The following is a 127,788-nucleotide window of genomic DNA, read 5'->3' as shown; positions in this document are numbered from 1 at the left end:
GTGGGATAAGCCCATGAACTGATGTAGTGATGGATACTGAATCGGAAAATGGCGTATCTAGTTCATGGAATATCTTGGAGGAAGTACAAAAAGTGATTCAAGACAACAAAGCAGACGTCTTCGTAAAAATATTGAATGGCTTTAATTGTTTGCTTTCTAGGTATGGTTTATTTTTCTATTTTAGCAGGATGGCACCAATTCCTTGATTTAAGTTGCTTTTTTTTTTGTGGGTTTTTCAACTGTTGTGGTATTGATATTCCTACATTTCAAATGCTTTGGTAATTAGTAATCTAGTCATTTTTAAGTATTTTGGCTACTTTAACAGTGTCTGGGTATGCTAATAAATTATAAGAATTGTCGAAACTATAATAAACAAATAAACAAGGCTTTATTTTGGATGCATTTTACTCATGAATGAATCTAATATGCTTATAAATTTTTGCCAGTTATTTTTAGGTGCTTAGTTTCTATTGCTTTTTATGAGTTTTTCATACGGATGCTATTTCATAATTTATATTATTCATGCAATCACGAATCAGTAGTGCTGAAATTTTATTCTTGTTTAGTTGGATGTATTCTCCTCTATCTTTATCGCCATGATCAATTTGTTGTTAAATGAAAGTAAACATAAAAGTTACAAAGAATGAGTATGCCATTTCATAATATTTTTTATATTCTGAATATTGCTGTTAAAAAATTCATAAAAAAATATGTTGTTAAAATTAGAATGTAGTTATGTGTTTATTTTATTTTTAAGTTTTAATTTTTCTATTAATATAATATATGACTGATCCTGCCTTAGAATTTAGACCATGCATTTGAAATTTGAATATTGTTTATTTTTTTGCAGCCCTTTTTTCTAATATCATTTGTTTTTTTTTTTAATGCAGAGACCCATGAAATCTAAATCTCAAATTAGCAGCAACATATGAAGTTTAATTTTGTATGATCAAACTTATTGATGTTAAAAGTTATAAATTGATTTAATTTTGTATTAGTTTATTGATATTAAAAGTTTTTAAAGAGTTATTTTCTTGTGAGTTTGTAAAATAATTTCTCAATAAAAGTGGTTTTAGGCTCTTCTTCCTTGGCAATTCTAGCTTTTTGTTTTTTTGAAAAGAAGAAGAAAACAATTCTAACTTTTTAGTAGTCCACATATCGGTTCACTATAGTCATTAACTGCTTAAGTGAAAGTCTTGTATTGGAATTTTTTTATTTCATTAATCTTTAAGTACATTGGACAAAATAATAGGACACTATAATTTTATTTGTAAATAAATGCCAACAAATTTAAGAATAAAGGACCATTTGAAAAACATAAGTTAATTAAACATGTAAAATCATGTTAAAAAATGTTGGTTGTTACTGTAGTGTTAGATTTTCATAATGTCAGTGGCTATAATAAACTTCTAAAAATTATTTTAGCTAAATCTTGAAAATTAAAGAACTTATTTTATAAATTTAAAATTTTTTTTATATATATATCATTATATATACTTTTTATGCAAATGATATACATGCTTAAAAACGAAAAAGAAGGATACTCATTTTAAAAATAACATGTTGTTAAAAAATCTCATGAGGTAAGATCGCAATAATGATCATTGTAAGAGTAAAAAAATAATAATAATAGTGATAATAATTTAAGTATAATATAATATTCATAATTAATGACGTAAATTTTTTGTTACAGTAATGAGAAACTAAGAAAACTAATTTGAAAAGAAAATAGAGAGGTAAAATTTTAATTTGAATTGAAAAAATCTTAATTCTTGATTTATTTTAGTTCAGAGATAAATAAATATAATTAAGTGAATGATAAAATGGACAAAAAGTTCTTAATGATCAAAAGTTAACTCTAAATAAATTCAAGTTCAAAAAATCTCGTGAAGTCAACGGAGCCCAGAAAAGAAAAGGAAAAAGAAAATTCAATATAAATAGATTAAGAAATTTTAATTTTTTGTTAAACAATTATGATTATTTAAATGATAAATGAGTATATATGTGAATAAAGGCCAAAATCTCTAATATAGATTATCAAATTCATGATCAAATCTCCTAAAGGAATAAATAATGGTTTTAACTAAAAAACAAAAATCAATGCCTTAAGTTTTGTTACTTGTAGAAATCAATTGTATAATCAAATTTTTTTTAAGAATATCTTAGTAATCTAAAAGGGTACAAAAATAGCGCTAAACACAAACATATACATTTTTATTATATTCAACTATAAATCTCATGAGGCATGATAGTAATAATAATAATTGTAGTAACATTATAAATAAATAATAGTAGTAGAAGAAATACAAATAAAATAATAATACTACTTATAATAACGTAAATTTTTTGTTGAAGTCATGAGAAACTAAAGAAACTATTTTGAAAAGAAAATAGAGCGGTAAAAATTTTATATGAATTAATTTTTTATGAATTTTTTAAAATATGAATGATTAGAATTAATTGAAATGATAAAATGAGCTATCCTAAATAAATAAATAAGTTTCAGCACAAATAGATTAAATAAACTTCAATTTTGTAAGTTAAAATAAATATATATAATTAATTGAACGTTAAAATGGGCAAAACGTTTACAAAAATCAGAAGTTAAGTATAAATAAATTTAAGTTTAAGAAATCTCATGAAGTCAATTGATTGCAAAATGAAAAAAAAAAAAGAAGAAGAAGATAATTCAATACAAATAGATTAAGAAATTTTTAATTTTTGTAAGTTTAAATATTTTTATAACTTATGTTGTCGCAACTTCTAAAATAACTTTTTTGAGAAGCATAGCAAGCGCATGCACTCTTACATGTTATTTTTTATTTACTGTCAAAGTTTCCAAAAATTAAAGAAATTATTTTAAAAAGTAAAGAGAAAGAAGAAAATAAATCCATTAATTCATTTTAATGATTACTAAAAATAATCAATTAAAATAATTAAATGAGACTAAATATGTATAAAAACTAAAAGCTCAATTATATATACAATCAAGTTCAATGGATCTCACGAAATAATGAAAAAAAAAGGGGACTTAGATTATGGACCCAAAATATTAGAAAAGATTAAGGGGTTGTAATAAAGATTTTTACAATATTATATGGTAAGTTGATATTTACTAAAATACTAAGGGGTCCAAAATAACTCACCTTGTTAATGTTATTGTTTTTCGTAACAAGTAAATTTGGTATTTAACTCAAATAATTGGAATCTTATCAAGTTGATTGAAATACTAAACGCAAAACTAGTGGAATAATAGCTGAAATATATAAATACATATATGAGAAAGTATAACCTAAATTAGGAACTTACCTAACTAAAAATAAAAATACAAAAAAAAAATTTGGTAACTAACCCAAATAAGTGGAATCTCACTAAGTTAATGGGAATATTCAACACAAAACAAGAAGAATAATTAGCTGAAATGTATGAACCAATAAGAGAGAAAGTGTAACGAAAATTAAGAATTTATTCAATAGGAAATGAAAATTACTTGGAATCTAACTTAAAATATTAGTGCTTAACGAATTTAGGATGAACATCAAATACAAAACTAGTGACTAATAAGTTGAAACATGTAAACCTATAAATAAAAAAACTTAAACAAAATTAGAAATTAATTTAACAAAAAAAAGTACTTTTTGGTGTTTAACCCAAATAACTGAAATATTACGAAGTTAATTAGAATATTGAACGCAAAACTAATGGAATAATAGTTGAAACATATAAACACATATGTGAGAAAGAATAACATGAATTAGAGACTTACCTAACCAAAAACAAAATTATTAATAATAAATTTGGTAACTAACCCAAATAATTGAAATCTCACTAAATTAATGGAAATAATCAACACAAAACTAGAGGAATTGTTGGTTGAAACACATGAACCAATAAGAGAGAGAAAATATAATGAAAATTAGGAACTCATCCAACGGTTAATAAGAGTACTTGAAATATAACCTAAAATATTAGTTTTAACGAATTCAGTAAGAATGGTAAACACAAAACTAGTGACTAATAAGTTGAAATATGGGAACCTATAAATGAAAAGACTTAACCAAAATTAGAAACTAATTTAACCAAAAAAGTAATTTTAGTATTTAACCCAAATAACTGAAATCTTACGAAGTTAATTAGAATATTGAATGCAAAACTTATGGAATAATAGCTGAAGCATGCAAACACAAATGAGAGAAAGTATAACCCAAACTAGGGACTTGCCTAACCAACAATAAAATTACAAAAAAATGAATTTGTACCTAACTTAAATAAGTGAAATCTTACCAAGTTAATGGGAATACTCAACAGAAGACTAGAGGAATAATTAACTGAAACACATGAACCAATTAGAGAGAAATCATAATGAAAATTAGAAATTCATTCAATAGAAAAATGAAAGTTACATGGAATTTAACCCAAAATATTGATATTTGACGAATTTTGTAGAAATATCAAATAAAAAATTAGCAGACTAATAAGTTGAAACATGTGAATATATAAATGAAAAATCTTAACCAAAATCATGAACTAATTTAATAAAAAAAGTTATTTTGGTATTTAACCCAAATAAATGAAATCTTACTAAGTTAATTAGAATATTGAATGCAAAACTAGTGGAATAATAATTGAAATATATAAACCCACAAGAGAGAAAATATAACTAAAATTAGGGACTTATTTAACCACAAATAAAATCGTGAAAAGTAAAGTTGGTACTTAACCCAAATAATTGGAATCTGTCCAAGTTAATGGGAATATTTAACATAAAACTAGAGGAATAATTAAATGAAATATTTGAACCAATAAGAGAGAAAATGTAACGAAAATTAGGAACTTATCCAATGAGAAATAAAAGTTACTTGGAATCTAAACCAAAATATTGGTATTGAACGAACTTAGTAGGAATATCAAACACAAACCTAGTGGACTAATAATTCGAGATATGTGAACCTAAATATGAAAAAATTTAACCAAAATCAGGAACTAATCTAATAAAAAAAAGTAGTTTTGGTATTTAACCAAAATAATTGAATACTTACCAAGTGAATTGAAATATTAAATGCAAAATTTGTGGAATAATAGTTGAAACATATAAATCAAAAAGGGAGAAAATGTAATCAAATTTAGGAACTCATTCAATGAGAGATGAATTTACTTGGAATCTAACCTAAAATATTCATATTTAACAAATTTAATAGGAATATTATACATAAAACTAGTGGATTGAGAAGTGAAAACAAATAAACCAATTATTGAGAAAGTTTAACAAAAATTAGGAGACATGTGAAATTAATTTGAAATGTCTATCAATATATTGATGGTTAACCAAAATAATTGAAATATAATATTTTACTCTTTTTTAACTTTCTTTTAAATTAAAAATATTTTTCTCACTCAAATATTGTTAATGTTAATTTTTTATAAATTTCCTTTTTTTAGTTTATTTTATTTTTTTACATTAAAAATAATTTTTTAAAAATTATTAGATGAATACCGGTTGTTCAAGTTTTTTTTTTTACTGTTGAAGCAGCTGCATTGCATACAGCGCCGTACTATACGATGACTCTGCAATGTGATACCATACAAAGAAGAGACTTGGGTGAGTAAAATTGAGGCTATTGACGGGCCGGGTGAGATCGGGGGTGTATAAACGAATCGGGCTTAATGAGTGTTCAAATAATAGCACTAAGCCCAAACCACAAAGAAGCCCAACTTAATCACTTAAGTGTTGAAATTGGTAATTAACACGTCTCACCCTCAAGGTTTTGAAAAAAAGCAAGCAAAGGGAGAGATTGCTTTTATTAACACGCATATCCCTTCAGTTCTAACTTCTACACTTTCGCTCCACTAGCGGCCCGCTATGTGCGTACAAGGTAAAGCCAATCACGAGCATCCACGTGACCCTCCCAATGCCAAAATGAACGGCAGAGATTCAATCACTCGGCGACGGACGCTTGCATGCTATTGCCACTAGACCTCGTTAAATGTACAACTCTCCAAACAAAGACGAGCCAGTTCGCTAGTAATCCTCGTTGAAGCAGCGAAGAAATAGAAAACAAATGGCGACGATCAACGCCGTCAAAGCTCGTCAGATCTTCGACAGTCGCGGAAATCCCACCGTTGAAGTAAGTGTTATTCCTTTTTTCGCCAATGTGATCGTTTATCTATCATAAAATAAGAGAAAAAAATAAGTACTCTTTTATTCTTTGATAACGATGATAATAATATATATGTACGAGGCAATTTTTTAAGCAGGTTGATGTGAGTCTCTCTGATGGAACCTTGGCTAGGGCTGCCGTCCCAAGTGGTGCTTCAACTGGTATTTAAATAAATAATGACGACGGTTTTGATTGTTCTGTTGTGTTAGTATTGGACAATGAACATGGATGAATCAGTGACTGATTCAGTCACTCATACGATGGTCTTTCTTTTTCAGTTTTAGATTTAATAAATTATTGAGTAGAATGCCATAATTATAGCGGAAAGGAGTAATAGGTAATTTTGTAAGTTACAATATTGATCATCCAACAGATGAGTGCCACGACTTGAGATGAAAATATTGAAATATTACTTGGGAAGTCTACTGTTGTTTTACAGATAAATTTATAACTTGCTGTTTTCTTGTTTACGCTTGTCTGATTTAATCATAAAAGGTATCTACGAAGCATTAGAGTTGAGAGATGGGGGGTGGGATTACCATGGAAGGGGTGTTCTCAAGGTATTTGATTTATGCTTAAAAAAAAAAAAAAAAAAAAACTCTCGGTCTTAAGCTCTGTGCAGCCTAAGTAGATTATTTATGTTTGTTTTTTGCAGGCTGTGCAGAATGTGAACTCAATCATTGGTCCTGCCTTGGTCGGCAAGGTATTTTATGAAACTTCTACATTTGATATATTCTTTAAAGAATTCATAGTTAGATTGTAGCTAGTGATGCTTATGTTAGTATGTTGCTGTTGTTGTTGCATATACAGGACCCAACACAGCAGACTCAGATTGACAATTTCATGGTGCAACAGCTTGACGGTACAGTTAATGAATGGGGCTGGTGCAAACAGAAAGTATGTCATTCTTTCAATATTATGCTCCTGATTATGGCTTTCCGTGATGTTTCAATTTTTTAAGGATTAATGACATGTTGTTCTTCTTTTGATTTATTCAGCTTGGAGCTAATGCTATATTGGCAGTGTCACTTGCTGTTTGCAAAGCAGGTGCTATGGTGAAGAAGATCCCTCTTTACCAGGTATGCAAGCGGTTGGCTGATTTGTCAGATTTTATAGACATCCATTAAGCTTCTATCTCTTTACTTGCAGCACATTGCCAATCTTGCTGGAAACAAGACTCTGGTCTTGCCTGTTCCTGCTTTTAATGTCATCAATGGAGGTTCACATGCAGGCAATAAGCTGGCAATGCAGGTAATGTTGCTCTAAGAACTTCTGTCACTATGTCAAAATCCCTTTTATAATTGAAGTTTTTACAATTTCCTTTTTTCCCTCGTCTTTAGGAGTTTATGATTCTCCCTATTGGGGCATCTACTTTCAAGGAAGCAATGAAGATGGGTGTTGAAGTGTACCATCATCTGAAGGTGTTTGTTCCGCTCTTTTCGCTTCTTCACTTTTGTGCTACTGTTTGAGGTGCATTATCTTCACGCATATCATGTGAAAGTTGCTACTTGTATGTTCTTGCAGGCTGTGATCAAGAAGAAGTACGGACAAGATGCCACAAATGTTGGTGATGAAGGGGGCTTTGCTCCGAACATACAGGTTTATAATTGGTCGTTTTATTTATTTATTTATTCTTTTTTTTGGTTTAACCAGTAGTTACAATTACTTTCTAAGTAATTGTTTGTGATAAGTATGGAATTTCCTTTTAATATTATATGTGCGTTGACACTGGACTGAAGACTTACTATGTATAATTTTCAGGAAAGCTATGAGGGCTTTGAACTGCTGAAGACTGCCATAGCAAAAGGTGGATACATTGGGAAGGTTAGTGTGATTTCCTCGTTATACCTCTCATATACAGAATCAAATCTTGCATTGCTTGACCTGTTCTATACATGGTGCTAGCTTGCTATCTGATTCTTGTCGTTGTTTGCAGATTGTGATTGGGATGGATGTTGCTGCTTCAGAATTTTATGACAGCAAGGATAAGACCTATGACTTGAACTTCAAGGAAGAGGTATTGATCTTACTTTTGTCAATGGTTTATATCCATTTTTTATTGCATGATGATATGCAAATTTTGACATTACTTCTGATTTTTTTTAGTGCATGCTGAAATATATGATTTTCTTATAATAGCTGAGAAAATGACTATTTCTTCATGCAGAACAATGATGGATCACAAAAAGTATCAGGAGACGGTTTGAAGAATGTGTACAGGTCATTCATATCTGACCATCCAATTGTGTCCATTGAAGATCCATTTGATCAGGATGACTGGGAGCACCATGCAGAGCTGACAGGTAAAATTGGAAGGCATGTGCAGATAGTTGGTGATGACCTCCTTGTCACAAATCCGAAGGTGATGACCTCTTTACTGTGGAACAAATATCTAATTAGCTGTCTTGCGAGATCTAACATAAAATATTATGGTTGCTGCAGCGTGTGGAGAAGGCTATTAAGGAGAAGACTTGTAATGCTCTTTTATTGAAGGTAGTACCAGCAGCCTTTGCCATCCTCAAGTGGATCTAGAATTTCTTTCTACATGATGTTTTGAGGTTTATTTATCTGTAGCTTTTGGCTCACTGCAATTGACTTCCTATTTCTCACTGGGAAGGTAAACCAAATTGGTTCTGTAACTGAAAGTATTGAAGCTGTGAAAATGTCCAAACGTGCTGGTTGGGGTGTTATGGCAAGCCATAGAAGGTATGGCATGGTTTTGTTTTCTGGCACAAAAATTAATGGCATATACCATTTCATTATTTATGTGATTCTCTTGTTCAATGCAGTGGTGAAACTGAGGATACCTTCATAGCAGACCTTTCTGTTGGGTTGGCAACCGTAAGTGTTCTTTCCAAGTCAAGGGTGTGTTTCTTTGTTTTATCATTGAATTTATTTGGTTGGTTCAGAAACTCCACTTTCAAGATTGGTTTTTCAAGGGTGGACATGTGGGTTACTCTAATATGTTGTGTTCATGCTCAAAATTATATTTATATTTTGCGAAAAGTTTTTTTTTTTATTATTATAAATACATTGGATTAATTAAAAATGAGTCTTAGGACATAACGTACCCTGAAGTAAGCTAATAGATATAGAGTGTGAAAAGCCTTTACTCTTCACATAAACTACCTTTTGAAGTGGCTTCAAGGTTTTTAGTTTTTCTGTAGGCATTATAAAGTTTTCTGTTGCCCGAGCTAATTTGTCCCAATATTTGCTAATGTTTGAAACAGGGCCAAATTAAGACGGGAGCTCCTTGCAGATCAGAACGCCTTGCTAAGTACAATCAGGTATAAGCAATGTCTTGCTCTTTGCTCGAGAAGATATTTTTAGAGCTCCATCTCTTCATCTCCATCTTTGCACTTAAAAACATAGTAATCTGGTCTTGCATTCTATCTATGGGAGCTCAATATCCAGGAGTCATATACTCAACTATCATTTTCTGAATTGCAGCTCCTCAGGATAGAGGAAGAGCTTGGACCTGCAGCCATTTATGCTGGGACAAAGTTCAGGGCACCAGTGGAGCCATACTAAGCCATGACATTTATGTATTTTGAGTGCGAAGCATAAGGTGTTGTTCAAACCAATTGCAATTGGAAGCACTTATTTAGGGGTAAATGTTGACATCGCATTAAAGTAGGATCCATTATCTGCCTGTGACCGATGGCACTTCCACGTGTTTTTGGAGGTTGGAATGCTTTACTGGGAACAGTTTTCATAGATGAAATTCTAATATAGACATACACGTTTATAGCAATGCCTCAACCGTAACATTTCGTTGTATGTATCATCATGTTCGTGAGCCAACTTCAAATGTCGGTCGCATTTTTCTGGTAGATGGAAAATCAGTACCACATGCTTTCATGGATGATTATCTTTGAAGATGATGAACAGATTATGCTGATAAGAAATGTTAATAGTGGAGCCGGATTTGATCTGAATTTTATGTAAGATCATCAACGGCAACTCAAATTCACAAAAGCCCCTGTTCCTCACAATTCTGTTCATGGCATCACTTTTGCACATTCACGTATCAGAATTCTCATGACATATTTATCAATGATCCTGCAATTATTCAGTGAAATGAGTACGACCTTTCTTCAACATCATCTAATACCCACAAGGAGAGTTGAAAAAATGCACTTAAATTTGGCTTTACCAAAATTAGAGTACCACCATTAGAATCCCAGTTATTCATTATGAGTGTTTTTAGATATGAACACGAATACGAGCAATCTACTTTTAGATGAGACATATCAAAGTGCAGACCAAAAAGCATGCAACAATGTTTAAGTTGCCAAAATTTTTGTCATTTCTTTCTTTCAACTGAGGGAACATAGCACTATTTCAACACGTTTTTAATTTTTCAATGATAAAACACAAATTTTTCTCACATGGCAAACATCAAACTACTCAATATTGGGACATATGATGACGGTGAACTTGTACAATTGCAAAAAGAAACCGATAATCTCTTTTTAACACATCAAAACTCCTGGATCCATCTTGTCCACTGGCCATTTAGCAGTAAATAATAACTCCAAAACTGATGAGGAACACATAAACAGTCCAATCAACGAACGTCTATCAACTCCACGTCAAACACAAGCCAGGAGTTTGGCGGTATCTTTCCACCAGCACCTTCAGCCCCATAACTGGAAGTAACCAGAGAAGAGGGAAAAAAAAAACACTTAGCCAAATAAGTTGAATAAGTAAAAATTAAAACAAAACCCAGTTTGGCCACACTGAAAATATCAAGGACAAAGGACAAACAAAAGATTCCTTAAGAAATGCAGTAACTTTTATGATTCACCAAAATAAGGAACAAGGTTGGATGATAAAAAGGATATGATAAATTAAATATGCTGAAATATTGACTTTGCATACCCCATTGATGGAGGAATTGTAAGTCTCCGTTTGTCTCCAACACGCATGCCTGAGGATTTTGGAACAGAAAAGCACATAAATGCATGAAATGTAATTTAAATACAAACAACGAGAAAAGTCTAGATGAAGGGAATACCATTGACCCCAACATCCCATCCCTTTATAACTTCCCCAACACCTGCAAGATTGAAAGAAAATACCTAAATAAACAAATAAACAAGTAAACTATCCACCTTCTAGAGTATTGATAAGACATTACCAAGGCGGAACTTAAAGGGTGCTCGTCCCACATTAGAGTCAAATATTTTTCCATTCTTCTTTAGTTTGCCAATGTATCGGACACTGACCTGAAAGCAAACAACACATTCAGAAATTAGAAGTGCAATGTACGTCCGCTAATTTCCAATTATTGCAGCGAACCTCGTTAGATTTTATGTATATTGATTCTTCTATTATCCAACAACATATCTGTTTTTAGTGTTCTCATATTGGTTAGCTTGTAAGTACATGATGAAAATAAGGGAACATTTAGAGCCCAGACAAACAAAAGCAAGAACTGAAAAAATATCATCATCGATGGGACAAAATACTTGAGTCAGAACATAGGTGGTCAGGTAATCAGAAAATTGATGAACTTATAATAACCTGCTTTCCAGGAGAAGCTCTTTTGCCATCAGGTTTGCCCATCGCAACCTCCTCAATAACCAATCCATTTGGAAAGGTTCTCACTTGAGAAGATTTAGCTTCAGATTGCACCTGCTCAGTTGCTGAAGCAGGCTCCTTCTTTTCTTTCACAGCTGAAATAGTTTGATCTGTTCTTGTGTTGCCTTCATTTTCCTGGGCCTTCTTCTTCTTCCTTTTCCTCTTTTTCTTCTCAGAGAGATTGTCACCAGGTGCATCATCTGCTTTATTGTCAAGGTCCCTGCTATGCATAAAGCACTCATGCTCAATTTAATTCCCAGTAAATTATGAGCAACAGTAGTATATAAATATATGTAACATATAAATCTCCAACCAACAATGTGAATGGGCATATCTGAGAGAAAATAATATTGTATGTACCTTAAAGTCCACAATATTTTATTCATGCTATACATTGAAACGTGTTAGTAGGTGAAGTCTAAAAAATCTCATGCAGGAGAAAACATCTCATCCAATCAATTTGGATATCAAATAGTAAAACAATGAGAGCAGAAATAGAACTGGAGTCAGAACACATTCCTATTACTCATACATCGCCATGTAAGCGTGAATATACTATACTACAGAATGGAAGATGGCAAATCTCACATCTGGTTCACATTCTGGCTCTTCAAGTCATGCTTATTTTCACCATCTAAAACAGCATTGGTCTCATCATCAGTAATGCCTTTGTAAACTTGTTCGTCTTCACCCTTTTCCTTTTGTTTCTTCTTCTTCTTCTTTTTCCTGAAATCAATTTTAGAAGCCACTTCAGTATGATTAATCCAGTATTCAGCAAGCATCCCTGCTTACTGAATCCAGAATTACCACGCCTCTGAGTTACCCAAACAGGAAACCCGATGACAAAATTGAAAGTCCAATATAATTAGGAATTGATTGCACATATACTCCCCCTCAATGGCCTCTTATCTCACCTTTCTTGCTGCCCATCTTGGCCCGCACTTTTAACTTTTCTCTTTTTGCCTGTATCTTGATCACTGCTTGCTTTCTTCTTCTCAGAGTCTTCACTAGTTTTCTCACCATTCTCTTCATCTGCCATCACTTGGGCCTCTCGAGAAGTTACCTTGCTTTTATGTGAGGTAGATATAGGAAAGCCATCTTCATCTTCACTTTCAAGTTCTGGCACGCCAGTAGCATTCTTGACAACAATTTGTCGCTCAGACTCACTTGATACATCCTTCTTCTTTAGGCGTTTTGGTTGATCATTTCCATTCATTGGTTTATCATCCTCTATCTCCTCAATTACAACTGCCAGAAAAGAAAGAAAAAAAAACAAAATGCAAACATCTTAGGGACTCGAGCAATTGCAAATCAAAACATTAGAATATTCCACAATATGATAAAAATCCAGTAAACAAACATTAAAAAATGAATACATGAGGCAAAAACATTGCGCACGTAATAAACTAAAAATACCGCTACAATGGAACAATAGAGAACTGCTAGTACACAAAAGAAGGAAAAAAAAAAAGCAATGAATTCTATACTGCCAGTTTAACTTATAATATTTTAGTTAAAGAAGCTCCATAAGTTCCATACATTCAGTAGAGTAACTTACCTCCAGCAATCATCTTGAAGAAATTTGTAAGTAGAACAAAAGCACATTTAGGATCTTATTAACATTTGAAACATCATTAGATTATGTTGAAAGGCTGAACACCATATCAATAACAACAAAAGGAATATTCCAGCTCCAATTAGTTAAAAATTTACAACAAAAGAAAAGGGAGGGGGAAAAAAGAAAGAGAGAGAGAATGGTAAATTACCTCCACTATTGGGAACAGATGAGTAGAATTCTTCATTGTCGTCGTCGTCAATGAAGTCATCCCCATATTCATCCTCAGTATCAAATCCCGATGACTCATCTGTTTCAGTCTCTGCAATGTCCTCCCCATAAGAATCACTTTGCATTAAGGTAATGGATTACAAGAATACCACGGAACGGATGCAAATTTGAAAACTACGATTAAGTAAACAAATACTTTAATTTTGAGAATTTATTATTCCAATTTAATTAATTAAAAAGGATACGAATCATATTCATCTCGAAGGTGATCTCCACTCTCAGCCTCAAAGTAGCCAGCAAGATGGATGCTTTGTGGACCCTTTACTGAGAAGACCACCACATCATCCTCATCAAATTCAAGTTTCAAGGGGCAAGACTCATTCTTATTTGGTAACAAAGAACACAAGAAAATTGGGCTTCTATCTCCGACAGAACATTGAAGTATGCTCTTCTCAGTCGATGAACCAAGGCCTAAGGTTGCCTGAATTCAATACAACATAAAACAAAAAGTTTCCAAATGTAGGTTTTAACACGTTCAAGAAACATAAGCATTCAAGTGACAATGTAGAAACAATCAGGGTGTTAATCCAACTTAACAGAATATCAAACGTCTAAATCATTTAATAAAATCTACATAGCCACAAAAACCTGACACACATAATGTATCACCTAAGACAAACTAACAACCCTAAACCTTAACCACGGCCACATAAACCCTCCTACGTCATCCAACTTTATCTAGTGTATTGTTGCCCGTTTATCAAAAATATCAGAGACCCTGTTATACATATCTTAAGCCCCGTCTTATGAAAACTGCAGCATGCATATAAACACCAAAATAAAAATTAAAAACAAAAGCTGAAAGTGTAACATTCTAACACAAGTGACAAAGTAAACATACCTGAGTTACATGAAGCTTTCCAGGCACATTGTCCGAATGATAAGGATGAGCTTTTCCTGGTTTCACTTCAATCCCTAATTGGGGAAAAAAAGGTAAGACCAAAGTTGAATTATTTAAATTAAACTTGGGTTTTACAAAATACCCATTATGAATTCTCACAAATCAAACAAGTTGAACAGAGAAATCATTATTATAAAAGAATGTATGTTGAAATAAATTAAATTAATTAGAGGGACTTAAAGAGAGAAACTGACCCCAAAAACCCATTTTTTCTCAGTGAAAATTGGTTCAGGAATGGTGTAAAACTGACAGCTTTTCTCTAAAACCCCAAACCACTCCTCGCATTGGCTGATAAACCCTAACATAAAGTAGGGTTTTATTTGGGTGCTCGTAGTAGCATGGAAAACGCCTGTTACCACAATGCTACTTTCGAGTGCGGATGCCAATGGATCGGGCCGGGTCGGGTTCGGGCTCGGGCTTCGCTCGACCCGATCACTTAAACAAAAGCCCGACTATTAAAAAAAAAAAAAAACCAGTCAAACCCAACCTTAAATTTTTTGTCCTCAAATTGGGTCAGGCTTTGTCGAGCCCGACCATAATTTTTTTTTAAAATTTTTTTATATTTAAATAATTTAAAATTTAAAAAATGAACATAACCGCTCATATATATTAAAATTTAACATAAATATAAAAATTACTCAAGGTCTCAACCATATAATTAAATAAATCATAAAATAAATATAAATAAATCTCGTGTCTTTTTTTTTTCCAAAATTTAAGGGTTGGGTTGGATCAACTCAAATAAGACCCGAATCTTGATTGGAATTTAATTGATCCCTAATATTTAGGACCGAACCTGACTCATAATCCTTAAATTCGGGTTGGGTTGATTGAGCCAAAGTTCGAGTAGGAATTTTTACTATCCACGCTTTAGGAGAAGAACATAGTGTCACAAGTCTCACACCCTGACGTGCAAACTAACAGGGTCATGAACTTTCTAGACAATTCATCTCTTGTTGTAATTTTCCTTTAAGTTGCATTTTAAATGTGTCTAAATAAAATTTAGAAAAAAAAATATCGATTGCATTGAGCGATATAATAGGAAAAAATAAAAAATAATTTTGTTTTTTATTATCATTAATAATTTTTTTTAATTTATGGTTAATAAAAAAATTAAGAAGGATTTATTATCCTATTGCTGGAATCTATTTGTTTCTCGATTGTCATGCTACTTTGGCAATGAAGGGATGATGCTTTGTCTTTTCTTGTTGACAATAGTTTCTTTAAAATATTATCTTTACAAGCGTGTTTGAAATATTTATTTGTTAGAAAAACAAAACCAGTGAGATAACAAATTATATATTAGCTAAGCAACGAAAACAAGGTACTGAAAGTTTCAAATGAGAAACAGAAAGCGTAACAGAAGAGAGAAGAAACCAAAAATAGAAAATGCAATGGAACTGAGGCCTGCACAAAACAGTCTCCTTAAAACAGATTTACCGCCTATTTGGAGTGCTTAAGGTCTGCTGGTATCTGCTTCCCAGGATACAATGGATACGAATTTTCAGTCAAGCACTAGCTGAAAATTCCGGCGAACCACCACAGTAAACTCGATCAGAGAAAAACGAAGAAGGATGAAGGACAAACAGCAAGTATGCTTTGTGCTTGTTTTTTTTTTTTTGAGTGTGTAAAAACAGAAGTGAAGATGCCTTTTTATACTCAAGGGAGGATGTAACAGTTGCTTTGGTATTGAATTTCCAAATTCAATATGTTTTAATCAATTGTTATAACAGCCATGAATTGATTTCAAACTTGAATAAAAAAACGTGAATAACAGCTACAAATTAATTGCAAAAGCTGTTTCAAATTTCTTTGAATTCAAAACATTAAACTGTTACAAAAATTCAAAAGGAAATTAAAACGTGCCAAGCTTGCATAGATGATTTTGGGCCGACATTCGTGTACGCAGGATGCGCGGGCGCACACGAGTTCAACAAAATCGGTCTTGGATTTGCACCCCCTTTGCGCACACTCGTGTGGAGAGAGCCTCTATCCTTATAATTCTTACTCATGCATGGTTAAGTGTTTATATTTAAACACTAATTCCCAGGCTTCTTTTTCCCATGTGGGATAAGCCTCATTTCCTTTCAAATTCTCAACTTCAAGGGTGAACTTTAAGAGACAATTTCTCATTCACCCAAGCACCATTTTGAGAAAATAAGATTATACTTTTGAAGTATGAATGGAGTAGAATCCGAATCTCACAATATTTTTCACTTTCGTTAAGTGGGACCCACTCAAAATGTGCCCTCAAAATAGCATGTTATGCTATTTTTTCAACAATCCCCCACATGAATGAAAATTGGCAGTAAAAACAGGAAAACCGCTAAATTTTGACATCAAAACTATTTTTGACTTTTAATGATCGAGTTTATTTGATTGATACCTAGCACAAGATATATAGGTGTTATCCTTTGAACCTTCCCTTGTAATAATATAATTACTTTACTAACTGATCAGTAGACGCGATGTCTTTGAATTGTTCTGTCATTAGTGTAAACGATCATATACTACACATAGGTATTTCTCCTAACACTGTTGAGTTCTCATGATTATGTTCGTTTTGGCTTTGAACATCTGTCTGGTTCTGCAAGAGTTTCTAAGAGTTGAACCCTTTATAGCTCCCTTTGAAGCGGCCTCACTTCTCTCTCACATAGCCGATTTATAATTATCATTGAGATGACAACTGAAATCGTTGATGATATTCCATATGTCCCCATTGCTGCACCCACTGTTGTGAAAGAACCAGCCTCTGTGGCAATTCCTGTCAATCATGCAGAAAGGCCTGAAAAATTCAATGGCCATAATTTCAAACGGTGGCAGCAAAAAATATTCTTTTACTTGACCACATTGAACCTTGCGAGGTTCTTGACCGAGGATGCTCCTAAGCCCAAAGAGGGTGAAACGAATATTCAAATTGCAAATGCAATTGATGCATGGCACTATTCGGATTTTTTGTGTAAAAATTATGTAATGAATGACCTTAGTGACTCCTTGTATAACGTATACATAGGAAAGAAAACAACTAAAGTCCGACCCTAAAAAAGCCCTATCTATTTAGGGTCAGGTCGGGCCCGACCCGAATCGGGCCAACATCGGGTCGGGCTAAGCCTGACCCTAACTAAACCATTTTCCAAATGCTGAAATGCAGCTGCAACTTGCATTTCCAGATTGCAACTTTGCATTTCAAGATTGCTTAAGCTTGCATTTCCAGATTGCAACTTGCATTTCCAGATTGTTTAAGCTTGCATTTCCAGATTGCAACTTACATTTCCAGATTGCTTAAGCTTGCATTTCCAGATTGCTGTCCAAGGCTCCAAGCTGCTCATGTGCTGTCCACATGCCTCAATTAATTAACCACCAAAGCACTAAAATGCTATGCCGTTTTGATGCTTATGGAAATTCCACAATGGAATCAATTTGAAGGTCACACGATAAGCACATGACTAACTTAAACATGAATAACAATAAGGCTGATATGCAATCACAATTCAATTCTCAATTCCACAATCATTTCCAAAACCATTTCACACACAAATCAATTCCAAAACCCAACATGAAAAATACATAATACAATTAAATTAAAAACACACAATGTAATTTTTCAACAATTCTAACCAAATCAATTCCATAACCCAACATAAAAAAAAAGTCTTATACAATAATAAAAATAAAAACTCATAATTCAATTCCATAACCAAACTTTTTTTAAAAAAAAAAAGAATTACTCCAACACTTGCGGGCCACTTTCATCTTCATCCACAAATTCCTCTCCATTAAAAATTTCATTTTCAAGAATTTTACCTATAAAAAAAAAGAAAATGAGAAAATAATTCAAGTTTATAAAATTATTACTAAACCAATTATTTTGTACAGTATTTATATTCATACCTTTGGAGTTTGCCCATAGCCAATGTTGAGTGCATATAAGCGCTTCCAATGTCATAGGATGAAGTCTACTCCGATGTGGGTTCAAGACTCTACCTCCAGTGCTAAATGCCGATTCAGAGGCAACAGTTGTCACGGGAATGGCTAAGATATCCTTAGCCATTTGAGCCAAAATAGGGTATTTGCCTTGGTTCACTTTCCACCAATTCAGAATATCAAAGTCCGAAGTGGATTTGATTAAAGGCTCTTCTAAATACCCCTCAAGGTCGGACTTCGATACAATGGTCTCACTATTTTGGCTTGCAAATGCCTCAAATTTCTTTATATCAAAAAATTTACGGCCAGTTCCTAAGTTAAAATTAAAACGAACATCGGCCGAAGAAGATTCACCAACAACCGCATCACTCACATTCCCACTCTTAATTTCATAAAACTTAACCAAATCGTTACTTAAATTGCGCACCCTTTGAATCTCATTTGCAGCACCCTCACCATAAAGTTGTGGAAAATAATAATTAACCAATTGCATCTTAAACCTCGGATCAAGAATAACTGCCATCACCAAAATCCCATGAATTTGGGCCCAATATTTATCAAATTTCATAATCATTTGACCAGTCATTTCTCTAACCATAGGCACACTAGAAAGATCCCATTCATCCAAATTAATCCTCATTTCACATATCATTGGAAAAAAAAGATTAGATGTGGGATATTGTGTACCTGAAAATAACTCTGTCATAGAGTAAAATGGCAGCAAATATTCCAACATCTTTTCAGCCATCTCCCATTCCTCATCTGTTGGCAAAAAGGTGTAGTGTTTGTCGCGCTGCTGTAGTCTCGAAAAGACTATTTTATATTTCACAACAACATCAAGCATAACATATGTAGAATTCCATCTAGTTACACAATCAAGTACCAACTTTTTCTCACACTTAACTTGTAATTGCCGCGCAACCATTTCAAAAGTTTCTACCCTCTTTGGTGTGCCCGTCCAATAAGCCACATTATCCCTAATCTTTTTTAATCCAGTCCTCAATCACTTTCATCCCATCCTTCACAATTAGGTTTAAAATATGAGCCACAAACCTCATATGAAAAAAATTCCCACCCATTAACATAGAATCAGCTGGAATCAATCCCATCAACCTATCAACCATAGCATCATTGGTGGAACAATTATCTAAAGTTACAACCGATATCTTTCTATCCACATTCCAATCCAACATACATTTAAAAAATGCTTCAGAAAGAAATTCAGCGGTATGTGGAGCCGGCAAATATATAAACCTATTCATTACCCAAAAATTAAATTTTAGAATTAATTAAATTGAATTAGAAATAAGTAAATATAATATCGATTTTGCAAATATATGAATCTATTCATCACCAAAAATTTAAATTTTAGAATTAATTAAATTGAATTAGAAATAAGTAAACATAATATCGATTTTGCAAATATATGAATCTACTCATCACCAAAAATTTAAATTTTAGAATTAATTAAATTGAATTAGAAATAAGTAAACATAATATCGATTTTGCAAATATATAAACCTATTCATTACCAAAAAATTAAATTTTAGAATTAATTAAATTGAATTAGAAATAAGTAAACATAATATCGATTTTGCAAATATATGAATCTATTCATCACCAAAAATTAAATTTTAGAATTAATTAAATTGAATTAGAAATAAGTAAACATAATATCGATTCATTACCAAAAAATTAAATTTTAGAATTAATTAAATTGAATTAGAAATAAGTAAACATAATATCGATTTTGCAAATATATGAATCTATTCATCACCAAAAATTTAAATTTTAGAATTAATTAAATTGAATTAGAAATAAGTAAACATAATATCGATTTTGCAAATATATAAACCTATTCATTACCAAAAAATTAAATTTTAGAATTAATTAAATTGAATTTAAATAAATATCAAGTAACAAGAAAAGTACCTTAAAATTCGACTTTGTAACCCCCAAGACTTGTCCACAAAATGTCCCGTAACAACCATGTACCCCTTCTTTTGATTACTCGCAGTCCACATGTCTGTAGTAATTGCCACCCTACTATCATTATTCTCCAACAAAGCCATTGCTTTTGCCTTTTCAGTTTGATACAATTTAAAAATCTCACTCTTTAAAGTGTTTCTACTCAAATTTTTCACCAAAGGGTTGGCATAAGACATCAAATCCCTAAATGCCTCATATTCCACAAAATTAAGTGGTAGCTCATGCTTTACAACTAAGGTTGCTATCTTTTGCCGAGCAACAATTGGATCAAATTCTCTCATCTCAATACAACTTGTTCCATCATCTTTCCTCGTCACGCTAAGAGTTTTTTGTAAGCTATCAAGAACTGAGGGAACACCCTTTGCCTTACATGATTTTTTCAAATGTCTATCCAAATGTGAGGTTCCATTATGACCGGATGCTACCAACTTAGCTTGAGAATGATTACATTTCGCCTTCAATTCACCATTAATGGTTACCTTAGTAAAGTGTCCCCAAACCTAAGAAGGTTCTCGCATACCTCGCTTTTTTTTATTACTACTTTGTTCTACCCCATCATCATCACGGGATGCCTCTTCAACTTCTTGGACCCCTTCAAGAGGAATGTCATAATTTGTATCCTCTTCGCCAACATGAGAATTCTCAAGTGAATTTGACATAGTGACCTAAATTAAATGTGTAACAAGTTGCAATTAAAATATAATATTTATGGTAACTAAATAATCATTATGAATATAACAAGTTTTATTGGCCATTGTGTGTGTGTGTGTGTTTGAATGTCTAGATAAATAAATTAAATTGAGCTGTATGTGAAATTTATTATATTTATAACAATTGACTAGTTCACATGATGCAGTAAGAAAATTTTTGCAAACTAGTTAAAATTTTAGCTGAAGACGTCTTTGAATCTTCAAGAAACAAAGGGGTAAGGGAATGTAAAAGTACCATGACTTTGAAGTAAAAATGCAGCAACAAGCCCCAAGTAAAAGAAAAGAAAATTCGTGAGTACAAAGAAATCAATTTACAACATACAGCGGGACAAATTATTAAATTCGTGAGTACAAAGAAATCAATCCCTACGCTGGTATAGCATCCACTGGACTACTCTTTTTAATCGTTAATTAATATATAATTACTGATCTATAACAAATTCTTTCCATCACCACAAAAATAAAATAAAAATTCAATCTAGCGGAATGCATCTAATGACAAAAATTCATGTAATTACAACTTAAAAAGCAGTGAATTGGATTATAATTACAATTTATAATTACAACTTAAAAGTTCAACAGGACCGATCGAGGCTGCAGGCTGCTGGTTTTATGGGTAATTACAGAATAAATTGGTCGGAAATAATTACAGAACAAATTGCCAATTCATGAATTCAACTTACTCACCTAGCGGCGTCGCGGATGATCACGATGGCGGTTCACGATGGAGAGAAACGCGACAGTGAGACGCGACAGCGAGATACGACGACGAGACAACACGACGGCGAGACGCGGCTGATTGGCTGGCATGCGTCGACAGTCACGATGCTGCTGGCTGATTCGGCGGCGGGCTGGGTGGCTGGCTTAGTGGCTTAGGGTTTTTGAGAATTTGAGAGTTGTGCCGTGCGTGTGTTGTGTGATTGTGTCTTGTGTGATGCAGCTGTTTGTGATGTCTGATGTGAGCGTGCAGCGTGTGTGATGTGAGCATTTTTTTTTTATAAATAGGGTCGGTCGGGTCGGGTTGGCTTTAAGCCTGACCCTAACCCTAAATTTGTTCGGGCTTTAAAATTGTGGCCCGAACCCGACCCGAAATCCAAAAATTCGGGCCAAAGCCCTAATAATTAGGGTCGGGTCAATCGGGCTAAAATTAGGGCCGGGCTAAATTGCCAAGCCTAATCGGAAATATAAAACCGAGGATGTGGGTACCAAAAAGTTTGTTGTTGGTCGCTTCCTAGATTATAAAATAGTGGGTTCTAAAATTGTAATAAGTCAAGTACAAGAACTTCAAATTATATTATCTGAAATCCTTGAGAAAGGGATGCATCTAAGTGAAACTTTTCAAGTTGCCGCAATTATTGAAAATTTGCCTCCTGCGTGGAAAGATTTCAAGAGCTATTTAAAGTATAAACGAAAATAAATGAATATTGAAGGGCTAGTTGTTAAGCTCATAATTGAGGAAGACAACAGAAATGCAGAAAGAAGAGGGGTTATTTCTATGGCAAAGGCAAATTTCATTGAACATGGACCTAAAAAAAAAAAAAAAAATTGGGCCCGAAAGGAGGAATTTCCAAGAAACAAACAAAGTTTCAAGGAAAATGTTATAATTGTGATAAGATGGGTCACAAGGCTTCGGATTGTAGATTGCCTAAAAAGAAGCGAGAAGCGAATGTGGTGGAAAACATCACTCAACATGTTTCAGACATAAACCTCTCTGCAGTGGTATCAGAAGTGAATATGGTTGGCTATAATCCAAGAGAATGGTGGATTGATATAAGAGCAACCAGACATGTTTGCTCGGACAAAGGGTTGTTCACTTTATTTGAAGCGGTTAACAATGGAGAGAAGCTATTCATGAGGAATTCGGCTATGTCTGAGATTGAGGGTCAAGGGAAGGTGATTTTGAAGATGACGTCTGGGAAAGAACTGACTCTGAACAATGTGCTTTATGTGCCAGAAATTCGGAAGAAATTGGTGTCTAGATCACTGCTAAACAAACATGGTTTCCAAATGGTGTTTGAGTCAGATAGGGTAGTTTTGTCTAAAAATGGGATGTATGTGGGAAAGGGTTATGTTAATGATGGGCTATTTAAGCTCAATGTAATGACTCTGAAACCAACAATTAATAATAAAGCTACTTCTTCTGCTTATTTGCTTGAGTCTTCTAATCTTTGGCATGGTAGATTAGGACATGTTAATTTTAATTTTTTGCGTAAATTAATTAACATGAAGCATATTCCCAATTTTCAAATTGATTTGAAACATAAGTGTGAAACTTGTGTTGAGGCAAAACTAACTAGGTCATCTTTCCAAATAATTCAAAGAAACATCGAACCACTTGATTTAATACATAGTGATATTTGTGACTTTAAATCCATTCAAACAAGAGGTGGTAATAAATATTTTCTTACCTTTATAGATGATTGCACAAAATATTGCTATGTATATTTATTGAAAAGTAAAGATGAAGCTTTAGATAAGTTTATTCTTTACAAAAATGAAGTTGAGAATCAACTTAATAGAAAAATTAAAGAATTAAGGAGTGACCGTGGTGGTGAGTATGTTGTTCCGTTTATGTCACTGTGTGAACAAAGTGGAATCATACATCAAGTCACGGCTCCATATTCACCTCAATCTAATGGGATTGCAGAACGAAAGAATCGAACTTTAAAGGAAATGATGAATGCAATGTTGATAAGTTCTGGGTTACCCCAGAATATGTGGGGAGAAGCTGTTTTGTCAGCTAATTATTTATTAAATAAGATACCCCGAAAGCAAGAAGATACAACCCCGTATGAGCTATGGAAAGGTAGATCACCTTCATATAAATTCTTACGAGTGTGAGGGTGTCTTGCTAAAGTAGTGGTTCATTTAAATAAAAAAGTGAAAATAGGACCAAAAACTGTTGACTGCATTTTCATTGGTTATGCACAAAACAGTAGTGCATATCGATTTTTGGTGCATGAGTATAAAATTCTAGATGTCCACAAAAACACAATAATAGAATCAAGAAATGCATCGTTTTTCGAACATGTGTTTCCTTGCAATTCTAGAGTGGAATAGAGAGAATTGGAACAATTTCATGAAACAACACTTGAAAATGAAGAAAATGATCAAGCACCAGAAGAAGAAGAAGAAGAACAAGAAATTGAGGTTAGACGTAGGAAAAGAGCTAGAATAGAAAAGTCTTTTGGTCCAGACTTTTTGACATATTTGCTAGAAAATGAACCTCAAAGCTTCAAAGAGGCTGTAACTTCAGCTGAAGGCACTTTATGGGAAGAAGCCATTAACAGTGAAGTTGAATTCATTTTACAAAATCATATTTGGGAGCTAGTAGATCTTCCTCCATGATGTAAACCTTTGGGGTATAAGTGGATTTTCAAAAGGAAAATGAAAGCTGATGGATCAATCGATAAGTACAAGGCAATGCTTGTAATTAAAGGTTATAGGCAACGAGAAGACCTTGATTATTTTGATACTTATTCTCCTGTTACGAGAATAAATTCCATACGGATGATAATAGCCATTACAGCTTTGCGCAATCTCGAGATACATCAAATGGATGTAAAGACGGCTTTTCTAAATGGAGATTTAGATGAAGAAATCTACATGGAGCAACCTGAAGGTTTTATAACTCCAGGACAAGAAAAGAAAGTTTGTAAATTGGTTAAGTCATTATATGGCTTGAAACAAGCACTAAAATAGTGGCATGAGAAATTTGATCATACGATGATCACAAGTGGCTTTAAGATCAACGAGTGTGACAAATGTGTTTATGTCAAAGAAACAAAAAATGACTAAGTCATTTTATGTTTATATGTTGATGACATGCTCATTGTTAGGAGTAATGATGACATGATTAAATCTAGCAAGAAAATGTTGAAGTCTAAATTTGACATGAAAGACATGAGTCTTGCAAATGTCATTTTGGGAATTAAAACCTCAAGGGCTTCTAATGGACTTATTTTAAGTCAACCTCATTATGTAGATAAAATTCTTGGGAAATTTAATAAAGATGATAATACTATGTCTAAAACTCCATTAGATACTAGTATTCATCTATCGAAAAACAGAGGAGATGGTATTTCTCAAGTTGAATATGCTAGAATAATAGGTAGTCTGATGTACTTAACAAATTGTACCAGACCAGATCTATCTTATACAATAAGCAAACTTAGTAGATATACGAGTAATCTAGGAACTGATCACTGGAAAGCTATCGTAAGAGTACTTAGGTATCTTTGATACACTCGTAATTATGGACTGCACTATACTAGGTATCCAGAAGTATTAGAAGGATTTAGTGATGCTAACTGGATATCAGATGTAAAAGATTCAAAATCTACTAACGGCTATGTGTTTACACTAGCAAGTGCAACTGTATCATGGAGATCTTCTAAACAGATAGTAATTGCTAGATCTACAATGGAATCTGAATTTATTGCATTAGATAAATGTGGTGAAGAAGCAGAATGGCTACGCAATTTTTTAGAAGGTATTCCAAAATGGCCAAAGCCTGTGCCTACGACTTGTATACATTGCGATAGTCAATCAGCTATCGGTAGGGCACAAAGCAATATGTATAATGGTAAGTCTAGACACATACGTCGTAGACATAATACCATTAGATAACTTATTTCTACTAGAGTTATTTCTATTGACTATGTAAGGTCAAAAGATAACATAGCGGATCCGCTAACCAAAGGGTTAAATAGAGAGCTAGTAGAAAAATCATCGAGGGGGATGGGATTAAAACCTATAGATTGATTAGTCAATAACGAAGGAAAACCTAACCTAGTAGACTGGAGATCCCAAGATCTAGGTTCAATTGGACAACCTATTTGTTAAAGACTAAAGATGGATCACTGTGGGGGTCATTCTCTTGAGATGATTACCTCATTGACCATTCCTATGATGAAACAGTGATGCCCGTGGGGAATAAGGTTGAGCTAGGCTCTTAATGATTCTTATGTGTCGAAAATTCGAGCGGAGTAATACGGGTTACTCTTAATTAAGATATCACATATGTGAGAGAGAAGTGGGGCCGCTTCAAAGGGAGCTATAAAGGGTTCAGCTCTTAGAAACTCTTGCAGAACCAGGCAGATGTTCAAGGCTAAAACGAACATAATCATGAGAACTCAACAATGTTAGGAGAAATACATATGTGTAGTATATGATCGTTTACACTAATGGCAGAACAGTTCAAAGACATCGCGTCTACTGATCAGCTAGTAAAGTAATTATACTATTACAAGGGAAGGTTCAAAGGATAACACCTACCTATCATGTGCTAGGTATCAATCCAATAAACTCGATCATTAAAAACGAAAAAGGATGAAGGACAAACAGCAAGTATGCTCTGTGCTTGTTTTTTTTTTTCGAGTGTGTAAAAACAGAAGTGAAGATGCCTTTTTATACTCAAGGGAGGATGTAACAGCTGCTTTGGTATTGAATTTCCGAATTCAATATGTTTTAATCAATTGTTATAACAGCCATGAATTGATTTCAAACTTGAATAAAAGAAAAACGTGAATAACAACTACAAATTAATTGTAAAAGCTGTTTCAAATTTCTTTGAATTCAAAACATTAAACTGTTACAAAAATTCAAAAGGAAATTAAAATGTGCCAAGCTTGCATGGATGATTTTGGGCCGACATTCGTGTACGCAGGCCGCGCGGGCACACACGAGTTCAACCAAATCGGTCTTGGATTTGCACCCCCCCTGCGCACGCGCATGTGGAGAGAGCCTCTATCCTTACAATTCTTACTCATGTATGGTTAAGTGTTTATATTTAAACATTAATTCCCAGGCTTCTTTTTCCCATGTGGGATAAGCCTAATTTCCTTTCAAATTCTCAATTTCAAGGCTGAACTTTGAGAGACAATTTCTCATTCATCCGAGCACCATTTTGAGAAAATAAGATTATACTTTTGAAGTATGAACGGAGTAGAATTCGAATCTCACAATATTTTTCACTTTCGTTAAGTGGGACCCACTCAAAATAGCATGTTATGCTATTTTTTCAACATTATTAATTTCAAATGATTTTTTCTTCTTTTTCCTCTTTGGCTAGATAGTATTAAATAAAAAGTTAAAACTAGAATTTGAATATGATTAATATGGTTTGTTCTCATTTAGCCATTATCTTACTTAAAATATTTAAGGATTTATTGTTGGGATGATTTCTTTAGTTTTTAGAGAAAGACTTGAGGGAAATTAAAGTAAAAAACATCGTCAATTATGATGATCAGGTTACTATAGAGAGGAAGGTAAGATTCTATGAAACCCTTAAAAAAATATATGGAGAAGAGATGAAAGAGTGAAAAAGAATTTTCTTTTGTGATGAGATGTACTTAACATTTTGTACAGAAATACTTTAAGAGCATCTTTTATCCTTCTTAGATACGTGGCAAACTACAATAAACTATACCCCTTCTAAGGTACGAGTCTTTAAATGATATAATTTTTTAACTTAAGTCATTAAACTTTTTGGGATTGGTATGTGTAAGGGTATCCATTTTTAGGTCAAGAGATTGTCTTTAGTAACAATAGGTGTTATCCTTTAATTGGCTCATTTTGAATGAGCGAATTGGGCTTCAAAGTCGTTTCTATCTCTATTGGTTGCTTTACTTTTGTTTGGTGTGATCCTTTCTCTTTTATATCAAGGTGTGTAATTGTTAAGAAGGATTTGGGCTGGTCCTTGTGGGATTCATGCTAACATATATTAATTCTAATGGCAGTCCTATCATTGTTACTATAGTCCCCGTGGGAGATATCGCCACATACTTCGACACTAAGTAGGAGACATCCTCGAACTCTCTCACTTTTTTTGTTCCATAATACCCTTCACCTTTGAACTCCTGCTTTAGACTTGTAAAGGGCTTTATAGAGAGAACATGCTCCTATAAGCGTGACGTCCCTCAAAAAAGGTTTGTTAAATTGGTGTCTAGTGTAATAATTTTCTACTTGTCCACAAATTACATTGCCCTTGAACGTCACGTGCAATCTAGCAATATAACAAATACAACCCCCACAAATTTAATTAATTTCTTTTTTGACGGACCACAAATATAATTTCAGTTAGGCTAATGGGCTCTCTCACGTTGTTGTTTTGGTGAAAATTTTGGGTAGGCCTGGCCCATTTGTTATTTGAGAGTGAACGCGCATTCATATCATAATTTTGTCTTGGAAACAATTATGAAAATTAAGCTGTAATTTCTTTTCAAAGTTCGTGGTGGGTCCAAAAATACTGAATCGATGAGGTTAAATTTTTTTTTTTTTGTAAATATAAGATGGAAAAAAAATTAAACGACAAAATTGTATGCTTTCAATTGGAAGTCATCCCCATTTGGGTAGACTAAATATTTAATCGAGATTAAAAAATATAAATAAAATGTTAATTTATTTGAAATAAAAATTCTTGCTCGTCTTAATAGCTCAAACATTAATCATAACTAACAAAAGTAACAATGAACGCGCAATTATTCAAATAAATAAACTATGATCTGATCATTACCTCAAGAAATCACAAGTTAATTTTAGTCACTTAATTAAAAGTAAATTTAGGTGGAGTAAAAGATAATCCAACTATCTAATTTAATTTAATTAATTTTTCGTATGTGACTTGCGTTGGATTCCACCATAACTACCGCGCCGCTCAAGGAATACACACATACATCGCACAATTAAAACACGTGCACAAAATACGTGTATTATTATTATTATTGTTGTTGTTACATTGCCTTTTTGTATTCTTTCAATCTCATCTCATGATGATGATTATTAATGATGATAGAATTTTATTATATTTTTTTACATATTTTATATTAATTAATATCCCATTACCAACAACCCATCGTTTACAACAAAATCTATATACTAGCCGAAATTGTTGAATATTTTTACCCCCCACAAAAAAAAAAAAAATCAAATCAAATCGATTTTTTTCTCGAAACTTATACAATCAATTAAAGTTATCAAAATCAGGTTGATGATGGGATCTGGTATAATGTTAATTGACAAATTTGAGAGGTTAAGATAGAGATCAATGAAAGATTTTCCGAGAAAATTATGTTGGGGAATCTTTGTCACTATAATGAGAATATAAATCCCGATGGGTCCAATTTTCTCTACCTTTCAAACTTTAGAATCATTACTGAAAATCTCACCTCCAATTAATTAAAGTGAGAATGACCTTGCAGAAATTAATTATAAAGTTTTAGGTGAAAATGCCAATCACCTCTCAATTCTCATCCTTACAAAACCGCCAACTTTTTGACTTTTCATTTTCTTTTTTTTTTTTCTCTCTTTTTCCCACCCCACATATTACCGGCCTGTACTTCATATTTTTGTATTTTTTTTTCATATTTTATGAAAATAGATCATGGATGATTATTGCCTCCATCATCCTAGTAAATCATCATTAAAATATTTTATTATACATGTTTAAAAGGGTGAAAGTATTTGCATTAAAAAAAAAATATTATGAACATTTATATTTTAATCAAAATTCACAACACTAATACACGCATAATCAAGTTTATAAATCATAACTTTCATTATTTTTTGTTAATTTCATCAAATTATATTCTCAAAAAGAAAAAAAGTCATCAAATTATAAAATTCAAGTCCGCGTAATGATTCATTTTGCAATTGTTCATATAGTCCAAAAACTTGATTTGCTTGAAATATGCAGTGACATAAAATTCTAACATATAAGCTGAAAATTTTACTCAAGCATTGAGATTTTTAGTTAAATTGAACCCTCAAAAGCTTAAACTAATAAGTTAAAGAGCGAATCTTACCATAATATTGACTATAAATCCCAATATGCCCCCCCTTACATGAAATGTATTTTACGAGATAAGAATCCGAGAATGGATTGAAAATGTAAAAATTAATATTAAAGTTTGCATTCTGAGGGAGGGGGTGAAACCTTTATTTGTTAGTTAAGACCCTTGCAAGTTGCAAGAGATAAAGAGTTCCAAAGTGGATTGAAATTATATTAAAGTTTGCATTGGAGGGCAGAGGGGCGTCTAAAGACGAAACCTTATTTGTTAAATCAATTGTTATGCTCTAAACTTAAGTTGATATTTTGAATAGAAAATAAGTAAGTTTCAGTAATCTTTAAATTATCCTCTTAATTATTGTAAACTTTAATTACCTTTTATTTTTATTTAAGAATAAGGAAAAAAAAATGATGGTGTGTTGATAAAAGTAAGTTAAGGTTTATTCTAATTTAAAGGTATTTTGAAGATTGTCGGTAATGAAAAATTAACTCAATGGAAAACAATGCGATCTGAAATGTGAGAGACTTCCTACTCCCTATTTTTTTATCTTTTCATTTTAGAATTCTAAACAAAAGGGTACTCTTAATGTTGATTGAGTTCGAGATTAAGTCTCTTAAGTAAGGTAATGTTAGATTAGATAAATATTTTACATCTCAGAGGGGTTGTAATTGAAGATACAATTATTTTCAATTCCTATAAGAATGAGAAATGTCCTACCTTTGATTGCGGTTTAAATTATTGATTTACCTAATTGAAAATAATCAATTAGATTTATGAGGAAACCTGAACCTGTGTGGATTAGTAGCTAGTAATGCTCGCACATAATAAAAATTTAAGATACAATAGTCTGTGTTTGCAACTACTTCCACCAAACGTGTAGTATGATTTAGCCATCACCATCACAAAAGAAACAGTAAAGCACTTGTTAAATATGCTTTTAAAATTGCTTATAGTTACACCCAATCATGCTCATTTGTGCTCATCATATCCCTCTGTACAATAGGAGCAATCATTATTGAACATTTTATCATGTAGCTAGTGACAATCCACCTAAATGCGTTTCTACTTTCTACATAACCAATGATTTTTATTTTTTTCGAAATTTAATATTTTTCAAAATTGATTATATTATTATGGTATCCTCATCTTTGTCTTGTCTCCTCGGAATTGCTGGAATCCAATTCTTCCTTTTTTTTTTTTGTTTAAACCACTCGATTTTCAGCTACCGTATTGGGTCCCGACTAATTCGGATTCGAGGTGTAGTCACAGTTAATTCTTCCTTTTTTTAACAAACCCTTTGCAAACTTGTTAAGATTTGAGTTCAAGTAGCACTTAACAACATTGAATTACAATTTTTTTTTGGGGGGAGGAGGGGGGGGGGGGGGTTAACTTATGTTGCACCCATCCCTTTTTTTCTACTCGAAATTGAAGCATCTCTTTAAATTTGAGCATTCAAATGAATCATTTGTAATTGAAATTTTTAATTTTTACAGAGATATTTACTTATACCCACATTTGCGAGGAAAGATATTTGATTCCTCGTAAAAGATCAATAACCCAAGTGCCTTTAAGCTACGTTTGGTTGCTGGAATAAAGATAAAGATAGGAGTAGATTAATTTTCAGGACAAAAATTTTTAAATTTTAGTCCAAGACTACATCTGGCTGTCTGCATTAAGAAATTAGTCCAACTCTTAGGCCAAGAATTTTGGGACTCATGGGTTTAGATAGGATTAATTCTGATATCTTAGTTTAAACCAAACTTGAAAAGAATAATTAAAATTTTTATTTAATAATTTATTTTAACTTGCATTTGGTTTAAGATTAAATATAAAAAAAACTCTGCTTCAATAATTTATATAAACTATTACTTAATACAAAACATAAAATTATTCATTTTATAATAATTTTGTATATTAATTATTAAATTCAACAACTAGAAATGCAATTTAATAAAAATAAATAAACTATTTAGATAGGTTGTTTTTGATTCATTAAATTAAATTAAAAATGAAAAAGGTTGAGAGTTAAGCTAGCGTTTTCAGTGTAAAATAAGCAATAATCACGGCACGAGACCTTTAAGGCATTTAACACATTAGAGACACTGGCGTGAGTTTACTGGGAGTCTAAGCAAGAATCTTTCAATTATAATCAGACATAAGATAGATAGATAGATAGAGAGGATAGATCTAGTCTCGTCTCATCAGGCCCATGTTTTTTTTATTTTATTTTATTTTATAATATTTACTTATCACAATAAATAGTAGGACTACCTCAACATGATGCAATCCCCAAACGGTTGAAAAAAAAAACATTATTATTATATATAATAATAATAATAATAATTATAAATAATATTATTATATATAATAATAATAATAATAATTAGCCACGAGTTGCACGTATTAGCAAATTACATTCATTCCTTCCAAAGAAGAAAATAAAAAAAAAACACACAAACATTAACAGACAAACACCTCCTTGTCACTCTCTCTCTCTCTCTTTCTCTCTCTGTGTCTTCTCCCCTTCAATGCCAGTCAACTGAAGCTAAACATTTCCACAAACACCCTACGAACACACTCAACTTACGTCGCGTTTGGCTGATCACATCACATGTAAGAGTATCACATCCAAACGCTGCCCTTGTTTCTTTTTTTTCTTCTTGGTTAATTAAGAGCATCACCAAAAGACTCTTCAAATAAGATTTTATTAATTATTTGAAGAGCCACCTCAATATTTAAGGCTCCAAAAGACATTCCAATTAAGATTCTTCAAATAAGAAATGATTCTCTCTCTTTAAATTTGGAGAGTTGATTTCTCCCTCTTCAATTTATATTTTATTACTTTTCATTGAAGAAAGAGAGAGAAGTGCTTTAATTACTATTGACTTTTCCTTTAAAAAAATAATTATTTGATTAAAATAATATTAACTTATTTCTATTTGAAGAGTCTTTTGGAGAATATCATATTTTTTCACCCTTCTATTTGCCACATAGGTAAGCAAATAAGTATTTGAAGAGTAAAATTTATAAAGGCTTTTGGAGATGCTCTAAGATTTTAAACATAAGTACTCAAAAATGGCTTCTGCAAATACGACGCCGTCGCCACTCCTGCCACCACAAACTGACGTGTCATCATCTCTAGCGACAACTGCCACTGCGACGACAGACGACGTGGCATCGAAGGCCGTGAACAAGCGATACGAAGGCCTGATGATGGTCCGGACCAAAGCCATTAAAGGCAAAGGCGCGTGGTACTGGGTGCACTTAGAACCGATCCTCGTTAGGCACCCCGAAACCAACCTCCCGAAAGCCGTCAAGCTCAAATGCTCCTTGTGCGACGCCGTTTTCTCCGCCTCCAACCCTTCGAGGACCGCCTCCGAGCACCTCAAACGCGGCACCTGCCCCAATTTCGCCGCCGTTTTGAAACCGCATTCCCTCTCTCCGTTGCCGCTGTCCTCCTTCGCAGCATCCCCGCCGCCAGTCCACGTCACCAATAACGGCAACGGTAACGGTAACAGAAAGCGGAGTAAGAACCAAACACAAGCACGAACGGGCAACATCAACAACAACTCGTTAGCGATAGTTGAGTCAACGCAGTCGCCACATTTGGTTTTGTCTGGCGGGAGAGAAGATTTGGGGGCGCTAGCGATGCTAGAAGATAGTGTTAAGAAGCTTAAGAGTCCTAAAACCAGGCCTGGTCCTGTGTTAAGCAAGGACCAAATCGATTCAGCTGTTGAGTTATTGACTGATTGGTTCTATGACTCATGTGGGTCGGTCTCGTTTTCGAGTTTCGATCATCCTAAGTTTAGAGCCTTTCTTAGCCAAGTGGGGTTGCCAGTTGTGTCGCGTAAGGAGGTTTTAGATGCTAGGCTTGATAGAAAGTTTGTTGAGGCAAAGACTGAGTCGGAGATTAGAATTAGAGAGGCAATGTTTTTTCAAGTTGCTTCTGATGGGTGGAAGATTAGAACTTGTTGTGGTGATGGTGATGATGATAATCTAGTTAAGTTTACGGTTAATTTGCCTAATGGGACTAGTGTGTACCAGAAGGCTTTGATTACTGGAGGGTCAGTTTCGTCTAAGTTGGCGGAGGATGTTTTCTGGGAAACAGTGATGGGAATATGTGGTAATGGTGTTCAAAGGTGCGTAGGGATAGTTGCTGATAAGTATAAAGCAAAGGCGTTGAGAAATTTGGAGACTCAGAATCAGTGGATGGTGAATGTGTCTTGTCAACTTCAAGGGTTTTTGCGTTTACTTAAAGATTTTGGTAAAGAGCTTCCGGTGTTTACGAGTGTTAGGGAGACTTGTTTGAAGATTGGAAATTTTGTAAATAATAAACCGCAGATTAGGAGTAGTTTAAGAAAGCACAAGATGGTGGGGCTTGAGTATGTTGAGTTGATTCGAGTTCCTTCAAACAAATGTGACTGCAGAAATAACTTTGTGCATTTGTTTGGGATGCTGGAGGATGTATGGAGCTCTGCCCGTGTGCTCCAAATGGCTGTGTTGGATGATTCGATAAAGGTAAGTTGTATGGATGATCCGGTTTCTCGGGAAGTTGTGGCGATCATTCAAAGTGAGGTGTTTTGGAATGAATTGGAAGCAGTTTATTCCCTTGTGAAGCTCATAAAAGGGATGACTCAGGAGATTGAAGCCGAGAGACCGCTAATTGGACAATGCCTCCCTCTTTGGGAGGAGCTGAGATCAAAGGTGAAGAATTGGTGTGCCAAATTCAGTATTCCGGGAGAAAATGTTGAGAAAATAGTTGAAAAGAGATTCAGAAAAAATTATCACCCGGCATGGTCAGCTGCCTTTATACTCGATCCTCTTTACTTGATAAAGGACAACAGTGGAAAATACCTTCCCCCGTTCAAATGCTTGACAGAAGAGCAGGAAAAGGATGTGGATAAGCTCATAACCAGGCTTGTTTCTAGGGAAGAAGCTCATTTTGCATTGATGGAGCTCATGAAATGGAGATCCGAAGGGCTTGACCCCCTCTATGCTCAGGCCGTTCAGGTCAAACAGAGAGATCCTATAACTGGAAAGTTGAGAATTGCAAATCCCCAGAGCAGTAGGCTTGTCTGGGAAACTTGCCTTAGTGAATACAAGTCATTAGGGAAAGTTGCAGTGAGGTTAATTTTCCTTCATGCAACCTCATTTGGATTTAAGTGTAACTGGTCCTTTATGAAGTGGTATTGTGTGCAGAGACACTCTCGGGCAAGCCTTGAAAGGGCTCAGAAGATGATATTTGTTGCAGCTCATGCCAAGCTTGAAAAACGAGATTTTTCTAATGAGGAAGAAAAGGATGCAGAGCTGTTTGCTACATCAGGCTGCGAAGATGACATGCTCAATGAAGTCTTTGCCGATGCATCATCAATGTAATGTTTTTCTTTTGAACTCCTGTAAACTTTTGAAACTGTAGGATTTACTGAATTCTTTTGGCCACTACTCTTTTCTCTTTGTCCATTTTTGCATAGTCCAAGATTTAGAAAGGTATGCTGGGACATAGATATATAGGGAAGCGATTCAACCGCTCTATACTAGAATCGAAGAACTGCATTATTGGAATGAATGATTGATCTCCTGCAGTATGGTTCGCGGAGAAGAGACCCTTTCTTGTTTATAAACATAAACATCTGCAGGCCCTTGAAACGTAAAGAGGAATGTTTTAACTACTTCTAGCATTACTAGATATGTATTGTATCATGATGTTTTGCTTTTGTGTTTACAAGCTCAAAATGAATATTTATTTGTGAATAGCGACCAGAATGAATCATTTGCTGATGTTTTCTGGCATATCTGCTGCTTTTACGGACTGCTTGTGGATGCCTTCTTCAGAAATTTTTATTGTTTATGATTTATAAATCGATGACTAATTTTTCCTTTGTTCAGACAATTGATGGAATAATGATATAAGCATTTATCATGGATGTTTAAATTTTGTACTAGCTGCTAACATAGTTTATTCTGAAAAGAATTGAACTTTATTATAACTTCTAATGTCCAAAATGGTGACTGGCAGAAATACATATCCAATTGTTTGGATAAATAGAAAGAGAAAAAGGAAAGGAATGATATAAACCAAAAGGTAACAGTAGCTAAATTGGAGCTATAGATGATTGGATGTTGTAGTCATCACGTGGATTGGAATTATTATCCTAGACAAGGATCCATATATCATTAGCACCGCAAATCCTGATTTAAAGTAGGATTCTAAACTGGTGCCATGACATATACGGATTAATTTCATAAGTAATTTCTGTGTTGTATGTAACTTGAAGGAAACAACAGTTTTGCTATCGTGACCTGTGAAAGAATTATGTGGATAGGATGCCATTTGTTTTCTTTATTTCTAGAGGATCAAAACATGGTCCAAACATTGATATTCTTCATTGACGGAAGTTTTTAACAAATATAGTCACAACTTCAAGATAATTGCCCATTATTTGAAGTTTATGACCTCCATTTACTCCCACCTAAGTTATTATCAGATCTTAACTTACACCGATAAATATTAAGGGCATGGCTGATTATGCCATGACTAAAATCATATTTTTCTTCTTCTCTTGCCATATTTTCTGAAATCTTAGCCAATAGGAAAAATTATTGTTGTTTTTACCAGCTGTATTAATTCATTTTTGGTCCTCATTAGTACCCCAGATTTTGGCTTTTAGTTGGTACAAATCCTATTGAGATGACCAGAAGACAAGATGTTTAACCGATTCGCTTGTACTGTCCATTGTAAAACTCCTTTATTTTTTGTTGGGAGGATGTTCTATATGCATTTGATGCTGTGTTATTCTCACATTTAAATGCATGAATACTTCTTGGGCACAGAATCACTGCCCATTGGCTTGCCTGACTGTAGAAAGGATTTTCTGGTTCTTCTCATAGACTCTCTCTGTCGCCTATGGGCTCCCAGACTTTAAGTGTGATACACTCATGTCTTAGCACCTGATCAGCCATCTTCTGATATCCATTGAGAATTTGAAGATTTCAGTACCTGTAGACACACCCCATATCTGTTGCAAAAATTAGAACCCATTTAAAAATTCTGGGTCCAACATCCCTCTAAAGAATTAATGCTTGAATGGCTACTGGTTCTGCTTCATGATCCGTGATGTAACAGCGTTAACTAAGAAATGAAACAGAATCTTTCCATGTTTGGGGAATCCTTGATTTTGTTGTTGAATACTATAGGAAATTCGGAGTATGCCATGTTGCATTTTGATGATTAGATGATAGACCAATTAACTTTTGGACTGGAGTAGCCACTACTATAAGATTCTGGATAGAAGTTGTCGCAGAAAGACAACAAAATGGCAAATATCTGAAAGTATTTATTTATTTATTTATTTTTTGGCTGCAGATTAGGGTTTCTGTGAACTGGTTGGGTAAATGGAAATCAGAGTTGATCGTGAGTCAACCTTGGAAGAACTCGAGAGAAGATCTTTGTTGCAGAAGCAGCACTTCTTGCTATCTAACTCATGAATCACCTAAGGTGTCTGTTTCTTGAATACGTGGAGCCCCACTATAAGGAGTGGATGTCCATCTCAGTGCTTTAACTGTCCCTGTCAAAGGAAAGTAAAAGCAAATGGGCCTTCTTTCCCCTCAGTTTATCTATTTGTTTTTTGTTTTTGCAAAGCTTATAACCCATCATTTCCAGTGACTTTTTTAACATTGCAAATTATCAGGATATTTCTACTCTCTTGGTGGGACCTTTTTTCAAACTTTTGATTCAAAGTTGAAAATTAAGTATTTGAGAGCTATCAGTTAGGGTACCATGATTACTAAAGAGCATCAAGCAAAGCAAAAGCAACTAGCCTTATTGCCATGAGGAGGCACATACACATAGCTGATATTCATACTGCAACAACCTTGAATTGTTTTGCAGTTTCAACGTTTCAGCAAGTGTTTTTGACCTAACTCAGCAGGTTGGTGGGTATAATTTTAAGTTACATTTTCAAATGCCTTGCAGTCATGTGTATGTGTTTACAAAGTAAAGCCATTTATCTATGTCCAAGCTCTTTGCCTTTATTTACTGTAAAATGGATTTAACCCATAATGATAATGTTTTGGTAAATGATGTAGGCCGGTTGTTGAACTATGTTGTGAGCATTGTTGTTTATTCATGCTTCGAATATGTTGTGTAAATATCACCAAAGATAAAAAATACAAGTTAGAAAAACATAGAAAAAATGAGGTGACACATACATGTAATGACTCTTTTCTTTTTTCTTTTCCTAACACTTGCAGCACTTTGGGGATGGAATGCATGAGATGCCGTTTCTGACAGGTAAAAACAGTCAAATCTACAGTACATGCTACAAAATTAGAGATGCACTAACAATAGTTTGGAGGTAATGGGAGAAAAGGAAAAATGAAATAAAATAAAAAATGCATGACAATATAGCAGCTAATCACTGTGTCCTTTTCCCATAGTAGCAAGGCTGTGCTCTAGTTTGCTCATCATGATTCATGTCACATCTCTAAATTCTAGTTTAGTATTTTTTTTTTTTCCTCCTTCCTTCGGAAAACCATATCCTATCGTTTCCACTTATCATAGGAAACCCATTGTGATCAGTAAAAGTGAATTTTCTTGTGCAGTTGAGTTAAATGTGAAAATCAGTGGGCTCCTTACTTTTTACGGTTCTCTTTGGTAGAGTGAATGTATTTATCTTTGGTTTACCTTTGCTAATCAATTTGGTGAAGAAATGCAGGACTCTGTCAGTTAGGGGCAGTAATGCCGACTGCTCACCAACCAGAAAGGGAAGCTCTTTTACCGGTATGGTATGGCTTCATTTCTCACTCCACTCATGTTATTGTTAAAGGGAAGGATGTACAATCATTAGTAAGGACAGGACTCTCTTTCTACAAGAATCTTACCACTTTCAATGATCCCTTATGATTAATGTTCTTTTTCATCATCTCTATTTTAACTTTCACTTATACAGCTCTTGGTAGTACTTGAAATTGGAGTCCTACATGCTGGATCTGTAGGAGTAAGTTGAAAAATTTGAAATGAATTGCTTTGCTTTACTGCTTCTGGCCCTGTTTAGCGTCTGCAATTTTTTTTCTGACTTTCTAATTTGAAATAACAAGCTATCTATCTTTTTCTTTATGTTAAAGATATGTCAGATCATGCACATCATGTACCTAAATCTTTTACATCAGGAATTTCAAAGTAGAATAAAGTATACATAACAAGATAATGCATATCTGATCATAATTACTATACGGTTTTTTTTTTTTTTAAATGACAATGATTACACCAGGGTGAAAAAAAAAAAGGAAGTTCTTGTGTGTTAAACTTTTTTTCAGTATATTGGTTAGGGATTATTTTGTGTAGAAATAAAATACTAACCGTTTGACTTTTAAATGTATATGATAAAGTACTGGGGACTTTCTTTTCCCTTTTTAATTTCTTTTCTGGGTTGCTGGAGGGGATGACGAGTTTGATGATTGAGTAAAAACTATCAACAGAAAAAAAAAAAAAAAAGTTACTTTTTGAGAAAGATTATGATTGTGCTGAATCATTAGTAAAAAATGATATGTGAATATTGCTGCCTGCTATTAATTTTTTTTTTTTTTATACCAACCACATACTTCCTTATCTGTTGTTTATCATTTTCCCTTTTCTCTTAGGCCCACTTATATTGACTAGTTCTCTGTTCTCATTTCATTGTTCAGTTTTTGCTTTATTTCTTTTACAGTTTTAATAGTTCTTCGAATGATGTATTGGCAAGAAAGTGCTAAAAATTATGAGAGAAGCTTTAATTTTGATGAAGCTGCAGAAGTGCAAGAGTTTAGAATAGAGAAGTGATATTTTGAAGAGACGGCTGAATATAGTAATTTCTTGTTTGCTTTGTGAAATTTCCATTTTATGGCAAATTCTTTTAAGAAATGTCTCCGGGAAGCACCTTAAGGAAAAGTAAACGAAGCAATCAATTATTTTCATTGATGAAAACTACTTATTAGGTATAAAAAAATTACACCATGATTATGATTTTACCCATTTCAAAAGAAATACTTATAGCAACGTTAGCTAAAGGTTGAATTATCCCGTCTCACCGAAATCACTTTTGTTCACCACGTAATTTTGAAATTTAAAGTACTCTAGGACCCATAACTTATTAAAACAATCATGGTTTATGATGATTATCGAAGCATCTAATTATGATCCCCTAGTTTTATCTTTTTCTCCTAGTTAATGATGATTGATTTTCTCTACAAACGCAAGAGAATTGGCAAATTGGAACCGAAAAATATATCTATTGAAACAGGCGGATTTTGCCATTGGCCCACTTTTGCTTTTGACGGCCCCTTGTTCGTTTACAATGACCCCCCATTGCATTGTCTTTTGGGAACAATCGCGAAATTATTTCGACTATAACCTTTCTGCAATCAAACCAATTTTTCTCTTTCAACACCACATTACAAATCTATGAGCTCTAACGAAAAATCTGTTTGTTCCCTCTCTTTCTCAAGATGAAGAAACTGAATAATTAAAGTGTAAGCATAACCGAAATCTATCGAGTGAGGTTCTTGTGATGTTACGTGCAGAAGATGAAGAAGACGAAGGCAAAATAAAGCCAAGTAAACTATAAACCATCCTTGCAGATAACACTAGGCAAAAGGAAACAATGGAACATGAAAAAGATATTTCCAAATAAAAACATTATCATCCTGTTTATTCGTAGTGCTTGGCGGCAGGGAAAAACAACTATACAACGAAGTATGAATACCATCCTATGTTATCAGCATCTCTGTAAATTCAATGTAACTTAAGCAATCATATGCTGTAGAAAGAACTGCAAGAGTATTGACAATAGCGGGTAAAAATCACTCAACCCTCTACTTGAGCAGCAGATGCCTCCATCAGCCCGTTGCGTATCTGATCACTGATATCCCGAACATGACCAGGACCGTGGGGTAGAAAGACAGTTGTGTTATTTGATGAGTTCCCAAGGTCCTTGATCGTGTCAAAGTACTGAGTGATCATGATGAGATCCATAACCTCCTTAGCTGAGGCGCCTTCTACCTTATGAGAGAAGTTCAAAATGTTCTCTCGCAAACCATCTGTTATTGCCTGCCGTTGCCTGGCCACACCTACGCCACCAAGGTACTTGGCTTCAGCTTCAGCTTCTGCTCTTTTAACTTGGAGAATCTTCTCAGCTTCCCCTTTATATACACTAGCAAGCTGAAGCCTTTGAGCTGTAATAAAAACAATAATAATAATAGTTCAGTCATTGTACAATACAAGTATGATTGTGACCACTATATCTTCCGTAATTGCTAGTCATTAGCAACAATAGTTACAGAAATCTTGTGCTCTGACAGAATGAGAGAATCAAGAATTATTGGTAAAAGTTGTTCAACGACAATCTACGCTAAGTGTCAAGGTTTTAATGATAAATGTACCTGCCTCATTCTGCAAGTGCATGAGGCATACAATTACTGCAAATGGTTGCATGAATTGAGATTTCAAACTGCTCAAATTTTCTTTATAATTCAATTTCAACACTGGACATAACATTAGCCTTTTAAACAACATCCAGTCTCCTACTCAAATTCAGGGACTGCATGAAATGAGCCCTCTGACACATCCAGTTTACAAATGCAGCTAACCCCCCCATTCCCACTGATATCAAAACAAGAAAATACATCTGAATGCAGTTACAACAGCAAGATAGTTTGTATTAGTTCATTACCCGCATTGATCTCATTCATTGCCTTGCGCACAGCAGGATCAGGTATAATGTCTACCATCAATATGTGCTCAATGCTATATCCATATGCACCCATCACCTGACCCATGATTTCATCATAGACTATCAAAAACATTATCCAATAACTGAAGCTCAAAACAGATATTAGTGAGAAGGAATAACTACTATCATATGGAAACAGATGTCTGGAAACCCACAAAAAGTTCAACTGATTCAAGCCATCAAAACAGTATTTTTAAAATCCTGAAAACCTGAGCATCAAAGCCCAACAAAACAGTAAACAAACAGTTCAATGTAAAGGAAAACAAGAAAACAACAAATTTTCATGGAATGAAAGGTAAAATAGAAGGCAAAAATGGCTACAAATATGCACTTTTTATTAACATGGAGGTAACATTAACAGAAAATACTACACAATAGTAATCCACTTACCTTCTCAAGTTCCTCCAAAACAGCCTTAGCAACTTCGCCTTTTTGTTCAAAGAGCTCATCCAATGTCATTCTTGGAACAAGAGCACGAACCACTAAAAAGAAAAACAAGTTACACCAAGAAGTAAGCAGAATGATTATAGCCTAGAAAAATAATATAAAAATATACCATCAAACACATAAGCCTGGATCTGCTCTTTGGGGTTCTGCAACTCATAAAATGCATCATCAGCATTTGCTCTGACAATCCGGTACTGAATTGAACACAGCAGTTGCACAAAGACATTGTCCTGCAAGCGGAAGACAAGTATTAATACTCACAAAGCCACAACATCTCAACTCACTGACATGCTGACAGAAAAACATGGTTGGGGCTGTCTTCCTAGGGGTACGGTAGAAATATTCCTTAATATCGGAATTGCTTCTTTAGCTTTGATGCCTCGTATCTGACAAAATAGATAGGAGCATTGGACGTGTTCTTCCAGACCGATTTGTGATATAAGGCAATTCAAGTAAAAAGTGCAAAACATCAAATAAGCTAGCCTTCCACAGTCTACAACTACATCAAATTTATGCATATAATTTAAATCTTAAGCACACTCCAACTAAGTGATATCCAAATCTCCATTTTCAAACAGCTCTACCCTCTCACAGCCAACAAAGTCATAATCATCACTTTCCAAATGGATTTTACCCAACTAGAAAGAATTGATAAACGAATCAAGAAATGGAACGCAAGTGTACATGCTTACACAACCAAACATACCATTACTCATCATGCACATCATGGTATCAACACCACCACAAACCTTTCTTTCATCTTTAAAGTTTCTATCAACTTTGGGCTAACCTTAATGAACGCTTATCATCAAACACATCTTTCAATTAAACTAACAAATAAGAATTTACTCACAAAATCCATAGCAAAAATAAAAGAACGACATATCATTAACTAAAATAAAAGTCAGGATCGAAACTTTGGGCTTAAGCAATCGTAAACATGCACAAAATTAAAAAAAAAAATGATAAACAAAAGTAAATAGAAAAGATACCTTGGTTTTGGTCTCGATGCGGACATCGAGGGAATTGATCCTGGTGGAGAGGATACCAGCGAGCCACTGCCCCGCGCAAGGGTTGAAAAAGTGTAGACCCGGTTCAGCCAACTTCTCGAACCGGCCCCACCTCTCGACGATGCCGACACTCGCCTGGTCGATGCACCCACACAACATGCAAAACGAATTCCCCATGTCTCTCTCACTCTCGTTTTTTCTTCTTCTCTTTGTTTTCGTTTTTGAAGTTTTTTTTTTTTTTTCACTTGTTTTTAAATGTACGAATGGATGATGACGGGGTGCGAGCGTAAAGTGGTTACCATGGGGTTGAACTGGAAGCAGGAGATGTTTACGCATGCGTGTGCGTTGACGAATACTTGTCAGCTGGTGAGGAGTACGCGTGTTGTGTGTATATGCGAATCACACAATTTGATCTCACTTCTCTGACCGTGTGATCAGTCTAATCTTTTTCCATTGAATCATATCACTATATTTTATTTGGATTTTGACTAGACGAAATCAAACACTTGGATATTTTCATCTTTTGTTTGCTTTATTTATGATTGGTTTAGAATTAAAATTGGATAGTTATATCTCAAAAATTAATATATTAAAGTGTTTAGTAAATATTAATCATTGTATTTTTTTTTTAAGAAGCACTAATTGTTATAACTTAAAAGTTAAGTTTATATGATTTTATATTTGTACAATAAAAAATTCATCATATTTTTATTAATTTTGTCAAAGTTATTATTTAAAAATTATAGTTACTATAAATTAGTAACTTTTATTTTATAATTATAACTTTTTTTCTCAACATCTATAGTTTAAAAGTTATGGCATCTCAATACCAAATAAGATCTTAATTCGATCAATGGGTTTTCAACGGAAAAACATAATTTATTTTTCTTTCTTTAAGTTTTGGTAAATAACCTTATTTAAAAAAAAAAACACTTTGCAGTGCTTTCAAATTAGATATATATACTTATTGGGCAATATAAAATATAGAGTGATTTCTTAAAAATGTAGAAATGCATATATGAAGTGGCGTTATTAGAAAATGATATGAAAATTGTGAGATTTTGTTTGAATCAATAATGCTAGAAATTTAACAGACTCAAATGATATATATCATTTATTTATGGGAGTGATAAATATAAAATTAGTTATTACTCTGATTCGGAAGATAATGTAGAAAATGACATAATTTTTTAAGGATTTGGAATAATCTCAAGGATATCGGAGAAACTTTGAGCACAAGGGCTATGGGCCTAAGTACTGAACCAAAAAGGCCCAATTTCAAACTCAAAACCATTGAATGCCAACTTGTTGATTTCGAACAGATTGAGCCCAGATGCCTCTGCGGCTCCACTCAGAAAGCCTGAATTGAAGCCCGAGCAGACTAGTTAGAAGTTGCGAAGGAGAGAAAATTAAATGGGAGACAAAACATTAGCATCATTGCATTGACAGTGGCTACGGTGCCGTGAGGGTACCAAATCATATCCCCACAGTTTGGGTACCTTTAATAATCATATTTTATAAGTTTTTACTATTTAATAATATTCAGATTATGAGATACGGTATTCCAAAAATGGAATATGATCATTTTTCTGAGTTTTATTGAATTTTTAAAGATTTTTTGTTATGTGTCATTTAGTGATAGTGTATAGATAACATTCAACTTCTTTTACTTTTTTATTTATTAATTACCAATCAAAAATAAAATTATTTACTCAGGATATGATCAGATCATGAGAGAATCTTGATCCTCTAAAAATACCTTAGACGCATTGCATGTCACAATTGACCGAAGGCATCGCCACGTGCCACATGATGACAAGCAATCATCATCAAACAATACGATTCTTTAAAACCAATAGTAATATAGACATAGTCTTGGTCCACTGCTTCTTCTTTTTTTAATTGAATTCTTTATATCGTCGTGTAGAATTATGTACTCGAGTTTGTATTCCTATGGTTAATTATTGTATTAACTTTGCAAGAGTATCAAACTATGCTAATTAGTTAAATATATAAACCATTATTATTCGTGCAGCGACAAGTACTGAGGTCCATAATACGTACCCAACAAGTATAGAATTAATGTGTACATTATACATGCGCTGAATCCGCTTGCACAATTATAGTGACTTAATCTAAACTAACAGAGAATACCTAAACAAATAAAAAGATAAATTTGGACCGATTTGCCTTAATAATTTTGAATGTACGCATATGTAAAATTAGAGTAGTGATAGGTGTAGAGAAACACAAGAGAAAGACGAGAGAATTTTGTCTTGTCTCTCTTTACCCACCCACTCTTTCTTTATCATTTTCTTCTTTATTTCTCTCGTCTTTCTCTCGTGCTTCTCTTCACCAAACATTTTCCGTAAAATTATTCGAGCCTCGTTTTGGGACTGCTATGATGTGGCAGCATAACAACCCTTAAATATTTTAAGTGAGAGGACCCATAATTTATGTGGTTGTTGTGCAGTGTGTATTGTTGATGCTGAAATCTGCTCGTCCTTGGACCGACCAGATTTTGTCACCAACGCTTATGTTATCGACTGTTGCTCGAACCACTGGGGTTGGAATCGCTCTCCTCTTCCTTACTAGACCTGCGTTCACCAAAAACAGATCAGAGACGCCGGTGGTTTTGCCGGCGTAAATCCTCCGATGCCTAAGTTAGCACAAGGTGTTTACGGGAAAACAATTAAATTTTGATTCAAGAGTGGTTCTAATTTGTTCGAAGTTTGTAATAAAATTGTCTGGTTTCAATTTGGCAGCGTTTTCCCTCTCTCCGATTTTTCTATCCCTTTCTTCATCGATTTCTTCTTCTTTTATAGCCGTTGTCCCCACGTTTCCGTTTGCCATTCATCCCACCTTTTTCGGGTAGTGGCAGCCCCTCACGGGACTCTAACTGTTACATTGTGGGCAAACGTGGATCTCGCGTGTCCTTCAACGGTTCTGGGAAAAGCGCAACTACCGCGATTCTGTGGGATCGTGTTTTCGCTTTTCGGGGGACGGGTACCGGCTCGGTATTTGATTCTGGTTGGTATTCGTCTCTGATCAGCTCATGTTACCCTTGTTCTGCTCGTACCATTTGGCTGAGGTGATTCATGCTGGGGTGGAAATAGTAGCATGGCCGACCTGGTGCTTTTATTTGCTTAACACCAGTCCCCCAGTTTCTGGTCTTGTGAGTGAAATGAGTCAAGAGTAAAAACTGATAGTCAAATCTTACCAATCCGGGGGCTTTTCCTCTGGTCTTCCGTCTACCGGGTTGGACCTGAGGTATCATTTTTCTTCAGGGGAGATTTTGACCTGATCATGGGCCTAAATGAGTATGTCCATTGCGTATCTAGGCTTGCATCTAGCCTGGCCTCTTATAACGATTGGTGACGTGGCATCTCCTGACTCTTCGTATTTGAAATTTGAAACGACGGGCTATCTGTCTTTGATGTACGGTGAGTGAGCTGGCGTCTCTATCACTTAAATGATTTCATTTCCCCCTTTTCGTTTCAAATCCCTAGACTTATATCTTCATCGCTTTGTTATTCATCTCTTCGTCGTTAACTCCCTCCCTCTCTGAACTTTGCTTACACTTCTCGTGTCTGGAGTATCCACTCGCTGGATTTTTTCTCTATCACGGTCGCGCCATCAGTGCCAGTTCAATCCAGGTATTGCCTTTAACTTCTCCTCTGGTTGTTGTTGATTGGGTTCTGTGTTGCCCTTTTTGTGTCCATATACTCGAGTTTTCTTTGTTTTCTTTTGAGGTTCCGATATGTCAAACCGAAAAAGAAAATTAATTGTTGATGAGGATGATGAAGAATCAGGGGATTCAGGCCTCAACGTGTCAATACCAACCAATTTCTTAGGTCCCTCCAGTAATGTAGGTCCTTCCCATGGCAGGGATACCCTTGAGTACCCACGCCCCTTGGTTGTTTTTTTCTCTCCCGAACTAGAGCTTGTAGGGAATATAGGTGGACCTGCGTCAGGATCTGGTGAAAACCACAGCTCTGGTGGGGTTGGGATCCCTGAAGGAGTTGGCGATGGTGAGGGGAGCAGTTCCGGACTGAGCGGTCCTGCTAAGAAAATGAATCTTGGCCATAGGGTGGAGGCTGATTCCTACCCTATTGATTACATAGCCTGTGCCACCACCCAAACTAACTTATTCAAGCTTAGGAACCTCTACGACATTCCTGAGAAGGTTCTCCTTGTAGTTCCTGGGAATGGTGATGTTCCTAGTCGGCCTCCACGGGGGTATGTGACAATGCACCTAGAGAGTTTCAAACTAGGAGCTTGGCTGCCCCTTCAGCGTTATTTTGCCAAAATATTGGGGGGTATGCAACTGGCCCCAGGTCAGCTACACCCGAACGGGTGGAGGGTTCTCTCGGCAATGTTTGTGTTGTGGGAGAGGTGCGGGTCGGAGGAACCTTCCCTTGTTGAAGTGAAACATCTGTATCAACTGCGGAGCAGCCCAAGGGAGGCGGGCTGGTATTACTTCATGTCCAGTTCCGCAAAGAGAAAGCCAATCACTGGTTTCCTCTCCTCGTGCAAAAATTGGAAGAACAAATTCTTCTTTGCTGAGGGAGCTTGGTGTCCAGCAGCTCGTTCGTTGGGTGGTGATATTTACCTTTTAACACATTTTGTCACCCCAGGTCGTTCATTTTTTTCCTATACTCTTTTTCGACGTGTTACTTATTGGGTTCTTTAACCTTGTCTGTTCTTTCAGAGTCGTGGGGTTTGATAAAGGGGCTTGAAGACCGACCTTTGCTTTAGGTGGAAACTGTTCTGTTGAATGCGTCTACCTGCCAAGACCTCCTGTCGCCAACAAACCTGGTCGGTTCGGGCCTAATAGACATAGCCGCTGGAATGGATAACAAGATCCTCAGCGCGATGAGCAAGAAGCGTGGTCGGGCTCCGAGTAGCTCCAGCAACCTTCCCCCTCCTCCAAAGAAAAGCAGCGTCGATCCCTCCAAGGCTCCTGTCCCTACTCTGCCCCCTCCCCCACCCCGTAAGAGTAGTGGGGAGAAAACCTCCGACAAGAGTCCTGAGGTCAGCGTGCAGTCTGAAGACCGATCTTCTCCTCTTTCATCTCGGGATCAAGGTGACTACCTGAGCTCATACCAGAAAGATTACAAAAGGTCAGTTGGGCCCAAGATGGTGAAGGACATCGAGAGCATGGACCTCTCCGAATTAGCTGCTTCTGTTCAAAGAGTCTCCTTCAGACTGGCCACAATGGTTTCGTGTTACAAGACCGGGTCCGCGCGTCATGAGAGGAAGCTTCAAGCTGATAACCAGGAGTTGAAAAAGAAAGCCGAATCTGCTGATCGGTCCAAGGAGAAGCTGGCCGAGCTGAACAAGCAGCTTACGGAGCTTGAGGAGAAAGTTGCGATTGCTGAGTCTACTTCCTCCAAGCTTGAGGGTGAGCTGGGTGATCTGAAATCCGATCTTCAGGCTACTCAAAGTGAAAGAGATACTCTGAGGACCGCCCTTGAGGGAGAGATCAAATCCCTGAGTGACCAGCTGGCTGAAGAGAAAGGTAAATCCGCTTATGTGGATGATCGGTTGGATGCTGAGTATAACTCCGGGGTTGCTTTCAGCTATAAGTTCATCATGTCTGTACTCAAGGAAGAATACCCCGAGCTCGACATGAGCAAGCTGGAATCTGGGGTGGAGAGGTATATGACTGGGGCCGGCCAGGGAGATAAGGAGCAGGATGAGCAGGAGCAGGCGGAGGTTCCTTTGAATGGGGAGCAGGAGGGTGAAGCTGGGCAGCGTGCTTTTGAAGTGGGGCAGGGGTCCATGCCTCCTCCTCCCGATGTTGCTGATCTTCCACCTCCCGAGGTAGCTGACCCTTCACCTGCTGAGGCCGTTGATCCTCCTAATCCTTAGGTCTATTTTTGTGAAGACTGTAGTTTTTCATTTGCTCTGTAAACATTTGAACGTTTATATAAAAAATTTCTTAAATGTTCTCTATTGGCTTTCTTATCTGGTTTTGCCTGTTGGTTCTTTAGTGCATCGAACAGGAATAGGCATCTGTTTGCCTTGGTAAAACTTTTCGCAAAATCGCCTGCTGGTCTTTGGTGACTGAGCAGGAGCAGACACATATTTGCCTTAGTAAAAGTCTCATAAATTTAGCTGCTGGCCCTTCGTTGTCCGAGCAGAAGTAGGCACTTTCTTGCCTTAGTAAAATTTTCATAAATTAGCTGCTGGTCTTTCGTTTGACCGAGCAGAGGCATGCACTTTCTTGCCTTCGTAGAATTTTCGTAGATTACCTGCTGGTCTTTTGGTGACCGAGCAGAAGCAGGCACTTTCTTGCCTTACTAGATTAGCTGCTGGTCTTTCGTTTGACCGAGCAGAAGCAGGCACTTACTCGCTTTAGTAGATTAGCTGCTGGTCTTTCGTTTGACCGAGCAGAAGCGGGCACTTTCTTGCCTTACTAGATTAGCTGCTGGTCTTTCGTTTGACCGAGCAGAAGCAGACACTTACTCGCTTTAGTAGATTAGCTGCTGGTCTTTCGTTTGACCGAGCAGAAGCGGACACTTTCTTGCCTTACTAGATTAACTGCTGGTCTTTCGTTTGACCGAGCAGAAGCAGGCACTTACTCGCTTTAGTAGATTAGCTGCTGGTCATTCGTTTTACCGAGCAGAAGCGGGCACTTTCTTGCCTTACTAGATTAGCTGCTAGTCTTTCGTTGACCGAGCAGAAGTAGGCACTTACTCGTTTTAGTAGATTAGCTGCTGGTCATTCGTTTTACCGAGCAGAAGCGGGCACTTTCTTGCCTTACTAGATTAGCTGCCGGTCTTTCGTTGACCGAGCAGAAGTAGGCGCTTACTTGCCTTAGTAGAATCTTCGTAAATTTAGCTGCTGGTCTTTCGTTGACCGAGCAGAAGTAGGCACTTACTTGCCTTAGTGAGATTTTTGTGGGCTTATTAGCCGGGGGATTCCATACTGAATTCATCTTTATTGAAATTTGAATGCGTTACAAAAATACAAAATATATGCATGTGCACCAAGCCACCATGCATTTGACAAATATAACTTATCAAATTAAAGATTTAGTAGAGTATTTTGCTTACCGCAACTTCCTCCAGTTTCTCAACAGGCTCTTGGCGGCCCTTTTTAGAGTCTCCTCGATTATCTAGAGAGGTAACCTGCAGCGTCTCCTTGGCCGCTGTAGCATAACAACTCCTTGTCATCCTCTGGTCGCCTTTTACTACGCCAACCACCTCATTTACTCTGTATTTCAGTGCCAAGTAATGCGTGGATACAACGCATTGGTTTATCCTCATGAATGGTCTCCCCAGTATCATCTGGTAAGGGCTTCTTTCCTCTACCACGACAAAATCCAGCATCATTGTTCTTTCAAATGGCTTTGTCCCCATAATAATTGAGAGTTCGATGATCCCCATGGGAGTTAACCGTCCCCCTCCAAATCCCTTTAAGGATATATTTGTCCGCTCCAATTTCAAGTCTGCGATCCCCATATCATCTAGAGCCGACTTAAACAGGATGTCAACCGAGCTGCCTGTGTCTACTAGTATTCGTCGCAATTCTGTACCGGCCACCATTGCCTTGATCACCAATGCATCCTCATGCGGATATAAGATACCCTCTTCATCGTCATCTGTCCACATAATGGGAACTTGCCGCACTTTTGCCTTCTTGGTTGCCGGCAAATTGAAAAGCACTTCTTTGCTAGTCAGGGCATATCTCCCATAGTTCTTCCGTACCCTGTTCGAATCCCCGGCCAATGTTGGCCCTCCTGCTATTACATGGATGGTCGGCTGTTCACGTTCCAAATTCCTCTCAACCCCTTCATCCCGTGTATATTGTGATTCCATGACAGGGGACACTCCATCTACATACTCGTCCAAGTATCGGTTCCTCACCAAATCCTCCACCTGAATCTTCAGGTCCCGACATTGGCTGATAGTGTGACCGTGAGTATCGTGGAACTTGCAGAATCTGCTCTTATCCCGTCGGTGAGTCGGTTTTGTTATTGGGGCTGGAGGGTACAGCAAGCCTCGTCCCTCGATCCTCTCATACAATTCCTCCATGGAGATCTTTAACGGAGTGTACTGTCTATACGCCAAGCTCTGGTCTATCAACTGAACTGCTCGGTTATCATGAATGTCACCTCGGGCTGGCACAGTCGCTAACTGATCTGGTCGACTGTCCTGCAATTGGTTGCATGTGATGCTCTGGGAGTGTTATGATAGGGGTGGGCGGCCATCTGCCGGAATTCTCGTTGCCGATCCGGAAATGGGGGACGCGGAGGTTGAGCCCGGTTGTGCTGGAACTGCTGTGATCTTGGAGCTATAGGGTAAGGGCGAGACCGAGCCGATATTCCGCCCATCACTGAAGATTCTCCAGCTCGTTTTCCCGACCCGCTCCCTGTCGGGGCTCTCCGTTCCTTTCGCCTCAGCTCGTCCAGCTGTTCACTTTTTATTCTTGCCGATTTCTCCTCTTCGATTTCTATATCTCGCATCGCCTGCTCATACCCCGACGAGTAATTCTGTACAAGGGGGCTTCTTAAGTTATACCACAACCGGCTGATTCTTACACCTTCTTTTAATCCCCTCAACGCCTGCGGGTGATTAAAAGCTCCCAGATCCAGCACGGCTCGGTGATATCTTTTTACAAAATCTCGAAGGGATTCATGCTCCTCATGTTTCATCCCCATCAGTTCTATCATATCGTCCTCTGGGGCCACTGCCTCTCGGAACTGCTCGGCCAACTCCTGGCACATCTGCTCATACCCTTTTATACTTCTTCGGGGCAGCTTGCGGTACCATTCTCGGGCTCGTCCCTCTAATGTCAACGGGAACACCGTGCACCTCTGAGCTGGTGTCAGCCCCTGCACACCCGTCATGTCGTTGAAACGCTCAATGTGCACCAACAGGTCACTTCGCCCGGAGTATTTGAGGTCGAGGAAGCGGAAATCTCTTGGGATTATGGTACTCATGATCTCAGTTGATAACGGAGATTCTTCATCTAGCATTATCCTCCAGCTCGGGGGCTTTCTCTTGCCCTGCATCTCCTCTATCACCTGCGCCAATCTGCGCACCTCCCCCTCCAATTCTATAGCACGATCAGGATCACGTGCAGATATCTGGTCTCGCTCCTGCTCGACGTTCTGCAACCGCTGTCTGAGCTCTCCTTCATCAACACTGGCTCCTCGGCCATTAATTCCCAGTATCCGTCCGGGGCGAGGTTGGTCTCTCCCTTCATCCACGTGTTCCCCTGGGACCCGACCAGTACTTCTATGGGGATGCACCCCATTAGGTTGATCTGGGGGCGGAGGAATTTCCTCGACTCTACGTCCCCGGATGCTGGGTTCTGCTCCAACTTCGTCTCTTCCCACGGGGGTTTCACAATCCCTTCTCCGCTCGTCCCTCAGCTCAAACAATATGGCTGTGAGAGTCTCTATTTGTTTCTCCATCCGCTCTAATCGATCTTGCATTACCCTCTCTCGGGCTTCATTTGCAATTTTCCGAAGGGTGACTGTCTCCCCCGATTCGTTATCCTCCCTCAAAGCGTCCTTCGTTGACAAATCCATGTCTAATCGTTCGATGTTTCTCCGGTAACTACTAATTCGGTGGTAGCTTTTTATCCAGCTCCCCACAGACGGCGCCAAAATGTTGATGCTGAAATATGCTCGCCCTTGGACCGACCAGATTCTGTCACCAACGTTTATGTTATCGACTGTTGCTCGAACCACTGGGGTTGGAATCGCTCTCCTCTTGCTTACTAGACCTGCGTTCACCAAAAACAGATCAGAGACGCTGGTGGTTTTGCCGGCGTAAACCCTCCGATGCCTAAGTTAGCACAAGGTGTTTACAGGAAAACAGTTAAATTTTGATTCAAGAGTGGTTCTAATTTGCTCGAAATTTGTAATAAAATTGTCTGGTTTCAATTTGGCAGCGTTTTCCCTCTCTCCGATTTTTCTATCCCTTTCTTCATCGATTTCTTCTTCTTTTATAGCCGTTGTCCCCACGTTTCCGTTTGCCATTCATCCCACCTTTTTCGGGTAGTGGCAGCCCCTCATGAGACTCTAACTGTTACATTGTGGGCAAACGTGGATCTCGCGTGTCCTTCAACGGTTCTGGGAAAAGCGCAACTACCGCGATTCTGTGGGATCGTGTTTCCACTTTTCGGGGGACGGGTACCGGCTCGGTATTTGATTCTGGTCGGTATTCGTCTCTGATCAGCTCATGTTACCCATGTTCTGCTCGTACCATTTGGCTGAGGTGATTCATGCTGGGGTGGAAATAGTAGCATGGCCGACCTGGTGCTTTTATTTGCTTAACATGTATGTTACATGAAATGTAAAATATCATTTGCCTTTTAAGTGATTGCCACAGTAAAAATATGTATGGGGCTGATGCAATCAGCCTAAATGCACACACACACGTGTATGCATGCAATCGTAAATACCATTAAAATTTAAAAAAATGAAAAAAAAAAAAGCCTGATAGTGTCGACCCATGCAGACATGTTTCTTCAAAGGATGCATTAAAAATTCTTCAGAATCTTGAGGCCACAACTCGTTTAATTAATTGATATCACACACTCCCCATTTCTCATCACTTTTTTTTTAATAATTTTCTGACTCCCATGCACGTTTCCTTTGTTATCTTTCGGCTTTCCTGGAATCCAACTGCAGCCAAAGAAAATGAAAAATAAGTTCATAGAATAGTGAAGAAAATGCTAGATACTGATCATGCTGCAGGCAAGGCCCATGACTGTATTAAAGCTTATGCAAATTTTGCTGCAAAGGGTTTGTATCATCTCTTCTGAAGAATCAGACAAATGGGGCATGTCAGTTTTGCCAGAGAGACAAGCAGACATAAAAGCATTTTCAATGGGGCTTCATTTGTTATCTCTGCGATTGGGAAGGAAACAGCTTGATCTTGATTTGGATCTGTGTTCGGCCTTTGGGGTGCACAAAGAAGTTTAATTTTATTCAAAGGTATAGCCAGCTCATTTTAGTGGAATTTCTTGCATTTAATTATTACATGACTTAATTATCACTTAATAATTCTTCAAATGCTTCCTTTACATGTTATTCTTGTCTCATTTGAATGCTTAAGTGTAATAGATAATAGAATTGAAGAGATTTGATTGATTTTGTGGAAAATTGGTGAATAATGAAAAAAAATTCTCAGATTTTTCTGGGTATATATGGTTGTACTTATCGCTGTATATGGCCGATTTTGGACAAATACAACGCATCATTCAGTTAGCATAAAAGGTTGGGAACTTGTGAAAATAACCAAAATTTTATAAACAATTTGAACAATGATAGGTATCCCAACATTTAACTTTAAATTTGAGTCTCAACTGATTTGGCTTTCACCGTTGGATAATATTTAAGTAATTTTATAAACTGTGATACATCATCTAATAGATAAGTGATATTTGACAATAGCATTCAAGTTGGAAATTCAAATATTGGGATTTATAACATTATTATTATAATTTTTAACTTTGCTAAAAAGTTTCTCATGGAAGAATTAATTATGCGTCATAGAATCAATCTATAAGACAAAGATTCCTATAACCTATATTGTGATTTATGAATTCTATCTCCAATCGGCTATTGATGTAAAACTAAATCCAAAAAATTGTGGTCTCTAATATAGGGTTGTTTGGAATTATTTTTGAGAGGTTTAAAAGTAATATTAAAAAGTTAAAAGTTAATTTCTAAAAAAACTGCCCATCTTACAATGGATTTTAAAAAGCAGTAAATGAGTAGCTTTTAAAACCATATTTTGAAAAGTTAGTCCTTACCTACTTTGTAAGATGTGATTATAACAAAAATAATTTTTTAAAAAAATTTACCAAATATCAAAATTAGCTTTTAACTTTTCAAATCACTTTTGAATCTATCAAAAGTAATTCCAAACGGGCACTTAATACAAGTTCACATATAACCTCACATATATTATAAAAATAAAAAATTATCTTCAGGAAATAAAATTGTTAAATTGAAGAAGACTACTACTACTACTACTACTACTACTACTACTATTATTATTATTATCAATTGTATTGAAATAATAAAATAAAAACATTTAGTTAGTTATAAATTATATATATATATATAAAACATTTAACTAATTTACTTCGCAGCTAATTATTTATACATCACATATAATAATAATTATTTTAAAAACTATAATATTATTAGACTGCCCTTAATCTTGAGTGATTAAAGAACTAATTAAATCTTAACTATCACACTTGTTACTCTTGGAAATAAAAGGGATAAAAATTAATTGACGATGAGCTGCCAGTACACTTCATGAGAGGTTAAGATTCTAATTCGATTATCTATTTAACTTAAATCAAAGTTAAATATTTTTTTTTTTTGGAGTTCTTGGACAGCCCGTACATAAAAGGACAGTGAACAAATTGTTCAATTTTTAAGCTTAATTTTAATATTAAATCTCAAAACCATGTATAATAACCACAAATTTGTTGCTTTGCTGCCAGAGTTAACATGGACCATTCACCATTGCTTTGCTTGTCCCTAATATATCAACATAATTTAATGCTTTGCCTTAAGAATCTCATAATTTCTTTTCAATATTTCCTTAACATAATGTCTCTCCAGCAAAGGACATCACAGCTAATTCATTGATGAATATTTGGGAAACTGTGTGATGCCTTAATGAATCATGCAAGCCCCTTTAATTATATGAATCATCTGTTGAATTTGATTTAATAATTATTAAGCTGCTATCCAGGAAACTTACTCAAGCTTGTTAATTTGTGATCAATTGAAAGATTTGCAGTCCATTTATATGAAACTAATCTTATTTTTAATCACCTGAGAAATTGGTTAAGATTTGGGAAAGTGGGGGTGGGGTTTTTGAAATAAAATCTTTTATCACTAAAATTTAAAACATCTAAGGTTAAAAGATGGAAATTGGAGGAGTATTACAGACGATGTTTATGAATTATTTTACGTTTTTACTTTTTTTTTTTTTTCTCCCCAATTTGTAAAAGCTGAAAATTGTGTGAAAACCTGATACATTGGAAAATAAAACTATGGAAACATGGAATTATTTTCTTAGATTTGTGCAATAATTTAGAATTGATTAAAAATGGTCCACCCAAACGAAACAATTGAAGTCTTTTTATTGTACTTGCATTATTATTATTATTAGCCACTTGTTATGACATGGCCTCTCTTCAATAATTATTCTCCTTAGGTTGTTAGTATATATAAGCTCCATCAGCCTAGACCAAAGGCATCAATTCATTTGACATAAGCTTGAAATTTGAAAGAAAAAGACTTTGCTTCTTCTCTCAAAATCAAATTCAATACAAAAAAATAAATAAATAAAATGGCTTGCTGGTCTGCTGAAAATGCCACAAAAGCCTACCTCAAAACCCTCAAAATGGTAAGCATCATGTAATATTTCACATCTTCATGATAATTAATATTAATATTTCACATATATGTTTCAATTTTTTTCCTGACTTGTTTTATTATGTGATCTTTGTGCAGGGCCAAAAGGCGAAGGAACCAAATGAAGCAGAGTTCATATCAGCACTAGCTGCTGGCAACAATGCACAGCTAATGGTTGTGGCATGCGCCAATGTTGCCAATGCCACAACTCTAGGCCTGGCAGCTGCTGCTCATCAAACCGGTGGCCGCGTAGTTTGCATTCTTCGCAGCGTCGAAGAGTACAAATTATCCAAAAAAATCCTGGGCCTTGATGCATCCCACGTCGAGTTTGTCATTGGTGATGCTCAAAGTCTAATGTTAAGCCACTTCAGGGAAGCAGATTTTGTGCTTATCGATTGTAACCTCGAGAACCATGAAGGTGTCCTGAGAGCAGTGCAAGCAGGGAACAAGCCAAACGGTGCTGTGGTTGTTGGCTACAATGCATTTTGCAAAGGGTCATGGCGGTCCAGCGGATCGAAATCTCAGCTGTTGCCTATAGGTGAAGGACTGCTAGTGACAAGAATAGCAGCAGCAAGTGCTAATAAGAAGAGTCACTGGATAGTTAAAGTTGATAAATGCACTGGTGAAGAGCATGTGTTCAGAGTCAGGTTTCCACAAGGGAAACAAATTCAAGCTTAGATTGATTAATTTCTACAAAAGCAAATTAATGCTCCTTTTTCTTGCTGGCTGAAAGGAGCAAATGGGGTTAGTACTACTAATTTAGATCACTGGAGGGTATTAAGATTTAAAGCCTTAATTTTGGAGTCCTAAATGTAAATAGCAAGCTATATATACACTATAATATTGTAATGAATTAAATTTTTTCAGTGATAATATGTATTGTGTTTAAGTATATGAGCAAATTGCAAAATCAAGTCAAAACAAAATATTAATGGATTGAGTTCACCCACTTCTGTTTTCCTGATGGATTGAGTTTTCTGGAGATTTTCAATATTTTATAATGCCTAGACGAGTGAGAAGACACAATCTAACTGCATAATGTTTTAATGATATTAAAACAGCTCAAAATTAAAGGACCAAGTAGATTTTACACATTACCAATTATGCAATATGTAAAATCAAATGTCAATTATTTAGCGATAAAGTTTCTGTGCAGTAAGAACTTGGAGTTAGCAGAGGTAATGTAACTGTATCAGATTTTATTCATAATTTCACATGGTTAGCACCCCTCTAAATATCTCTTAACACCCCTTTTCTTAATCAACCCCATTAAAATATTTTAAAAAATTTTAAAAATTTTTTAACCTCCATCAATGACAAAAATGCCCTTCATTAAAACTTATTGTGTAAACCTCATTCTCTAATTTTTATTATTAAACTCCATTTCAACAACGAAATTTATTTCATTTAAAAGAAAAAAAAAACAATGGGTTTTCACTCTCTCTATTATAGTTATCGGTGATAAAATTTTCACCTGAAAACTAGAGGAAAATGCAACATATTTAGTTTCTAAAATGTTAGATTTTTTTAAGAAAAAGTTATTCGACTTTTGAGTGGGGGTTTAATTAGAAATTATCCTATTATGTAATTTTAATAAAGGTTAAAATCATAAAATAATTAAAGATGTTTTAAGAGGCATTTGGAGGTGTGCCAATAGTCCCACTCTACAAGTTAATGTCCTTCAAATTGAGGACAAAACAACTAATTGATTCCTACTTAGGAAATGGCACAAACCATGGACTTATGAATCAAGTTTCTTCAAAATAGAGACTTGAGTTACAAATCTCTCAATAATTCTTAAATCTAGCATCCATGAAGCTGTATTAATTTCCTTGGCAATAATGCACAACTACTGGTTTTTGCATGTGCAAAGTACTGGCTTGCAGACGATTCTGCACCTTGACCATTGCCAAGTCCAACAAATTGTTTTATAACTTTCAACAAATTCTTTTAGGGTTCGGTTATGTTAAAACTGCTCTAAGGTGAAACACTCTTTTATGACCATACGATTAAAGTTATAATGATTTTTTTATTATTTATCACTTTACATGTATAATTATGATTCGTCCTCTACCTTAAAGTAATTTCAAGGTAACCATGGCCATTCTTTTATTCCCAACATCTCTCTTTATGGTGTGTCCGTTAAGGAAGGATTTGTGAGTATTGTGACAAACCATATACCAAAATGGAAATTTCATTCATTTGGTGGCAACAAGTCAACGTAGACGGGGGACAATAACCAAATATACAGTCCCGGCACCCTTCAGGCCCAGAACAACGTTGGGTTGGGTCTTCAAAAGCAAATTTGAGGCCGCACCTGCAGCTAGTCTGTGTAGCGCGCACCCGGCACCACTTCCGAACAATACACACAGAAGCACAATTAGCGTACTTTGGAATGATTCAACCTGACGGTGCTTTTTTCCAACCTAGTCATTTTCATAGTAATTAGGTTACAACTTGCGATTCAACTTGGTGCCCTAGCAGAGAACAGAAACACATGCCAGCTAAGAATTTAATCATTGTAATCACATCTCACAGTGAACAGTGCTTAGAATCCAAGGTATAGAAATGAATCCAGCTTAGAGACCATTGATTAGAAGCCTAATCATAAATACTTGGTGTGACAGAATGGATCACATTAGTAGAAAGATCCATTTGGATTTGTATTAAAATAATTGTGTCTCCCAATTGGCTTAGGCTCATATGCAACAAACTAAACGTGTCCATTTTACTTGTATAACAAGTGATGTGATAAAAAGGAGCCTAAATCATCTAACAGCAAACGAGGATAATAATTAATCTTTCCATCATATTGTTGCTAAATACTCCTGAGGCATTCACGTAGTCAACGCACGGAAAATGTAAAATAGTGCCAGTAGGTGCAGGTTCGTAAGATTTGCAGAGATAAACATAATGGAAGTCTACAACTACTTGAACAGTGATTAGTTTATCAAGTTAACGCACATTGATAAAAGCACAGAGAAAACCCACTTCCCTGCATAAAATATTCATCGAATATCAGTGATTACAGAGGATAATCCCCCATGAAAACCTCATCCTGAGGGTACAGAAAACTTGTGTTTCGATGGCATTAACTACAGAGCTTAGTCCTTGGCCAAAGGACAAAAGCACATAACATGTTAATACAATAAATTATAAAAGGTCCATCATTAGTGAGTAGTTAGTGCCACACTCATCCCTGGCTTGTCATTTGCCCACATGAAAACTCTTCAGGTAATGGTGCTGAGGAAGTGAAGTACGGGAAATTAGAGACAACTACTACAGTTACCAAGCTCTTGGACAATTGCTTCCATGGGTGGTCGCTCTGTAGGAGACTCATGAGTGCAAAGTGAAGCAATGCTAGCAAGTTTAGCTGCTTCGTATTCAAAGAACCTGCCATGGAGGTTTGGGTCAATAAATTCTTGGAACCTGTTTGACTCTGCTCCAAGTCGGACCAAGTTAGTGACTCTCCGCTTCCCCGAGAGGACTTGTAAAACCAGCACCCCAAAAGCATAAACATCACTTTTCTCCGTGAATCGACCAGTGGTGGTGTATTCAGGAGCTAGGTAACCCATGGCAGCACTAGCCTTCAGTGCTGAGAAGACAATGTCGTTGGTAAGGAGGTTTTGCAAGCCAGAATCTGAGAGCAATGGATTGTAGCGCTGGTCAGTGAGAACATTCTCAGCCGAAATGTTCTGGTGAACTAGAGCTGGCTTATTTGCTGTGTGCTTGTGAAGATAAGCTATACCTGCTCAGGAATAGTTGAAAAGAAGAAAATAATTAGGCCACCTGAACACAACTGAATGTAAAGGTATCATTATTATTACGAACAAAATTTAAATATATAAAATTTCCTTGCAATCAGAAGCCTTAATCGAAAAAGGAAGTCTTAAATGACAATAATTAGAAGGCTAAACTGACCTTTGGCAATTCCCTTGACAATAGAAACTCTAGTTGACCATTCAAGGACATGGCCATCACCATCCTTCAAATCAAGATAGTGAAGCAGATTTCCGTTGGGAACAAAGTCATAAACAAGGAAGCACTCGCCCCTGCCCTTGGAACAGCAAAATCCTCTTAATCTAACTATGTTCTCATGCATCAAGGAGGTCAAGATATTCAGTCCCTTCAAAAACTCTGATTCATCTGACTTGCAGCTAGTTTTACTGATGCTCTTTATTGCAACAACAGACCCATCTCTTAAAATCCCTTTGTAGGTAGCTGAAAAGTTACTCTTGCCCAACAAGTTAACCTCTGAGAAGTACTGAGTGGCAGTCTCGACCTCTTCGAGATTGAACCTAAAGCTCTGAAAGACTTCTTGGGCAAACACATTGAGGTTCCTACCATCTGCCAATGGATCCCATCCATTGCCATACTCAAGGCTGATAAGAGGAGATCCATTTTTCCGATAGACCCCCTTGGCCTGATCAGTACTAAGACGACTATCAGCAGCATTAAATGAGCTCCCAAGTTTCTGCTTTCGGCGATGATATTGAGTGAAGGCCAGGATTCCTATAGCTGACAATGCTACGACAACCACAATTATGCCGGCAACAACAGATGCTTGATGGGATTTCGATGAACTTGAACATTGAGTTTGGTTGCAAGGCAAATTCACATTTGCTGTCTCAGGGATGTTTCTTGTGGAATGAGTTGTGGCTGCTCCATACGGTTCAGGTCTACTGGGGTTGATGTTACTTGAAGCACTGCAAGTTTTCAATGCGGAAAACCCAACTCCACATAACTCCAAATTGTTTTCATACAGGAATCCCTCATTCAGTCTCTTCAAAGCTTTAACCAAAAAATTAAAGATAACAAATCAAAATGACTACTAACCAAGATAGAACTAAAAAAATAAAGAAATTTAAGTTGTAGAAACATGATTACCTGGGGGCACACTGCCGGATAGAGTGTTGTTTCGAATGTCTAGAACTTCCAGTAGAGGAGCATCGGCTAACTTTCTGGGGATTGAACCAAAGAGGTGATTGAAGCTCAAATCTAACCTCATTAACATCCCCAAATCCCCTAAATTCGCAGGGATTGCACCGGTTAGTTGATTAGATTGCAGCGCAAGAACACTGAGCTTTCTCAAAGAACCCAGCTGTGTGGGGATGCTTCCTGTTAACTGGTTATAACAAAGCTGCAACACTACAAAACATATGAAATACCCCAAGTAAGCACAGCCTGGTTTCATAGTACTAAAGACAAGAAAACAAATTAAAACTAGAAAGCAAAAAATCCAAAGCAAATTTCAATCCGTCTGCAGAAAACAAAAATGAGCAAATTAGTGCAGGAGTTAAAAAATGAGTGGTAAAATGCAGAGCATATAAATTTCTACAACTTTCACACCCAACCTGGAGATCTAACACTATCAAGTCATATTTTCTCAGTATCTAAACAGCAATATTTAAGACCGTGCAAAGACAAGAAACAAGTAACCGAGTTCAGAACTTTTTGCACGCATTCCACTTTCAACACGAGAAGTATTTAAAAAATCTGAAATAATTATTCAACAAAATCAGGACAAACCTTGCAAGCTACCCATGTAACCGATCTCAGGAGGAATATCGCCAGAAAGATTGTTCACATTCAAGTAGAGATCACTAAGCTCAGTCAAGTTAGCTATTTCTCTCGGTATCTGCCCATACAAAGAGTTGTAATGCAAGTACAACCCAGTCAAATGCTTGAGCCCAGCAATGGCTGGAGATACCTTCCCATTCAAACCCTTCCCTTGCAAAGAAATATTAGCCACCTGTCCTTTCTCATTGCATGCTATTCCTTCAAATGAACCATCACATGGGTCACCATTGATGGTCCATGAAGACAGGTACCTCTCTTCTGGGTCTAAAGCTGCTTTCATGTCCATGAGTGCCCTTAGCTCTGTATCTGCATTAGCCCAAGTGAATAATACAAGCAAAGAAAAGGGGAAAAACTTGAAACCCATGTTTCGTTTTTGTATCGAGAATGATTCCAGTTGCTGGTTCTTGCTATTGCTTTTATTTGTCTTAGTGCTGAGAAGGAGACAAAGATGCAGAGATGTCCATGCTTCTTCTCTTTTACAGTGGGAGTGTGCAAGTACTCAGCTAGCTACACGGAAAAGCTCAAAAAGAGAAGAAATTTGTTATGATTTTTGTTTTTCTTTGTTGGTACGTGTTACGAGGATTCCTGACCGTCGGATTTGATGACTTTTGTGAATCAGCGTGGGGTTTGATGGAGGCTAGATGCATGTTAGTGGGTGGTTTAGTTCAGGAGGTGGCGAAGTGGATACTGTTGTTTAAGTTTGACCATTAATAGTTTCACTCCACGTCGGCTCGTACTTCTATGAAAGTGTTTTTAATATTAAATTAAATAGGAATATAATTCTAAACTAACTTCAAAATAAGGTTTTTAATTTTTTTTAAAAAATCTTTAGATTTATAAGTAGAACTTTACTTATAATTTTAGTAAAAAATTAAAAAAATTCAATTATAAATAGTTGGAGCTATACTGTGATTTTGAGCATATAAAACTAGATTAGACCATTCATTTAAAGGATTTAGTAAATTTTTTATTAAAAATATAAAAAAATACTCTAATTATTTATTAAGCAAAACCAACCAAAACATTAGCTATAATGATTAGGAATTTAGAATGAATTCTAACTTAAGTTTTCTAACTATAATGTGGCATGTATCTATTAAATAGTAAATTTTATAATAGATAAAATTAATATTCTATCGTCTGTAAGATAAATGTTACATTAATTAAGATTTAATTATTTTGATCCCTTACGGTACTTTATTTTCGCATTCCTCGTGTTATTTTTTTATTTTTTTAATTTCTTTGACCTCTTACATTTTCGCTTCTTTACTATCCTACTAGTTGATTGATAAAATCCTACGAGTTGATTTATAAACTATTAATCAGATAAATTTAGTTTCATTCAAGTTTTAAAGGATAAAATTAAATATAAATCTTATTAATTTGTTACTTACAGCTCAGGTTGCGAGGTACTGTATTCCAACCCTAAAATGAATGGAGAAAATTGTTGTAATAATTCCCCCAAAATTTGAGGAGAAATAATCAGCCAATGAACCGTTTCAAACTTCAAATAAATCTGTTAAAGGACGCAACGGTTGCCACGTGGTCTATTTTGAATACTCCGCTGCATAAACATCGAGGCGAGATGCATAGGAAAATACTCAAAATAGGTCGAATTCAAAGGGGGGCATGATCATATGCATACAGTCTCATTCTACGCCACGGCCGATCACAGACACGTCCGTTGTAAGTTTGATGAGTTGTTTATCGGAAGCCGTTGATTTTTTGAGCAAAGGATGACTTTGGGTGGACTCGAGTGTATGTAACGGAGACAAATTTGGAACACAAAAAATATAAAAAAAAAATCAACGAGGCCTTTGAAATTGATTTTGATTAGCAAACAGTTGGACTATTTACGGCCTTTATTTTAATAAAAGCTGGGTCCAATCCAGCCCCAAGCTGCCGAGCTTGTGCTGTGTCAGGCCTGACACTGCCGACTGCCTGCCTCCACTCTACTGTCCTCGCCCTGATGTCCTTTTAGAATTCCTTTATTCTATTTTTGAATTTGTAGTTCATGTCTTCTTCCATTTTTTTTTAAAAATAATTTCAGATTAGAAACTAGTATTTCTTTTCTTTTTCGTGATCTGAGTTATTTTATTTTTTTGTTTTAAATTCTATATGGTGGAGATTGAATATTTTATATTTTAATATATTAATTACTAATTACTATGTGTATTTATTTTTTAAAAAATCAGATCGTGAAGAAAATTTTCTCCATCTTTCTAATGTTTAAATTTAATGAAGAAAGTGTTTATATATTTTCATCCAATATATATATATATATATTTTTAATTACGTGAGACTATAACTTAAGAGTAGAACTTATATTATATGAGATTATAACTCACATTTCAAAAGGAAGAATACTGTCTTCACTCAAATTGAGAAAAGAAATTAAATTCCCACAATACATTATGGGGACTCAAATCCATTACCTTTTTAGTCTAGTGGTTCCATCCAATATACTTATGATTTAAGAGATGAAATTATTGAGTCTCTAAAAAAAATCGAATCGTATCTGTGGTAAACATTTGAAAGAACGTTAAATAGCTTCACTAATACAGAAATATGCACACATTGACTATTTACAAGAATGTGAAGGAAAATAGTATACCGTTAAATTAAGAATCCTTACTAACAACAAGTGAGAATTGAAATAATTTAATTAGCATTTCAATATTGGGTGCTTCCCAAGAACTGACTATTATTATTTTCTTGAAACAAGAATGAAAACTGCTGTATACATAACTTGTTTTCTTTTTCTAAATTTTGTTACTTCTCCAATCTCAATATCTCATCAGAAGTTGAAATTAAATTAAGAAGGAAAGGAAAAGAAAGTGGTCCTTGTATTTCGCAAAGGCGGGGTACCCTTTGATCGGGACACTCAAATAGTCAAATCATATGAAAAATGGATTCACTGTTGATTTGATTCAGTTATATACAAGCAATCTAATCCATCTATATCCTTTTAGTTGATGTAATGACCTAAGTTGAATAATCAACGTATATACATTACATAGGACAAAAGAAAGATTAGTGTTACCAATGCATTGATGACTTGATGCTATTTGTCCTTTAGGGTTTGTGGATAACAAATATAAACAGAAGACAATGATGGTATCTAACATTGTAACTTGTCTTTTTTTGTTTGTATAAAATTTTGATAGCAACTTAACACAACAATGGGTAGAAAAATATACCTTATAGTGGAGGACCACTCCTTAACATTACCACATAGAGATTAATAATGAACCCATGCCATCAACTATAAGTTAAATCAACTGCTGATAATGCAATCCAAAAATTATAAAAACAAAAAAAAAAATCTCCACTAATAAACGCTGCTCAATTAAGTAAGAATGCATATAAAAATATTTGGATGGAGATGAATCTACCTCCAAATATTTATAAGAAAACTTGTCTACAAGTATTCGAAACTCGAACTATAGAGCGCAACCAGAAGACTTAAATTAATTATTCTATTGCAAAGTAGAGTTGCATAGAAGGATTAGATTCCTCTACAAAGACAAGTCTCAGCTTTGACATATGAAAAGTGCTTTCAAGATCACTTGAGAATATCTAGGGTTTCACAACTACGTGGCTGTAACTCACAACATATTTTGGCAGAAAAGAGAAGCTATCACTCCTTGTTGGTTTAAACTAAACAACGCAGATAAATTAACCAGAATCACACAAAAAGAAGTTTTAATGGAACATTTTATATGAATCCAAGAAAAAAAAATGAAACATTTTATAATTCTACTGGTGATGCTTTTTAGGTGCTTATAGATCTTGGTCCGCCAATAAGTCGGTCAGTCCTATCCATTATAGACCACGCCCCTAGCTCCCGTTGCTGCATTTTGAATATGATAGTGATCAGATTTTGTGGGGTTGTGCCAAAAATTTTAATTTGTTAGCCAACATGGTGTTACAATAAGGCTTACTATATATTAATTATCAGAATTTTTTTTTTCTATATGCAAAGTGCTTTGGAGGATCAATTCAATGCATGCTTCAACCCTTTATGAAAGCAGCTTTTTCCCAGTTACTTTGCTGAGGGACAAGGCATCTCTTCTTTGGAAAATGCCATGCATGGTGCATGACTCACTTTTCAATCACCGAGCAAAATTATATAAAAACAACTCATTATTCTAATTAGTATATATAATCCATTGCGATAATTCCTAATTGGGTCTTCGTTTGTAGTACTTACAGAAATTCGATTCACCAATCTGAACGTTTCTCTCTTTCACCAAACTATTGCAAGAAATGCAAATTTATGCATGCAATATTGTTGACTTCATTTTCTAAATAAACAATGTATAATGCTTCAGATTCCAAAGCTATTCCAAAATGTGTATTCAAATGAGATGTTGTGTGTTATGTTATTATTTTTATTATTTTTAAAGGGAGTTATGTGATTAGCATTCATTGATTGAATGATGATTTTTGAATTAATAAATTCTGTATAAGTTGAGATTACTAGATTATTCGTATGGACTCTTAGATGCTTTTTTGGTCTTTTAGGAGAGAAAAAATAATAATTTTGAATTTAAAATTTGGGTAAAAACCTATTTAGTCCCTATATTTTAAGATTAGTGTCTATTTAGTCCCCGTATTTTTAAAAATACCTCGAAATATTTCTGCCGTTAAAGTATTGATACCCCTACCATTTCTTTTTATTTTTTTGGCTTACTTTTACAATATTACCCTTTTATAATAATTTTTTTGTTTGGACATTAATAAAAATAAAATAATTAAATTACTAATTTAATCCTAAAAAAATTATATTAATTTTTAATTGTCAAAAATTGTATGCAAACTACCCAAATGGTGCTTGCAAAAAAATTAATATAAATTTTTTATTTTTTAGGATTAAATTAGTAATTTAATTATTTTTTTTATCAATGTCCAAAAAATATTATAAAAGGGTAATATTATAAAAGTAAGCCAAAATAAATAAAAAGTAACAGTATGGGTATCAATACTTTAACAGCAGGGATGTTTCGAGATATTTTAAAAAATACAAAGACTAAATTGAGTAAATAGACACTAATTTTAAAATAAACTGACTAAATGAGCTTTTATCCTTAAAATTTTATTATAAAGATCCACTGTGTTTAGTGATTATTTGATTAAATCTATCTATTGAGAAATTAGTTTCACCAATAAATCTCTTACATATACAAGAAATCTTAAGTTAAAACCTCACAATCCCCATATATATATATATAGATATATATATATATAAGGGAGAAAATTTAATAACTGTTATGCTACGCGTAAAACAGATGTTGACATGCATTATTTCTATGTACTGGGGAATGCAAGTGTTGACAGTTAGCTGGATTTACTTAAATAGTTGGAAACTGTACTGCTGGGGACGACTAACAGGGGTCAACATCGAATTGAAGAGCATCTCTTTTGTAAGGAGACAATTAAAGAAAGGCGTACAGAGGCCTATGGGTGGCTGGAATACGATCTAGCAAAAAGAAGAAGGGGGGAAAAGAAAAAAGAATTTTCATGCATGGGTGTCTGATTGGCATCATTAATAACTTTATGCTCCATGATGGGGATAGTGCCTTTATCAAATTCGAACCCAAGCAAATACATTGTGGGGTACTTTTTTTTTTAATTAAAATTAAAATTAAGTGAATGTAGTTTTTTTTTTTACTTAAGAGTAAAGAATAGACATCTCTCGAATATTTGTGAGGGTTAAAAATTTGGGTAGAACTTCATTAATATTAATGTAAGTTGGTCCCAATAATAGTTTGATTTATAAATACCAGTTATAGTCTCATGTAATATGAATTGTAGTTTGAAGAATAATCTCATGTAATAAAAAAAAAAAAAAGACTCCTTATAACTACATATCTATTTAGGTTTTTACAACTTGCATGCATGTTATAGATAATCAAGTATGTCAATTTGAGGCGAATTAGTACAAATTATACCAGTGATATAATGCGGATTATGTAGCTAAATGCATTTGACTCTGGCTTTAAACTTCCTTAAGAAGCAAAAGTACACCCAAATTTAGGATTCGTTTTGTTTCTGCTGTTTGACAGTTGTGCTGCTACGTGCAGAAATATAGTTATCAACATGTTTAAATAAACGAATTCTTGGAAGTACTAATTGATTTTTTTTTTTTTTTACGAATTGTTTATTTAAAGATACATAAGCTCGAAAATGATGCAAAACAGCTTTCATTTGACGTCTAATGGTGCTTAAACACCCATCAATTTTCATTTGATAGTTAGTTATTAGAGCTTCATTTGAAAAGCAGCTGTGAATTAGAATAATCAAGTTAATTAATCAATCTATGTAGCTAGGAAACGACTAATTGCTTCTAATAAAAAGGAGTGGAAAAAAGAAAAAAAGAAAAAGAAAAAGAGGGATATGGGTGGCTGTGGAATTTTAATTAAGGCTCCGAGTTCCTTTATAGCTTACCTTTTAAGACTCCTTTATCACAGCATTATGAATAGCTTTGCATCTTTTTGTTGGATCTTCCAATTGAAGGAAGTAATTAAAGTGGTCAAAGGCATCACTCTCAGCATGCATGCTTAATTATTAGATGCTGAACAATAACAGTAATTAACAAGCTGAGCCTAATTAGTAATAATAACTAACGAATTATGCTAAATTTAACAGTTCCATAATCTCTCAGCCGGCGCATTGTCAGCTCTTCGGATAGAAAGCTAGCTACCAAAATAGCTGTGGCTATAATATTTGAGTGAGCATCTGACTTGTAAAGAATAATTCTCTCTTTTGGTTCATCCCCAGGATGCTCAATACAGCTAGGAGGAAGCAGCTGGTAACCATAAGAGTGAGTGAGCCCTACGTAAAAGGAAACTCATGAATCATGATTCCGGATTGGTGGGGTAATATATTAATTCATGCATAATGTTGGAAAATTGCTAAGAAAAGGTGCACTTCTTTCATACTGCTAAAAATATTGCGTTTTCCACACACATTGTTAGCCAGCGATCAATCAAATTATTCATGTTTATCAATCCAAAGAGTTGTGATAGAGTGAAAACAATCAATCAAATCTTCATATTAATTAGTGATTAAGAAAGATTAATTGTTAATCAACATAAAGGCCGATTAACTCAATCTTTACTCATCAATCATTATTCTCAAATTCCGTTAATTGCAAAATTTCTTTTTTTTTTCATATTTTAAATATTTGTATGAATTTAGTCTTTATGGTCATGAATTTATTAGCTAATAAAATTTTATCTTCTTTATATATTATTTTCAAAAAATTATTAAGTTGGACGATTGACGCCCCCTAAAGTCACGGTAAAACACCTCTTTTAAAAAATTTCTCATTAATTGAGTAAAATAATTTATACATTTATGTTCTTCCAAAATTACCCCTAATTCAATGTCTTTTCACTTATTCTAGAACTCATTATCTTTATTCTCTCATCTTTTTCTCTCTCCAATTATAATCTCTTTTCTTTCTCTATTTCTGTAGCAAACTAAGTTATTTGTTTCTGTAGCAATTAAATTGACATTAAAGAATCAATGACAAACAAGTTTTTTTTTTTCCTTTAATTTTTTTTTAAATTTTGTTTCGAATCAAAGCAAGTTTAATTAGAGAGCTAGACAATAATGATAGTAACTAAGAAGGCCAAGATCCATTGACAAAAAAGAAGCCTCGATGTTTTGCACCGTCGATGAAGAGCCCTTTACGAGATGTGTGGCCACCGTGTTCGTCATCCCAAGAAGCTCGTTCCTAAACATCAACGCTTCTGTCTTCTTCATTCTTCTTTTAAACAATTTCTCGTCTGTGATGCTGTTCGGTCTTATTAGTTTATTTTTGATAAAAACATAATTCACTTTTTTTTTAACGTTCCTAAATTCATTAAAATGAGGTATTAATTTAAAAACAAAAGAAAGAAAGAAAGAGAATTTGTTCAAGCGATTTATTGGAACGAGATTGAATTAAAGCATCACCAAAAGACTCTTCAAATAAGATTTTATTACTTATTTAAAGAGCTATATCAACATTTAAGGCTCCAAAAGACACTTCAATTAAGATTCTTCAAATAAAAAATGATCATCTCTCTTCAAATTTGAAGAGTTCCTTTCTCCCTCTTTAATTTATATTTTATTATTTTTTATTAAAGAAAAAGAGAAATGTACTTTAATTACTATTGACTTTTCCTTTAAAAAAATAGTTATTTAATTAAAATAATATTAACTCATTTATATTTGAAGAGTCTTTTGGAGAACAATATCTTTTTTCACTCATTTATTTATCACATAAATAAGTAAATGAATATTTAAAAAGTAATAATTATAGAGTCTTTTAGAGATACTCTTAGGACTGATTTTAGTAGAAGTACAGGTGTTCTCATACATACAAATTGAAGATGAATAGATGGGCCAGATATACAAAATAGTGCACCTGTAAAAGAACGTCATATGCTGGACACAAAATGAGCCCAATCGAAGATGAATAGATGGGCCGGAGCTCTATCATAGTTGAGAGCCGATATGCTATTTTTGGGCTTGTACTACAGCCTTATCATTCACCACGCATCCAACGGTCAACACAAGCCGAATATAATTTGATCAAATTACATCCAGACAAAAGCCACATGGAGAAAGAGAGATGATGAGGATGTCAAATCGGCACCGCAAAAGTCCATAAAGTCAAATATCAAAGAACAAAAATGAATAAGAAGAGATCATGCAATTAACATACCAACCATTAATCGCTTCAAATAAATAACACTAATTCTACGTTTACTTTCTGAATTTGAGAATGAAAATTCATAATTGATATGAAATTTTCGCTTACTTAATGAAATAAGAGAATGAATGAGATTCATTTTGATGAATCGCACATCAAATTCGGAATTAGAAAGGGGAGTATGATTCCCCAAGGAGTGATGGTTCAATTTTTTTCATTCGCCCATATCTATAAACAACTATAAACTTCCTTCATTGAAACAATTTATTGTAATTTACATTCCATATTTCGATTTCAGTCCATTTTGATTGTAGTTCATTTCGATTCCAACTCATTTAGATTACTTATTAGTAAACACACAACAATTGATATTTTTCACTAAAGTTAGAGGTTGGACAAAAATTCTGCTGATGAGAAAATGTACATTAAGAGAACTTAAGAATTTTCATTATATATAACCAAAGTTAACACAATTTATAAGTTAAAAAAAAGTTTTTCACTTCCACATTGTTTGAAGCTTGTCTTATTTTCAATGTCTATTTTTTAAAAAGCCGTAAAATTTCTTCATTAAAATGTTTTTATATTTCATTCAAGACGCTTAGAAAGAAAAGATTAAAGGTATGACATATTCACAATGAATTAGTTTTCAATTTTCAATTCCCATCCTCCTTTGTTTTTCTAATACAGCTTAAACATCATATTTAAAAAGGTTGTAGCTTGGAGGTTTTTTTTTTAAAAATCTTGTACCATAGTATTTAATTGATGAAATTTTGATAAAGTTAGGTATTTGATATATATTTCTAATTATATTTATCAAGTATGATGTGTCGTATTTTATTTGGATGTAAATGACTTGTCATACATAGTACGTGTTCATGCATACTCTGAATATATTATTGTTCGTTTCTACTTCAAGATGACATATCTTGTATATATCGTCTATAAGTCTGTTATGTAATCATCATGTCATTCGTTTTTGCAATTTACAATTATATATGAAGAGTAAAAGAGCCCTTACATACTCTTATCAAATAAGTAAAACCGACTTGAGTTAATTAGTTATTTCAATTTTATTAAAATTTGAACGCATTTGCTTATCTGGGTTGGAATTTAGATCATAATAAGATTATTACTTTATTATCTTTTTAATATTTTGATATTTAATTTTCAATAAAAATCCTCTTTTTAATTTTGTGCCAGATTATTTATCTTTGTATGGTCAAGAATTCAAATAAATATCCTTCTTACGGATTTAACAATCCAAAATTAAACTCTAAGGATAAGTTATCAAAATTTATTATTAAGTAATGCTATACTTACTGTCCCAACTGATATGCTATTAATAAAATTTACCATTTAAATATTATATATAAATCTCGAGGAGAGAATAATTGCTTGCCTTGGTGGCTTTAAGTTATGCTTATTCTTATTGAACAAGTGATTAGTTACTTTACTTTATAAGTTTACAATTGCATACACAAATATATATAAAGTCTTTAAGTTTCTTTTATTTTGAGTTAGATATTTCAATTTCACTACAATTTGAACTCATTTACTTATATCTAGATCTGAATAGAACTATAGTCTCAAAGAGATTTTGATAATTTTAATAAAAATTCTTTTGTTAACTTTATTTCTTTGCAAGAGTTCACACAATCAAGTCATAATCTTAATCAAGTGATCGACTTATCCAATGGGACAAGTTGCATGATCATATTTTATTGTTATATAGCCCATTTGAGAGTGCGGTGAGGTAGCTGGGCTGCCAAAACCCAGCTACTAAGGTGTTTGGTAACACTAGTAGCTGGGGTTTGGCAGCTTAACAATTTTTTTTTTCCAACTTCTACTCCACAACTGTAGCTTTTACTCTACAACAGCTGCAGCTTAAAAGTTATAACACTTTATTCCCAAACACACCTATAATCCAATACCAATACTTTTTACTACACACGAGAGGCATTTTAAAAAGTCAGGTGCATCAAAACAAAGAGATCAGGGCTTGCCCTTGGGTAAAGGCCAACTTTATATGAAAAATTAAGCTCAGTTGAAATTCGATGCAATAGAGTTAAAAGAAAAAGTGAGACCTATATCATATCAATTAAACCTGCCGTTACTTGTTTGTTTAATCAAACAACTGATACAAGCTGCTAATGATGAATTCATGAGTGTTCATCACTTAGGGCGCGTTTTGGTGGCCCACATAAGGCTGCATAAAAATAATGTCTTGTATTAAATTAATGCACACTCATATTTAGCACCAAAACCAACACACACATCATTGCATTAAAAGGATGAACTAATGCGGCGGTTTAGCTAATGCGGCAACTGCCGATTTTTTTTTTTTTTCCTCCCTTTGGCTTTTGCCCGCTTGACTTTGCTTTTACTTTTTGACTTTTGCTTTGCCATCATCATCATCATCATCATCATCATCATCATCATCATCATCATCATCATCATCATCATCATCATCATAATAATAATAATAAACTTTTAATTTAATATAATATTTTTATTTTTTATTTTTTATTTTTACATTATAATTTATTAATAAATTTATAATTTATTATAACTAATAATAAATATTTAAATTTGAAAAATATTAATTTAAAATTAATAATATAAAATATTAATACAATTTAAATATATTAATATAATATAAATATGTTACATTATACAGTATAAAATATTAATATAAATAATATTAATATTTTTCAAATTTAAATATTTATTATTAGTTATAATAAATTATAATGTAAAAATAAAAAATAAAAATATTATACAATATTATATTAAATTAAAAGTTTTATTATTATTATTATTATTAAAATTAATAATAATATAAAATATTAATATAAATTAATTACAAAAAATTATTACAGTACAGTATAGTACCAAACATTATACAGTATTATTATAATATAATGCTAATGCAATACAATATAATACAATACACCAACATTAAAATAATGCAATACAACATAATACAATACAGTGTGCCAAACGCACCCTTAAGGAATTATGAGTATATGGATTTTTTTATGTTCTATTCAAATATAGATGCAACATTTATTTATTCTCTTGAGCTTAAATCTTAATTAACATACATTTTCATGAAAATTATTGAGCTATTCAGTATACAACTATATGAACATTCATTTGATCTTTGAAGGTCATTAATTTGAATGTTTTTCTTAGATGATTCATTGGATTTTATTCAAGAATTTCAACTTCTACCGAACCTATTTTCCTTTTTAGTTTCAATTAATTAATGAAATCAATGCATCCTCATAAAATTAAATAATGGAATATGAGGAAGGAAATAATTTTTAAGTATTTATGGAAGGGCCTTATTACAGCAGATGTTGAGAAAACGTATAAGTAGTTTTAAATTGTATTTACCTTGCAGGATTGTTTTTTGATAAAGAGAAGCATTATCTCCAGTTATCGTTTTTCGGAACCCAACAAAGAAGAAAATGATTTTCAATAAGTTCTCTAAAACATTATCATCTTCTCAGAATTGTTTTTTTTTTTCCACTCATGTAAATTTCACTTTCCACTGTCCCTAAACAAAGAATGAATGAAAGAATTAAATAGTTCAACCGTTAAGCACCTTCATTGTGTTCATACAATTTCCTCCTATCCTCTCCATCTTGCAATTTAATTTAATTTTATTTTTACTTTTACTTTTTAACTATAAATGGTATGATTATTTATTTTGTAATAAAAATAATTCATTTAGGATATTGGAGAAAATTGATACAGTACATACATTTTAAAACTTTTACATATATAATCATATCTAATGGATAAGGGAATAGAGAGTGTGAGACTTGTGATAAGGTATGTATGGACAAAATTACCCTAAAGAAAATGAATGAATATTGTTTCTAATTCAAAAAATTACATATGAAATTTGATAAAAGAAAGTTGTAATGATAGGTAGTTTTTTCTACACCAATTTTTTTTTCCATTATTTCAATTTAATTTATCGTGAATATTTGAGTATCAATCTTTAAAATTTAATCTATTTTGATTCTACTCTCAGTATATAAAATATTTTCTATTTTTGAAGGAATGTTCTCAAGAGTTCCAACAAAGTCTTAATTTGAAGTTAGCAAATCTTGTTGAATTGGATTTGATTGTTTTATCACATTATTCAATGAACCCATTTGAAAATAATTAGGTGATGGTAAAATTATGAAAAAAAAATAGCATTCCTTATTGAGGTGAAATCTTGTTTAGTCCTTATATTTTGAGTAAAAGGTCTGTTCAGTTCTTATATTTTTTAAAAATATTTCAAAACATCTAAATTATTGACATTTTTGTCATTACTTTTTGTTCATGTTAGTTTGCTTTTATAATATTACTCTCTTACAATAATATTTCTTTTTTTAGAATAGTAATAAAAATAAAAAATTAAATTACCAATTTAACCCAAAAAAAAAGAAACAAAAAGAATATATATATGAATTTTTATGGAACACTCGGTTGAGAAGTTAATATATTAGTTTTCTTTTATTAGTGTCAAAAAAAGTGGTAATTTGATTTTTTACAATATTAATTTTTTTACATACGTGAGATTCCACTAAAATTAATATAAATTATTTTTATTTTATTTTTTGGAGGTTAAATTGGTAATTTAATTTTTTATTTTGTCTAAAAAAAAGAAACATTATTGTAAGAGGATAATATTGTAAAAGCAAGTTAAAAGGAACAAAAAGTAACAACAAGCATATCAATAATTTAACGTTAAGAATGTTTAGAAATATTTTTAAAAATACAAGGACTAAAAGAGCATAGATGTCGTAATATAGGAACTAAGCGAGCTTTTAGTTTCTTATTGTTTTACATTCTCACCTTTATTTGAAGACAATTTGTTGAGAAGACTATTATTTGCAGTGAAAAACATTTTTTAATTTAGGATTTATAGTATAATGCATTAGTAAAAAAATTCAAATCAAATATATTTATTGGTCTTGAAAAGCTTGGTGGTGCATTGGACTTATAATTTTAATGTTTTATGCACTGATTATTCATTTTCTATGGAGAATTGCATGTGATTTTAGTGGGAGTAATCAATAATGACATAACACAAAAAAGCACGATTTCTTATAACACCGTCAGATTTTTCAGGCCTATATATAATTTAATAAAATTTATATGCTCATTGAAAAATAAAGAAAAAAAGGCTAAAAAAAATGCTGATTATACAACTACCTTTGTCAATGACATAAGTATTTCGACATTCCAAATAATCAAACTTGCCAACCACATTTAAAAGCCCTGTAAACATTTGGGAACACGCAGTAAGAAAGATGTCGGTGGCACTGATAATCAACCGCAATTTCGTCGCCTAACGGCCCCAGAGATTGCACATTGGTACAGAGCCTCAATATATGGTGCTGTTGATAATTTGGGCAATTTGCCTGCATGTATATGGAGTGATTATAAAGATTACATCCAGTTAATATACGTATAACATGTGTACATTAATTAAATACTACTATAAACTACACGGCGATTTTTTAAAATAAATACATATATATCATGCATGCATTAAGCGAGTTTAGACCAACAAAGGTACATTAAAATCTCTCATGTGTATGGAGAATTTTTTTTAATTAAAAAAGTTAATTTACTTGCACTAGCTCAAAAATTGCCTTGCATTTGGCCCCAAGAGGACTTACAAAACGGGCATTAATGCCACAGAGAACAGACCCAGGAACCTCATAGTGTACGAAAGTGTTAACTCTAACTATGTATGAACATTGTGATCTCAAGCTCTTTTCTAGCTACCGGAAAACTTCGTGCATGCATACATATATTTGTTGAATTTTCGTTGGCCGGGGACTGCCGTCTTCTCACCTGCTATCCAAGCTCTCAAATTTTAGTTGATCACATCTCTCATCTCTTTTGTCATCGTTCTTTTGTAATTAATTTGATTTTTTTTTGTGACACAGTACACGGTACAGTTTCTGTAAAAGAAAAATTATTGGAGAATTTTGGTATTAAGAGGAAATATTAAAAATCAAGAATAAGTTAGATATTTAAATGGTTTGAAAAAAAAACCAAAAAAAAGAGAAAAAGAAAAAAAAACTGTTTCTTTTAGGTAAACGATCAGAGTTCCAATATCATGATCACCCAATTATGAATTTCCTAACAAAAATTAGCAAATAAGATAAATAAAACACCTCTTATGCTCAATGGATCTAACCATCTATCGGGCCTTACATGACAAGATCGTCATTGCCATTTGCCTCCTGTCTTGCCTTCTCCACTGCTACAGTCGTTTTAGGATATGTTCTGTCTAAATTACGATGAAGATGACTTAAGCTTAGAACATCATCAATAAGTTTTTGTTACAGCCAAGATGACTTATAAGGACAATTAGAGTATTACACTAGGATAACTCTTATTTAGCTGAATTATGTATAGGTGTAGCGGCACAAAAATTGTGATGTTAGCTTTGAGCTATTACAATCTGGTCTTGGCTAGCTAGTTGATTGGCAATATGTCTTCAATTTGATTATGTGACTGGAGTTGCAAGGTGTCTATAGAAACCTAGCTTCTGTTGAAATTAGGTTTGAATATTGCATGCATGTCTCGATGAAATTGATGATACAGCCTTCATGTTTAAGCCTTAGCTTGTCAGTTCATCACGCTATCTTATGTCTTTCCGTGATTTGGTCTCCGAGCTTTTGATACTTATGTGCAGGGTCTCTATGGACTTTGGGCTACTCATCATAAAAATATTAGGCTTGTCTTTTTCATTTAGAAAATTAGGACAATATAATTAAACACCTTAACGATTTAAGGTCAAATGAACATTGTTTCGACCCTCATCTTTTTAATTCATTTGTCGTCCTTCATTGAAATTTTTATCTATCAACTTAGGCTTTAGGTTAAGTGATTTCCCTAACAGTTTTCAAAGAAGAAAGGACTTCATTGGATCTGATTAATGCCATAAGTTAATTATAATTATAGATAATCTGTTGTCGCATAATTTCACAGGCTGACCTAGCTAGTTTGTTTTGCCTTTCAATAGAAATTCTCACGAGTGGTTCTTGAATGTCTTTAGCCTCTCGAGCAGCACAAGCAATTGACTTGCTTATTTACCAAGCTGAATAACGCTTCACTCCCGGTACAGAAATTATTGCTCTTTAATTTTGACACAGTTTCAAACATAAATTTGCTTTAATTTCTAAAAAAAAAAATTCTTGTTCTTTTTCTTTTAATGAACAAAACAAATATCTTTTTTATGTTCCAAAAAAAATCTACATTTTTTTTTGTCTGAACCACAAGGTGGTCCTTAGTGGGCCCCAACTGTGGGAGGCACATTTAAGCTCGTACCACAACCCAGACTAATTCCCGCTCGCACCGGGTCGGCCCATAAGGGATAAAGTGCTGGCCAAAGTGGTGACTTTGTACAAGAGAGGGACTTGAACCCCTGATCTCTCTTAAGAAGTGAGAGTGCCGAACCACTCACACCAAAAAAAAAAAAAATCTACATTTTTAATTTAATTATTTGAGCAATTATCATCCAAGCTTTCTATAAGTGGTTATTCCCCATTTATGTAGCATTCAACTTGCAAAAACAAATCCGGAGACTTCATAATCTTGTTGTGGCAGTTTTTCTGTCCTTGTTTTCCGATGCCATCGAGACTTCAGAACTCCTTTTATGCCAGAACTTTTGCTATTATTTTAGCCATTGAAGCTAGCTAGGCTTGAAGCTGCTTAATTCTCAAAATGGTTAATTAATTGGCTGGAAAGTGATTCATGATCGCTGCAACGTTCGCTTTTTTACCATATAATTATGGAATTAGATGGCGCAATTCTCTCCTCTTAATCTCTAGCATGACATTTTATCAGTAGATGTAACATGAGTAGTTGAAGTAGAGAATTTATTAACTACAGAAAAGACGAGACAATATATGAAGTAATATTAAACCAAAGTACCTGAAGCATTATATGTTTGCTGAGCCTTCTTCAACCTTGGAATATCATCTTCATAACTGTGTAACTTATGCATGCATAGGATATTATATATTAAGCTGAAGCAGTCACAGGGCAACTCTCCTTTGGCATATCAGTGGGATTGGTATAGAATTAACCAATATAATGCTGATTATTGCACCAATAAATCACCATTGCATGCCAAGTAAGAGGTGCCCTAAAACTGCTTTGCTTATGATAACAGTATCAGAATATATTATAACAATTAAGTTTCTCTAATTGCTTCTGAGTCTTACCGTCAAACTTTGGACGAGCTTTATAAGCGCTGCAATTAGCTAGGGTTTTTGCAGCAGGCAGAATAAACCATTAATTGGCATATGCTAGGGATATCCTGTAGAAGCTGCTGCTTTTTTTTTTTTTTTTTGGTTCGGTTCGGGGGTTGGGGGGTCTACACCTCTTGATTTTCTTTATCCTTTCCAAAGCCAAATGGTCGAAAAAATTTCAAAGCAAACATGATGATTAGATTCTCTTGGCTTTCTTTGTCCATGCTCAAGAGGTATAAGATGCAGAAAAAAGGCAGCCTAGAGGAGATGCTCTCGGCAGATGTAGCCCTTCATATGGTGAATTTAAATAAGATTATTGTATAGCATATTTCATATCATATTCCCTTCACTCTTCTCTTTTGCTTTTTAATGCTTACTTCACTGTTAGCATGTTGAAAGACACACTTTGCTATGATACATACCACTCATTAGTTAGATTTTCAAGTACAAAGAAGATCGCACTTTTATTAAAGATCACACTTTCATTATGAGTTATGATGACTAACAATCACTAAAAATTTCCCAAGTAAAATTGATTTGGTGTCCATTGCCATGTCTTTGATGATTAAAATCATAACTCATTTTCGTTTTCTTTTCTTGTTATATTTTGAACTTTCAAACTTTATTTAATGTAACATCACACTTTAAATAAAGTTTTGATCGCCCGTATTTAGAAAATAAAAGAAAATTATAAACATAATTTGAAAGCAACACGGTAATTCATGGGTAAAACAGAAGTGGTTAAGAGGACGAACGTGATTTTTTAATTGAAGATATTTACTCCAGAATATTGGAGGCATACAATTAATGGAGAGGATAAAAAAAAAATGGAATCTTTGTTTTAAGTTTAGTTTTAGTAACATTTTTGTTACAAAGGAATAGCGAAATTTCTAATATTATATTACAAAATACATATTGATAGGTGTATTAAAAGTCCTATCAAAACTTATATCAATGTGTTAACAGTTAAAACTTAACTCAAAAAGCTCGGCTTAAAACAACCTATAAATGAAGGAAAAAAAATTTACTGTCATCACTCGAGGAGTGATTGTCAATCACCTTTCAAGTGTCGGTCCAAAAAACTTCAAAGCGGACTACAACCGATTAAAATCGGATTAAGTTTTTATTTTGGTAAACTAGAAATGGGCTATAAAATCTCCTTTTTTGGGTTATCTGACGGGCCAAGGAAGATCCCTAACGAACCCATTAAAGTAGTACATGGGCTTTTTAAAACCTATAAAGCCCAAGGGAGTGCGGACATATTAGTCATTTAAACAAAAGAAAAGTGGTAAGCGGAAGACTCGTGAGCAAAATGTTGTATATTATATAAACCCTAAACTTATCATCATCTGATAAAGAAGCTAGGGTTTGGTGCGGCTTGTTGCAGTACAAAGTTGAACACAAAGCTCACCGCTTCTCCTCCGTCGCCGTCACCATGGGTCGTATGCACAGTCGCGGGTGGGTCTCTTTATTCACTTTTCCTCTACATTCACAAACATATGAATACGTAACCATTTGCAGAATCTGATTATGTGATTCTTTTTTTTTTTGTTGTTGTTCGTCTCAGTAAGGGTATTTCTGCTTCAGCTTTGCCTTACAAGAGAACACCACCAAGTTGGCTCAAGATTTCCAGCCAAGATGTGAGTTTTATTTAAATTCAATTGAACTGGGATTATTTTATTTTATTTTATTTTATTGTGTGTGGGATTGTGAAATTTTGTTATGATGATGGTGTTCTTTGTATATTAGGTTGAGGATAACATCTGTAAGTTTGCAAAGAAGGGCTTGACTCCATCACAGATTGGTGTTATTCTTCGTGACTCTCACGGTATTGCCCAGGTTAAGAGCGTTACTGGAAGCAAGATTTTGCGTATCCTCAAGGCTCATGGTAAATAAAAATAAACCTACTTGTTTTATGATTTTGTGTGTGCTTTTAATCCGGTAAAAGTTGCTAGTGTCACTTTCAGTTTCTCAGATTCGAGTTCTGCTTGGATTATTATTTCCGTGATTTCAAAATGGGAATGTTAATCATTTCTGTCTTTAAATTGTTTCATTAATTGATTAACAGTTGTCATTTTTTCCCCTGGAAATTTGCTTTGAAATGATTTTGGTTGTTGATTTTTAGGACTCGCACCTGAAATTCCTGAGGATCTGTACCACCTCATCAAGAAGGCTGTTGCTATTAGGAAGCATTTGGAAAGGAACAGGAAGGACAAGGATTCCAAGTTCCGCTTGATTCTTGTTGAAAGCAGGATTCACAGGCTTGCTCGCTACTACAAGAAAACCAAGAAGCTTCCTCCTGTCTGGAAATAGTAAGCCAAATATTCTGTTGCTGCGACACTGCATTTTTCAAAATTTTTTAAATTGATATTTTAGAATTGTGTGGTTTTGCTTGCTCTCAACAGTATTATATATTGTTTCTAATTGGTTTTGCTTGTGAGTATCTATCTGAATGTTGCTTGTTTGTTTAGTTTGTTGGAATTGATGCTTTGATTAGAAGATGCAATTAAGCTGTTATTAATAATCTAATTATGTATTTGGTTTCTGAAGCTTGTTACCTGTTGTTATGTTGTTATTTCTTTTTCTGTGCATTGGAACATGTTGATACGTGTGCAGAGCAATGATGCTAAAATCTATGACACACTTACCTTACATGAGCATTGGTATCCTATTGTCTCCGAGCTTGGTGCAAAAGGATTTCTCATAACCTAACTGCATTTTGAGCTTCTTTATGTATATTGTTTTGGCCTATGTTTTCTTTCAAAATGTGTCATGTGTAGGGAAGAAGTGATGTAGTGGTTGAGTTATTACTGTATGGAATTTTCATGTATGGCTGAGTGCACATGCATATGCCTGTACGCAAATGCTCATGTTATCCCTCTTATTGAAGGGTGGTTCCTTGTCCACATGGTTGTAACAAACATGGCATACATGTTTTGATAATTTCATGTCTGTATGTAACAATGTTTCTTTTTCAAAAATTGACCTTTGGCTTTCAATTAAGCTATGAAGCCTGCAGGGTTCCTCGTGATCGGTTCACTTTGTGATAAGTAAATATGCTGACCTAACTATTCTGATTTTAACTTTTATCATCAACTCACTGGATCTACCTTTGTCTTGCAGTGAGTCTACTACCGCCAGCACACTTGTGGCTTAGGCTAAGCAAGATGCTAGGCGTTGTTTGTGATACCCTTTGTTGGTATCACAACACTCTTTAAGGAGCCTGATGATTTTATACTGGATTAGTATAAGTTCAGATGTAAGACCTTTATTCATAGTTTTTTTGGAAAGATTTAGTCTTGGAGAAACAGAAATTTGAAACTTGTTTTTGATTTTGTTGCCTAACGTTTTGTTTCCTTTCGAAATTTTGTATTTTTGATGCACTTTATATTCGCTAAGAGATGTTCTGTTTTGAGAGATACATCTGCCTGTGTGCATGAAATAGGTTATTACTTTTTAGTAAGTATTATCGAATTGGAAGAAATAATTTAATACTTTGATAACTATACCAGCCAAAACGGTGCTGATTCAGATATTTGAATTTTCAAAAAGGACATTGTTAGAAAGGATCCATTCCTGGTTGTCTCCACTATCAACGCCTCAAATTTTCAAATACGTTCTAGCATGGCATCACTAGAAGTTGAAGAGGAATGGAACTGGAAATAAAATAAGTAATGCCGTAGCTTAAAAATAGAGGATGAATAAAAAATAAAAACAAATAAAGGCCATATGAAAAGCCAATTAGGCCGCCTATTTGAGGGAGAATTCTCCTCGTTGTTTGAAAGTAAATTTATAATTGCGCCGTAAAAACGTTTAAGAAAAATTGAATATTAAAAAAGATTGTTAGATAAAATAGAAGGTTGATATAATCAGATTCTCAGAGTGTTGCACTGGAATAGAATTGGCTTTGGGCAATCCTGAAGATAGAAGATTATTTTATCTTTGTTTAAAAGGCAAAAATGAATGAGCGGTGCGGTTGGGACATGGGCCTTGGGCCTTCGTCAAGCCCATAGCTACTATCCATCTTATGTTCCAGATCAATCACACACCGCAACTCCAAAAAGGCGCGCGCATTTTGACAAAAGCGCAATTAGAGTAAAATAAAATAAAATTAAATTAAATTAAAAAAAAAAGCCAAAAACCTGGGCAACGGAATCGAAGAGAAATTAGGGTTTAAGTGAAAATGGTGGTAGGGCTTAGACAATTCACTCAGAGAACAGGCGACGGTGCCGGAGAGCCGATTCTTGATACCGAAAACGGCGAGGAGCTGATACGCGTGCAGCCCTCCGTCTCCATCGTCGTTGGAACCCGCGCTCCGGAGTCTCCCGGCACTCTCTATATAACTTCTAAGTACTCTCTCTTTCACTCTTCTTGCGAATTATTATTATTTTTTTGATAGAAAAAAAAATAAAGATTCTCTAGTTCACTATTTAATATTCAGAAGGTACCATTTTGCCATGTTGTGCTGAGGTTTTATTTAAAAAAGGAAAATAGAGTTTGCAATTTATTGTCTGTTCGGTAAAGTTTTACGAAGTTGTTTCGTTGAATGAAAACCAGAAATTAGTTTTTTTAATCTTTTTAAATTATATTTTTAATATTTTAAATTGTGTGTGTCTGATAGCTTGACTAAATGATTTTGCGTTTTAATTCTCCAAATGCTGTTTTTGAAATTGTATAATAATAGACAGAACTGTGGTGATTGGCTTTTGCAGGCAGGTTGTGTGGTTGAGTGATGTTGATAGAGCTAAAGGTTATGTGGTTGATTTCTTGTCTCTTTCTCTTCATGCTGTGTCGAGGGATCCGGAGGCCTATCCCTCTCCTTGTATTTACACTCAGGTTTTCCTGTTATTTCTTTTTTTGTTGTTTGTGTCAATGTACATTGGAATGCCCTATTGCATGAATTATTGTTTACTTGTTTATCTTTCTGTCGAAACTAATTTGCATTTTATATTTGTATTCTATTGTTATTTTACTCTGGAAAATGATTGGGCACCTTTAATTTATTTTTTCAAGTTAGTGTGAAAAATTTCTTTGCTTTCGGTGCTGGTATTTCTGATCAATGTTTTGCTTTTTCTTTTTTTTTCCAAAGATTGAGACTGAAGATGATGATGAAGATGTGGATGAGGGGTCAGATAACGAATCTGTTGAAGCTTTAGACTTATCGAAGGTCACGGAGATGAGACTTGTTCCTTCAGATGCTAGCCAATGTAATTTTTCAATCTTGTCTGTGACAGATGAATTCTTTTTGTGGTCTTTATGCTGCTATCTCTATGTTTTCTGGATGCATCTTGCTTGCTATTTAATGTAAAGTATTAACCATAGACCATCGTCTTCATTGGTGTGTTGTAGTGGATAATCTGTTTGAGATTTTTTGCGAGTGTGCCGAGCTCAATCCTGAACCTATAGAAGGTGAGCTTGCTCTCATATAAATATTACAATAGTCAAGTAGCAAATTTTATTTATTATGTATGTTCATTAGTCGCACACTAATTTCTGCATCTTCATATGCCTTCATCAGAGGAAGAAGAAGGGCACAATTGGGTTTTTAGTGCTGACCAGCTGGAAAACGAGGGTACAGGTATGTAGTGGCAAACATGGTTCCCTTTTGAAATATTATGTTCCTTCCCGTTATTCTTACCAATGTTTTGTTCTTTAATAATTGTTATGTCCGTTAGGGGAAGATCCTGGGTGGCATTTTTTTCAGGATCCAACAAACCCAATTGGTCATTCAAACGGTGATAATGACCTAGCTAACAATGTGCTTCGGGTATGCCTTAACACATCCATTTTTCTTGTTGTTCATTCTTGGCCGTCAGATTTAGTGTCTTATTTTGTTGTTTGAATTCCAATTCATTACTGGTTTTCACCCCATTATCTATGACCTACGCAGCCAATTGAATTTGTCTGGAAATTTATATTAGACCTCAACTATGCCTTCCTCATTGATACCATTATTTGAATTGCCTGCAGCTTCAAATTAATGATCAACGCTTTGAGGATGCAGAGGAGATGGAGCAGGAGAATGAGAGTGACCATCAGTGAGCCTTCAACCATCATAGAATTCACAGAGTGGCAAATTTGAGTCAGGTGTTCCCTCTTAATCCATGTCCATTCTCTTGCTGTATACTGACAACTTCTGATGTAATCATGAGTGGCATGAGGTAGTCACCTGTTAACATTCTAATGTTTTGTTGTATTAAATGATTAACGTTATAAGTAGCAAAAGTTCGGATCAATATGCAATCAGATTGTGTTTTCACCTTGCATTAATGTGGCACTTTCTACCTTTATGGGGAGGCAGGAAAAATGAGGACGGGGGCTTCTCTTTTGTGTCTTTTAGGATGCCTCAGAAGTTTGGTGAAAATACAGCTTGATCTTAGCCTCATATGCGTACCCCTCCCCCCCCCCCCCCCCCTGAATTTTGGAAAATAAACAGATATCCCTCAATGCTAATCGTAATTATCTTTAACCTACAGTACTTCAGTGTATTAAAGTTTTGTCTATATGCTTTTAAAATATGATAACCACAATACAAAGACTTGGCTGTTTACATGTCCGTTTGCCTTCCTTTAAATATATCTGCATATCGTAATATATTTTGCAGCTTCAAGAATGCACCAAATGGTGAAGTTGCCTAGATTTTTTAACTTGATTTGCTTGGTTGAATCTCAGTGTCAATAAATGGCTAACTAGACACCAAACCTAAGAACCGTAATAAAAAAATGCAGACAATAAACAAATTTTATTACGGGTACAGGTAGTCCTTTGGTCGATTCCATTCGCTTCTCTTATAATTATTAGCCCGCCCTTTTTTTTGGTTATTAATAACGTTGTTATTACGCTTCGCAACACACATTCCACGAATAAATAAATTATCCATTCTTGATATCAGTAGCAGGAAAGGCTGCTGTTGACCGATATGACTTGCAGATGATCCATTCGAACATACTGGATCCTAGCATATGTCGTTCTATAATTGGATGATCCGACGTGGTAGGTCCGTTGTGTTTCCTTTCTTTTTCTTTTTCAAGTTAATCATCATGATAAGAACATGAGATTCCTTAGCGGTGGTTAAGTTACATTTTTACACAATTTACATTCACCTATAATTTTTCAAGTAGAACTTATTTAAATAAAATTTTTGTTAGTAGAATTTTTATAAATAAAGTTTTTATTTAAATTTTTTTTAATTATTTGGTTGTCAATAAGAACTTTTGTTAAAGATTTATGAAATTACTTTAATAGATAAAATTTTTATAGTTATGTTATAAAAAGAATAAAATAAAATTACAAAATAAGTAGAAGGTATTTTAAATATTTTAATATTTAAAAATAACTTTTCACCCCCTATTCTCAAAACCCTAAAATTTAAGCTTTTCCTAGTAGAGTCAAAATATCTTATTTAAGTTTGAAAAGTTCTATTAGAAAAACAACAAAATAATAACAAAAATTATGATAAGAATTTATGCGATTAAATAAACAATTATAGTCATTCAATAAATTGTACGAAATAGGCACTAAGAATTGTTTCTCTATAACCCAAGAATGTTTTTGACAATTAAATTATAATAGCCTTATTTAGAACAACTATTGGGTGAATGTAAATTACATTATTTTAATCCCTATATTCTTTGTATTTTGAGCCAGTCAATTGAGCCTACATCTCTGTCTTTTAAGTTAGTTCCTATGACGTGATGGTATTAGTAACGGGTGAAAGCAGAGATTTGAACAGTATTAATAAACTTTATAAGCATGTATCGTACTTATAGTAACATGAGTGGGGCGGGGAGCAAGATCAAATCCTCAAAATAGCGAAGCACACACCTCAAAGCAATTTTGGTTTAAGAAAATTCTTAGTTCGAGGTTACAGACAAAACAAATCTTTCAGATTTGATGAGCTTGTCCTGCTCACGCGTAGATATCCCTATTACGGCTTCATGAAGAATGGTGAAACAAGGCAAAGCCACAATAACATAAGAGTACGTTAAATCTTGAAATCATGTACAAGCACAACAAACGTCGTTTATGGTAGAAAGCAATTTATTAGCGGTCTATAAAACAAAGTTTTTGCTTTCTTCCAGTACAAAAGCAAGAATATGGCACAATACTTGTTTGAAATCTAAAACAACAGTGATTAATTGCAATGCTCTAAAGCAGAGAGTGATCTTGGAGTTGGGATGACCACAAGTGGCTCCGACTTTTTCAGTGCCATTAAAAGCTTATCGGAAAGATCAAACTTTGTTCCCTCAGGCAAACTCCACTCAAAAAGATGCAATAGGTTGGCTAATACATGAGGGACAATCTTCTCTGCTAGAGGAATTCCAGGACAAATCCTCCTCCCGGAACCAAATGGAAGATAATTGAAATTGTTTCCTCGAAAATCACCTATTTTGACATCTTCCAAGAACCTATCAGGTTGAAAATCTTGGGGATTTTCCCATACCTCAGGATTCCTCTGTATCGCCCACGCGTCGATGAAAATAGTTGAGCCCTTGGGAATTGTATACCCAGACAAGTTGGTAGTTGCACTAGGCCTTCGCGAGGTTAGAAGCGGCGCGGGTGGATGCAATCTTAATGTCTCTTTTACAATTGCTTCCAAGTAAGGCAATTTGGCAAGATGAAACTCTTCCACAACACTGTCAGGTGCCACCACTTGCTCCAGTTCGTTGCGGGCTTTTCTCATTACCTCCGGTTCCTGCAGCAGCTCTGACATCGCCCACTCTACAGTGATTGATGTTGTATCCGTACTTCCAACAGCAACATCCTGTTGAGTGTTGACAATTCAATTCAAATTCAAAAAATGAAAACGCTTAAAATAGTTCAAAGCAAGTTGATAAGATATTTACCATAAACAAGGCCTTAATTTGGTCCATGGATAAGGAATAATCTCCTTGCTGCTGAAGCTCCAACAAGGTTTGCAGAAAATCTTTGCTCGACTTCCCCTCATTCCTGTCCTGTCCACTCTGACCAGGTCCCAATAATGACTCGAAAATCTTATCCAATCGAACTGTAAGCTTTTTTGCTTTGGATTCAAGTCCCTGTAAGTCAAAGCGAGTAAGAAGAGGAAAAAGATCGGAAATGTTTCCCGAACCCAACACTTGAAACATCTCCTCGAGTACTTCCCTAAATTGAACCGCGACAGTGTCCCAATCCTCTCCGCGCAGTGAAGCCCCCCATAACATTCTTGTTGCTACATCTAGCGAAGTTACAAACATCAGCTCACCTACTTTAATAGGTGAACCAACCCGTCCACTGACATCCTTCATTGATCTTAAAACTGCTTGTCTACGAATCGCAGAAGAAGAATTAAGGCTCGTGTTACTCATAGTTTCACGAACAAGAACTTGACGCAACTTGGGCCATTCAGGACTCGCACCTATAGACTTCCCTCCGTATGTTAAAACTGATGCAGCCGCAGATGGATCACGGTTGGCAAATACCACATCATGCTCTTTGAGGACTTGTTTGGCAAGTGAAGGTGAGCTGATCACAATGCACAATTTTCTGCCCAGATGCAATTTGAAGATTGGACCGTAAATTTGGGACAATTTGGCAAAGTAATGATGCAAGTTTGGTTCAAGAGAAAGGAAGTTTCCGACTAAGGGCAGGGGTCTTGGACCGGGTGGCAGCGGCGGTGTGCTTCTAGTTGGTTTCTTAATGAGCCATGCATAGCAAGAAATTGCAAATGTTGCCGCCAAAAGAATTTGTATCACTGTGGAGCTGGTGATTGTGCGCTCATTGAATTCAAAGAATAAATCAACGAAATTATGGATAAGTTTTGATAACATGTTTGATACTATCAAGCCTGGAAAACAAATGAAGAGGAAGCAGTGGACTTGTTTCACTGAAAAGGAGTGCGAGTGTGGGTGCAAGAAATAATTGCTCAGATGACTGGTATAAATAAGTGAGGAGTGATATCGAAAAATTAAAAAATTAAAGTCCTTCTCTGACTTAACAAAAAAAAAAAAAAAAGGCTAAAGATGACTTCTTCTATTTTACATCATCACATGTTTCTTTTGTAGAATTGTGCGGGGCGTTGTCACTTTACGTTATTGTACATCTCAAGAAATGACATGCAAATTAACAGTATTACAGTTGGTATAACTGATTTGACCCGGTTAAAAACCAGTTACAAGAATAATCAATGCGGTTTAATCCCTTTTAATAATTTTGATACAACCTAAAACGACATGAAAGTTTTCCTTCAACAAATTTCGGTGATACTAAAAATACTGTATTTTTCTAGAGAAAAAAAAGGACCATTTTATTTTAATCCTCAGTTTAACCTGTTCGACGCTCCGGTTGTCCCTTCTCTTTTTGTGCAGATATCCTTCATTCATTGTTTCCTCTTTGCCTTTCATTGCTTGCTCACCAACTCGATCATAATCTTTTAAATTTAATTTCCAAACTGCTAGTTCTAGCACCCCCCCCTCCAAGGGGTAGCTGATAGAGAGTGCTTCACCATGGCACCGTGGTTGTGGCTAATGTTTCATTGATAGCCGTGATAGATGGAAAAAAGTCAGTCCTTATTTTCTTAAGTTAATTTAATTAATGAGAATGGATACTCAAAGGGATGGAAATTTGTTAATGGTTATGTCGGCATCTTAATTGCCGGGCTTGTGTAGTATCTTAAAAATTTGACATTTTTTTTCTTCCGATTCATGTTTAATCACCCAAACTCGCATTCCCTCTTCACGATTGCCCTCTTATTATCTTTAGTTTTGCAATTAATTTCCATCCGTCCGATTTCATTAGTTTAATTAATTTGACGAATGATATCTGCTTTATGTAAGTAAATCTATAATGTAAGATAATAAGGCCCAATTGTGCGGCTATGATTTTTTTTTCTTTTTAATTTCGTACGAACTAAAACAATTCTTCTTCTACTACTACGGTACTATTATTACAAAGCCCGGTACTTTTTTTTCCAGACCCTCTTATAATTGTTTATGACAATTAAAAAACAAAATGAAATTTTAGTCATTCAACTTTATTAATACCAATAAAAGGATTTATAGATGAGAATTAAAATTAAGCGTGTAGAAAATGGAAGGTTTAATGGACGAATAAGAGTTGGGAGTATAGGATAATTAAAATTTCTAAATAAATAAAAGAAAGTTGTCTCTACAAAAGAAAAAAAAGAAGAAGGTTGATGCTGGTAAGGAAAGTTTGAGAGTAAAAACTTATTTACTCTCTATATTATGAGGTTAGTAACTATTCAGTTCCTTATTTTTATTTTTAAAATATCTCGAAACATCCATACTAAATTATTGACATTTATGTCATTATTTTTGATTTGTTTTGATTTGTTTTTACAATAAAACCCTCTTTCAATAATGTTTCTTTCTTTTGGGATATTAATAAAAAAAAAATTACCAATTAATGTATATTCTTTTTATTTTTATTTTATTTTTTGAGGTGAAATTGGTAATCTAATCTTTTTATTAACGTCCAAAAAATAAAAACATAATTGTAAGAATATTATTCTAAAAGCAAGCCAAAAGTAATAAAAAATAATGGCAGGTTAGGGATGTTTTGAGTTATTTTTAAAAATACAGAGATTAAATGGCCCTAACCTTATAATATAGGGGACTAAATGAGCTTTTACCCTATCCAATCCATTAATATTAATAAGAGATAAATGATCTAAATCTTAAACTAAAAAAAATCAAGAAACAAATCTTAGCCACAGAACCTAAGAAATTGCAAGTGTAAATAAATCTTAAAAAAACTAAATAAAATAGAGTTCGCTCTAGTGAACGCCTTGTTGCGTAAGGCTTGTCCCATATAGTTGGAATTGTGTTTCGTTAGTCTCTCAGCGCAGGATAGAATTTTCTTCACATCCACTCCTTGCGAATATTTCTCTCCACCGACTATCCAGCGCCTTTCAGTTTTAACTCATAGAGTCAGAAGATTTAGTCAGGCACCAATAGGCCTTTAGTCCAGTGGGAGAATCCTTACACTTACAATGTTGAATGCAAGGGTTTGAGCCTCCATAAAAGTATTTATGAGGGTTATTTACAATCCTCCCTCAATTATCAAATAATTGAGTGGAGCCAGTTTATCCCTCACGAAATGTGAGTGGAGTGGACAACTCTCGAATATTTGAGAGGGTTTAAAGAATCTGGGCAGCGCTTCAAAAGAGTATATGCCACGAAAAAAGTCCCAATTGTAGAATCTGTTTGTTAATATTAATTATAATACTTGATGTAATATCAATAACAATCATGTATAACAGTATTAAAAAAAAAAAGATTTAGTCAGGCGGTGCCAGTCGCTTTCGCTGAAAGGGGAAGAGGAGCATTGATATAACCACATTGGGTAAGGCTGTTATTACCAGTGAGAAGCAAGTGTTAACCAACTCACTTGTGGGTAAGGTCTTTTCTGCAAAAGCCATCAATAGAGAAGGTTTTCGCTTGGCAATTTAAAAGATGTGGAACACTATAAAAGGGGTTACTGTTGAGAGTTTGGGGGACAATCGTTTCATCTTCCATTTTCATTCAAATATTGACAAGAAAAGGATTCTCAGAGCCGGCCCGTGGCATTTTAATAACTCTCTAATCACGCTGGTAGAGCCGCAGGGGCCGGGAGATATTTCTAAAATTCATTTCACAAAGACTCCGTTTTAGGTCCAAATTCATAACAGTCCCATCGTTTGTATGAATAAAGAAACATGACTGGCTTTGGGAAAATTAATTGGTGAAGTGGAAGAGGTAGATTCAGGGCAAACGGGAGAGTGTTTTGATAGATTTATCCGTGTACGGGTACAGATTAACATTACTCAACCCTTACAGAGGGTACTTGTTGGGAAGCTTTTTGTAGAGGAGGGAGATGTCATCATGCTACCTTTGCTTTATGAACGTCTACCAGAATTCTGTTATTATTCGGCATGATTGGTCATACTTACAAGGATTGCGAGATTATGCCCCACAATGCAAAAGAAGAAAATGTTGGCTATGGCGCTTGGTTAAAAGCCACCACGATGGCCATAAAGAATAAGTAGGGGAGACGCAACAGACGGGGAAAGTTCCAAAACCACGTGAGTCGGAACAGGGGAATGATCATGGTGAGTTGGCTCACGTGCAGATAGGTACAAACGAAAGCAAAAAGGCGAGGGACAGGACGGAGGCACTCAACAATTCCAATTCCTTAGCGAGCTCAAAGATAATCTCCTACCAAGAATTACGGAAAATCTAGCCGAAAGGAATGGTTGCCCAGTTGAAATCTCATAGTTTAGTCCAGCCCATTCACCACACGTCCAACAAGATAAGCCGTATGTTGTGCCCCAGCCTTGTTTGGTCTTGACCCAAATCATCGATAATTCTCAATCCAAAGCCGAGAGTGCTAGTTGCCATGCACACAGACGGTGGAAATTACTAGCCCGGAAGCAAGCATGCTCCACCAACTCAACAACTTCTTTTTCCGCTGGCCAGGAATATCTGAAAAGACATAGCGAGGAGATAGCGATAGATGGCCCAGGAAAAAAAAGGGGTTAAAAGTACAGAAGATGTTTCCTCTGATGTTTCCATGGTGGTGGCTGGATTTCAGCCGCGCCTAACACAATGAGGGCCTTATGTTGGGATGTTCGAGGCTTGGGGAACCCTCAAACATTCCATGATTTATAACAAGTTCTCCACCAGTATAAACCAAATTTTGTTTTCTTAAGTGAAACCAAACGAAACTCCTATCAAATGAAAATCATTCGAGTTAAGTTAAATTATGATTTTTGGCTTTCGGTGGGTTGTTTGGGTTGTGGTGGGGTGTTAGCTTTACTCTGGAATTCTAGTATTAATATCAATATATTGTCTTATAATCTGCACCATATTGATATGTTGATTTTGCCTAATGATAACCTCACTCGGCGATTTACATGATTTTATGGCCACTCTGAACAATGCAAAAAAAAAAAAAAAACATTCCCAGAGGTTATTCCAAAGTTTATCTAGGCTTTCAATAGCCCTTTGGTTATGTGGAGGCGATTTTAACGAGATTTTGAAGACTGATGAGAAAAGAGGAGGTATCCCAAACAAATAAAAGATATGGGGATGGGGATGTGTTAATTGAAGAGCGGCTCGATTGGTTTTTATGTACTAGAGACTGGAATGACATCTTTAGGGGGGCTGTGGTGTCTAATATTCAAGCATTCAAGTCAGATCACCTTCCAATCGTGATTGACATTTTTAAAAGGAAAATGAATTTAAGAGAAAACGAGCTAAGTGGGGTAGACAGTTTGTTAAGACTTTTAAGCCTAAATCACAACAAGACTCACGAATCTTGGTGAGTAGAAACACCAAGAACACAATCGAATCAAGAAAGTCAGAACAAAGAAGCTATACCAGAAACAAAACAAAGACACAGACCAGCAAAATTTAGAAGGAAAATTTACTCATTATTATTGATCAAGAACTAACCCAATCACAAGTGATTTACAGAAGATTATGCACAGATCACAATGGAATAGATTCTATGCAAAATGATGAACAAATGAAGACGATATTAGCACTGTATCAGGCAACACTCGTCAGCCTCTGTTTTATATCAGTGTGCTGGGTTCGTTATAACATATTATAACGAATCCATGCCACGTCAGCAGAAAGTATCAAATAGACCCCATCAACTGAAGTCAATCTGCACGACAGCTCTCTACTTTTCCAGTTTCTTCATTTAGGTCCACATACACATATCTTCACATTCTCCACCTTGCAGTTGAGCAGTTGATCCCTTCAATAACACAACACCTAAAAAACCTTCATTCAACTACAATTCATCTTCTTGAATTTAGTTAGATTTGGGCATGATGTCCATTAGATTCACACAGAACTCAAATTTTGCAGTGGGAAGTGATTTTGTTAGAGCATCAGCTGGATTCACACTGGTATGGATTTTGGACACAGCCACTGTACCATTTCCAACTTCATCTCTGATAAACTGGAGCTTCACATCAATGTGCTTGGTTCTTTCATGATACATCTGATTCTTAACCAGGTGTATGGCACTTTGGTTATCACAAAAAACTTGAACAGTCTTCTGATTTAACCATAGCTCATTAAGCAAGCCCCTTAGCCACATGGCCTCCTTTACTGCCTCTGTAGTTGCAATGAACTCAGCTTCAGTTGAGGACAAAGCAACCACAGACTGAAGAGATGACTTCCAGTTGATCAAACAACTATTTAACACAAACATATAACCTGATGTAGACTTTCTTCTGTCAAGATCTCCAGCAAAGTCAGAGTCTGCAAACCCTATGACTTCAATTTTTTCATTCTTAGTATTCTCATACAGCAAACCACAAGTATAAGAACCTTTTAGATACCTCATTATCCATTTGACAGCATTCCAGTAAACCTTGCCTGGACAACTGAGATATCTGCTGACAACACTTACTGCATAAGCTATGTCTGACCTGGTGCATACCATTGCATACATCAGGCTCCCCACAGCCTGTGCACATGGGAATTCATTCATCTAAGACTCATCTTCTGATGTTGGAGCTGCTGACAACTTGAATTGTGGACCAAGTGGAGTCTGAACAGGTTTACAGTATTGCATCTCAAACCTCTCTAGAACTTTCTTGATATATTTTTCTTGACTCAAGAATAAAGTGCCAGCAGATCTATCTCTGATAATGTCCATCCCAAGGATTCTTTTAGCATTGCCAAGATCCTTCATTTCAAACTCAGCCTTTAACAGATTCTTTAACCTCTCTATTTCTGACTTGTATTTGCTTACAATTAACATATCGTCAACATACAGAAGCAAATAAGCAACTCCACCTTGATTTGATCCACTAAAGTAAACACAGCTGTTATATTTGCTTCTGTGATAGCCCTTTGAGACCATAAAATCATCAAACCTTCTGTACCACTGTCGAGGGGATTGCTTGAGTCCATACAAGGACTTATGCAGCAGACAAACATAGTCCTCCTTACCCTTACACTCAAATCCTTTAGGTTGTGCCATCAATATCTGTTCTTCAAGATTACCATGAAGGAAGGCTGTTTTTACATCCATCTGCTCCAGCTCCAAGTCAAGTAAAGCTACCATGGCTAATAAGATTCTTATTGAACTGTGCTTCACTACAGGAGAAAAAATTTCATTGAAATCTACACCTTCCCTCTGTGTAAACCCCCTAGCCACTAGCCTTGCTTTATATTTGGGAGGTTCAACATCTGGAATTCCTTCATTCCTCTTAAAAATCCACTTACAGTTGATCAACCTTTTGTTTCCTGGATTTAGTATAAGTGTCCAGGTCTGATTTATTTGAAGTGACTCCATTTCATCTTGCATTGCCTCAAGCCACTTGTCACAGTGCACACTTTCCATAGCTTCAGAAAAGTTAGCAGGCTCTTCAATTGTCACTTCATCAGCACACAATAGTGCATAGGCAATTAAGTCAGCATAGCCATACCTGACTGGTGCTCTGACTTCCCTTCTAACTCTATCTCTAGCTAACTGATAGCTCTGTAAGTCAGCTTGTGGCAATTCTGATACCTCATGTTCCTTACTTTCAGCTGTGGCCCTCTCATCATTAGAAGCTGCTTCTTTTTCACTGCCTTTATCTGTCAATAGCTCCACCTTAACCTTGGAAGTTCCAGATCCAGATTGTTTGTTAGCTGCTGGATTGTCTTGCAGCCCAGTATCATGTTCTGTACTTTCTTTCAGCAATACAGCTTCATGAAACACAACATCCCTGCTGACTATGCACTTCCATTGATCCTTACACCAGATTTTGTACCCCTTAACCCCATCAGGATATCCAACAAAGACTCCTTTCAAGGCCCTTGCATTCAGTTTGCCTTGATTGATGTGGAGGTAAGCAGGGCACCCAAAAACTCTGAGATTTTGGTAGTTTGCTGGTTTTCCCTTCCACAATTCTTTTGGTGTTTTGAAGCCAATTGCAGAAGATGGGCTTCTGTTAACTAAATAACTTGCTGTATTGACAGCTTCTGCCCAAAAACTTCTTGGAAGCTTTGAATTTATCAGCATACATATGGTTTTATCCACCAAGGTCATGTTCATCCTCTCAGCCAAGCCATTTTGCTGGGGGGTGAACCTTACCGTTTTGTGCCTCTTTATGCCATGCTTTTGGCAATATTCCTCAAATTCTTTGCTACAAAATTCCAAGCCATTATCAGTCCTCAGACATTTCAGCTTGAAGCCTGACTGATTTTCTACCAATGATTTCCAGACCTTGAATTTTTCCAAGGCTTGATCTTTGGTCTTGAGTATGTAGATCCATACATTCCTTGAGTAATCATCAATAAGTGACATGAAATACCTGCCACCACTCAAGGAAGGGACTTGAGCAGGCCCCCAGAGGTCAGTGTGTGCATAGTCTAAAACTTGTTTAGACATATGCTCCCCCTTGTTAAACTTGGACCTGTGTGATTTGCCAAAAATGCAGTTTTCACAAAACTCTAGTTGCTGGATTCTATCCCCACCAAGTAGCCCTTGTTTACTAAGCTCTTACAGCCCCTTGATACTCATATGACCAAGCCTAAGGTGCCATAACTTGGTCTTATCTTCCTCAGAAACAGCAGAAACTCCTTCTAGAACAGGCACTGATGAGCCTTGCAATACATATAAACCATTCTCCTTAACCCCCTCATCACTATCTCAGTCCCCTTTCTTATCTCTAAACCACCACTTCTTGATTTAAAGAAATACCCTAAGCTGTCTAGCATGCCTAAAGAGATTAAATTTCTCTTTAGCCTAGGAGCATGCCTCACCTCATGTAGAGATCTTATAGTTCCATCAAACATCTTGATTTTTACAGAACCAACACCAACAATATTGCACACATTATTGTTTCCCATTAAGACTCTACTACCATCAACAGCTTCATATTTGTAAAATAGGGTTTTGTCAGGACACAAGTGAAAAGAGCATCCAGAGTCTATGACCCACTGACCTTTTGTATTGCTGTTTGAGGCACAAGTAAATCAGCACTTTGATATCCATCAGAACCATCATCAGAGGCTACTGCTACATCCCCTGATTTTTCTTGACTTTCCTTCTTCTTCTTCTCAAAGCAATCCCTTATGTAATGCCCCTCCTTTCTGCAGTAGAAGCACTTTCTTTTCTTTTTCTTCTTGTCTGCAGTTTCTTGGTTCTTTCCATGCCCTTTTCCTTGATTTTTGTTCTTCTGATCTTTCTTCTTTTCTATTCTTGCAATCAGCTCCTCACCATTACTTGTTTCAAGCTCACTGTTCTTCTGAATCTCCTTTGAACTGAGGGATGCTTTAACATCTTCAAGAGTCAAAGTGGTTCTCCCATAGAGCATTGTATCTACAAAGCCTTTATAAGACTTTGGTAGAGAGCTCAGCAAGAAGAATGCCTTATCTTCATCACAGATTTTTACATTTTCCACCCCTTCAAGATCAAGGATGATCTTGTTAAAAGTGTCAATGTGATCTTGTATTGTAACCCCTTCTCTCATTGAGAATGTGTACAACCTTTTCTTTAAAAACAATCTGTGAGCCAGGGACTTCTTCATACACAAGGTTTCAACCTTGTTCCAAATTCCTAAGGCTGTCTTCTCTTCAGAAATCTCTCTCAAGATTGAGTCACCAAGACTCAAAATCAGAGTACTATGAGCTCGATTCTATATTTGTCTCTTCTTGTCATCAATTCCAGAACCTGTAGAAGCCTCTGGATCTTCTTCTTCCAGGGCAGATTCAAGCCCTTGATACACAAGGAGAGCTCTCATTTTTAGCTTCCAAAGCGAGAAATCACCACCAATGGTGAATTTCTCAATTTCATGCCTTGGTAGAGACATGGCTGAGATTCATCAGGCTCTGATACCACTTGTTAAGACTTTTAAGCCTAAATCATAACAAGACTCACGAATCTTGGTGAGTAGAAACACCAAGAACACAAGCGAATCAAGAAAGTCATAACAAAGAAGCTATACCAGAAACAAAACAAAGACACAGACCATCAAAATTTAGAAGGAAAATTTACTCATTATTACTGATCAAGAACTAACCCAATCACAAGTGATTTACAGAAGATTATGCACAGATCACAATGTAACAGATTCTATGCAAAATGATGAACAAATGAAGACGATATTAGCATTGTATCAGGCACCACTCGTCAGCCTCTGTTTTATATCAGTGTGCTGGGTTCGTTATAACAGATTATAACGAATCCATGCCACGTCAGCAGAAAGTATTAAATAGACCCCATCAACTGAAGTCAATCTGCACAACAGCTCTCTACTTTTCCAGTTTCTTCATTTAGGTCCACATACACATATCTTCACACAGTTCCACTATGAGAATTATTGGAGATGATATGATGACAACAAACATTTAATAAGTGGAGTCTGGTCTAACAAGCATGTCGCTGATATCCTTAACCCGCTCGACAACTTCCTTAATAGAATAGAAATAATTAGAGCGACTTGGCAGAAGTGGAGCTCCCAGCGTTTTGGAAACAACAAAAATTGCTAAAAAGGCTCAATTATCAGCTTATGGCCATCAAAAGTGGCCGCACATACATCCAGTGATTGACTGATATCCAAAACCTAGAAAGGCAGATTGAAGACTTAATGAAGGAATGCCGAGCTATATTGGTATCAGAGGTCTAGAATCTCTTGGCTATAGGCGAAAGACATGAATACAAGATGTTAAAGCAAATTCAAAAAGACAACGAAATCTGATTGAAGGCATCCTAGATGGATATAATATATGGAAAGAGGAGCCTGAAGAAGTTGAGGTAGAATTTATAAATTACTTCTAGTATTTTTCAATCTTCCAATCCAAGACCAGATAGTGTAAATGATGCTCTTGTTTTTTTACAGCCGAAAGTTATGAATGAGATGAATGAAATGCTTACTCAAGTGTTCACAAAGGAAGAGGTTCGGGATGTTTTGTTTCAGATGAATCCGAATAAAGCTCTAGGCCTTGATAGTTTTCCCGTTTCATTTTTTCACTCCTACTAGAGCTTCATTGGTGATTCACTGGCTGATGCATGCCTGAGCTTTCTCTATGAAGGTGGAGATTTGCGCAAGATTAATCATGCCCATGTTGTATTAATTCCCAAGGTTAAAGTTCCACTTAGAGTGGGCAATTTTCGACCAATAAGTATGTGCAATGTCATATACAAAATTATTACTAAGGTTTTAGCAAATTGGTTAAAGCATATTTTGCAAGAGATTATCTCCCCAAACTAATGTGCCTTTGTCCCTGGCAGGCTAATTACAGATAACATTATTATTGGTTATGAATGCCTGCACAAAATTTGGAACCAGAGGCGACCGAAACAATATTTAGTAGCCTTAAAACTGGATGTTAGTAAAGCCTATGACAGAATTGAATGGGGTTTTCTCAAGGCAGTCATGTTAAAGCTGGGCTTCTCCTCACAGTGGGTATAGATTATTTACAGATGTGTCTCATCCTCCTCATTTTCTCTCCTGGTTAATGGGGAAGTTACAGGCCATATAATTCTTCAAAGAGGGCTAAAGCAATGTTTTCCTTTATCTCCATATCTTTTAATTTTATGCACAGAGGCCCTCTTATCTATGCTCCGATATGCAGAGGCTAACAATTTAATTCACGGTATTCAATTTGGTCGAGCAGGTTTGTCAATCTCGCATATACTTTTTACTGATGATAGCTTAATTTTTGCTCGTGCAGCTACTGCAGAGTGTGCACACTTGAATAGCCTCCTCAACAAATATTATGCGGCATCGGGTCAGGTGATTAATTTTGGCAAACCTTCTATTTCAATTAGCCCTAATGCTTCATCAGCCACTGCCAATTTGATTCAAATTATTTTAATTTGACTGTTGTCTCCTGCCATGATATGTACCTTGGGCTTCCCTCAATAATTGGTAGAAAAAAGTCTCAACCATTTTCCAAGTTGAAGGAGAGGAATAGATTTAAAATTTTAGGTTGGAAATCGAAGTTATTTTCTTGTGGTGGAAAATAAATCTTGTTAAAGGTTGTGGCACAGGCAATCCCCACATATTCTATGAGTGTTTTTTAACTGCCTTTTGAATTTTGTTCTGACTTGCAGCATATTGTTGCGGACCGCCTAAGTTGCTAGCCCAATTGCTTACCATTTTGTGTTAGAGAGCCAAGACAAGGCCAAGAGTGCTAGCTTAGCCCAATTCTGAAAAGTTCTAGGCAACTCTAGCACATTGAGCTTATAAATACTCTAGAATACTCCACTTATTTCCAGCACATGTAAATATCTAGAATTCTAGGCATGTGGTAGAATTCTCTAGAATTTTTAGAGCTTGGCAAGCCTCCCCTATAAATAGGGCATGGCATTTAGCATTTGTACAACAAGCTTAGAGCAAACAACTCAAACATTCTTGTAAGCTCTATTGTAAACACTCTTTGAATAAGACAATTTCTCTTATTCGACTCAATTGCTCTTTTTTCTCTAGCTCTTCAAAAACCTTTAGGTTTAGCTATTGAGAAGCTCAAGGCTTACTTAGCAATATTCAGCAAAGTTGTCTAAGTGTCGCACGGGTTTGCTGCGCAAAACACTCATCCCGTGACAAGTGGTATCAGAGCTAAGGTTTGCACCCACGCAAGTTAGCTCACGAGCAATGGCTGACCTTTCAAATCCAGTACAAGAGGGTGTTGTTGGTGTGGATGTTCCACCGGAACCAAGCCGCGGCCGTGAGGGAGAGCGTGCCCAAGGCAAGACTCGCTGCAAGTCCAAGGCCCTATCCGTGGATGCGTTGGAGCCTCGTGTGACCACTCTCGAAATCGCATTGTCTGCCGCTCAAGACAGCCTCGAGGGAGAATACGCCGAGTTCACGGTGGCAACAAAACTCTCCGAGGTGAGTTTCGTTCTTTACATGATGAGTTGCTCAAACTTTGTATCTTTGTTCAGGATGAACTACGCGCTGTCCGTACGAAAGTGGATGACGTCCGCTCGGATTGGGCATGGCATAAGCGCACACTCTCCACTAGTCCAGCTTTCACAAGCACGAGTGATGCGCGGCACATTGACGTGCCAAAGCCTGACACCTACGATGGCACACGCAATGCCATAATCGTGGACAATTTCCTCTTTGGGCTTGATCAATATTTCAATGCCATGGGTGTTCGAGACGAGGCATCGAAAGTGGGCACAACACCCACCTATCTTCGAGGCGCTGCACAACTATGGTGGCGTCACAAGCATGACGAAATGGGCAAGGGCATTTGCACCATCGATACTTGGGCCGACTTCAAGCAAGAACTCTGAAAGCAGTTAGCCCCAAGCAACGCGGAGAAGGAAGCGCAAGCGCGCCTACGTTGCCTTAAACAATCGGGGTAGCATTCGGGGCTACATCAACGAGTTCACTACCCTCATGTTGGAGATAAGCGACATGTCCGACAAAGATTCACTCTTCTACTTCCGAGATGGCCTCAAGGATTGGGCCAAGACCGAGCTTGATAGGCGGGGTGTTCAAACACTTGACGATGCCATCGCCATTGCGGAATCGCTCACCGAATACTCCACCCAATCCAAGGACAAAAAGGCCAACCAAGGCAAATGTGGGGGAGAGAGTCGCAAGGACAAGGGCAACAACCACAAAGATTAGGGGCAGAAAAAGCCGCCTAGCAACAAGAGCGGGCAAGGCAAATTGGAGGGCAAGAAGGAGGCATCGAAGCCACGCAGCCCATGCTTCATTTGCAACGGTCCTCATTGGGTACGCGACTGTTCGAAAAAGAAGTCATTCAACGCTCTTGCAGCCCAACTCAAGAGCAACCCCACTATGTCCGCGGAAGAACCCCAACTCAGGATAGGTTATCTCCAACGCCTCGACGCACTCAACCGCCAACAGCCCACACTCACGAAGAAAGGGCTCATGTATGTAAGCGCAAAGATAAACGGTCAGTCCATTCGCTCACTGCTAGACACGAGAGCGACACACAACTTTGTGTCCGTAGACGAAGTTAAGAGCTTAGGCCTTAAGGCCACTAAGGAAGGAGGCACGATGAAAGCGGTGAACTCACCCGCCAAGCCAATTGCGGGGATCGTACAAGGCGTGCACATTACGCTTAGGACATATAGCAGAAAGCTTGACTTCTCCATTGTGCCCATGGACGACTTCAAGATGGTCATCGGCATGGAATTCTTCGATCAAGTCCATGCCTTCCCGCTGCCCGCTACGAACTCCCTTAGCATCCTTGACGGGAGCAAAGCATGCATGATACCTACGGAACGAGGCAAGTCCGAGGAGAAGACACTCTCGGCCATGCAATTCAAAAGGGCTTTCAAGAAGAACCCAAGCTTCTTGGTCTCCATCCGGGAACTAAACGAGGAAGGAGATTGTGGAAACAAGCCAAGCCAAGTCCCTCTGTAAATACAAAAAGTCCTCAACGACTTCAAGGATGTGGTGCCTCCTGAACTTTCGAAAAAGCTCTCACCTCGACGAGAGGTAGATCATGCGATCTAGTTGGAACAAGGTGCGAAGCCACCAGCCTTGGCGCCCTACCGCATGGCGCCACCCGAACTTGAAGAGTTGCGAAGACAACTCAAAGACTTGCTGGACGCAGGATAAATTCACCTCTCCAAGGCCTCATTTGGTGCACCGGTTCTCTTCCAAAAGAAAAAAGATGGATCGCTACGAATGTGCATCGACTATAGAGCGCTCAACAAGATCACCATCAAGAACAAGTATTTGATTCCCTTGATCGCGGACTTGTCCGACCAGCTTGGCAAGGCGCGATACTTCAACAAACTCGACTTGCGCTCCGGGTACTATTAAGTGCGCATCGCCAAGGGAGACGAACTAAAGACAACGTGCACAACAAGCACCACGTTCGAGGAGCATGCCCAACATTTGCGACAAGTCCTCCAAGTACTTCGAGATAATGAGCTCTTCCTCAAATTGGAGAAGTGCTTATTTGCCCAACAAGAAGTGGAGTTCCTTGGCCACAAGATTGTAGGTGGAAAACTCATGATAGAGAATGTGAATGTGAAGGCCATCCTCGAGTGGGAACCTCCCACGAAAGTGCCCGAGCTCCGCTCATTTCTTGGGTTGGTGAATTACTACCACCGCTTCATCAAAGGTTATTCAACCAAGACGGCACCCTTGACGGATTTGCTCAAAAAAAACAGAATGTGGCATTGGTTCGAAGAGTGCCAACGCGCATTCAAGGAGTTGAAAAGAGCAATTTCGGAGGAACCCGTCCTAACTCTTTCGGACCACACAAAGCCCTTCGAAGTTCAAACAGATGCCTCGGATTTCGTCATTGGTGGAGTCCTCATGTAAGAAGGCCATCCAATAGTGTTTTAGAGTCGAAAGCTAAACGATACGGAACGCCGCTACACGGTGCAAGAGAAGAAGATGACCGCAATCATACATTGCTTGCGGGTGTGGCGACATTACTTACTTGGCTCACACTTTATGATCATGACGGACAACGTAGCGACGAGTTACTTTCAAACTCAAAATAAGTTGAGCCCCAAGCAAGCACGGTGGCAAGACTTCTTTGCGGAATTTGACTATTGGCTCGAGTACAAACCAGGTAAAGCCAATGTTGTTGCGGACGCTCTAAGTCGCAAGGCCAAATTGGCAACACTTAGCATGAGCCAACTGAGGTCCGACATTGTCTCACGCATCAAGGAAGGCCTCCAACAAGATCCACTAACAAAGGACTTACTGGAGAAGGTGCTCGAGGGAAAGACAATGCGATTTTGGCAAGATAAATGTGTTGATTGATTTCTATAATCAATTATTATCAATGCCAATGTGCAAGTATACACAACAAGTAATAAAGTGATGAGTATTCAAGATCGTCTCCACAGGGATTGATGTTACTCAAAATGCTAAAGCAATCACAATAGTGCAAATCAACTAAAGACCGAAACAAACAATTGTCAAATAATTCTATCTTAACTAATAATTATGAGAAATAGAAATAAAACAATATTGTAATGAAATAAACTAAGTTAAATGTGTCTAAGATTCAATTGAGAATATAGTAGTTGAATGATCAAACTCTCCTAATGGGGTGACTGTTGTTTACCAAATTAGCACCAGTTGTTACAATAAGTGCTGCAGCAATGGATAGAATAAATCTGCATCCGCAGCTATCGTATATTGGAAATCTCATACCTTTAAATCTATTAATAATGACCAGTTGCTCATATATTTATGGTACGACATTATAACATTTAATCTCTCCACCCTACAAGGTGAACACCTATGTATAGAGTGTCACAAATCTTAACTTCAAGTATTGCCCTTATGGGATTCAAGGTAACCTAATCCAGGAAACTCGACTTAAGAACAAGTAATACTCTAATAATGTCCGCTAAGACATGCCATTTTGCTGCTCTATCTTAACTGAAACTATTAAATGGGTGGTCAACCGAAATAACAGTTGTATTCATAAAAACTACTAGAGTATAATACTACAGCATTACCATAACAACATAAAAGAACAGTCAAGAACCTATCGGATTATTTATCACTCAACAACAAGTAAATTTAGTTCATAATCTGGATGAGAAAAATAAACACAAATATATTGATCTCGGAATACATCCAAACAATTCAAGGAAGAAGAGAAGATATAAGTTGAGCACAATAAAAGACAAATAATTCTACACGGTTCTTTTGTTTTTTTCCGAATAGCACTCCTCAATCTTGATCTCATTCTTCTTGCCTTTATAATTATTTTTTATGATAATTCCTTGCCGTATTTCTATGTGGTGCACGCCTCCTTTTATATTGCAAATTAGGGTAAAAGACCTAAAGTCCATGCGTGTGCATACGTTTAAATTAGAAAACATGCAGATCGCGATTTTATGGTTGACCCACGCTTTAAGCTTTCTCCCGCATTGCTCTCTGATTACTGCAGCACTGGTTGCACTAGCATCCACAACAGCATTGCATTATTCCCGATTGTGCTTGTCTTCTTTTGTGGCCATCTTCTTTCCTCCTCTTGATCATCTAATGTCTCAGCATCCCCTTATGAATTTAAAACCTACAATTATGCACCTGTTTTTAGCACAAATTACTTGATTTAAACAAAACTTATTAAAACCTAACTAAAATGAATGTTTATGCAAAAAGTAACCAAAATGTAATGAAAACACCTTATTTGCTCTTTAAATGATCTTGATTTAAGTCTAAAATTGATGTAGTAACTCTAGAAATAAGAGTTATTACATCAATTTCTAGAGTTATCATAAGGCATCCTTCTCACCAAGGGAGATCGGCTATTCGTGCCAAGGTGGGGAAATTTACAAAAAAAAAGTCGTCAATGAGTGCTACGACTTCAAGTGGGCTGGACACCCAGGAATTGAGCGAACTATCGCACTAGTCCAAGCCTCGTACTTTTGGCTGCATATGAGGGACGACATCGAGGCATATGTGCGAACTTGTCTTGTGTGCCAACAAGATAAGGTGGATCATCAACTTCCAGCGGGATTATTAGAGCCGCTACCACTCGCAACAAGGCCATGGGAAAGTGTCTCCATGGACTTCATCATATCGCTGCCAAAATTCAAAGGTTACGCCAGCATCATGGTCGTTGTCGACCGTTACAGTAAGTATGCCACTTTCATCGCCACACCAGTCGATTACAAATCGGACAAGGCAGTCCGCCTATTGTCAAGCATATTGTGAAGCTTTGGGGAGTTTCGAAGAGAATTGTGAGCGACCGAGACCCTCGGTTCACTGGGCGTTTTTGGACGGAGCTCTTTAAGATGTTGGGGACCGAACTCAAGTTCTCGACAAGTTTTCACCCCCAAACGGATGGGCAGACCGAGCGCATTAATGGCCTCCTCGAGATGTATTTGAGGCATTATGTGAGCGCTAATTAGCAGGATTGGGCGAAACTACTCGACATCGCCCAATTTTCTTATTATTTGCAACGAAGTGAGGCTACGGGCAAGAGTCCGTTCGTTCGAGATCATCATGGGATTCCAACATGTGACTCCCAACGCCATAGCCTCAACTTACGGAGGAAAAAGCCTCGTGGCACATAAGCTCGCTCGCGAATGGCACGAGGAAGCGGACATCACGCGAACCTACCTCGACAAAGCCGCGAGGAAGATGAAAAAGTAAGCAGATACAAGGAGACAACATGTTGAGTACAAGGAAGGTGATCAAGTCATGATCAAGCTCCTACCCCAACAATTCAAGACATTCCGAAAAGTCCACAAGGGGTTAGTGAGGCGCTACGAGGGACCTTTCCTAATTGTACGACGTGTGGGCAACGTCTCGTATCAACTCCAACTTCCGCCAAGACTCAAGATCCATCCGGTCTTCCATGTGAACATTCTCAAGCCATACCACGGAGATGTGGAAGACCCAAGTCACGGAGAATCGAGGAGCGCGCCAACTGCTGTTGTCACCGCGTTCGACAAAGATGTGGAGTACATCATTGCGGATCGCGTGAGTCGGAGGAGAGGCGTGCTACCATACAATGAGTACTTGGTGAAGTGGAAAAACCTCACCGAGAGTGAAGCCACTCGGGAACGTGAAGATGATTTGTGGCAATTCGCTAAGCCCATCCAGTACTTCAAGCACGAGAGCGCAACGAGGACGCCGCGAGCTTAGGTGGGGGAGGATGTTGCGGACTGCCCAAGTTGCTAGTCCAATTGCCCATCATTTTGGGCTAGAGAGCCAAGACAAGGCCAAGAGTGCTAGCTTGGCCCAATTCCGGAAAGTTCTAGGCAACTCTAGCACATTGAGCTTGTAAATACTCTAGAATACTCCACTAATTTTCAGCACATGTAAATATCTACAATTCTAAGCATGTGGTAGAATTCTCTAGAATTTCTAGAGCTTGGCAAGCCTCCCCTATAAATAGGGCATGGCATTTAGCATTTGTACAACAAGCTTAGAGCAAGCAACCCAAGCATTCTTGTAAGCTCTCTTGTAAGCACTCTTTGAGTAATACAATTTCTCTTATTTGGCTCCATTACTCTCTTCTCTCTAGCTCTTTGAAAACCTTTAGGTTTAACTAGTCGAGAAGCTCAAGGCTTACTTAGCAACATTCGGCAAAGTTGTCTAAGTGCCGCACGGGTTTGCTACGTAAAACACTCGTCCCGTGACAATATGGTGACTAATTATTGGTGGAGTCATTCTTCCTCATCGAAGGGTATTCATTGGCTTCCATGGAGGTTCCTTTGCCAACCAAAAAGTGAAGGTGGCATAGGTTTTCGAGATCTGATTGCCTTTAACCAAGCTCTTGTGGCCAAACAGTGCCGACGGATCCTTCTTCAACCATTTTCTTTAGTGGCTCAAGTTTTAAAAGCCAGATATTTTCCTAACTCGGGGTTTCTCGAGAGTAAGCGGAGAAGCAATTCGTCTTACATTTGGAAGAGTTTGCTTTAGGGCAGGAAGATAATTAAGAGTGGTTCGAAATGGAGAGTAGGTGATGGGAAAGATATTCTTGTATATCATCACAACTGGATCCTTCGACCTTTTACAATCAGACCTTTCTCTCCTCACACTCTATCTACAGACACCATTGTAGCCAAATTGTTAAGCATAAGTAGAGGATGGAATGTTGAGCTCATTCGACAACATTTTCTCCCAGTTGATTCTGCTAAAATCCTCAAGATTCCACTACCTAATGTGCTTATGAGAGATAATTTACTTGACACTTTAACAGAAATGGTGTTTATTCGGTAAGAGTGGGTACCAAGTTACATTGAGATTGAGATTCCCCGACTTTTCTTCTAGTTCGACGAGTCTTGCTAGTTGGTAGAAATTTATATGGCACCTCCTAGTTCTTCCTAAAATAAAAATCCTTTTTTGGAGAGCCTTAAAAAACATTCTCCCCACACAATACAATTTGGCAAAAAGGAAAATCTTGAATAATGAATTTTGTCCAAGATGTCATGCCTACGTAGAGGATGCCTATCATAGTCTTGTTGCTTGTAAATATGCGAGGAAAGTTTGGAAGCTCAAGCCTTGTTTTTCTTGGCTTGCCAGCTCAGCTAATATGTCATTCTCTTGTTTGGTAAAAAAGGGGCTGAAATTTTATCAAAGGAAGAGTTTGTTTTGTTTGTGGGAATGGCTTGGTCAATTTGGAAAGCACGAAATAAGGCTTTATATGGTAGTTCAAGAGACGATTGCCACCAAGTTTTAAATAGGGCTGAAATTTTGCAGGAATCTACCAAAGCTGGGCCACTTGGTCAATATATCGCATGCCAAAATGTTCCTCCTCAACCTGATATTTGGCACCCTCCAGATTCTCCTTTGGTATAAGCTTGATATTGATGTAGCCATGGAAAAGGAAAGAGGTTTTGCTAGCCTAAGATGTATTATCAGAAATTCTGAAGAAGCTGTAATGGCTGCGACAATATCAAAGAAGCCTTGCTTAGGAGATCCGAAAATTGCTGATGCTCTAACTATATTAGAGGGTTTGAAGATGACTGCAAATGTTGTTTTGGCTCCTCTAATTATAGAGTCTGATTCAAAGAATGTTGCAAATTTTATTCTCAGGTATTTCTAGTAGAGGAGAGTTGGATTGGATAATCTGTGAAATTAGAGCTTTGCTAGACCAGAAGAATCAGTATAAGGTGGTTTATACTTCGAGATCCTGTAACTTCGTGGCTCATGGTTTAGCGAAAATGGCCTTGTCTAGTTGGGAATCTCGGGTATGGCTTGAGGAGGTTCCAAAACTAAATAAAATGGTGGGACTATTTGAACCCATGTAAAAGAATACATATTTGTTATTAAATTTTAATTTTTTAAAATTTCAAAGTTACCCTCACTAATTTCTTCCTTCTTCAATCTCGCTGTAACAAAACTCTCTCTCTACTATGGTTGCCTCTAAACAACACTCTCTTAACTTTAGATAGAAATTAAAACGGAAATATTTGTTAATTTATATTATTACCTTTAACTATAAATTAAGAGGTGTTAGTTTTTCTTTTTGAAAATTTAGTCAAAAAAATTATTTATTCTTTATGGTGTGTGAAGATTGCATATAGATAGTGGGTTTTATTCCCCTTTATTCTTGATAGATTATAACAATATCTATTTGAATTTTGAGTTGTTTGTCTCATCTATCAAAATTACCTGCAATCTATCAGTAAAAAGAAATGTAAAAATTTGTAGAAACTAAAGGTGTAGGAGAAAGAGAAAATAAGTTAGAGAAAGTGAAAACATGGTTATTAGGAAATTTCATCAAAAGAATATATTAATAATAAAAGATTAATTAAAAAGAGGGTACATAAAATAAATCGGTAGGTTCAAATAACTGCAACCTAAATAAAAAGTAAAATTATTAAAAATTCTTGTTGAAAAAAATCATAAAGCGGAAGTGATCGTGATATTGCAATAAAGCTAAAGAACAAAACAAATATGTGATATTGGACACGGAATATAATAATATAATAATCCACTCTGAGATTTCTCTTAATGAGGAGGATATATTAAAAATAATACAACTAATGAATATATATATATATAAATGACACGTATAAGTAAATTTAAAATAATTATTATTTATATAATACTTCTTTAAAATAATTACACACTTAATATAGTATTATTTATTTATTGCATAGTTAAACTGGTACTACTCTAAAGTTTCTCCATGATAATATAATAATCTACTCTAAGATTTCTCATAATTAGGAAGAAGTCTAGGATATATTAAAAATAATACAACTAATGAATATATATAAATGACACGTGTAATTAAATAATTATACACTTAGTATAGTATTATTTATTTATTGCATAGTTAACCTGGTACTACTCTAAAGTTTCTCCATAATCCGGACATTCTCAAACCTTGAATCAGCATTTAACGGTCCCTCCACTAATGCACCATTATATTACATGCATGGCCATGATTATGTTACCCCAAGGGTTAAAATATTGCTGTCACAGTTCTATAATGAGGAAGTGTCCAAACTCTCCACAGCTCCACTTGGTTATGTAAAACTACAAGCTTTTATTCATGATAACAAAAATTTCAGTATAACACCCGAAGTGAAAAAAAAAAAAAAAGGGAAAAGACATTTGAAGCCTTGCAATAATTGTCCTTTTGGAAAAAAAAGATAAAAACTCGTTTAGTTTTTATATTTTGAGGTTAGTGTTTATTTAGTTTTTATATTTTTAAAAATGCTTCAAAACATCTCTGCTGTTACTTTATATTCCTTTTACCTTACTTTTATAATATTATCATTTTTGCAATATTATTTCTTTTTTTAGACATTAATAAAAAAAATAAAATTACCAATTTAACCCTAAAAATAAAATAAAAACAAAGACAAATAAAAAAATTAATTACTAATTTTTTGGACATTAATAAAAAAATTAATATATTAACTCCTCGTGGAGTATTCAAAATTATTAATATAAATTTTTTTGTTTCTATTTTACATTTTTGGTTTAAATTGATAATTTAATTTTTCTTTCCAGTAAAGAACAAAAATTATTGTACGAGGAATATTATAAAAGTAAGTAAAAAATAACAAAAAGTAATAGTAAGGGTGTCAATACTTAACGGTAAGGATGTTTTGAGATATTTTTAAAAATATAAAGACTAAATAATTATTAATTTTAAAATATAGGGATTAAACAGTGTTTTATTAAAAAAAAAGTAAAAAAGGATCTGCTAAGGTACATCGTCAGTATGTTACCTCCACGACCACGTCACAGCTTAAAACGTATTTCACGGATTTTCCGTATCCACGACCGCATCACAGTCATGTAAGTTTTTCAACAATTGGGATTTAGTTAACTTCTAGTTTTTCCTTTTAAAAATTATAAAATACATAACAGAAATTAACTTCAAATTTCAGCTTGTTTCTCTGTCCACGTTTGTAATGCACTCTACGTCCTTTTCCTTTCTTACTTTTTCAAAACCTCAGGATTTCGTAATCATCAATTTTATCGAAAATTATGACCAATAATTTCAGTTTGTGACTTCATTAGCTACAATTCTATTCATTCAATAAGAGTATAAGTAAATTAAGATTTGAACTCTGTACAAATTTTTTAGAATTAAAATTATTTTATCTTTCTAAAATTAATTTGATTCAATTGATCACATAATTGTCAAAACTAACAAATTCAAATAAAAATAAAAAGAGAAGTTTATGACTTGTTTCGTATTATTTTATAGGGTCCGGTTATGGTGCAATTGTGGTACCATACCACAGTTGCTTTAAACTATTAGATCCAGTTATGGTGACAACTGTGGCTGAATTCAATGGTTGGGTACAACTGTGGTATGGTACCATAGTTGGGTGCAACTGTGGTATAGTACCATAGTTGCATCATAGTTTTGTCCCATTTTATAATAATTATTTCTATTTTTGTTCTCGATTGACATAACTATCTTGTAATTTCCATTTCATTAATAAAGTTTTATCTTTTTAAGTTCATCCATAGATGTAGGCTAAAAGTCAAACCATATAAATTTAAATATCCCTATGTGATTCTGGTGTTTTAATATTTCTCAATTCACTTTAATTGTGCGTCTGGTTCACCTATCAATTTTCTGATAGGAATTACCAAGCAAAACCAATCTCTTAAATTTGATGAGCATGCGCAGATTGATATCCCCCCTAAGGCTTCATGAAGAACGGTGAAACAAGGCAACGGCCACATTAACGTTAAGTAAATTCAATCTTGAAATCATGTACAACAAATGAAGTTTATAGAGAGAGCAGTTTATTAATAGTCTATAAAACAAATTATTGCTGGATTCCAGTACAAAAGCACGAGACATTATCTATTTAATTTGAAATTTAAAACAGCATTAATTAATTGCAATGCTTTAAAGCGAAGAGTGACCTTGGAGTTGGGATGACCACAAGTGGCTTTGACTTTTTCAGTGCCATCAAAAGCTTATCGGAAAGATCAAACTTTGTTCCATGAGGAGCATATAATATATACATATTTTATCCTTAATTATATAATTATTAGTTATTTTTAATTAATTGAATTATTTTATTGAATAAGGAATTAATTGAAGATTATGGATAAAAAGAATATGAAGAAGTTTAATTTAGGAAGCATTAAAGATGAATTGATTTTGGAAGCAATTAGACATACATTCATGTGGAAGTGAAGCCGAGAAAACCGAAGCTAGTAAATTAATTGATCCAACCACGTGAAGAAGAAATTAACCACAACATAGGTGGCTTTACCTTAATTGGAGTGCACGTGCAAGACCAAATCAAATTAAAAGGCCAAGCCTTTTGACTTTAGAATTGAAAAGGTCGGTGGCCCATTTTGAAGGCTATAAAAGCTGACTTTGGCTTTTGAGAGGGCAGCCGCCACAAGGAGCAAGAAGACGCAATCGCAAGGCACAGAAGAAAACTGGTAGCAACAGTTAAATTTCCATGGTTGGTTTTATTTATTTTGTTGCTTCCAATGCAAGTATGTCTAGTTAATTTTTTTATACCAAAGTTAAGGATGAAACCATATTTAATGAAATAATTATCTTTTTTATTTAATTAATCTCTTATATGCGTGCTTTAATATTTCTGGTTCTTATTTCACATGATTAATTAGATGTTATTAAATCTTTTCACCAATTCTGTTATGCATTATTGTTCGCTAAGATTAATAGTTGATTAAATCTATGCTTGGATCTATGAAGTCTATACTAAATTATCTTTGATTCCGTATCTTTCATTAAATTATTCACAGAGAATTGGTGGCAATTATTCTCCTAAAAATCGGATTTTGTGCTACGTTTTGTGCTTAAGTGTTGTGAGAATATTAGCGCTGATTATATTATATTGTATTGTATTATTTTAATATTAATATATTGTATTATGTTATATTATATTAGTATTATATTATAATAATATTGTACAATGTTTAATGTTATATTGTACTTATTAATTTTTTTGTGATTAATTTAAATTAAATATTATATTATATTAATATTTTATATTACATTAATATATTTAAATTGTATTAATATTTTATATTATTATTAATTTTAAATTAATATTATTTAAATTTATTCATATTTAAATATTTATTATTAGTTATAATAAATTATAATGTAAAAATAAAAATTATAATATAATAATAGGAAAATTATCATTCGTATACCCTTAGTTTACTTCGTTATAAAAAACGCTACAACACTTTGAGGGTGTATCAATCATCCACCATAAGTTGACAAAATGTATCTGCTGCCCACCAAACCATTACTTGCCGTTTAAATAGGATGACGTCAGAGGGGTAATTTAGTCTTTTATATGATACAAATGATAATTTAAGGGTATACAAGTGATAATAAGAGAATTTAAGGATATACAAGTAATAATTTTCTTTTACTTTAATTTAAGTTTCAAGGGTAAAATCGTCAATTCGCTATAGTTCCGTTAACTTTCAAACGGCAGCTAACGGTTTGGTGGTCGGCATATATCTTTTGTCAATTTAAGGTGGACGATTGATAGGCTCTTAAAATATTATAGTATTTTTTATAACAGAGTAAATATAAGTTGTTGTTGTTGTTGTTGTAAACCAAAAGCAAAAGCCAAAAAGTAAAAGCAAAAGTCAAAAGCAAAAGAACAAAAAAAAAAAAAAAGCAAGCAGCAATTGCTACATTAATTTAAACCTGACTGTGAGTTGGGTTTAGCTAATGCGACAACTACTGCATTAGCTTGGGCCATTAATACAATGTTGTTGTGATTTTTTATCTATTAAACATGAGCTTGTATAAATTTAATGTAGTGAGGTGTTTTAATAGCTCAACCAAATATGCCCTAAGCCCATGTTTGGTTGTAAGAAATAATAAGAGAGGAAAGGAATTGAAAAGAAAGAAGGGGAGAGAAAATGAGTGAAAAAGAATGGCAATTTTATTTTTATTGTTTGGATGGACAAGGAATTCATTTTTCTTCTTTTATTTTTTTCCCCTCTCCTCCTTTCCTCTCCTTATATTTTTTTCGAACTAAACATGGTATAAAATTTTAAAGTAAAAGAATCCTTCTAAGATCTTTTTAATAAACGTAACATACAAGGACCGGCACCTCACGACTTATCATAAATTTAGTTGTGTAGACTCTAACCGTATTTCTAGTTTGGTAGGAATCTTCTTTTGTTATATCCATGAGATGACATATAATGATTTCGAGTTGTCACTGTAAAATTGGGGATTAATTAATAATTAGATAATTACTAGTTGAACAGTGGTGGATTTTAAAACCTTAGTAATTTTTATCTTATTGAATTCTCCTTTGCTTTATGTTTTCTATTTTAATTAATTTTATTTCCTTAAAAACTCAACTTACTCAACTAAGCTAGGATTAATATTAATTTTAAATTTAAATTAGACTTTTCAATTTATAACAATCTCTATAACTTCGATCTCGTTACTACTATTTTATTTCTAAATTCATGTGCTTCCGAACATATTAAAATTTTTCATATCATCCCTCAAGCAAACTCCACTTAAAAAGATGCAATAGGTTGGCTAATACATAAGGGACAATCTTCTCTGCTAGAGGAATTGCAGGACAAATCCTCCTTCCGGAACCAAATGGAAGATAATTGAAATTGTTTCCTCGAAAATCACCTATTTTGACATCTTTCAAGAACCTATCAGGTTGAAAATCTTGAGGATTTTCCCAAACCTCAGGATTCCTCTGTATCGCCCACGCATTGATGAAAATTGTTGAGCCCTTGGGAATTGTATACCCAGACAAGTTGCTTGTTGCACTAGGCCTCGCGAGGTTAGAAGCGGCGCGGGTGGATGCAATCGCAATGTCTCTTTTACATTTGCTTCTAAGAAAGGCAATTTGGCAAGATGAAACTCTTCCACAACACTGTCAAGTGCCACCACTTGCTCCAGTTCGTTGCAGGCTTTTCTCATGACCTCCGGTTTCTGCAGCAGCTCTGACATCGCCCACTCTACAGTGATTGATGTTGTATCCGTACTTCCAATAAAAAGATCCTGTTAAGTGTTGACAATTCAATTCAAATTCAAAAAATGATAACGCTTAAAATAGTTCAAAGCAAGTTGATAAGATTTTTACCATAAACAAGGCCTTAATTTGGTCCATGGATAAGGAATAATCTCCTTGCTGCTGAAGCTCCAACAAGGTTTGCAGAAAATCTTTGCTCGACTTCCCCTCATTCCTGTCCTGTCCACTCTGACCAGATCTCAATAATGACTCGAAAATCTTTGCAGAAAATTTTCTACCCAGATAAAATTTGAAGACTGGACCGTAAATTTGGGACAATTTGGCAAAGTAAAGATGCAAATTTGGTTCAACAGAAAGAATGTTTCCGGCTAAGGGCAGGGCTCGCGGACCTGGTGGCAGTGGTGGTGAGCTTCTAGTTGGTTTCTTAATGAACCATGCATAGCAAGAAATGGCAAATGTTGCTGCCAAAGAATTGGTATCACTCTGCAGCTGGTGATTATGTGCTCGTTGAATTCAAAGGACAGACCAACGAAACTATGGATAAGTTTTGATAACATGTTTGACACTTGCGGAGGAGAGTGAAGCCTGTCAAACAAATGAAGTGGAAGCAATGGATTTGTTTCAATAAAACGGAGGACAATTCGTTGTTAATAGCTAAAGGACATAATTTTTCAATCTTCTCTGTGACAGATGAATTCTTTTTGTGGTCTTTTATGCTGCTATCTCTATGTTTTCTGGATGTATCTTGCTTGCTGTTTAATGCAGAGTATTAACCATAGACCATCGTCTTCATTGGTGTGTGGTAGTGGATAATCTGTTTGAGATTTTTTGCGAGTGTGCCGAGCTCAATCCTGAACCTATAGAAGGTGAGTTTACTCTCATATAAATATTACAATGGTCGAGTAGCAAATTTATTTATTATGTATGTTCATTAGTCGAATACTAATTTCTGCATCTTCATATGCCTTCATCAGAGGAAGAAGAAGGGCACAATTGGGTTTTTAGTGCTGACCAGCTGGAAAACGAGGGTACAGGTATGGAGGGTCAAACATGATTCCATTCCCTTTTGAAATATTACGTCCCTTCTTGTTATTCTTACAAATGTTTTGTTCTTTAATAATTGGTATGTCCGTTAGGGGAAGATCCTGGGTGTCATTTTTTTCAGGATCCAACAAACCCAATTGGTCATTCAAATGGTGATAATGACCTAGCTAACAATGTGCTTCAGGTATCCCTTAACACATCCATTTTTCTTGTTGTTCATTCTTGGCCCTCAGATTTAGTGTCTTATTTTGTTGTTTGAATTCCAATTCATCACCGGTTTTCACCCCATAATCTATGACCTATGCAGCCAATCGAATTTGTCTGGAAATTTATATTAGACCTTAACTATGCCTTCCTCATTGATACCATTATTTAAATTGCCCGCAGCTTCAAATTAGTGATCAACGCTTTGACGATGCAGAGGAGATGGAGCAGGAGAATGAGAGTGGCCATCAGTGAGCCTTTAACCATCATAGAATTCACAGAATGCCAAATTTGAGTCAGATGTTCCCTCTTCATCCATGTCCATTCTCTTGCTGTATACTGAGTGAACAACTTCTGATGTAAACATGAGTGGCATGAGATAGTCACCTGTTAACATTCTAATGTTTTGTTGTATTAAATTATTAACGTTATAAGTAGCAAAAGTTTGGATCAATATGCAATCAGATTGTGTTTTCACCTTGCATTAATGTGCACTTTCTACCTTTATGGGGAGGCAGGAAAAATGAGAATGGGGGCTTGTCTTTTGTGTCTTTTAGGATGCCTCAGAAGTTTGGCAAAAACACAGCTTGATCTCGGCATGTTTAACCCTCAAATGCATTTACCCCCTCTGAATTTCGGAAAAAAAACAGATATCCCTGAATGCTAATCGTAATTATATTTAACTCACAATACTTCAGTGTATTAAAGTTTTGTCCATATGCTTTTAAAATATGATAGCCCCAGTACAAAGACTTGGCTGTTTACAAGCCCGTTTGCTGTCCTATAAATATATCTGCATATCCTAATGTATTTTGCAACTTTAAGAATGCACCAAACGGTGAAGTTGTCTGGATCTTTTAACTTGATTTGCTTGGTTGAATCTCAGTGTCAATAAATGGCTAAATAGACACCAAATCTAGGAACCGTAATCAACAAATGCAGACAACAAACAAATTTTATTACGGGTACAGGTAGTCTTTTGGTCAATTCCATTCACTTCTCTTAGAAATTTGGCAATCTAAGGTGCAAGTCAACTTCACTCATAGCAGCATTTCACTATGGGGAAAAGAGTCTCTTGTTCGCATCACTTCAGAAATCCCTTTAAATCTCAACCATCTGTAGAAAACGACTCCCTAAAATCACTTGTAGATGTCAAAATTTGGTAAAGACAATTGAATTTATTTAACGGGAAAATTTACAGGACTCGCTGCGTCTGGTTCATTTGTAACAAGCGTTAAATTCGAAAATATTATAAGTATTAACTCCTCCCCTCTTTTTCTGGTTATTAATAATGTTGTTATTACACTTTGCAACACACATTCCACAAAAAAAAAAAATAAATAAAAGGCTATGGCTATTTTGAAGTTGCTCTAAGGTAAAGTATAAATTTTAACCACACACGCAAAGTGATAAATAATAAAAAACTCATTATAACTTTGATCGTATAATTATGAAGGGGTGCTCTACCTTATAGCGATTCCAATATAACCAAACCCAAGAAGAAATTATACATTCTTAAATAAAATTATTACTATGGAAAAGTTGATATCAGTGGCAGGAAATGCAGCTGTTGACCGAAATGACTTGGGATGATCCATTCGAACATACTGGATCTTAGCATATGTTGTTCTATAATTGGATGATCCGACGTGGGATTTCCTTTCTTTTTCTCTCTTTTTTAAGCTAATCATCATGATAAGAAACAAAAGATTCCTTAGTAGTGATTAAGTTACATTTTTAACTAAGTTACATCGACAAAGAATTGTTCTCCATAATCCAAGACTATTTGGCAACCAAATTATACTTGGCTTACTTGGAGCAACTCTTGGATGAATGCAAGTTACATTATTTTGATCCCTGTATCTTTGTATTTTGAGCCAGTCAATTGATCCTACATCTCTGTCTTTTAGGTTATTTAGTATGAAGTGATAGTAATGAAGTATTAATAACGCGTGAAAGTAGAGGTTTGAACACTATCAATAAACTTCATAACCATATAACGGACTTATACTACATAAGTGGGGCGGGGAGGAAGATCAAAACCTAAAATAGCCAAGCAGACACCTCAAAGCAATTTTGGTTTAAGAAAATTCTTGGTTTGAGGTTACCAGACAAAACAAATCTTTCAGATTTGATGAGCTTGTCCTGCTCACGCGTAGATGTCCCTATTACGGCTTCATGAAGAATGGTGAAAGGCAAAGCCACAATAACATAAGAGTACATTAAATCTTGAAATCATATACAAGCACAACAAACGTCGTTTATGGTAGAAAGCAAATTATTAGCGGTCTATAAAACAAAGTTTTTGCTTTCTTCCAGTACAAAAGCAAGAATATGGCACAATACGTGTTTGAAATCTAAAACAACAGTGATTAATTGCAATGCTCTAAAGCAGAGAGTGATCTTGGAGTTGGGATGACCACAAGTGGCTCCGACTTTTTCAGTGCCATTAAAAGCTTATCGGAAAGATCAAACTTTGTTCCCTCAGGCAAACTCCACTCAAAAAGATGCAATAGGTTGGCTAATACATGAGGGACAATCTTCTCTGCTAGAGGAATTCCAGGACAAATCCTCCTCCCGGAACCAAATGGAAGATAATTGAAATTGTTTCCTCGAAAATCACCTATTTTGACATCTTCCAAGAACCTATCAGGTTGAAAATCTTGGGGATTTTCCCATACCTCAGGATTCCTCTGTATCGCCCACGCGTTGATGAATATTGTTGAGCCCTTGGGAATTGTATACCCAGACAAGTTGCTTGTTGCACTAGGCCTTCGCGAGGTTAGAAGCGGCGCGGGTGGATGCAATCTTAATGTCTCTTTTACAATTGCTTCCAAGTAAGGCAATTTGGCAAGATGAAACTCTTCCACAACACTGTCAGGTGCCACCACTTGCTCCAGTTCGTTGCGGGCTTTTCTCATTACCTCCGGTTTCTGCAGCAGCTCTGACATCGCCCACTCTACAGTGATTGATGTTGTATCCGTACTTCCAACAGCAACATCCTGTTGAGTGTTGACAATTCAATTCAAATTCAAAAAATGAAAACGCTTAAAATAGTTCAAAGCAAGTTGATAAGATTTTTACCATAAACAAGGCCTTAATTTGGTCCATGGATAAGGAATAATCTCCTTGTTGCTGAAGCTCCAACAAGATTTGCAGAAAATCTTTGCTCGACTTCCCCTCATTCCTGTCCTGTCCACTCTGACCAGGTCTCAATAATGACTCGAAAATCTTATCCAATCGAACTGTAAGCTTTTTTGCTTTGGATTCAAGTCCCTGTAAGTCGAAGCGAGTAAGAAGAGGAAAAAGATCGGAAATGTTTCCCGAACCCAACACTTGAAACATCTCCTCGAGTACTTCCCTAAATTGAATCGCGACAGCGTCCCAATCCTCTCCGCGCAGTGAAGCCCCCCATAACATTCTTGTTGCTACATCTAGCGAAGTTAAGAACATCAGCTCACCTACTTTAATAGGTGAACCAACCCGTCCACTGACATCCTTCATTGATCTTAAACTGCTTGTCTACGAATCGCAGAAGAAGAATTAAGGCTCGTGTTACTCATAGTTTCACGAACAAGAACTTGACGCAACTTGGGCCATTCAGGACTCGCACCTATAGACTTCCCTCCGTATGTTAGAACTGATGCAGCTGCAGATGGATCACGGTTGGCAAATACCACATCATGCTCTTTGAGGACTTGTTTGGCAAGTGAAGGTGAGCCGATCACAATGCACAATTTTCTACCCAGATAAAATTTGAAGATTGGACCGTAAATTTGGGACAATTTGGCAAAGTAACGATGCAAATTTGGTTCAACGGAAAGAATGTTTCCGACTAAGGGCAGGGCTCGCGGACCTGGTGGCAGTGGAGGTGTGCTCCTAGTTGGTTTCTTAATGAACCATGCATAGCAAGAAATGGCAAATGTTGCTGCCAAAAGAATTGATACCACTCCGCAGCTGGTGATTGTGTGCTCCTTGAATTCAAAGGACAGACCAACGAAACTATGGAACAGTTTTGATAACATGTTTGACACTTGTGGAGGAGAGTGAAGCCTGTGAAACAAATGAAGTGGAAGCGATGGACTTGTTTCAATAAAAAGGAGGACAATTCGTTGTTAATAGCTTAAGGACAAAATAAAGAGAGCACGGCTAAATATTTCTTCCACACAAAATCGTGCTCCCTTCGATATATATAATATGGGAAAATGCATGAAGTCTCCTCGGTGTAAGTCTAACCTGTATTCGCGAGGTGACTTTCCTAAGTTACGAAGACGCGAGCAGATAACTCTTCGAGGATGTTCAAGCAGGGATCTTGTGAAGAGACTTAAATTAAGCCAACCCACTAACGATCATGATTAGACGAGCAGGAAAACAATTTATTTGAGGGCATGCAAAGTTTCAAAAGCTCAAAACCTCCTAGAGGTGAAGTATAAAACCTGAGACTTGCTCAAATTTCTTGCCCATGGCGAGATTAATTTCGGCAATCCCGAGCTGACACATGAAAAAGCGAAAGGACCAAAGAAAGCCGGAGATGTGCCAGGGGCGTACAGAGAAGAAGGCGCAAGAACCCTCGAACAAGCCTTTTGGACTAATCAAGAAGGCCTTTAAAAAGGCTTTATGGGATTTGCTCACCTCGAGGTCACTCCAAACTTTATAATTTCCACGATCGTTTACTTTCAATACTAGAATTTTGGTAGACTAGTGTTTGGTGGATAAAAAGGAGAAGAAGAGGGAAGGTGGAGGGACCAGGCGCGAGAAGCTAAAGGAGAAGAGAAAGGAAAGTGGAGGGGCCGGGCGTGAGTTAAAAAAAAGAAAGAAGTATGAAGAAAAAGGAAGGTGAAGTGGACAGCAAAGATGGTTCAGCTGGCATTATACTTAAAAGGAGGACACGTACCACAATTTTTGTCTTTTTGTAACTTCAGCTCTTCACCGTCCGATTTAATGAAAAAGCAGCGCCCATGGTAAGGATATCTCTATTGGGTAATTAATATTATGGTCCCTACTTTTTTGAAAATTCAAAAACAATAAAGAGTTACAACTTTTAATGCATAAGTCCGAATTGTCTCAAAATAATAAATAATTAGACAATTAAAATTAGGAAAATTTTCATTAACATAATCATTGTTAAAAATACCAAATAAAAAAAAGTAAATTTAATTTTTGAATAAAATTAAAATTAATTCAAAAATCATTCCAATTTCTTCATCTTATCCATCTCATGTACCATGAACTAGAACCGGAAGTAATTAAAAGGAAGAATAAAAAAATAATCATAGAATGAAATAATAGATATTGTCAGTTCAAGTTAGAAAAGCATTAACCAATTACTCCTTTCATTAGCCTAAACCAGTAATTTGGTTTAGTACCTAGAGGCTGGAACTTCAATGTAAAATAATAAAAAAATGTAATTCCATATTATTAATTTAATTTTCAACCCAAATTGTAGTGAAATTTTCCAATTACTACTATTTTTTATGATGTTGTGTTAGTATGTCAATGTTTAATATTCAAAATAGTAAGAATATGTTTAACATATTAACATTTGCAAAAGAGTAGAAGAATAAAATTCATAATTATGATACTTTGACTCTAATTAAATTATATTGATATGAATTAATTCAATAAGCCTATACACCCAAACAAGTTAAATACTAGGAGCTTTGTTATTCCTAAGTTATACATTGTAGATTATTATAACTTTGTTAATTAACATAACATTGTCAAACAACTAATTAAAACTCTTTTGCCAATTAAAGTTGGGAGAAAAAATTGAATCCCAAATCCCATACCAAATGATATATGATACAATATATGACTTAAAAGTAATTAAAACAAATAGGAATTTGAGATTAAAATTATTGTCATTAAAACTCAGGACTAGTCAGGACTTCAATTGGGATCCCGATGGAATCCTAATTATACCAAATTGTTTTTATTTTCTAACTTAATTAAAATGTTAAAAAAAATTCTAAAATTTGGCTAAAGCCCAAACTCAATGCTTGCTTGTGGACTCCTTCAGGCTAATCATTAATAGCTTATGGTTTATATTTTTGGAAAATTATCATTCGTATACCCTATATTTGCTCTGTTATCAAAAATATTATAATACTTTGAGGGTGTATCAATCATTCACCCTTAGTTGACAAAATGTATCAGCTGACCACCAAACCGTTAATTGCCGTTTGAAAGTTAACGGAATTATAGTGAATTGACGATTTTACCCTTGAAAATTATCACTTATATACCCTTAAATTCTTTTTGTATCACTTGTATCATATGAAAAAACTAAATTACCCTTCTGACGTCATCATACTTAAATGGTAACTAACGGTTTGGTGGTCAGCTGATACATTTTGTCAACTTAGGGTGGACGATTGAGACACCCTCAAAGTATTGTAGTATTTTTAATAATAGAGTAAACTAAGGGTATACAAATGATAATTTTCCTATATTTTTTGATTCATTAGGTTATTTTAATTAAAATAACAATTAAGCAAATAGTAATAATAATAATGTCAAGTTGAATCTTGTTGATTTTAATTTGTTGATTAATGATTTGAAAATGGAAAAAAATTGGGCCACCTATGGAGTAGAGGGAAAGAATGAGAGAGGAAAAATAAAATTATAGTTAAAAATAAAAAAGAAAGTAAGGGATCAAATGAAATTTAACACATAAAAAAGACAAAAGTTGTGGCACTTGCAACTGTTTTAGAGTCCTAAAAAAGACAGTTCAACTTTTCTTTTCTTTCTTATCCATTATTGCAGAGGGTTGAATACTTGAAATGAAGGTGATAATTGAACAGAGTACTTTATCATTACTTGAGCACTGCTAGGGTTGCTTTCAACAACGGAACAGAGTACTTCACCATTACATGAACTCTGCTGGGGTTGCTTTCAATAACTGTCAGCAAAGATGGTTTAGCTGGCATTATACTTATAAGAAGACAATCGAACTTTTCTTTTCTTTCTCATCCATTATTGCAGGGGAGGATTGCATAAATTAAGTATAACACCAGCTAAGCCATCTTTGCTGACCTTTATGGACATTATACTAACAAATAATTGAAAGCTTAAACATCAATATATTTCCTGGCTAAATGTTCTCTATATTTTAATGCTAATTTTCTTAGCTGTTTGAGCCAAAGATACAAGGAAAAGATAAAGATGAACAAATATTTCCCTTACTTTATGGGGTCTGCGAATCATTTGATTTATATGCAATCAAACTACAGTTAAAATAGAACCCCTTTTTATTCAATTTCAAGAGGTAAGAAAGGGAATTAATAGTATCTTTAAAGTAGACCATCAACTAATACTAGTATTTTCATTCTATATCTATATAATGTAATAAAAAAATTAAAATAAAACCATTATCCACCAAAAAGATGACACATTATATGTTATTTGATTCACTTGCTTGGAACAGGTACTCCACCTTCGCTTTTCTGTTTATTGTACAAGTGTTTTTATCTTTATGGTATTTATAATTTCTTAGGAACATCTAAAATTTTAAAAAAAAGTTGCGTAAAAACTCCCATTCTATTGTGATTAAGGTGGAATTTCCACTCATAAACAGACAAAAGAGGTTGTGTGAATGAAATTTATGGATTTGTAATGGCTAAAGCCGTCTTTTTACTATGACGGTATGACCTCTGCACCTCTTGCGTAGAGCTGGCAAAACGGGTCATCGGGTCGTGTTCGTGTCGTGTCAGCTTCGTGTCGTGTCAAATTTAGGTCGACCCAAACCCGACCCATTTAATAATCGTGTCAAAATATTGAGACCCAAACCCGACACGGAAAAATAATCGGGTTACCCAATAACCCGTTTAATATCTATATATTGAACAAAAGTTACATCAAATATTTACACACTATCATGCATACATACATACATACATACATACATACATACATGCATAATTTATCGATATTATAAAATATACATATCTACCAATATATTACACATGTACACTATTGAGGTTTTAATTATATATATATATATATATATTTCTCGTTTATTGAAAAGCCAAAAACTAGGAATCTAAACATTGTCAAAGCTTGTTCTGTTTACCAAAACAAAATCAATGCCATTCTTAAATCCAAACAAGATGATTTATTTTGTTTACAAAAGGATTTAAATTTCCAAAGAGTCGAAAGACAACTACAAAGTGATTTTATACAAAGAAAAATCCTTGATTTCAAAAGCCTTATTGAAAAAGAAATATGTGCTGATTTACCATCTGCTTTTTGGAACAGGAAACAACATTTGGTAGATTTGCCTTATGAAAATTCTTTTGATGAAAAACAAATACCCACCAAAGCACGTCCAATCCAAATGAACATGGATTTGGAACAACATTGTAAAGATGAGATTAATGATCTTGAAAATAAAGGACTCATTGTAAAATCCAGATCACCATGGTCTTGTGCCGCTTTTTATGTCAACAAAAATTCTGAAATTGAAAGAGGCGTTCCTAGACTTGTGATAAATTACAAACCTTTGAATAAAGCTTTAAAATGGATTAGGTACCCAATACCTAATAAAAAAGATTTGCTCCAAAAACTCTGTTCAGCTTTCATTTTTTCTAAATTTGATATGAAGTCGGGTTTTTGGCAAATACAAATCCATCCTAAAGATCGTTATAAAACAGCTTTTACTGTTCCCTTTGGACAATACGAATGGACAGTAATGCCTTTTGGTTTGAAAAATGCACCCTCAGAATTTCAAAGAATCATGAACGATATTTATAATCCCTATTATGAGTTTTGCATTGTTTACATTGATGATGTATTGATTTTTTCTCAAAGTATTGACCAACATTTCAAACATTTAAAGACTTTTCACCTTGTTACTAAAAAAGCTGGGTTAGCCCTTTCTAGTTTAAAAATTTCTTTATTTCAAACAAAAGTCCGGTTCCTAGGTCATCATATTTCCAAAGGAACTATCACCCCTATTGAAAGATCTCTTTTGTTTGCAGATAAATTCCCAGACAAGATTCTGGACAAAACCCAATTACAAAGATTTCTTGGTAGTCTAAATTATGTTCTCGATTTTTGCCCTAATATCAATAGGATGTCTAAACCTTTGCATGATAGGTTGAAATAGGATGGATGTGCTTTCGTAAGATTTCAATATTAAAACTCTAATTAAACAATTAATGGATCGGCTTTTCCAAATTTTAAAATAATAAATTTTTTATGGAGTTCTTTAGGTCATACAGTGATCAAACAAATTTGAACACGGTTAGTCAGATTTTAATAACTAATTGGTACGTGGCGTTGTTAAACCAGATCGATGCTACACAAAGTGAAGCCTTTGGACCCAGATCTGACTTAGAACAGATCAATAGTCCGCACGTTCGGGTTTCCAGCCGATATACCAACTTAGTTTTATTTTACCAAATGAAGTTAAGTTACTTTAAACGTGGTTGATTCTTTTTATTGGGCTATAATCAGATTTAAATTAGGTTCTTTTAAAGGTTTGGGTACATACACAGTACCAGATCCGGATCCCGGAAATGGTGCTCTGAAGGAATGGAGGAAGAAGAGAAGATTTACAACTGAGGATCGAGATCCGGTCTCTTTGCCTCAGAGGAATGTAGAATTTATATGGCAGATCTAATACAGATCAGTCTGCAAACATGCTTTGAAAAAAGAAAAATGCTTTAAAATAAATTGTTGGAATTTAAATGTGCATAAAATTAAATTGCAGAAAAGTAAATGCTTTAAAGTAAATTGCAAAAATTTAAATTACATTGAAATTTAAAGAACTGAATTTAAACATACATTTTTGCTTTCTGGCTTTTACAAATTTTCAAATCTTTCCAGAAGGGAAGATTGAAAGACGGGAAGATTGAAGGTAAAGAACTAGTCTGATCACCCAAAGCTCTGTGATAGAACTATTGTGTAAACAGAAAATTTCTTTGGAACCCTTCGGAGAGAGAGGTTTTTAGAGAGAAGGGGGAGAAGTAGAGAGAGAAGCTCTGAAAATGAGAAATGAAAAACCTGAGGAGTCTGAGTCTTCCTCTCGGTTTATATACAAAATCTTTTAACTGTTCACTGTAGCGGGACTTTAAGTACACAGTAACATCTGGAACTCTGCACTGTTCACTGTAGCGGGTTTTTAAGTGCACAGTAACAATTGGATCGTATCTTTGAATAGTAGATGCTTTGTACATATACAGAAATACAGACTGACGTACAATACGGGTGAAGAGACATGTGCGCTCTCACTTGTGTCCAGGGGACCACCCGAAAAAAAACTTCTTTTCATTTTTTTTTAAGTAAATAATCAAATAATTATTTACAATGCTTTATCGGAAAGAAAATGCCGAAACAGTCATCTTCATTATCGTCTCCGAGAGAAATGAAAGGCTCTTCATCATCATCAACATCTTCATCTTCATCTTCAGAGGAACCTGCAGCTGAGGACTTTGATCGTGAGGCGAGGAGCTGTTCCATGGCTTTGAAATACTCATCTTCCGTTTTGGCGCTTGCCAAAAGAGACTGGGCTTTGGATTTTTGGGTTAGGAAGGTCTGTTGGGCTTTAGAGGCTTCCAGGGTTGGTTGTAAGAGGTTTTTAGAGGAGAGCCAATCTTTGATCATGTTGACAGTCAATTTGGACTGTTCATCAAATTTTGACCACCATTTGACTTTAAAGGTTCTTTGAAGGATGACATGGGATTCTTGGGTGTGGAAACGGAGGTTCCACGAACAGACCCATGGTAGGAAGAAATTTGCACAAAAGCAAAGAAAGGGGGGAAATCTTTTTTTTGAGACAGAAGGTAAATAATGGGCTTTGAAGAGGTTTAGGCAATTTGTAGCGTTTGGTGTTAGGATTTGTGGAATTGAGCCAAAAAGATTCCACCAATGCTGAAACCAATTTGGAAGGCTTTGAACGGTTATCTTTGTGTTGAAGAAAAATAACCAAGAATGGGATTTTTTAGGGTTTTGGATAAAAAAGGTGTTATACCATGCTTGTTGGTAATCCCAGTAGGAAAAAGTCCGACAATGTGGTAAACGGGTTTCAAAATTTAGAGGGAAGATTTTAAAATTGTGGAGTAGGTCACCCCACTGATTTGGACTTAAAACTTTTAGGATTGTGGCCGTGGAATAAGCCGGTTCTGTATGGGCTTTGTCAAGAAAGAAATGTTTGAATTTAACTGATTCAGTTATTTCCAAAATGCTTTGATAATAAGACTGGGATTTTGTCAAATCCCATGGTTTGAAAAACCAGCCTTTGGGAAAAAACTTTGAAATGCTTTGAAAAGGATCAGAATGGTAAAATCCATCTTCTAGAGAAAGAATGTTTTGAAAATGGGTTTTATCAAACCAATCGGAGGTTTTCTTTGAAGGTGTTGGCTGAGAAAGCACAATTTGGGAAGATGAGCTTTCAGCAGAGACAACAACATTTTGGGAAGAGGGTTTTGTAATTTCAATTTCCTTTTGAGGGGAAATTTGGCTTTGAGAAAGGTTTTGAAGGGCGAGCATGAGCTCAGGTGATTTCGTAATGGAACTCATCCATTGCTTTACTTGGTCATCAGAAGAAATAGATTTTTATTGGGCTCCATGTTCTTCAACCATTTCTATCCAAGATTAATGGCATGGCTGAAGAAAAT

The 127,788-nt window shown here is 35.3% G+C and overlaps 14 protein-coding genes and 1 long non-coding RNA gene across 17 annotated transcripts; 8 read left to right on the top strand and 7 right to left on the bottom strand.

The window, feature by feature from the left end:
• The first annotated feature begins 6,013 nt into the window (after positions 1–6,013).
• Positions 6,014–10,002, top strand: LOC18031514 (enolase). The gene is made up of 17 exons (XM_006421688.2): positions 6,014–6,125; positions 6,256–6,319; positions 6,654–6,718; positions 6,814–6,861; positions 6,969–7,055; positions 7,157–7,237; positions 7,308–7,409; positions 7,499–7,579; positions 7,683–7,757; positions 7,920–7,982; positions 8,095–8,175; positions 8,326–8,520; positions 8,601–8,651; positions 8,776–8,864; positions 8,948–8,999; positions 9,389–9,445; positions 9,609–10,002. The coding sequence occupies exons 1-17, from the start codon at positions 6,060–6,062 to the stop codon at positions 9,687–9,689; spliced, it is 1,338 nt and encodes a 445-aa protein (XP_006421751.1). The 5' UTR covers positions 6,014–6,059; the 3' UTR covers positions 9,690–10,002.
• Positions 10,003–10,456: 454 nt separating this feature from the next.
• Positions 10,457–14,862, bottom strand: LOC18031594 (peptidyl-prolyl cis-trans isomerase FKBP53). The gene is made up of 11 exons (XM_006421686.2): positions 14,686–14,862; positions 14,432–14,505; positions 13,776–14,011; positions 13,511–13,647; positions 12,659–12,992; positions 12,333–12,470; positions 11,688–11,964; positions 11,302–11,389; positions 11,179–11,220; positions 11,043–11,091; positions 10,457–10,810 (listed from the first exon to the last, which is right to left on the bottom strand). Exons 1-11 carry the CDS (start codon positions 14,696–14,698, stop codon positions 10,729–10,731), a joined length of 1,470 nt encoding a protein of 489 aa, XP_006421749.1. The 5' UTR covers positions 14,699–14,862; the 3' UTR covers positions 10,457–10,728.
• Positions 14,863–32,957: 18,095 nt separating this feature from the next.
• Positions 32,958–39,109, top strand: LOC18031692. Of its 3 annotated transcripts, none has more exons than XR_002905293.1 (4): positions 32,958–35,275; positions 37,267–37,831; positions 38,154–38,193; positions 38,618–39,109. XR_002905293.1 is itself a non-coding variant. In XM_006421685.2 (1 exon), the coding sequence occupies exon 1, from the start codon at positions 32,979–32,981 to the stop codon at positions 35,277–35,279; it is 2,301 nt and encodes a 766-aa protein (XP_006421748.1). In that variant the 5' UTR covers positions 32,958–32,978; the 3' UTR covers positions 35,280–35,721. The 3 variants fall into 3 exon arrangements, 1 of the variants encoding a protein (XP_006421748.1); XR_002905292.1 differs by having other exon boundaries at positions 38,505–39,109; XM_006421685.2 differs by lacking the exons at positions 37,267–37,831; positions 38,154–38,193; positions 38,618–39,109 and having other exon boundaries at positions 32,958–35,721.
• A 1,432-nt stretch (positions 39,110–40,541) lies between these two features.
• LOC18032656 (hypersensitive-induced response protein 4) lies at positions 40,542–43,401 on the bottom strand. The gene is made up of 5 exons (XM_006421683.2): positions 43,108–43,401; positions 42,225–42,345; positions 42,059–42,150; positions 41,609–41,705; positions 40,542–41,111 (listed from the first exon to the last, which is right to left on the bottom strand). The coding sequence occupies exons 1-5, from the start codon at positions 43,300–43,302 to the stop codon at positions 40,744–40,746; spliced, it is 873 nt and encodes a 290-aa protein (XP_006421746.2). The 5' UTR covers positions 43,303–43,401; the 3' UTR covers positions 40,542–40,743.
• A 3,484-nt stretch (positions 43,402–46,885) lies between these two features.
• Positions 46,886–47,883, top strand: LOC112100141. Its single transcript, XM_024188541.1, has 2 exons — positions 46,886–47,726; positions 47,837–47,883. Exons 1-2 carry the CDS (start codon positions 46,886–46,888, stop codon positions 47,881–47,883), a joined length of 888 nt encoding a protein of 295 aa, XP_024044309.1.
• Positions 47,884–47,976: 93 nt separating this feature from the next.
• LOC112100139 (pectinesterase inhibitor 10-like) lies at positions 47,977–48,999 on the top strand. The gene has a single exon (XM_024188535.1). It carries the CDS (start codon positions 47,977–47,979, stop codon positions 48,997–48,999), a length of 1,023 nt encoding a protein of 340 aa, XP_024044303.1.
• A 1,166-nt stretch (positions 49,000–50,165) lies between these two features.
• LOC112100138 lies at positions 50,166–51,167 on the bottom strand. Its single transcript, XM_024188531.1, has one exon. It carries the CDS (start codon positions 51,165–51,167, stop codon positions 50,166–50,168), a length of 1,002 nt encoding a protein of 333 aa, XP_024044299.1.
• Positions 51,168–56,465: 5,298 nt separating this feature from the next.
• Positions 56,466–57,208, top strand: LOC18033045. The gene is made up of 2 exons (XM_006421682.1): positions 56,466–56,522; positions 56,630–57,208. The coding sequence occupies exons 1-2, from the start codon at positions 56,466–56,468 to the stop codon at positions 57,206–57,208; spliced, it is 636 nt and encodes a 211-aa protein (XP_006421745.1).
• Positions 57,209–59,516: 2,308 nt separating this feature from the next.
• On the bottom strand, positions 59,517–62,657 carry LOC18031220 (somatic embryogenesis receptor kinase 1). The gene is made up of 4 exons (XM_006421681.2): positions 62,060–62,657; positions 61,418–61,678; positions 60,452–61,321; positions 59,517–60,278 (listed from the first exon to the last, which is right to left on the bottom strand). Exons 1-4 carry the CDS (start codon positions 62,472–62,474, stop codon positions 59,797–59,799), a joined length of 2,028 nt encoding a protein of 675 aa, XP_006421744.1. The 5' UTR covers positions 62,475–62,657; the 3' UTR covers positions 59,517–59,796.
• A 17,773-nt stretch (positions 62,658–80,430) lies between these two features.
• LOC18031763 (40S ribosomal protein S13) lies at positions 80,431–82,514 on the top strand. The gene is made up of 5 exons (XM_006421680.2): positions 80,431–80,551; positions 80,661–80,733; positions 80,843–80,981; positions 81,219–81,405; positions 82,217–82,514. The coding sequence occupies exons 1-5, from the start codon at positions 80,529–80,531 to the stop codon at positions 82,248–82,250; spliced, it is 456 nt and encodes a 151-aa protein (XP_006421743.1). The 5' UTR covers positions 80,431–80,528; the 3' UTR covers positions 82,251–82,514.
• A 680-nt stretch (positions 82,515–83,194) lies between these two features.
• LOC18031764 (chloride conductance regulatory protein ICln) lies at positions 83,195–85,352 on the top strand. Its single transcript, XM_006421677.2, has 7 exons — positions 83,195–83,443; positions 83,806–83,929; positions 84,183–84,300; positions 84,443–84,502; positions 84,612–84,671; positions 84,769–84,860; positions 85,064–85,352. The coding sequence occupies exons 1-7, from the start codon at positions 83,277–83,279 to the stop codon at positions 85,133–85,135; spliced, it is 693 nt and encodes a 230-aa protein (XP_006421740.1). The 5' UTR covers positions 83,195–83,276; the 3' UTR covers positions 85,136–85,352.
• Positions 85,353–87,139: 1,787 nt separating this feature from the next.
• On the bottom strand, positions 87,140–88,881 carry LOC18031421 (cytochrome P450 76M5). Its single transcript, XM_006421676.2, has 2 exons — positions 87,940–88,881; positions 87,140–87,857 (listed from the first exon to the last, which is right to left on the bottom strand). The coding sequence occupies exons 1-2, from the start codon at positions 88,879–88,881 to the stop codon at positions 87,228–87,230; spliced, it is 1,572 nt and encodes a 523-aa protein (XP_006421739.1). The 3' UTR covers positions 87,140–87,227.
• Positions 88,882–114,427: 25,546 nt separating this feature from the next.
• On the bottom strand, positions 114,428–115,479 carry LOC18033545 (cytochrome P450 76M5). Its single transcript, XM_024188515.1, has 4 exons — positions 115,449–115,479; positions 115,034–115,383; positions 114,775–114,951; positions 114,428–114,643 (listed from the first exon to the last, which is right to left on the bottom strand). Exons 1-4 carry the CDS (start codon positions 115,477–115,479, stop codon positions 114,428–114,430), a joined length of 774 nt encoding a protein of 257 aa, XP_024044283.1.
• A 214-nt stretch (positions 115,480–115,693) lies between these two features.
• LOC18033054 lies at positions 115,694–116,609 on the top strand. The gene is made up of 4 exons (XR_002904899.1): positions 115,694–115,788; positions 115,897–115,956; positions 116,059–116,150; positions 116,354–116,609. It is a non-coding gene; the product is annotated as an uncharacterized LOC18033054 (long non-coding RNA).
• A 1,658-nt stretch (positions 116,610–118,267) lies between these two features.
• LOC18033563 (ferruginol synthase) lies at positions 118,268–120,516 on the bottom strand. Its single transcript, XM_006421673.2, is given in 4 exon segments — positions 118,268–119,172; positions 119,255–119,682; positions 119,685–120,223; positions 120,407–120,516. Coding segments are annotated over 3 exon segments (1,569 nt in total). The 5' UTR covers positions 120,196–120,223; positions 120,407–120,516; the 3' UTR covers positions 118,268–118,542.
• Between the last annotated feature and the right edge of the window lie 7,272 nt (positions 120,517–127,788).

This window comes from Citrus clementina, unplaced genomic scaffold (genome assembly GCF_000493195.1).
Source record: "Citrus clementina cultivar Clemenules unplaced genomic scaffold, Citrus_clementina_v1.0 scaffold_9, whole genome shotgun sequence".
Taxonomy (NCBI): domain Eukaryota; kingdom Viridiplantae; phylum Streptophyta; class Magnoliopsida; order Sapindales; family Rutaceae; genus Citrus; species Citrus x clementina.
Note: the sequence above shows the minus strand (reverse complement) of the source record. Positions and strands in the feature narration are given on the sequence as shown.

Excerpts from the sequence above, each read along its gene's own strand:
- LOC18031514 (XM_006421688.2), top strand. The coding sequence starts at position 6,060 with ATGGCGACGATCAACGCCGTCAAAGCTCGTCAGATCTTCGACAGTCGC. Across the intron at positions 6,719-6,813 it reads ATGGAAGGGGTGTTCTCAAG|GCTGTGCAGAATGTGAACTC; the intron begins GTATTTGATTTA and ends TGTTTTTTGCAG. Across the intron at positions 7,238-7,307 it reads AGAAGATCCCTCTTTACCAG|CACATTGCCAATCTTGCTGG; the intron begins GTATGCAAGCGG and ends CTTTACTTGCAG.
- LOC18031594 (XM_006421686.2), bottom strand. Across the intron at positions 11,390-11,687 it reads GAGCTTCTCCTGGAAAGCAG|GTCAGTGTCCGATACATTGG; the intron begins GTTATTATAAGT and ends GTTTGCTTTCAG. Across the intron at positions 10,811-11,042 it reads ACAATTCCTCCATCAATGGG|TTATGGGGCTGAAGGTGCTG; the intron begins GTATGCAAAGTC and ends GGTTACTTCCAG.
- LOC18031692 (XM_006421685.2), top strand. The coding sequence starts at position 32,979 with ATGGCTTCTGCAAATACGACGCCGTCGCCACTCCTGCCACCACAAACT.
- LOC18032656 (XM_006421683.2), bottom strand. The coding sequence starts at position 43,302 with ATGGGGAATTCGTTTTGCATGTTGTGTGGGTGCATCGACCAGGCGAGT. Across the intron at positions 42,151-42,224 it reads CCAGGCTTATGTGTTTGATG|TGGTTCGTGCTCTTGTTCCA; the intron begins GTATATTTTTAT and ends TTTTCTTTTTAG. Across the intron at positions 41,706-42,058 it reads TTTTGGAGGAACTTGAGAAG|GTGATGGGTGCATATGGATA; the intron begins GTAAGTGGATTA and ends ATCATGGGTCAG.
- LOC112100141 (XM_024188541.1), top strand. The coding sequence starts at position 46,886 with ATGTCAAACCGAAAAAGAAAATTAATTGTTGATGAGGATGATGAAGAA. Across the intron at positions 47,727-47,836 it reads AGCAGCTCGTTCGTTGGGTG|AGTCGTGGGGTTTGATAAAG; the intron begins GTGATATTTACC and ends CTGTTCTTTCAG.
- LOC112100139 (XM_024188535.1), top strand. The coding sequence starts at position 47,977 with ATGGATAACAAGATCCTCAGCGCGATGAGCAAGAAGCGTGGTCGGGCT.
- LOC112100138 (XM_024188531.1), bottom strand. The coding sequence starts at position 51,167 with ATGGAGGAATTGTATGAGAGGATCGAGGGACGAGGCTTGCTGTACCCT.
- LOC18033045 (XM_006421682.1), top strand. The coding sequence starts at position 56,466 with ATGGCTTGCTGGTCTGCTGAAAATGCCACAAAAGCCTACCTCAAAACC. Across the intron at positions 56,523-56,629 it reads ACCTCAAAACCCTCAAAATG|GGCCAAAAGGCGAAGGAACC; the intron begins GTAAGCATCATG and ends ATCTTTGTGCAG.
- LOC18031220 (XM_006421681.2), bottom strand. The coding sequence starts at position 62,474 with ATGGGTTTCAAGTTTTTCCCCTTTTCTTTGCTTGTATTATTCACTTGG. Across the intron at positions 61,679-62,059 it reads TTACATGGGTAGCTTGCAAG|TGTTGCAGCTTTGTTATAAC; the intron begins GTTTGTCCTGAT and ends TATGTTTTGTAG. Across the intron at positions 61,322-61,417 it reads ATCCGGCAGTGTGCCCCCAG|CTTTGAAGAGACTGAATGAG; the intron begins GTAATCATGTTT and ends TTTTGGTTAAAG.
- LOC18031763 (XM_006421680.2), top strand. The coding sequence starts at position 80,529 with ATGGGTCGTATGCACAGTCGCGG. Across the intron at positions 80,734-80,842 it reads TCAAGATTTCCAGCCAAGAT|GTTGAGGATAACATCTGTAA; the intron begins GTGAGTTTTATT and ends TTTGTATATTAG. Across the intron at positions 81,406-82,216 it reads CTTCCTCCTGTCTGGAAATA|TGAGTCTACTACCGCCAGCA; the intron begins GTAAGCCAAATA and ends TTTGTCTTGCAG.
- LOC18031764 (XM_006421677.2), top strand. The coding sequence starts at position 83,277 with ATGGTGGTAGGGCTTAGACAATTCACTCAGAGAACAGGCGACGGTGCC. Across the intron at positions 83,444-83,805 it reads ACTCTCTATATAACTTCTAA|GCAGGTTGTGTGGTTGAGTG; the intron begins GTACTCTCTCTT and ends TGGCTTTTGCAG. Across the intron at positions 84,301-84,442 it reads TCCTTCAGATGCTAGCCAAT|TGGATAATCTGTTTGAGATT; the intron begins GTAATTTTTCAA and ends GGTGTGTTGTAG.
- LOC18031421 (XM_006421676.2), bottom strand. The coding sequence starts at position 88,881 with ATGTTATCAAAACTTATCCATAATTTCGTTGATTTATTCTTTGAATTC. Across the intron at positions 87,858-87,939 it reads AAATTAAGGCCTTGTTTATG|GATGTTGCTGTTGGAAGTAC; the intron begins GTAAATATCTTA and ends AACACTCAACAG.
- LOC18033545 (XM_024188515.1), bottom strand. The coding sequence starts at position 115,479 with ATGTTATCAAAACTTATCCATAGTTTCGTTG. Across the intron at positions 115,384-115,448 it reads ACTTATCCATAGTTTCGTTG|CAACATTTGCCATTTCTTGC; the intron begins GTCTGTCCTTTG and ends ATTCTTTGGCAG. Across the intron at positions 114,644-114,774 it reads TGCCTTTCTTAGAAGCAAAT|AGGAATCCTGAGGTTTGGGA; the intron begins GTAAAAGAGACA and ends TGGGCGATACAG.